This window comes from Salmo salar, chromosome ssa20 (genome assembly GCF_905237065.1).
Source record: "Salmo salar chromosome ssa20, Ssal_v3.1, whole genome shotgun sequence".
Lineage (NCBI taxonomy): Eukaryota > Metazoa > Chordata > Actinopteri > Salmoniformes > Salmonidae > Salmo > Salmo salar.
The window spans coordinates 66,781,230-66,919,083 of NC_059461.1; the positions used below are offsets into that span (position 1 = coordinate 66,781,230).

A 137,854-nucleotide genomic window follows, 5' to 3' on the forward strand; every position below is an offset into this window, starting at 1 on the left:
GAGTAGCAGTGTTATCTGTGGTAATCCATGTTTCCGTCAGCGCCAGGAAGTCTAGGGACTGGAGGGTAGCATAGGCTGAGATGAACTCAGCCTTGTTGGCCGCAGACCGGCAGTTCCAGAGGCTGCCGGAGACCTGGAACTCCACGTGGGTCGTGCGCGCTGGGACCACCAGGTTAGAGTGGCAGCGGCCACGCGGTGTGGAGCGTTTGTATGGCCTGTGCAGAGGGGAGAGAACAGGGATAGACAGACACATAGTTGACAAGCTACAGAAGAGGCTACGCTAATGCAAAGGAGATTGGAATGACAAGTGGACTACACGTCTCGAATGTTCAGAAAGTTAAGCTTACGTTGCAAAAATCTTATTGACTAAAATGACGAAAATTATTCAGTACTGCTGGCTGGTGGAGTAGGCTAGCTAGCAGTGGCTGCGTTGTTGACTTTGAATGTGTAGCTGGCTAGGTAACCTCGATAGTTTCAGTACTACACCTTGTCATGATACAAAAGCAACTTTGTAGCTAGCTAACATAACACTAATCAAGACGTTCCTTTGAATGTATTTAGTTTCTACAATGCTGCTCGTCGGTAATAGTTGGCTGGGTTTGGAAAACTGGCGTCGCGGGGGACGGAAATAGCTGGCTAGATAACCTCGATAATTACTAAACTACACAATTATCAAGCTATGACAAAGACAACTATGTAGCTAGCTAGCTAACACTGCACTAGTCAAATCGTTCCGTTGTAAAGTATTAGTATCTACAGCGCTGCTAGTCGGTAACGGTTGGCTAGCTAGCAGTGGGTTAATGATGACTAGGTGTGTTGACTAAGTCTGGCGTCGCGTCGCGGCTGGCTAGCTAACCTCAATAATTACTCTAAACTATCTAAACTATAATTACTCTAAACTACACAATTATCTTAGATACAAAGACAGCAAAGACAACTATGTAGCTGGCTAACTAACACTAACACTACACTAATCAAGTCGTTCCGTTGTAATGTAATAGTTTCTACAGTGCTGCTAGTCGGTAGAAGTTGGCTGGTTGGCTAGCTAGCAGTGTTGACTAGCTAGCTAGCAGTGTTGACTACGTTAGGAGGACGAAGATAGCTAACCTCGATAATTACTCTAATTACTCTTTAAGTTTAATAATAGTGAACATATAGTATACTTAAAGACTGAAAAACAATTCATTTAAAGTACACTTTTAATAAGTCTATTGAAGTGTGATGATAGCATATTTAGTGTACTAAAAGACTGAAATAACAATGAATATAAAGGACACTTTTAATAAGTGTGATGAAGTGTAATGATAGTATATTTATAGTATACTTAAGATATAAAGTACATTTCGTATTTGAAGTACAGTATATTAATATAATTGTTTTATATATTTAAGTACAGTGGGGGGGGAAGTATTTGATCCCCTGCTGATTTTGTACATTTGCCCACTTACAAAGAAATGATCAGTCTATAATTTTAATAGTAGGTTTATTTGAACAGTGAGAGACAGAATAACAACAAAAAAATCCAGAAAAACGCATGTCAAAAATGTTATAAAATGATTTGCATTTTAATGAGGGAAATAAGTATTTGACCCCTCTGCAAAACATGACTTAGTACTTGGTGGCAAAACCCTTGTTGGCAATCACAGAGGTCAGACGTTTCTTGTAGTTGGCCACCAGGTTTGCAAACATCTCAGGAGGGATTTTGTCCCACTCATCTTTGCAGATCTTCTCCAAGTCATTAAGGTTTCGAGGCTGATGTTTGGCAACTCGAACCTTCAGCTCCCTCCACAGATTTTCTATGGGATTAAGGTCTGGAGACTGGCTAGGCCACTCCAGGACCTTAATGTGCTTCTTCTTGAGCCACTCCTTTGTTGCCTTGGCCGTGTGTTTTGGGTCATTGTTATGCAGGAATACCCATCCACGACCCATTTTCAATGCCCTGGCTGAGGGAAGGAGGTTCTCACCCAAGATTTGACGGTACATGGCCCCGTCCATCGTCCCTTTGATGCGGTGAAGTTGTCCTGTCCCCTTAGCAGAAAAACACCCCCAAAGCATAATGTTTCCACCTCCATGTTTGACGGTGGAGATGGTGTTCCTTGGGTCATAGGCAGCATTCCTCCTCCTCCAAACACGGCGAGTTGAGTTGATGTCAAAGAGCTCCATTTTGGTCTCATCTGACCACAACACTTTCACCAGTTGTCCTCTGAGTCATTCAGATGTTCATTGGCAAACTTCAGACGGGCATGTATATGTATTCTTGAGCAGTGGGACCTTGCGGGCGCTGCAGGATTTCAGTCCTTCACGGCGTAGTGTGTTACCAATTGTTTTCTTGGTGACTATGGTCCCAGCTGCCTTGAGATCATTGACAAGATCCTCCCTGTGTAGTTCTGGGCTGATTCCTCACTGTTCTCATGATCATTGCAACTCCACGAGGTGAGATCTTGCATGAAGCCCCAGGCCGAGGGATATTGACAGTTCTTTTGTGTTTCTTCCATTTGCGAATAATCGCACCAAATGTTGTCACCTTCTCACCAAGCTGCTTGGCGATGGTCTTGTAGCCCATTCCAGCCTTGTGTAGGTCTACAATCTTGTCCCTTGCATCCTTGGAGAGCTCTTTGGTCTTGGCCATGGTGGAAAGTTTGGAATCTGATTGATTGATTGATTGATTGCTTCTGTGGACAGGTGTCTTTTTTACAGGTAAGAAGCTGCGGTTAGGAGCACTCCCTTTAAGAGTGTGCTCCTAATCTCAGCTCGTTACCTGCATAAAAGACACCTGGTAGCCAGAAATCTTTCTGATTGAGAGGGGGTCAAATACTTATTTCCCTTATTAAAATGCAAATCAATTTATAACATTTCTGACATGCGTTTCTTCTGGATGTTTTTGTTGTTATTCTGTCTCTCACTGTTCAAATAAACCTACCATTAAAATTATAGACTGATCATTTCTTTGTCAGTGGGCAAACGTACAAAATCAGCAGGGGATCAAATACTTTTTTCCCCCACTGTACACTTATAATTAAAATATTTCACTTGGGATCTCTGGACTTGAAACCCATTGAAAACCTATGGTCTGAATTGAAGAGGGCAGTCTATTTCTCGCAGACAAAGGATATCAAAGGATCTGGAAGGATTCTGTATGAAGGAATGCTGTTAAGATCCCTTCAGATGTGTTCTCCAACGTGTAAAAGATTTTTGAAAAAAAAGTATTACTTGTTAAAAAAAAATCTCTTTCTCTGAGCAATTGTATTAGTTTAAAATAATATAATTTCCCCATTTATTTGAGCATAGCTCAGTATTTGAAGTATTTATTCCATACAGTCATTTTTGCTCATTTTTATCAAGGCTGTTAATGTCAGACCCCACTGTATATATAAAAAAATGTAAACACTCACTGATAAAATTTAATCTCATTATTTTCCCTCCTCCCAAACAACTTAACTCTCCACCGAAAATGTTGAATACATAATTATTGATTTATTTTACTGAAAATGTGTTAATTATGGAATAGCACTGAATAACTTGAATCACTGTTTTGTGATTATAAAATACATCTACCACCATTTGTTCAAGACACCTGCTACCCTACAAAAGGAAAGTGTTACATACTGTAGTGACTCATATGCATCACAGTGTGTGTTTGAAGGTGATTTTTGGACCACGGTCGGAGAATTACTGGGCAGTTTAAATTCAATGAACTGGCAGTGGTTTTGGGAGTTCAATTGTAGTTTCAATAAAGATTTTAATACCTTAACATCTGATGTTGTGAGAGATAGCATTATCTCAATTTAACTTAACATGAGAGCCCCAACTATACTTTTGTTCTTTTCTGTGTGAAATAACTACGTGAAACTTACTTTTACTGCATAGTGTGGGATCCTATTGCCAACCCATGTCCACTGTGGATGGTAGTGCAGTATTTTGAATTGAAACCCCTGTGTCATCAGTATTACTGTGACTTACCCAGGGCTTTAATAGTTTTGTATTTTCAGCAGATTCCCTAAAACACAAAACTCATCCCATGTGACTGGTTGTGGCTCAGCATGCTCTATTGTGCCCCGGGGCCGTTTGTTCGCCTGGTTTCCGACACACAAACAAAACTTTCCTGCCAGCCTGGGCAATATTGGGCTCCAGAGTGCTTTGACAACCCCCTTGTAATATTGGAATCTCTGACTTTTTCTCTAAAGGGATAATAAAGGTAAGTTATTACTTAGCTGAGTGGTGTGGGTAAAATGTGATGTCATGTGTTTTGATATAATGTACAGTAGGTGACTTAAAGATCATATTTCTTCATAGAAAAACAGAGAGAACAGAAGAGAGGACAGAAAAGAGATGACAGAAGAGAGAGGACAGAAGAGAAACAGATCAGTCATGTCAGGGTAAATACAGTATATCAAAGCTAAAACTACACTACTGTTCAAAAGTTTGGGGTCACTTAGAAAAGCAAAAAATGTTGGTCCATTAAAATAACATCAAATTGATCAGAAATACAGTGTAGACATTGTTAATGTTGTAAATGACTATTGTAGCCGGAAACTGCAGATTTTTAATGGAATATCTACATAGGCCCATTATCAGCAACCATCACTCCTGCGTTCCAATGGCATGTTGTGTTAGCTAATCCAAATGTATCATTTTAAAAGGCTAATTTATCATTTGAAAACCCTTTTGCAATTATGTTAGCACAGCTGAAAACTGTTGTTCTTATTAAAGAAGCAATAAAACTGGTCTTCTTTAAACTGGCAGCTTCATTAAATAGTACCTGCAAAACACCAGTCTCAACGTCAACAGTGAAGAGGCGACTCCGGGATGCTGGCCTTCTAGGCAGAGTTGCAAAGAAAAAGCCATATCTCAGACTGGCCAATAAAAATAAAGATGGGCAAAAGAACACAGACACTGGACAGAGGAACTCAGCCTAGAAGGCCAATATCCCGGAGTCGCTTCTTCACCGTTGACACTTGTGTTTTGCAAGTACTATTTAATGAAGCTGCCAGTTGAGGACTTGTGAGGCGTCTGTTTCTCAAACTAGACACTAATGTACTTGTCCTCTTGCTCAGTTGTACACTGGGGCCTCCCACTCCTCTTTCTATTTTGGTTAGAGCCAGTTTGTGCTGTTCTGTGAAGGGAGTAGCACACAGCATTGTACGAGATCTTTAGTTTCTTGGCAATTTCTCGCATGGAATAGCATTCATTTCTCAGAACAAGAATAGACTGATGAGTTTCAGAAGAAAGTTCTTTGTTTCTAGCCATTATGAGCCTGTAATCGAACCCACAAATGCTGATGCTCTAGGTACTCAACTAGTCTAAAGAAGGCCAGTTTTATTGCTTCTTTAATCAGAACAACAGTTTTCAGCTGTGCTAACATAATTGCAAAAGGTTTTTCTAAAGATCAATTAGCCTTTTAAAATGATAAACTTGGATTAGTTAACACAGCGTGCCATTGGAACACAGTAGTGATGGTTGCTGATAATAGATCAGCAACTAGATATTCCATAAAAAATTTGCTGTTTCCAGCTACAATAGTCATTTGCAACATTAACAATGCCTACACTGTATTTCTGATCAATTTGATGTTATCTTAAATTGACAAAACTTTCAAAAACAAGGATGTTTCTAAGTGACCCCAAACTTTTGAACGATTGTGTATATAATGGCCATTTGAAAAGACCTACTCTAACAAACTGTCTAAGAGCAGTAGGCCTATGGTAAAACAAGTGGAATATGAATGTATACCTTGTAAGATTATTCTTAGAAAAAATACAATTGATTCAATGTTAAAACGGTCTGTAATGTCCATCCAGACCCTTTCAACTACTCAAAGCAAACAATGTACTTTATGTTGTGTTACTCTATGCTGTATTCACCAGCCATGAGATGTAATTGTATAGAGATGCTTCAGTGTCCCTGACAATTGTGTTGTAGGCTAACTGTCTCCTCTATGTACGCCAGTGTGCTTGGCAGGATGTACAGCTTCATGGGCGGTGGGTTGTTCTGCGCTGGAGTCGGGAACATACTCCTTATTATCTCCACAGCAACCGATTACTGGATGCAGTACCGTCAATCCAACAACTATATGCATCAGGGCCTGTGGCGCTACTGTGTGCCTGGGAAATGCATGACACACACAGATAGCATTGGTAAGCACAACATGTCCCATTTGTCATCAAACGTACTGTAAGTGAAAGAAAGGTATTTATGAGGTCCTATTCAGTCATTTGTTCCATGCTGTGAATATCTAGAGTAAAAAAGCATTTCAACAAAGGAATCAGCTCCTTTTATTTGAGCAGGTTTAGTTGGGAATAAATCTCCATAATTCAACATTTGGTGCAAAATATAGAATATTGTGTAGTAAGTAAATGTTCAGTGATGTCACATCTGAGTAAAGTGTGAAACGTAATTCAGTACTATGGACAGAAATGCCACTAATAATAGTAGTAGTAGTGCTTATTGGGTAAGTAGTACCTGTACTGGGTCTCAGCCTTGTCCTCTCTGTACCCTCTGTCACCAGCGTACTGGGATGCCACCCGTGCCTTTATGATCCTCTCCCTGCTGGCCTGCTTCCTTGGCATCGTGATCGGCGTCATGGCCTTCATACGCTCCTCCTCCTTCAGTGGGTTTGACAAGACGTTTGCTGCCGGCATCCTCTTCTTCATCTCCTGTAAGTGTCTCCGTCTGTCATTTGTCCCTGTAACTCTCTATCAAGCAGAGAAATACAATAAATTACATATTTCTATCCTATCAAGTCTCTGTTGATGGATGTGATGAAAGGAATAAGCAGCATATGATTGACTACTCTCCACAGGCTTCTTTGTGCTGCTGGCGATGGCTGTGTACACTGGGGTGACGGTGAATTACTACGGGAAACGATACGGGAACTGGCGCTTCTCCTGGTCCTACATCATGGGTTGGGTAGCCGTGGTCCTCACCTTCTTCTCAGGTAGGATAATGTGGTTCTGCCAGTAGAGCTAAAAGTGCTTCATTTACAATTGTACATCCCAAATGGCACCCTATTCCCATTAGTGCACTACTTTTGACCAAGGCCCATAGGGCTCTGTTCAAAAGTAGTGCACTATATAAAGAGTAGGCTGCCATTTGAGATGCAACCTACGGCTCAGTCCAACAAGATTCATTTGAAGAAAACAATGTTTGACATCAGTGGATAATCCAGTGGACAGTATACAGTATGCCCAGGAACTGAACGTTAATCTCTTCCTATTTTCTTTTACAGGCATCTTCTACATGTGTGCCTACAGGATGCATGAATGCCCGAGAAACTCCAACTCCCGCTGATCTGACAAAAACACACACAGTTCACACCTGGGTTTGCACACCTAACTACGTCATTTCCTGTTTACCTGACCACTATTGAATAAGCATAATAAAAAGGGTAAAACCAATTGTCTATTCTCCTTTCTATTGAGTGGTATTCATCTGTTTGATAATTAAGAATATGCACCACAGTTATAATTTTGAACGTTTCTTTAAAGCTGCAATATGTAACTTTTTGGGTGACTTGACCGAATTCAAATAGAAATGTGAGTTATAGATCAGTCATTATTGAAAGTCTAAGTGGTAAATCTGTTCTATGTGCACCATTTATATGCTTCCCATGCTTAAGATTAGTTTGTGTGTCTTTTACTACCAGCTTCAAAACAACTAGAAATACAGTATTTTTGGTTATAGAAAATATATTTCACAGTGGTTTAGATTGTACAATGATTCTATACACTATACGTGCTTTTTTTACAAACTGAAATTAGGCGAACTATTATAATTTTTGCAACCAGAAAATGGTGGAGCTATTTCTGCATAGAGCAGCTTTAACATTTAAATTAAACCCTGATTGTCATCAAGACTGTCACAGGTGTTGAAATTAAAGAAGAGTCTGGTAGAAGAATGTGAATTCAAGAGATTTTATTTTTTAAGAGTTACCTTTAGCCAAGAACGCAGTGCAAAGGCAAAAACATTTTGGAGTCACAGAATGCGACTTGTGAAAAACATGCTCTGTATAGTAACCATTCACTGGCTAAACTGAAAACGTTTAACAATAGGTAGAACAGTGCCCATGAAAAAGACTCAATCCATGGTTGCTTTCAGCATAAAATGATGAATGACCAAAATAAACAACAAGTAGTCAATGCAGATTCGGAAAATAAAGGTTCAACCCATTCCAAGCCATAGAATGTGGACCACTATTTAGCCATATCCAATCAAGAGTAAAATAATACTAAATGGTTTAGTCGACTTCCTCAATTGTTGGTCCAGAGGATCCACCTCCTCCGGGTGCGGCACCACCAGCCCCGGGCATCCCTCCAGGCATCCCCCCAGGCATCCCTCCAGGCATCCCTCCAGGCATCCCCCCCAGCACCCTGGTACAGCTTGGTGATGATGGGGTTACAGACCTTCTCCAGCTCCTTCTGGTGGTGCTCAAACTCCTCCTTCTCTGCAGACTACAAGGAGAAAGGAAGAGATTGCAAAATAGAGTGCTCCAACCTTGTTTAACCACCAGATATTTGTTTAATCAAATTACAATGAGGTGAGGGACTCAGAGTGCTATACTTGACTTTAGATATGAACATTAACCCACTCCATTCTGGTTGAAGGACCCAGAGCCCGTACTGTACCTGGTTCTTGTCCAGCCAGCTGATGACCTCATTGCATTTGTCCAGGATCTTCTGTTTGTCCTCGTCGCTGAGCTTGCCCTTGAGCTTCTCGTCCTCCACGGTGGACTTCATGTTGAAGGCGTATGACTCCAGGCCATTCTTGGACGCCACCTTGTCCCTCTGGACATCGTCCGCAGCTTTGTACTGTTCAGCCTCCTGGACCATGCGCTCTATGTCCTCCTTACTCAGACGACCTGTGGAGAGAGGGGCAGACAATGAGATGGAGGCTTTGTTACCAAGCATTGTTAGAGAGGACATCCCTATTTAAAATGTTGTGCATACTTTACAATGCCATAGTGTTTAAAGCTACATTCTGGGATTCAGATGTTCAAGAATCAATGGGTAAATATCAAGAATTGAAATGAACATTGAACAGACTTCCAGATCCCAGACCATAGCTTATGGTTGGACTTTTAAATATAAAAAAATAATATATTTAAATAAATGTATTAATAAATAAACCAAAAATAAGCTTTACTCCTTTTTTGTAAACAATGTGATTGTAAACAAACACTGTATAGCCTCAAAACATGGTTAAAACTATATTTTAACATCATGGGATGGTCAGTCCTTGCATCAATAGCTATGTCTATACATTTGAGAGTGGTTGCATTTTTCCAGCCCCATCCCTCACCTTTTCCCCCAAAACAGTGGCAGGGTGCATGTTTTGTTATTGTTTGAACTGCCGATTTCCCCTTTAACTGTAAGAACTACTAAGTGTACCTTTGTCATTGGTGATGGTGATCTTATTCTCCTTGCCGGTGCTCTTGTCAGCGGCAGACACGTTCATGATGCCGTTGGCGTCAATGTCAAAGGTGACCTCGATCTGAGGCACACCCCGGGGGGCTGGTGGAATCCCACACAACTCAAACTTCCCCAGTAGGTTGTTGTCTTTGGTCATGGCTCTTTCCCCCTCATATACCTTGAGGACAGGACACAGACACACATTCAGGTCAACATTAAAGTGGATACATTTAAAGTCTCATATCAAGTTGTAATGTAAACACTAACAAATAAATGACCATGTAAGTCAAGACTGGTTCAGATCCAGATTCAGCACAAATCTAAAGTTAAATCTCAACTACAGTATATGATAACATTTTGACACTGATGGACACAATCCATTGAGGTACCTAGGAATGAGTCATAGTACGTCCCCCTCACCTGAATGAGCACCCCAGGCTGGTTGTCTGAGTATGTTGTGAAGGTCTGCGTCTGCTTGGTGGGGATGGTGGTGTTCCTCTTGATGAGCACGGTCATGACCCCTCCGGCCGTCTCAATGCCCAGGGACAGTGGCGTGACGTCCAGCAGCAGCAGGTCCTGCACGTTCTCAGACTTGTCTCCGGACAAGATGGCCGCCTGAACAGCTGTCAACAGGCACAGGGGTTGTCACTCATTCTTAAACCATCAAAGCATTTACAATGCCCTTATCCATATTAGTTAAATAAAGGTAAAAAAAATAAAAATATAAACATCGGCCAAATCGGTGTCCAAAAATACCGATTTCCGATTGTTATGAAAACTTGAAATCGGCCCTAATTAATCGGCCATTCCGATTAATCGGTCGACCTCTACAAAGTACAATCAAGTGCTCAACAAACCCCCGACTCAGACGTTGCAAGAGGGAAGACAGATCAGGAAAAGACACAGCTGACCAGAGGGGTTTACTGGGAAAAGCTTTAGATAGAAAAATAAAAGAGCCTCACCTGCACCATAGGCAACCGCCTCATCAGGGTTGATGCTCTTGTTGAGCTCCTTCCCATTGAAGAAGTCCTGCAGCAACTTTTGGATCTTGGGGATGCGTGTGGAGCCTCCCACTAGGACGATGTCGTGAACCTGGGCCTTGTCCATCTTGGCGTCCCTCAGAGACTTCTCCACGGGGTCCAGGGTGCCTCTGAACAGGTCAGCGTTCAGCTCCTCAAAGCGAGCCCTGGTGATGGAGGTGTAGAAGTCGACGCCCTCATACAGAGAGTCAATCTCAATGCTGGCCTGGGTACTGGAGGACAGGGTGCGCTTGGCACGTTCACAGGCGGTGCGCAGACGACGCACGGCCCTCTTGTTATCGCTGATGTCCTTCTTGTATTTGCGCTTGAACTCAGAGATGAAGTGGTTGACCATGCGGTTGTCGAAGTCCTCTCCTCCAAGATGGGTGTCTCCGGCCGTGGACTTCACCTCAAAGATCCCGTCTTCGATGGTCAGGATAGACACATCAAACGTACCTCCGCCTAGGTCAAAGATTAGGACGTTTCTCTCCACTCCCACCTAAAATGATTATAAATGTTTTTAAACGTGAGTTAAATATGCATTTTTGTGAAATTTGTCTCCCAAAACACTTGGTCAACAGGCCTCAGGTATGCATTATAGTTATAAGTATAGTTGTTAGTGTTGATAAATATATATACACATTAACCTTCTTGTCCAGGCCATAGGCGATAGCAGCAGCAGTTGGCTCATTGATGATGCGGAGTACGTTGAGTCCTGAGATAGTCCCTGCATCTTTGGTGGCCTGGCGCTGAGAGTCGTTGAAGTAAGCTGGCACAGTGACCACTGCATTGGTTATAGTCTGCAAGAGGAAAGATTCAGTATACACAAATTAGTAATGCTTCACTAGACAAGACAATCTTCATTTTTTTAATGTGTTAGAAAAATGCATTTATATTTTGTTAAACCATTAGGTAACAACCCAAAGACCATAACATGCGTTGCTATGAAGACAGAGTGATGGGCATGCTCACCTTGCCCAGGTAGGCCTCTGCAATCTCCTTCATCTTGACCAGCACCATGGAGGAGATCTCCTCTGGGTAGAAGGCCTTGGTCTCTCCCTTGTACTCCACTTGGACCTTGGGCCGTGTCGAGTCGTTGATCACTGTAAACGGCCAGTGTTTCATGTCTGCCTGGACGACACTGTCGTCAAACTTCCGCCCTATCAGCCGCTTAGCATCTGGGAGAAGATAAGGGGTTAAACATGAGTTAATGCCACAGATGGAGAGACTATGTAAAGTACATCTTGTATACCGTACATGTTATTTAATCAATTTCTCTAAGTTAATTTCTTACCAAACACTGTGTTTGTGGGGTTCATGGCCACTTGGTTCTTGGCTGCGTCCCCAATCAGCCTTTCTGTGTCTGTGAAGGCGACATAACTGGGTGTGGTCCTGTTTCCCTGGTCGTTGGCTATGATCTCCACTTTGCCATGCTGAAACACACCCACACAGGAGTAGGTGGTGCCCAGGTCAATGCCAACTGCTGGTCCCTTTGACATGGTGTCTGAAAATGAAGAGAGATAACAAAACAAACTGTGGTTGGGCTGGGCAATATGACCAAAATCTCATATCCCGATATAGGTCATTTCATATCCCAATAACAATACATATCACGATATAGCACATTTTCGGGAAATTCAATGAATAAGTAGTTTATATAAAATGACCACATCTAAAGGCCTATTTCTTATTACATTTTAAATTATACTCAACAAATAAAAAGTTACTTAATCATATTTGATTATTTCTCCTTTTATTTAGAACCTTTGAGCAAATTTTCAATTAAGCATGTAACAAAATATTAATGTATAAAATCTAAAAAAGGTAAATAGAAAACACTTCAACTATAGTTGCAAACCAAATGAATAGGCCTAAAATGTGAATATGGTCTAAAATATCCAAACATAATACTCTTTAATAGTAGAACTGTTTGAATTGTAGCAGCAAACAAATGAATACAGGCCTAACAAATATTGGTATAAAAAATACCAAATGTAAACATGGAACACTTTCAAGTTGAAACTATAACAGCAAAATAAGGCTCACAAATAAATAGAAAATATAACAAGTAAACACAACACTCCTTCAAGTTTGAATCATAGCATTATATGAAAACAACCAAAGTGCTGCAAACAAAATAGATATTTGGCAACAATGCTTTAAAATGTTTGCCTTATGTTGCAGAATCTCAGGGAGTTCGTTTTACAGGTTGAGAGCCAGGAATACAAGCTGGTAAACTCTTTCTGGTTTAAGTGATGACCTCTGACATATCACAATGTTCCCACTTGTACTGAACGCCCGCTCTGATGGGGCACTTGTGTCAGGGATGCACAAGTATCTCTTTGCTAGCTTGGCCACTTGTGGGAAATGTGCCTCATGCTGCCTCCACCATACCAGTAGGTTTGCCTCTGGACCAGCCTCCAGTTGGAGATAGAGGTTGAGCTCCTTTTCAATGGACTCTCTGCTTGACCGAGGGGCCGCTTTTTCAAAGTAGCTTCTCAAACTCTTCTTTTTCCTCTTAGCAGGACACTCTGGCTCATCTCTAGCAGCTGCAGCTGATGGAAGGGGGGGCTACCTCTGCTGATGCTGCCTGTTCAGCCACTAGGCTCTCCAGTTCTGCAGTAGCTCTTGCCTTCAAGTAGTCCACCCTCTCTTCTTTAATGTATGTGGTTTTGAACCGAGGGTCAACAAGAGAAGCCATGTCAAGCAGCTCATCGGTGGCCTGGTCATCATACTTCTCATTTAAGTAGTTTAGAATGTGTCGAGTGTTAGCACCAACTCACGAAACCCGTTTTTCGACCGTGTAAATTGGGGCCATGTCTTTGCAGATGTAAGATGTAACGGCAGCTGTTATCTCCTTCCATCTTTGTGATTCTTTGCCATATGGTGTGCCGTGGGCAAAAGCCTCTTGCAACGTCTGAGTCGGGAGTTTGTTGAGCACTTGACTGTACTTTGTAGAGGTCGACCGATTAATCGGAATGGCCGATTAATTAGGGCCGATTTCAAGTTTTCATAACAATCGGAAATCGGTATTTTTGGACACCGATTTGGCCAATGTTTTTTTTTTTTTAACCTTTATTTAACTAGGCAAGTCAGTTAAGAACACATTCTTATTTTCAATGACAGCCTAGGAACGGTGGGTTAACTGCCTTGTTCAGGGGCAGAACGACAGATTTTTACCTTGTCAGCTCAGGGATTCAATCTTGCAACCTTACGGTTAACTAGTCCAACGCTCTAACCACCTGCTTTACATTGCACTCCACGAGGAGCCTGCCTGTTACGCGAATGCAGTAAGAAGCCAAGGTAAGTTGCTAGCTAGCATTAAACTTATCTTATAAAAAACAATCAATCAATCATAATCACTAGTTAACTACACATGGTTGATGATATTACTAGTTTATCTAGCCTGTCCTGCGTTGCATATAATCGCTTAGGTACACGTTGCTCCAACCATAAACATCAATGCCTTTCTTAAAATCAATACACAAGTATATATTTTTTAAACCTGCATATTTAGTTAATATTGCCTGCTAACATGAATTTCTTGCAACAGAGTCAGGGTATATGCAGCAGTTTGGGCCGCCTGGCTCATTGCAAACTGTGAAGACGATTTCTTCCTAACAAAGACAGCCGACTTCGCCAAACGGGGGTTCCTTTTAACATGAGTCTTCAATATTCCCAGGTAAGATGTTTTAGGTTGTGGTTATTAGAGGAATTATAGGACTATTTCTCTCTATACAATTTGTATTTTATATACCTTTGACTATTGGATGTTCTTATAGGCACTTTAGTATTGCCAGTGTAACAGTATAGCTTCCGTCCCTCTCCTCGCTCCTACCTGGGCTTGAACCAGGAACACATCGACAAAAGCCACCCTCGAAGCAGCGTTACCCATGTAGAGCAAGGGGAAACAACTACTCCCAGTCTCAGAGCGAGTGATGTTTGAAACGCTATTAGCGTGCACCCGGCTAACTAGCTAGCCATTTCACATCGGTTACACCAGCCTAATCTTGGGAGTTGATAGGCTTGAAGGGGTGAGTATAATTTGTGGAACGTTCCAACAGGAATCTGTTCCAAAAAACGTATAGTAAAAGGTTGCCAACCAACAACGCATACAAAGTAGCAATGCATACAAACCTAGCTAACTAGCTGCCGAATAGGCATCAACTCACCACACAGCTGATTCTTAATGTTTGTCCATAGGCAAACAGACATGTGAGGACAGACATTTTTCAGAATAAACGTGATGAGTGAAAAACGCAATGAAATAGACCACTCCCTACCCGGTATCTTATTCTGCCGCTATACAACTTTGTATGCGTTGTTTTTTGGAAACCTTGTTATTTACGAAGTTTTTGGAATAGATTCCTGTTGGAACGTTCCACAAATTATACCCACCGAGGTTGATGTCAAAAACAGCGCAATGCTTGAAGCACAGCGAAGGGCTGTTTGAATGAATGCTTACGAGCCTGCTGCTGCCTACCGCCGCTCAGTCAGACTGCTCTATCAAATCATAGACTTAATTATAATATAATAAACACACAGAAATACGAGCCTTGGGTCATTAATACGGTCGAATCTGGAAACTATCATCTCGAAAACAAACGTTTTTTTCTTTCAGTGACATACGGAACCGTTCCGTATTTTATCTAACGGGTGACTAAGTCTAAATATTCCTGTTAGGCATTGATGTTTATGGTTAGGTACATTGGTGCAACGACAGTACTTTTTTCGCAAATGCGCTTGTTAAATCAACCCGTTTGTCGAAGTAGGCTGTGATTCAATGAAAATTAACAGGCACCGCATCGATTATATGCAACGCAGGACACGTTAGATAAACTAGTAATATCATCAACCATGTGTAGTTAACTAGTGATTATGTTAAGATTGATTGGTTTTTATAAGTCTTATGCTAGCTAGCAACTTACCTTTGCTTCTTGCTGCCCTCGCGTTACAGGTAGTCAGCCTGTTAATCCTTGTGGAGTGCAATGTAAGGCAGGTGGTTAGAGCGTTGGACTGGTAACCGAAGGTTGCAAAAACGAATCCTCCCTGAACAAGGCAGTTAACCCCCGTTTCTAGGCCGTCATTGTAAATAAGAATGTGTTCTTAATCTGACTTGCCTAGTTAAATAAAAGGTGTAAATAAAAAATAATTTAAAAATAAAAAAATAAAATCGGCGGCCAAAAATACCGATTACCAATTGTTAGGAAAACTTGTAATCGGCCATTCCGATTAAATCGGTCGACCTCTAATGTCAACACCATACTTTCAAAATCTGAGCTAGCAGTCATATTCATGAATCAAGTCGACAATCTATTGGCAAATCCTTTTTATTCCTTGTCATATGAAGAGAAATTGTAGATAAAACGTATCGGTGCTCATCGGCCATTGGACAAACATTACACAACATGTTGGAAATTGCAAATTCAACAATGAGTGGTTTGGAAGGAATCAGTGGCTAACTGCAAGCATTGCAAAGCAATCCCTAGCCTGCTATTCAGTGGAGTGGGTGTGTGATCCCTATTCTGTGTTTAAGGGTCTCTTTTCCAAGCTTAAAATGATAAACATCCAACATTGGCCATGCTGTCAGTGAAGCATGATTTGTGCCGCGCTCCCAACAACTTGACTCGGAACTGGTAAATCTGACTTCAGCGAGTTCAAGACAACTGGGAACTCAGGGAAAAAACAAGCTCCGACTGGGAAAATACATTTTGAACGGTCATCCAACTTGGAATTTTAAGCAGGGAACTCGGGCCTCTTTCTAGAGCTACATCCTGAAAATCACTGACGTCCTCATGATTCAAACTTTTTCCCCCTGAGTTCCCAGTTGTCTTGAAAACACCATAAATCCAGAGAATGTCAGACTTTGATGACAAAATTTGCCCACAAAAAAGGACTGCCACGCCACCTTCCTGTTCAAGTGAGCACAGCACAACAAGGTGAGTCCAACAATGTATTGTATGCTGCTGCATAAATGATGCAATATGCCAGGTAGATATGTATACTGTAGCCAAGAAAGTAATATTTAGTGCATGTTGTGTAGTAAGTTGTTAGTAGCCCATGTGCCTCACCCTAATAATTTGGTAGATTTTGCCCTCTTAATTTCACCTAATGTTCTGACTTGGTGGTGAACATTTAGCCTATAAACTGTTTTAGAGAAATGTAATCATCGAATGTTGTAAGAGCTTTCATCCTACGGTTCTGACTTGGTGTACAGGGAGAACACTGTAAGAACGATTCTGTCGCTGTACATTTCAAAAGTGCTGAACAAAGTTACATTGACTACATCCGTCCTAGCTCGCTCATTGTCTTAATCGAAATTACGGATTGTCGTCCCCTTATGCCATAGTTTGTACATCTCAATTGCCAGTAGAAACCACATTTCTTTTAAGCAAGTCAGCCTTATCAGCTATGCTTTTTTTTTTTAAAGGCAGTAAATGAGGCTAAATTAACTGTTTCGCTGCCAGACAAGGCTCCGCTGATAGCCAGGTGTAGCGGTGGTAAGGTGTTGATACTGCTGTTGGGACAGCTTTATGTGGGCACCATTATAGTACAATTCATGTATTGTTTAGTGTTGTGTAGTGGCTTTGCTGGCATGCATCCCCCACATTTTTGGGATTGACATACATAACTTTGTTACAAAGAAAACAGGACAGGTTGTACAATTTAATGGTTATGATCTGATTTATTTCAGAAATTCTGACATTGATAAAATGTAGTGTATTTAATTCAACTGCTAGTAATATTTGGTAAATTTCATATTCAAATGCTAATGGTCTAATTCAAAACCTAACTTTTTTCACTCTATAAATTAATTTAAACAATATGGCACTACTTTAAGTGAAAAAACAAAATTCAAACTTGAATTTTTAATGAATACGTTTTGTTTGCATGGCATCCCTGGCAATGTAAATAGTTTGCATGCATACTTGTTTACATGTGACTATTAGTCTTTTGTTTGTTGATATTCGTTTGTTAATAAATAAAATAAAAACATCTCTAGCTTAATTTTATTTGAATTGCTAAAGCAACTCCATGCTTATTATCACTTTAACCAAATGAACATGGATAGAACACATCCTGGAAGCTATTCCTCCTTATCACCTATTTAAATATAAAACAAACATTTTGCCGGGAGTTTGTCACAGAGGACTCGCCCCTGCGCTGCCTCGGTGTGTTGGGAAATTGCTGGAACATTCCGTTCAGCTTCATCACCATCCACTATTGCCAGCCAAGTCACGTAGTCTAGACTAGGTAGGGTTTCCATTAAAATAAGTTTCACACGCAATTATTTAAACTAACGTTTAACCAGCGCATTAAAACATCGATCGAACAAGACAATGGTTCAACTGTATAATGTTGGAAGGCAAACCCAGGTCTTCACACAACGTTAGCTAGCCTAACAAGAGAGCGTCCCTTTATACAGCTAGCAAGCAAACTGAGACTGACATATCCGATGATGTTATCGTTGAAACTATTGATGCACTAGAAAATAATGTAACCACTTTGAACCTGAATCTGGGTTTACAGGAGAAGTTGAATATGGCGATTATCCTACAGGAGACGTTGAATTTTGGAGAATAGCCTAATTTACTGTTCGTAATTTCCAACAACTATAATGCTGATATTCAACAACTTCCATTTCAAAATGCTTACCTTATTAAATATTACAAATCAGCCTGAAAATGTCGCTTCACCCTGAATGGTACAGCAGGACTCTATCCTCGCAGAAACTGACCGGGCTGGTGATTTCCGCAGAACAGTCTAGAACAAACTGAGCGATGTAGCTAGCCAATCAACTGCCAACAGTTGCTTCATCGCGAGCTCAAATGAACCAATTAAAAAATGTCCACAGTAGATAAGTTAGTTGCTATAGTGTTTCCTATTTTTAGAGAAACAGTGTTGGACTGTTCCATAAATTGAGTAGTGTAACTTGTTGAGAAAACCCCCAGTTTTATTTCACCTAATTATAACATTCTGTCATAAAGTTCACATGTTCAACTTAATGAAAGACCATTTTTCCCTTCTCAAGAGAATTTTAAAAAATTATACTATAGCAAGTGCCTAATAAAGCAACAAGGTTGACTGTAAATCAGCCATAAATCCCCTTGTGACAGGGGGAATGGAAGCTTGTGTGTCACATGGAGGCGCAGTTAGTTGAATGCAAGCTTTACTTAAAAAAGTAAATTGTTAAAGGCCCAATTCAGCTTTTTTCATCTAAAAATCAAATAATTTCTGGGTAACAATTAAGTACCTTACTGTGACTGGTTTCCATTTAAAAGGTCAAAAATAAACAAAAATAGCTTTTTAGCAAAGAGCAATTTCTCAAGCAACAATTTTGATGGGACTGTCTAGGAGTGGTCTGACTGGGGAGGGGGAAACTGAAAAAACTTCATCCCACCTAAGCAATTTCATAGTGTTATTCCAACCTCATGGAGTAGAAATACAGTACCAGTCAAAGGTTTGGACACACCTACTCATTCCAGGGTTATTTTTTATTTTTACTATTTTCTCCATTGTAGCATAATACTGAAGACGTCAAAACGATTAAATAACACATATGTAGTAACCAAACAAATCTAAATAGATGTTATATAAGAGATTCTTCAAAGTAGCCACCTTGATGACGGCAGGTAGCCTAGTGGTTATGAACGTTTGGCCAGTAACTGAAAGGTTGCTAGATCGAATCCCTGAGCTGACAAGGTAAACATCTGTCATTCTGCCCCTGAACAAGGCAGTTAATCTTCTGTTCCCAGGCCGTCATTGTAAATAAGAATGTGTTCTTAAATTACTTGCCTAGTTAAATAAAGGTTAAATAAAATTTTAAAAAATGACAGCTTTGCACACTCTTGGCATTCTCTCAGCCCGCTTGGAGTTTTCCAAAAGGCACCTAAATAACTCTCAGACCATGAGAAACAAGATTCTCTGGTCTGATGAAACCAAGATTGAACTATTTGGCCAAGTGTCACGTCTGGAGGAAACCTGGCACCATCCCTAAGGGGAAGCATGGTGGTGGTGGCAGCATCATGCTGTGGGGATGTTTTTCAGCTGCAGGGACTGGGAGACTAGTCAGGATCGAGGGAAAGATGAACGGAGCAAAGTACAGAGAGATCCTTGATGAAAACCTGCTCCAGAGTGCTCAGGACCTCAGACTGCAGTGAATACTCACATAAAGAAGGTATTTCATTTTATTTTTTATTTTTTAATAAATTAGCAAACATTTCTAAAAACCTGTTTACGCTTTGTCATTATGTGGTATTGTGTGTAGATTGTTGAGGATTTTTTTTTATTTAATCCATTTTAGAATAAGGCTGTAATGTAAAAAAAATTGGAATAATTCAAGGGTTCTGAATACTTTCCAAAGGCACTGTATATAACACAGGAAAATCACGTTTTTGACTGCTCTGGGCCATTAGAACATTTCTATCCTGTCTATCTATGGGTAACAGGGTTGACGTATTTGTATTTATTATGGATCTCCATTAGCTGCTTCCAAGTCAGCATCTACTCTTCCTGGGGTCCAGCTAAATTAAGGCCGTTATATACAATTAAAAACGTTATATTACATTTCACTACAGATGTCACAACACATTAAGTGTGTGCTCTCAGGCCACTACTCTACTACTACATATCTACAACACAAAATCCATGTGTACGTGTGTATATTATCATGTGTGTGTACGCATGTGTCAGTGCCTGTGTGTATGACTCTTCACAATTCCCGCTGTTCCATAAGGTGTATGTTTATCTGTTTATTTTAAATTTGATTTTACTGTTTGCAGTTACTTAATGTGGAATAGAGTTCCATGTAGTCATGGCTTTATGTAGTACTGTGCACCTCCCATAGACTCCTCTGGACTTGGGGACTGTGAAGAGACCTCTGGTGGCATGTCTTGTGGGGTATGGATGGGTGTCTGAGTTGTGTGCTAGTAGTTTAAACAGACAGGTTGGTGCATTCAGCATATCAATCTCTCCTCTACTTTGAGCCAGGAAAGATTGACATGCATATTATTAATGTTAGCGCTCCGTGTACATTTAAGGGCCAGCCATGCTGCCCTGTTACGGTCCAATTCTCATGTTCCTAAGTCCCTATTTGTGGCACCTGGCCACACGACTGGACAGTATTCCAGGTGTGTCAAAGCTAGAGACAAATACGTAAGACCTGCCTTGTTGATGGTGCTGTTAAGAAAGCAGACAGACATCTCCCCATCTTACCTACTGTTGCATCAATATGTTTTCACATTGACAGTTTACAATCCAGGGTTACTTCAAGCAGTTTAGTCTCCTCAACTTGCTTAATTTCCACAATATTCATTACAATATTTATTTGAGGTTTAGTGAATGATTTTTCCCAAATACAATGCTTTTAGTTGTATAAATATTTAGGACAAACTTATTTATTGGAAGTTATGCTTGACCTGCTCAGATTTCCACCACAAAACACAAAAAAATTACCCAAAATAATCAAACCAGCTCACCTGCTTTTACACTATGATTTGACACTAACAAGGTTTCCATCCAACCTTTCTATGCGAGTCAAGTTACATAAAAATGTAATGACATGCCTGATTGAAACACGAAATGTTTTGGTAATCTGTCCAAACGTTGACAAAACAAAATATGCTAGACGAGGTGGAATTTTTTTGTGTCTGTGAAATGCTTTTATGTGCAAATATTGATATTGAAGTAAACTTGGAGTCACGCGATGACATGTTGTGTGGTCCTCCCACTACGACTAATCGGGAAAGCCTACAGCAGTTGTTTGTGCTTGGATGAAATTGAACAGGTGAACTAGAGTACACGCGATGAGAGCAGAGAACACGTTCTTGCTTTGTCTCCTCTCCTGCCATCTGCTTGTATCAAATGTATACGTCCCTGCTCCCATGGGAGGTGTGAAGTATAGCTTACTGGCACAGGCATTGTTGTACTGTGGGAGAGATATGTTCCTTGATAAAGGACAGCTCAGCAGAAACACTGACATAACCCTGTGAGTCAGATGGGGGAACGAGACACAGAGAGAGAGAGAGAGACTCACTCTGTGAAAGAAGGTTGGGATTTAGCTAAAGAGGTTGCCTCACTGAACAATTGCTGCCAATTGGCCTTTGTGTCTGGACTGGAACAGGTTGTTAGAGAAAGAAGACATAGTGCTAAGCATATCTGCAGGGAAGAGTTCCATTATCAGAAAAATAATGAAAGATACATGATGGTGGCAGTCCAACATATGTGTTGTTGTTTATGGTTCTTATGTAATGGTAAAAGCATCTCTAGGCCCACAGTAAACAACACCAATGGTGTGCCTTGGAGAAAAATAGATGTTTAGACAGCAAAGGTGAGATCAAAACTGGCATTTATCATTGGATACCACTAGAGTAATTTAACATGCGTTTTTATTGGGCAGTACTAATACAGGCTATTGTAGTGCTGTCTCTGGAGGATCCAGGAAACTCCCTTTCATGTTGGGGTGCTACACAAAATACCCTGGCTCTCTCTTCAATAGGTGTGTCTTTTATTCCTGAACAGGGAGAGAATTGAAAGATTTTCTACATCCAATTAGATGCATGGCTGAGGCGTCTAACCGCCAAACCTGACACATTACGAAAGCCATGCTGTATCAAATAATGACACGTTTATCACCATACAAAAACAATGGCAACAGAATATCTGACGACATCACTTTGTTCACCCTCCGTCTGCTGATCCCAGGTATCAAGAGCATAATTATAGTAATCATTGTAGAGTGTCGAATGTACTTAATATATACTTGAATTGAATGTGCTTATTACATTATGTCTGAGACTATTCATTATGTTGTCCTTACATAACACCATTAATGGCTATTCACACCTTTATGATAACACCTTCCATCCCACCTACCTTCACATCTCCCTATCCCATGGACAGTATGTGCTTGGTGTGGACTTGATTGTAACTCAACTGAAACAGGTGGACAATTTACTTCAATTATGTCATCAAGTTGTTCCTCGAGCACTGAGCTCATCCTGTGGCAGTCTATCTCAGATGCACAACTCTGTTGATGTACATTGGCTATAATCAACACAAAATCATACATTTACTGTCAGAGGATATGTCATGAAATTGTCTTACTTTAAAGTGCATCTGTGTCCTTCATTTCACCCCATGTTGATAAATCACTTTTAGTCTTGCATTCTAAAGCAACATTGTAGGTATGTCTACTGACAGAGATCATTGCTAAAATATGAAAAATGTATAAAAATACTTGATAATTGAAGTATATAGCAATGTTGAAAATACAACAACATGCAGTACTGAGATGTTTCTGAACATCCATATCTCATGTTACTATGTCTTTTGTATGGGATATTCCCTCTCACGCCCCTCTGCTCCTCAGGCCAGTATAAATATAGGGAGCTGGAGACAGAGATAAAGACAAAGTAAGATGAACACCTACAGGTGAGTCTTTGACAACTTCTTTTTTTAGCCATTTCACTGGAATGTCATCAACCAGAATACATATTTGCTTATTTTCTTAATAATAGATGCATGCCAAATGTGTGCTTTAATTAGTGCACAAATGTAAGAAGTGTGCTTGTATTTAATCTATCAATGCAAGATTATTCCGTATAATCTATAATTTCCTGTTTATTTGTGATTTTGTAATTGGCTAGCCTTTCAAAAGGGGATTGTGAGTTTACGGACAAAGTCATATCGATGTGTGATGTTTTTTCAGATAATGGCCTCAGAAGAGGTTGGTGAATGCCTTGGTCCTCATTGTGGTGTGTCTTGTACTTGCAGACTGAGAACAATGTGGCTGCCCCTGCTTGTGTGCCAGCTTTGCCTGATTCTGCGGAGTGAGGCCCAGACACCCAGCACTTTTTGCAACATGCACTCAACATTCAGACCACCAGGTTAGTGAATACACTGCTCAGCTGGTACAAGTACATCCATCCCCTCTTATTTCAACAGAGGTTAGGGTTGTGATAAAACATTTTCACACACATCAACGTCACCAAAATGTCAGGTAATTACTATTATAGTATAACAGTATTACTATTAGTATTGTACCACATTGTGCGCTATTCCTTTGTCTTATCTAATGGTTCCTATCTCTGGTCTTTCCCAGTGAACTCGGACGTCACAGTGACCTGTGGTACTGAGGTTATGGAGTTGAGTATCTTGTTATGCCCAGTCTACTTTGGTGGATACAACGAAACCCTGATGGCCCTCAACGCACAGTTCATCCTCCCCGAGTGCCGTGGAATACCTGACTGGAACATTGACCCTCCAATCCTGAAATTCAATCTGTCAATAACTGCTGATGCTGTGGCTGTCTGCTCCAACACATTCAGGGTAAATCAATTACAGGAATGTATTTACCTGCTTGGTTAATTATGGTGAGAGAAAATTAGTATTTGATTCTTCATGTTGCCACCTATTATTCTAAGCTGGGTGTTTTGAATCTCTTTGTCTTGGCTCCAGATAACCAATGAAGTTGGGACTGGGTTATTTTCTGACTTCTCAAATGTCCAGTTTGTTAATATATCTGGCACCATCAACTCACTGGATCCCAGTGCATCTATTGTCACCAACCGCCGGCAGATCATCTACATGTTCTCCTGTCGCTACCCCCTGCAGTATCTGGTCAACAACAGTAAAGTCACAGTGTGAGTACTTAAATTCATCACCTACTCTACTGTAACTCCCAGTATAATTCTGCATAATTTTGTCTAATGACTCAAACAGCCTGTTCATTATTGAGTGTAAACCATGTACAGTATGTGTCCCTCCCCTTGACTGTCCACAGATCAGGTGTGAGTCTTGCAGTGAGGGACAATGACGGCAGCTTTGTCAGTACACTGAGCATGTGGCTCTACAGTGTAAGTGTCTACCTTCAGCACATTACTGCCAGAAGTACACAGTGCACTTCTATAGGATATGAAGCAATTGTGTTGTGCTTATAATAGACTGGTGTTATGCTGTGAAACAGGACACTGACTACACTCAGCAACTCATTGTCCCAGAGAATGGAATAAATCTGAAGACCAGAATCTTTGTGGGGGTGAAAGCCACCAGTCTAACAGAGAGGTAAGACTATAGACTTTGTCTTGTCAACTGTAACTCAGTGAAAGCCTTTTGTAAAGTACCGTACTGCAAAACTTACAATTTCTCACAAATAAAAAAACTAATATATTTAAGAAAAAAAATGCTGTAGCTATACTGCATTCTAGAATCTGTCCCTCTTTTCCTCTCTAAAGGTTCCACGTTCTGCTTGACCGATGCTATGCAACAACAAGTCCCGTTCCCAACAACAGCACCTACTATGACCTCTTTGTTGGGTGAGTCAGTATTATTCACCCAGTTTAATTTCTATAGATTTATGATAACTCTAACTGAAACTGAAGTATTTTTGGTTTCTGGTCACGCCTAATTTGTGTATGTGTACGGTATGTGTATGACTCATATCTCTTATCTCATCAAAGGTGTACACGTGATCGAAAAACCAGGGTCGAGTTGAACGGAGCGTCTCAGAATGCACACTTCTCCTTTGAGGCCTTCCGTTTCATTGAACACAAGAACATAACCGTCTCCACTTTCTACCTGCACTGTGTCACCCGACTCTGTGAGGTGTCCTCCTGCTCGTCCTTACTGCCCGTAAGTATCAACAGTTAGAAAATAACACACAGGTCACTGCCTTCACTCAGAGAAACAAAAGTAAACATTTTACAATAGTACACAGTGGCGGTCACGATCACATTCACAGTATTGCCCTTGCTCTCTCTCGACATCCGGTTTGTCTACAACAACGTTCAAAGGTTTCAGCTTAACACCTGTTGCCTAGAGTCTGGGTTTCCCAGACTATATTGCCCTCTGTTCTGAAGAACCCTAATTTCTGAGACAACCCTATGATATTCTAAGCGTATCCAACTGAATAGATAAATGTTTCAAACCAATAGGAAATGAAAAATGACTTCCTGTCTGAACTCTGCCTGTTTGATCCCAGAACTGTTCAGGTTCCTCCAGGAGAAAGAGAGAAGCCCAGGGAGTGTTGGCCAATGATCAGGCCACAATCTCCTACGGACCCATCAAGACCAAAGTGGACGACGGTGCGACCATACTGTACCAGTGGTGTGATATGATAGCAGACATTAATGATATATCAGACATGAATTAATGACACTTGATGAGAGTGAAATTGATTAGTCATCTCATTGCTTATACAGAACGAGTAATTAAATGTATTGTAATGTAAGTCACATCATTCTTGACCATCTTATTCTGTTTCCATCTCCTACAGGTCTTCCAACAGCTTCATAATGTAAGAAATTCTACCAAGCTGCCCATGATAATCACAGTCATCAAAGCCTATGCCTTTCAATAAAATAAAGAAATGCACCCATTGGCTACAGTATGTTGATATATCCCTACTTTCTGCCCCTCCAACAGTCTCATTCCAGTCCCAGAGAAGCCCAATGGGCCATGAGGCTGTCAGTACTGCGGTGCTGGTTGTGATTTGTCTCTCCATGGCCCTGTTCATTGGTCTCTTCCTGAGGAGGAGAAGGTTATCCATCCTCCAATGAGATTTGGTCTAGGACCAGGGAAACACTCAGTGGGGTACTTTATATCCCCAGAGCACGTAGACAGCTGTTATGAAGACACGATACAGTGGCAGGTAAAATGAGCAAAGGAGGGTTAGTTCTCAATTCATGAGTAAAGGATGGTTAGTTCTCAATTCATGAGTAAAGGATGGTTCATTTTCAATTAATAAGTAAAGGATGGTTAGTTCTCATTTCATGAGTAAAGCATGGTTAGTTCTCATTTCATGAGTAAAGGATGGTTAGTTCTCAATTCATGAGTAAAGGATGGTTAGTTCTCAATTCATGAGTAAAGGATGGTTAGTTTTCAATTCATGAGTAAAGGATGGTTCATTTTCAATTAATAAGTAAAGGATGGTTAGTTCTCATTTCATGAGTAAAGGATGGTTAGTTCTCAATTCATGAGTAAAGGATGGTTCATTTTCAATTAATAAGTAAAGGATGGTTAGTTCTCATTTCATGAGTAAAGCATGGTTAGTTCTCATTTCATGAGTAAAGGATGGTTAGTTCTCAATTCATGAGTAAAGGATGGTTAGTTCTCAATTCATGAGTAAAGGATGGTTAGTTTTCAATTCATGAGTAAAGGATGGTTAGTTCTTAATTCATGAGTAAAGGATGGTTAGTTCTCAGTTCATGGATTACAATGTTATACACGTTAGTGAGAAAGTATTAAGCAACATTTCATGCATAATGTTGCAGAAACATAGCATTTTGGTTTATGTATACTCAGTAGCCTAAATACAATATTAGTTGAGTCAAGGAACATGTGGAAAGTAAAAAAAAAAACTAAACCAGACACATAGCTACAGTACCGTTTTGGTAACACATTGTTTTGGTAACAATCTGTTTGGTAACAGATTGAAGTACTAGCAGTCTAACTTCTCACATCCATCAGTAGTCTAAAACACACCTTTGGTTTTATATGTACAGACATGTTTGGATTCTCTTTGTTTGTGTGTACCTGGTTGACTGCCAGGGCTTGTCTTGGCTAGACTCCTGCTGGCTGTGGTCTGCCAAGAAATGGATAAAGATGTGGAAGAGACAAATGAACCTTCAAACCCACAAGAGAAAAAGCAGCTAATGGACTTTTTGGGCACAAAAAAAGGCAAGGTCATCAAAACATTATCCAAAAATAGTTAATATATTATCCCGTAGGTGGCAAACATGTAAAGCAATTCAAAATGTAGCAGGGAGTGGCATACACTAATGTACGAAGATTGTACTGTACAGTATTGCACTGTGGGAAACTTCTAGATAAGGACATGCAAATAGCTCTAGGGCTCTGCCACTAACAGTTTCATACAGTACTTATATTTACCCCTGACTCATCGGCTGCATCCCAAATGGCACCCTATTCTGTTTTTAGTGCACTACGTTTGGCCAGGGCCCTGGTAATGCACTATATAGGGAATAGGATGCCATTTGGTACGCTGTTGATCTTTCTCTCCACTGCCCTGGCTCAGGTGTACCTGTTCCTTGTACACTCTGGGAGCCAGACATGAGGCTGAGGTCCTTTGAGACGGTGAAGACGGACTGTCAGCTGCACTGCAGTGACTCGCTGGCCCAGCTCTGTACCTCCCTCTGCTTCTCCAGAACCATGGAGTTCATGAGAAATCAGCCCTGTCTCACTGACCACTTCTGTAATCACCGGGGAACGAGATTATAATTAACATACATTTTATATATATATATATATATATATATGTAATGAAACAAAAAATATAGCTTTTTTTATGTCTACCAAAAAAATCCCATTCTGGAATGTTACCAACAGTTTGAAAATAATGAAAATCAGTCATAGGTTCCCAAACCCATCATTTCCTGACCATGTATGGTAAAATGATAGTGCCTGCTGTTTGTGTGTCTGTCCACCAGGTGGGGATGGTTATCCGGAGCGCTCAGTGCTTTCTGCCCAAAGTGATCTGGCACACCAAGTACAAAGTCACATGTGAGGGCCATTATACAGGCAGTGTTGTTTGAAGAGATGGGTACAGAGTAGACTGTACATCAACATCACACACAGACAGACCACGGATCTACTAAAACTCTTCACTTCTTCTGGACACTAATCAAAACTCTGAATACTCATCATTGCACATTCTTTAATTGTGGTTAATATTAGGATGTACATTCATGTCATGGAAAATTGTCATATCAAATATAAATAATGGAGTGAGTAAACTTGTTGTGATTGAGAATTAAACACAGAAAATAAGTGTGTTTTGGCTATTAATAATAATATTTGGGTTGTATGATTATCATTAATATAACATTTGATCAACTTGTTCAGCAGATTTTTAGAAAAGCTTCTTCATTCCTATATATTTCAATATAAAATGTCTTTGATTATTCTAGATTACACATCACATGTACAGTATATAACATAAAACGCAACAACGTTATTTGAACTGTGGCAGGTTGAAGACTTTCTCTCAGTCGTTCTCATTTCAGCACAGTCTTTGCTGTGGTCAGCATTCTTAGTGGCAGTACATCCTCCACCCATTCATTTGGAGAGGTCATCATTCGTTCCCATAGAGCTACCTCGTCAGCATTCGAGTCCATCCAATTCACCAACGCCCCATAACTTCTGCCTGTAGGGAGAGATGGAGAGAACCTAGGCTTAGCCAATGAAGTCAATTGAATAAAATGAATGTACCTGTGTTTCTGTGGAGAAATCTAGAATATAATATAAAATCATAAAATAGAATAGTCCATTAGTACCTGTGCCAGGCCCCAGTCTTAGACCCCCTAGGAGGTTACTGGCCAGCTTGTTACGGTCCCACACAGTCAGCTCCACGCAGGCCTCCTTCAGGTCCTCCTGTCTGAAGCCGTCGTACACCAGGGTGTGGTTAAACACCGGCTCCACCGTCCTCCTCAGCACCCGCGTTTTCTGTCGACTCTTTCTGCTCGTGTCCGGGAGCACGAAGCTAAAGAGGAGTCAGGCAGTCTCACAAGTCAGGCAATTGTTTCAGAAATATTACATATACCTTCAACTATCACGAGCAAAGTAAATGTGAAAGGCTGGAAATTGAGGCTAAGGGGATATGTCTTATGATAGGCCTCCACATTTTCTGTTCTCCCCAGATGCTGTAGTTGTCCTTGATCATATTGAGCAATTCATACATTTCAAATGTTGATAGTATTTATGGCATGTGTTGTACGTACCACTTGACATATGGGTTGATGGTGGCCCCTCTGATGAGGGGAAGGTTCTTGCAGTCTTTCACCCAAATATGAACCTCACCTTTGTTAGAGGGGGGATCCTTTCCTGGGCCTAGTGGTTATAATCAAGCATGATTCAGTGAACTTGTGTACACTGTATCTTTCTGTTGCACAAAAGTCATATTTGAATGTATGGTAACTAGTTACCGAAAGCAACACATTTTCTTGATAAAATATACCTTTTCTATTTAATAAATTGCTTATAGACACTGGTGATGGTTAAGACATGTGAGGCGTGCAGACTCTTACTGTGGGAGACTTGAGGCAGGAAGCGTATGGCCAGTTTCATCTCCCCTCTGTCATCTGATGGCTGCAGACTGGAGGTAGGCTGAGGAGGCCAGGGGGAGACCGCCAGCACAGAGAGTACAGTGAGAACACCCCAATTTACTACATAGCACCACCACCTTACTGGACACACTCCAAACTACACTCACACCTCCACAACCCACTGTGTATAGCTTGTCATGTCACACCATTTTATTTTATTTTATTTAACCTTTATTTAACTAGGCAAGTCAGTTAAGAACAAATTATTATTTACAATGACGGCCTACAATGCTAACATGCACAGCATGTCATGTCACACAATATACGTATAGCATGTCATGTCACACAATGCTAACAGGCACAGCCATTTAAATAAATAGCAAAAGCATAGAGATGGATTTCAGTCTTGGATGAGTTTTTGGTACAGTACTGAGACCATTACACAGACGAAGCAGGTGTGATGTTGTCTCACCCTGGATTTCAGAGCTAAGTAGTTCATCTGGGTGTGGTCAAAGTCCCATTTGGACAGGTCCACATCCACCTCACCCAGAAAACTGTTCCTGCCAAAGGTGTCGTGGTGCCAGACGGAGAGAATGAGTGTCTGAGTTCGGAGGTGCTCCATACGAAGCCGATACTGATAAAGGAACAGGAAATACTTTTTGTTAAAAGCACTTTATGTCAGACCTGATGTACATGTAATGATACATTTCCCCATTCAACTTCAATTATATAGAGTTTTTAGAAACTCTCTTACTCTGAGGAGCTCGTTGAAAATGGGGTTGAGAGTCTTCTTCTTCACAGACGTTTTCCTCTTCCCTATATTGGCTTTGTCAGGTACCAGGTAACTTTTAACATACCTACAACAAGAAACACAAGAATCATACACACAAAGTACCATCTATTTCAGCAGTGTCCAATCAATCATGGAGTAGTAAATAAGAAAGCAAGGCTATATAAACTCAGCAAAAAAATAAACGTCCTCTCACTGTCAACTGAGTTGATTTTCAGCAAACTTAACGTGTGTAAATATTTGTATGACCATAACAAGATTCAACAACTGAGACATAAACTGAACACAGACATGTGACTAACAGAAATTGAAAAATGTGTCCCTGAACAAAGGGGGGGTCAAAATCAAAAGTAACAGTCAGTATCTGGTGTGGCCACCAGCTGCATTAAGTACTGCAGTGCATCTCCTCCTAACGGACTGCACCAGATTTGCCAGTTCTTGCTGTGAGATGTTACCCCACTCTTCCACCAAGGCACCTGCAAGTACCCGGACATTTCTGGGGGGAATGGCCCTAGTCCTCACCCTCCGATCCAACAGGTCCCAGACGTGCTCAATGGGATTGAGATCCGGGCTCTTCGCTGGCCATGGCAGAACACATTCCTGTCTCGCAGGAAATCACGCACAGAATGAGCAGTATGGCTGGTGGCATTGTCATGATGGAGGGTAATGTCAGGATGAGCCTGCAGGAAGGGTATCACATGAGGGAGGAGGATGTCTTCCCTGTAATGCACAGCATTGAGATTTCCTGCAATGACAACAAGCTCAGTCCGATGATGCTGTGACACACCGCCCCAGACCATGACAGAGCCTCCACCTACAAAATCGATCCCGCTCCAGAGTGCAGGCCTCTGTGTAACGCTCATTCCTTCGACGATAAACGCAAATCCGACCATCACCCCTGGTGAGACAAAACCATGACTCGTCAGTGAAGAGCACTTTTTGCCAGTCCTGTCTGGTCCAGCGATGGTGGGTTTGTGCCCATAGGTGACGTTGTTGCCGGTAATGTCTGGTGAGGACCTACCTTACAACAGGCCTACAAGAACCCAGTCCAGCCTCTCTCAGCCTATTGCGGACAGTCTGAGCACTGATGGAGGGATTGTGCGTTCCTGGTGTAACTCGGGCAGTTGTTGTTGCCGTCCTGTACCTGTTCCACAGGTATGATGTTCGGATGTACCAATCCAATCCAAAGCAGGTGTTGTTACACGTGGTCTGCCACTGTGAGGACGATCAGCTGTCCGTCTTATCTCCCTGTAGCTCTGTCTTAGGCGTCTCACAGTACGGACGTTGCAATTTATTGCCCTGGCCACATTTGCAGACCTCATGCCTCCTTGCAGCTTGCCTAAGGCATGTTCACGCAGATGAGCAGGGACCCTGGGCATCTTTCTTTTGGTGTTTTTCAGAGTCAGTAGAAAGTCCTCTTTAGTGTCCTAAGTTTTCATAACTGTGACCTTAATTGCCTACCGTTTGTAAGCTGTTAGTGTCTTAACGACCGTTCCACGGGTGCATGTTCATTAATTGTTTATGGTTCATTGAACAAGCATGTGAAGTTATTTTGATTTTTGCGAATTATCTTTGAAAGACAGGGTCCTGAAAAAGGAGCGTTTCTTTTTTTGCTGAGTTTATTAGGAATTCCCAATATTCAGGGACCATAAGGAGTTCTATCAGGGGCCTAGTATAATAGTTGGCACTGTACTCACGGGTCAGAGCGGCCCCTCTTAGGGTCGACGGCGGCCAGGTCTCGGCATTGAGCCACAAAGATGTGGAACTCCCTGAGCTTCTGAACGTAGTTGATGGAGAACTGGATGTTCCCCTGCACCTCCACACCTCCATAGTCCCCACTGTACATGGTCATCACACTGCCACTCAGCTAACACACACACACACACACACACACACACACACACACACACACACACACACACACACACACACACACACACACACACACACACACACACACACACACACACACACACAGTTCAAACCTTCTAAACAGTTTACATAAAACCTTAGCCTTTCAGGCAGTTCTCATTAAAATCATGATGTGAAAAACTATAAAATGTGTGGTTAATGGGACAATTAAGAGATTTAATAAGACTGTTAATATTGTATAATCATGATAGTTGCCAATAGAAAATGCCAGCTAAGCTTGGTTAGGCAGAACATGTGCGTGCTTTGAATGTGTGTTAGCAGAGCATGGGTGAAGTGAACATACAGAGGACACAGATGCCATGCCAGAGGAGCTGCTGAGGTTAGTCATAGATCTGCCTGTCTTCTGCCTGCCTCCATGGTAACTGTCTTCAGAGGCGGAGTCAGCTTCTCTGCAATCACTCTAGAATACAGACAGCATCGCAAGAATGCCCAGCGCACATACAGACATACAATGTTCTTTGACCTAAAGCGCTCGCATGGAATAAAGATGTTGTGGCTTTACCTCGTTCTGCAGGAACGAGGGAACAGATTTGCTCATCTTCTTCAAATGTTCAGGGTCAGAGTAGAGGGATGAGGAGGGAGAGGGGATGGTGGATGCTGAGGGAGGACAGAACAGAGAGAAGGATGAGAGGCTAAAGGTTCCATAATACTCTCATAACCTTATTACAGATCACTTACTGTAGCTATTGAATTACCCAGCAATGCTAGCATTCTACAACATAGAATAAAAAGCCTGTATTCTACATTATATTTGGAATAAACTGTCTAACCCAATATCAACCCAAAGGCTAATTAAATTTCCAAGAAAGGTACAAAACAATTCTTAACCATCACTGCTTCGCCTGAGGACATCAAGGGGAGCTAGTCTTCTTTCTTGTCCTGTAGGGAATTATGGAAAACATAGACAACATTACTTTTTCATCCCAACATGCATTAATCCTGGTACCTGGGCCATCCTGACAGCACCACTATAATGCCAGTATAGTGATTGAGGAGACAAGGGGCATTTCTCACGTGGTGGCATGGATGCTGTGATATCCTCAAGACTTTTGGCCAGATTTCGTGGGCGGGCCTGAGCTCTTTTCAATGCCTTCTGTACAGGGTCCTGATCCTCATCATCATTTTCACCTAAAACATCAGCCATTAGAGAAAGAGTTGCTCATACTGTACATGTAGATGCCTTCAACAAAGACGTGTTAAGAAAAACATTACATGTGGCCTCTTTACACTGATCATTTACACGGAGTATATAAAACACTAAGAGCACCTTCCTAATATTGAGTTGCAACCCCTCCTGCCCCCCTCCCCGCTTTTGCCATCCGAACAGCCTCAATTTGTTGGGGCATGGACTCTACAAAGGTGTCCATTCACCCTCTGAATGGCACACATACACAATTCATGTCTCAATTGTCTCAAGGCTTAAAAATCCTTCTTTATCCTGCCTCGTCACCTTCCTCTACACTGATTGAAGTGGATTTAACAAGTGACATCAATAAGGGATCATAGATTTCAACTGGATTCACCTGGTTAGTCTATGTCATGGAAAGACCAAGTGTTCATAATGTTTTGTACACTCAGTGTATGTAGTCTGTTGTTTACAGATAGCCAAAGTATCTCTAGAGTTAAGTTGGAAGATAAAAATATGTTTGAAGTTGTAGAAAATAATTTGTTTTACTGGATATATTATATCATTACTCATAAAAGTAAACTCCGGAATGTTCTAGGTGTATCCTGGAGAGGAATGCCTAACTCAAACAAAGCAAAACTTGGCTTCTTAGTTGTTGGCTCTGTCAGAGCACTATGTGATGTCAATAAAGTTACAAAAGAGTATCGTCCAACCCACAAATGAAACACAGGCAGCTGATTCCCTGCACACATTCTATTTACAATGACACAGATAGCCAGACAAGGAAACTGCATCCTGGATGCTGCCTGATCTAGAAAAACATCTATCAGATGATTACTTCACAGGGAACCAAGATAAACAAATAACTATTATGTTTTCATGATATATCACAGGTTACCTAACACTTGTACTAAAACAACAGGGCGCTACCGTACAGATCATCAAAACTCACGGTTTGAACTGGTCCTGGAGTTGGACCAAGTTTCAGACGCACTGCTCGATGCTATTTCAGACGCACTGAATGATGACTCTCGTCCAGTGTCAGTGCTGCCCTGGTTTGACCAGAGGGCCAGGGGGCGCTGCGTTATCTTGCTGCTCCTCCTACTGTAGCGCTCCTCTGAGTCCACTAGGGTGCTGGATCTGACAAGCCCACCACTCAGGTCAAGTTCAACCCCAGGCGTGCCTGCTGCCTCCCTCTGCTCCTTTGCTGCCGGGGCCAGAGCAGTGTGGACGCTGGTCTTCTCTGAAAACTCCAGGTAATGGGGGTAGTCTTTGGGAACACAGACCCAAGTGCGAGGGGTCAGAGATTCAGACTCGTCAAATGATTTTGAGGACCTCCTTGGACCAGGAGGAGCGTGCTTGTTAGCACTCTGTCGTCTACCCTGTGTCCTCTTGGGCTGGACATGACTAATATCCAGTGTCTTTTTAGGGTACAACATAGAAGTTTGGGCCTGTTCCTCATTCATGTCTAATGTGAACATACTGGTGGCGCGCTGAAGGGAACTTGCACGTCCACTTCCACTTGAGTTTCCAAAACTGTCTTTTCTAGCTTTATGAGACCGAGATTCCTTTCCTGAGGTGCTTTGGGGCTTCAGGGCCTTTTTATCTTTGGTGAAGTCCTGTTCTGAGCCCCTTGTTACCTGGGGGACACCAGGGGCTCTTTGCTGCTCTGACTCTATGGTGATTTGAGGTGAGAAGTTGGCTTTAGTGTCAATCATAGCTCCTGATCTCACCTCAACTGATCTAGACTTTGACTGGTGCTCTTTAGTGTCAATCATAGCTTCTGAACCCACTCCAATCGATTTAGACCTTGACTGGTGCTCTCTGTCTTTGTTACCCCTGACTAAAGATGGAGGGGGAGATGGAGAAGATGGTGAAGAAGGTGAAGATGTTTTCTTGAGCCGGCTCTCATCCAAAGGTAGTGTAGCACTGACCTTTTGTGACTGGCTGGGGGCAGATTTGCTGTAGAAATCAGGGTCAACACATTGCTTTAACTCCAGCATTGAGTTCTGGGTATCCATTGGCTCCTTATTTTTAGGGCTTTTGAGTTCGTCAGAAGAGATCGGCCCTCTGTTATTCAAAGTGGCCTCACCCCAGAAGTTGCAGAGATTCTTAAACTGTGAGCGGTTTTCTCCGAGGCTTGGGGACGACTTCTCCATCGTGAAGACTGTGAAATTCTGTATTTTTCTGTCAGAGGAAAGGTTGGAATTCCCTTCGTGGTCGCCGTCAGATTCGTTGCAGATTGACCTCAGGTCAAACTCAGACTTGGTGTACCTTTTATTCATCTTTCCTATGGCCGATGATGGAATTTGAGTCACACTGGCGTCCCCTGCTTCTTTTGATTGACCAGTGTAAAATATAGGCCGGTTATTCTCCTGCTCCCAGAAGGACTTGAGCTGCTTTATATTGTCTGCTTTGCTGTCCTGTTGAGGGGGAACCTGTTTTTTAGTGGACACACTTGACTGTACATTGACATTGCTTTGCTGAGTTTTGGGGGGAAACTGTTCACTTTCTTTTCCAACCTTGTGTCTAAACTTCTCAGAGTCTGGGCTGGTTGTAGGCTGGGAGAGTAGTTCAGGCAGTGGGTTGGGACTGGGCTTGGACCTGGCCCTGGATGGCATTTCAGGTTGGGGTTTTGGTATGGCAGGTAAGAGATTCACAGGCTGGGGGTTGACTGTGGGCTGGATGAGCAATTCAGGCTGAGGACTGAGTGTTAATGGGGAGAATATCTGATGTTCTGTGCTGAGTCTGGACTGGGACAGCATGTCAGGCTGAGGATGGTGTCTACTTAGGTAGAGTATTTCTGCCTGTGAGCTTCTTCTGTCTACTGTCATTGGGGATCTTCTGAGATCTTCTTCTGTTAAAGTCAAATTGTCCTTCTCACTTTGAGCCCCAGGAGTGTAGCTATCATCCCAGGTTGGCAGTGTACGTATCTCTATAGAGGGAGCAATAACAACACTATTTTGGGGTCTGTATACCTCCTGTTTGTAAGGGCTAACACTCGGCTGACCACTTCTCATATCTCGACTAGCAGTGCTTTGTTGAGTATCTAGGTTTAACCGTACATCTCCTTTTTCATCCCTGAGATTCTTCCTCGAAGACCCCTCCACACCGTATGACTCTGGGCCAGAAACAGTGCTATGAGACTTCTCTGCTAGTGCTCTCTCTTTCTCCATTGGTTTCTGTCTTTTGTCAATGATTGATCTACTGATGAGTATCTTGGGCCCAGTGTTGCCCTTCTCCCAGAAGGACTTCAGGTGACTGATTTTGGGTGGTTGGTTCTCATCTTGGACCTCTTTCTGTTTGACTTCTTGTGTTGCGACCTGTGGTCCAACAGCTTTGGCTGGAGGGCCACTGACCTTCTTCACATCCTCTTGCCTATCTATCACATCCTCTTCTCTATCTAACATCACTTCCTTGAACTCCTTCCAATGTGCTGCTCTCAGCCCCTCAGACTCAGACATGTGTCTCTTGGGCTGGTATGATCTTAATGTATTCAAAGGTGACTGGTCCGTAGGTTGATCCATAGAGGATTCAGAGGATTGATCCTTTACCTCTGGTGTTAAACACACTGACACTCCTCCTCCAATACTTTGCATATCCAGGCTGGGGTCAACATGTAGGAGCTTTCTCTTCACCTCAGGAGCTTTCCTCTCCGTCTGCTGAGACCTGCTCTCAAAGGTAGACCGATCATCTGTATCTGTTTTCACAGAGCAAATCACGTCTTCCTCCATGTCTGGTTGATCGCTCTCAGTCTCCAGCCAGTCGTTGCTGTCTGTGCTCCGGCTGAACCACTCTAAGACTTTAGAGATGGAGTCGTCCTGCTCCGCTGTGGGCTTGGGACTACGGGGGGCTGATTTAGAAGCAGGTTTGTGGTTTCCAGTTTTTTTATGAACATGCTTATCAGGCTTATCCCCAGAGTTATGGAGATCATGATGTTTCCATTGATCTGAAGAAAAAAAAAGTTCATTAAAGTGATATGATGCATGAAAAAATAAGCTAAAAAACTAAAGATTAGACATTTCAACAGTGGCCTAAAAATACCCTTCATCATTAGTGAGAATTCCATTGATTGATCACGTTCATGTATAACAATACCCTTTAATGAATTTGAATTCATTTTCACACTGGTTTTAGATTGTAGTGCGGGATCCATGAATTTTCACTTTCTGTCTTTGGACTTACCCACAGTGCTTGAAGGCAGACTAAGGTCCTCCTGTCTGATTGCGGTGTCCATATTGCGGGTTCTTATCATCTCCTTGTCCTGCATCTCAATGAGTTGAAAGGCTGCATGCTGAGAAGGCTGGTGGTGAGTAGGGGCCGTTAGTTCTGAGCTCGGAGAGAGTGGTATGGACAGAGGTTTTGAAAATGGACCATCAGACCTCTCTCTGCCCTGAGGAGGACCCACACTGACAAACTCTCTCTGGATGAGACCATCGCTACCTTCACTCTTCTGATGACCTGTGTAGGATTTATCTGTGTGTCTGTCATTATCAGAGTGTGTGGTAGGTCTAAGGTTCAACAGTCTGAGAGGCTTTGGCTCACTCAGGGGCCTCAATGGAACTTTGGAACTCTCAGTTTCCCTAAGAGGAGAAGGGGTTCTCACTAGGTGTCTGACAAGTGAGTTATCTGAGGGCTCTGCTCTCCTCTCTTTTTCATGGGCCTCTTTCGCTCTCTCAAACTCAGTATTGGTGGAGACTAGGGTTAAATGCTTCAGTGGCTTGTGGGAGTGGTGACTCAAAGTGTTCAGTTGCTGACTGGAGGGAGATACTGGAGTTGCATTGTTCTGCAACTCAGAGATGGGAGTTGGATACATTTTCTGTGACTGAACATCCAAAGCCCCCTGGCTAGACTGGTTGGAGCCACAGCTGGAGCCATGTTGGAGACTTCCCTGAGAGGCAGGGACGATGACCTTTGACCCAGCTGGATGACCCTGCAGCCCAGGGATGGAGACATCACTGCCTGTGAGAGAGCTCTGTGAGTGTCGGGAGAGGATGGTTCTTTTCTTGGGCACGGGCCTGAATCCTAGAGAGGACCCCTCGGAGGTGGCAGAGCCTGCTGAGTTGTGACTGGTGGAGTCTGCTGTCATGTGAATCTTCAGGGGAGATAAGGGCTCTGTGTGTGTGAGAACACAATGGTGGAACATGAGGAGATAATGATTATTTACTGTGATAAATGATTTCCATGTCACAGGCCTGGTTGGCATCAGTATCACCTTACTACAGATATATGATCTTAATTTGACCTATATTGCCACATCAAAAATAATCCAGCAGCAATAGGATTTGAACGTTTAGTCCATAATGTTGCTTGGTCGTGATTATGCTATTAGCTAGCCAAAAGTAGGCTAAATGAAAACTGCAATACTGTTAATATAGCCATGTGTTTTTTATGAATTTATGTAAATCAAGAAGCTCATCTGCAGTGCAGGAACATTCTCAGCAACAAAATAATGATCAAATTAAGATCCTACATCTGTAAAGCACTATTGTGAACCAGCCAAAATTTGTTCTCACACTATCCTGAAAGATCATGTTATTCAATTTGACTCAACCTCCTATTCTTCAATGTACCATAATGCTTGATTGTGTAAAAAGGTGTATGCACTGCACTCTAACCTGCTTCAGATGCTTTCTCAGTCTCTTGATTTCCATTGGACTGTTTTTCTGTCTTCTCTACCTCTAGAATAAGGGATGCTCGATTGAAAGGATTGTGCCTTGGCTGGAATGAGAAGAGAAGAAAATATATATTTCACTATATTTCCCAATACTCTAAAAGTCATACTGTGATATGATGATTGGGAAAACAGAAATAAATCAGAACAGCATGAAAATGCTTTGTTTGTTTATTCTGTTCATGCTTCACATATATTCTCTGCAAATGAAATCTCACCTACCCTTCCCGGGGAGCGCACCACTGAATTCAGTCTCTCTTTCTCTGCATCTGATACATTTAGGCTTTTGCTGCAAAGGAGACAGAATGATCACTATCAGAATAGAATAGGAATTGGGGTTTATACTATAGATGAGTAGCCCTCAGAGCACCAGGATTTAAAAAACATGTTTTTAATTAACCTTTATTTAACTAGGCAAGTCAGTAAAGAACACATTCTTATTTACAATGACGGCCTAGCCCAGCCAAACCCTCTCCTAACCCGGACAACGCTGGGCCAATTGTGCGCCGCCCTATGGGACTCCCGATTACGGCCGGTTATGATACAGCCCAGTATCAAACCAGGGTCTGTAGTGACGGCTCTAGCACTGTAATGCAGTGCCTTAGAGCGCTGTGCCACTCGGGAGCCCAGATACACTGTACTGGATGTCAAATCAGATGGACATTGGAGACCACTGTTACACTGTAGCCTTGTAAGGAAAGGGCATAGTATCTGCACTTCCTCATTCAGCACCTCTGTGACCGGCTGTTCAGTGAACAAGCCTCCTGCATAACTGATGCCTGCTCACATGTGATTCATTGGGACATCAAAGGGAGGCAGGGCTGTGGAAGAGTAGACTCACCTAGAGAGCTGGCTGCTGCCCACTGGGAGTCAGGGAGGTCTACACAGCCCATATGACCTCATGCACAGCATGCCAAACACACCAAGATTCACTACAAGACTTATAGAAAGCTTCACTTTGTATTTACTTTAGGAAGTGATGTAAGTTATAATACAAGTGACTGGGCAGAGAATAATACTGGCATGTTACCTGTACAATAACAGCCACACATAAAATTACAGGCCTCTCTAGTTGAATTACTTGCTTCTCAAAATAATAACTTTTTGTAGCATTCCCATACTGACTGACTCCTAGCCTCGCGAGACCACATCCTGTAAATATAATAGAGCAGACAGATTCCATGTAAGCAGTGAGCACCACCTATGTTGACTCAAATTGAGATTGAGTCACGAGACACACCTAAGACACACACACGTGCATCGCTGCGCGCGCGCACACACACACACACACACACACACACACACACACACACACACACACACACACACACACACACACACACACACACACACACACACACACACACACACACACACACGACAGGACTCAGGAACTGTTCAAACACCAGAGTATCTCACTCACTCTGTACAGGCAAGCGCTATGATTGATCACTCATGCTGAACTGCTATACTGACCTAGCCTCAAGGCATGGTTATGAGACTGGGTAGAGTAATGGGGTACAGCAGAGAGAGGGATGGGTTAGGAAGGAGGACAGAGGGGTGGGAGGAGGAGTGCAGGGGAGCAGTGGATCACCTGTTCTTCTGGGGCTGTGTTGGCTGTGTTGGTGCCTCCAGGAGCCTGGCAGGTTTTGGAGGGGGGGTGATGTCTGAGACTTTACCGCTGACTGCTCCGGGTCTGGAAAGAAACCCATCTGCAGGACAGACAGACATACATACAGAGAGACAGACAGGGAATACAGTAAGTGCTTATAGTACACTCTCTATAAACTCAATAACCCATGTCTGCTGATGATCTGAACATACTGTACAAACCCGATAGCATAAACTTGACATATTAATACAACGTTTAGCACTAAAGTATATATATATCTCCCTCTCTAACTTTAAGCATCAGCTGTCAGAGCAGCTTACCGATCACTGTACCTGTACACAGCCAATCTGTAAATAGCACACCTCATCCCCATATTATTACTTACCCTCTTGCTCTTTTGCACCCCAGTATTTCTACTTGCACATCCTCATCTGCACATATATCACTCCAGTATTAATGCTAAATTGTAATTATTTTCGCCTATTTATTGCCTACCTCCCTACTCTTCTACATTTGCACACACTGTACATAGATCTTTCTATTTTTATTTTATTTTGCGTTATTGACTGTAGGTTTGTTTATGTGTAACTCTGTGTTGTTGTTTTTGTCGCAGTGCTATGCTTTATCTTGGCTAGGTCGCAGTTGTAAATGAGAACTTCTTCTCAACTAACCTACCTGGTTAAAAAAAGGTGAAATAAATAAATACAATTAAAAAAAATTAAATATATTCTACTCTGATGTATGGCTTTTTCATTATACGGCAGTATGTGTGAACTGCGTGAGAATGACTTACTGTATGCAGCGCTCAATTAGTGTTTGAACAGTGTTTTTGACCCACCTAAAGAACCTGCTTTCCTCTGCTTCATGGAGGCCAGGATGACTTCGGAGCCATGGATCTTCTCCCTGTGTCTCAGAGACTTGGCCTCGTAAAACCACTCCCCTGTCAGGTACTTGAGCCTGCTGTCCACTGTGGCACTGGTTTTCTGCAGCTGCCTGATGGGAAAAACACACCCAGGTACATCACAGTATACAGGGTACGGTACAGTTACCCATTAAACACATTACATAAGCACAAGAGGTAGAACACAGTTCAGTCAAGGATGTGATTCTGAATAATTACCTTTAGGTAATGCCATTGATTTATGGTTGAGAGACACACTATAGGCTAAATGTTGACGGGAATGGTACATTTACCACCACATGAGCTAACAATCTAACCCAATAGACATTGGAACACAATGCAGCGCTTGTGCCAAATAGTTCACATTCTTTGTGAGGAGAAAACGTATTTAATTCAATCAATATTAAATGAGGGAAAGCTCAACAATGATTTCTGTTTGAATTAGTTGTTGGTGAGTAAGCAAGATGTTTATTCTGGGGGATTATTTAAGATACTCTTTGAAGAGGTAGGGTTTCAGATGTTTTCGGAACATGGGCAGGGACTCTGCTGTCCTAGCTTCAGGAGGAAGCTGGTCCCACCATTGGGGTGCCAGGACAGAGAAGAGTTTGACTGGGATGAGTGGGAGGTGCCATCCTGTAGGGGTGGAGCATTCTGGATAAGTTGCAGGGGTTTGATGGCACAAGCGGGGAGCCCAGTCAACAGCGAGTTGCAGTAGTCCAGACGGGAAATTACAAGTGCCAGGATTAGGACCTACGCCACTTCCTGTGTGTGGTAAGGTCGTACTCTGCGGATGTCGTAGAGCATGAACCTGCCACCCACTCGACTCCTCTGATGTCAAAAACTACAACCCGTATCGCTTCTTTGGGGTGGCAGGTAGCCTAGTGGTTAGAGCGTTGGGCCAGTAACCGAAAGGTTGCTAGATCGAATCCCCGAGCTGACAAGGTGAAAATTTGTCGTTCTGCCCCTGAACAAGGCAGTTAACCCACTGCTCCTAGGTCGTCATTGTAAATAAGAATTTGTTCTTAACTGACTTGCCTAGTTAAATAAAATAAAAAACCTGCAGGAGTGAGTCACTGCGTTGATGTTTTCAGAGAACAACAGGGTGTTGTCCAGGATCACACCAAGGTTCTTTGCACTCTGGGAGGGGGACACCGTGGAGCTGCCAACTGTGATAGAGAGGTCTTTGAGCGGGAGGAGGAAGAGCAGCTCTGTCTTGTTGAGCTCGAGGTGGTGGGATGACATCCAAGCTGAGATATCTGCCAGGCTCGCAGAGATGCATGTAGCCACCTGGGTGTCAGAATGGGGAGAGGAAAAAAGTAGTTGAGTGTCATCCGCATAGTAAAGATAGGAAAGACCTTGTGAGGATATGATGGAGCCGAGTGACTTGGTGTAGATAGAGAAGAGGGCTGAGATCCGAGCCCTGGGTGAAACTAGTAGCGAGAGATACGTGGTGTAGACAAAGATCCTATCCACGTCACCTGGTAGGAGTGGCTGCCAGGTAGGATGAAATACAAAAGTGTGCAGAGCCTGAGACGCCCATCCTTGAGATGAGGATCTGATTGTTTACGTTGTCGAAAGCAGCGGATAGATCTAGGAGGATGAGAACAGAGGAGAGAGAGTCAGACTTCGCAGAGCGGACAACCTATGTGACACAGAGAAGACCAGTCTGGTTGAGTGACCTGTCTTGAAGCCTGACTGGTTAGGGTAAAGAAGATCGTTCTGAGAGAGATAGCGAGAGAGTTGGTCAGAGACAGCACGGTCAAGTGTTTTGGAAAGAAAAGAAAGAAGTGATACCAGTTGTAGTTTTTGACATGAGAGGAGTCGAGTGTTGGTTTCTTGAGGAGGGGGAACGACTTGGGACATTTTGAAGTCAGAGTGGATGCAGCCAGTGGTCAAGGATGAGTTAATGAGGGAAGTGAGAAGTTCTCCAGAGATGGGGTCGAGGAGGCAGGTTGCAGGGCAGCCGGACCTCAATACTCGCAGGATTTCATCTTGAGAGAGAGGGGAGAAAGAGGTCAAGGCGTAAGGGAGTTCTGTGGGAGTGGGACCAGTGGACTCAATAGGCTGAATGAATGAGGAGCTGATGTCGTCAACCTTCTTTTCAAAGTGATTGACAAAGTAGTCCTCAGAAAGGGAGGATGGAGTGTGTGGAGGATTAAGAAGGGAGGGGAAGATGGAAAAGAGAAGGTAAACAACCCTGGTCATGTGAAAGAGGGGTAGCACATTAATACACACGATTGGCGTTAATCCTTTTACACTAAGGCCATGGCTGAACACACAAGTCGACCATACAGAGTCAGTCTCCAGTCTTCTACTGTTATAAAATAGACTTGTCTGGCCAACTCCATTACAGAATCAAAGTGAATAGGCCTTTGTTTCTCAACTTTTTTCTCACTGTGGAACTGCTTTGACAAGAAGGCTTAAGACGAAGCTAATTTAAGACTCAGTTGTCCTTAGTTGGCACGTCTGAATGTGTAATGACATGACAAGAAATTCTAGGACTGTCTGAGTATACATCAACACGACGTTGTTTATGTAGTGGATGTGCCTCAGGATTCCATGGTTAAACGCAGTGAGGTGTATATCTGTGTTCTACCTCTGAGGGTATCTATTTCAGACCATTGAGCCTGCATTTTTCTCTCCCACGTGGTTCTGTAAAGTTGAATCGGAGGGTTAATCTAATTGCTTATCTCACATTGAGGCCTCTCTGTGGTGGAGGCTGTGTCCATATCCGGCTGAGTTGTTATTATATTACAGACAGACAAACATCACTTCACCAGCCTTTTTACCTCTCCCACACAGGTGGGGGGAGGTTGACAGAGAAACCACTCTCCTCATAGAATGAAAGGGAACGAATAGGCACTAAAAAATAAAACAATATGGAATACATTACATTATCTAAAACAATATAGCATATTTACATGCAATACACAAAGCATGTATTTGATTACATAACTATAATTTCAGCTAGAGGGTGGAGATGCTAAGTGGGGCAACACTAATGTTTTATCAAAATATGTGGAAACTAGGAAATACACTAATGACACAGTCGTGGTTCAGAGCTGTGAGAATATGGCTATCACAAACTCACTTGATCCTCTCCTCCTCTGCTTTCTTCAGCTCTTCGTCTCTCTTCAGCACAGTCATGATCATCGCCTGTTCCTCCTCCGTCAGATGGCTCAAGTCTATCATGGTGACTCAGGTTCTCTCTCGCCCGGGCTGGTGTGGAAAAGGCTTGGAGTTGGGACCTGAGGCCTGTTGAGGCAGTCAGTGATGGGATGTGATGGGCAGCGTCTGTCTCTAAGCTCGGAGCTCTAGAGGCATCGCTCAGGTAGCTGGCACCTGCAGAGTTGATAAGAATATTCAAGGTGTGAGTTCCTGGAGGCTTTGTTTTCATCTTCCCACAATTCACACATTGCTCATCATAGTAAAACAGTGCCTCTAAGCAAAAACAGACACATGACCAAAGGCTTGAGTATGTGATCATAGCATGGCCTTTCTCTTGGGGAAACATTTCAAAGCAGGTGCTTTTGAACTGATGCTACAGTACAGTATAGTACATTTTGTCCTTAGGTAAGGTTGTTAAACTGTTCATGTCAAGATTAGGCTCTATATGGAAAACGTTGTGAAGACTGTAAATGAACAGTAAATCAACACTAATTCAGTAAATCATGCTGGATCAAACACTAATTCGGTAAATCATGCTGGATCAAACACTAATTCGGTAAATCATGCTGGATCAAACACTAATTCAGTAAATCATGCTGGATCAAACACTAATTCGGTAAATCATGCTGGATCAAACACTAATTCAGTAAATCATGCTGGATCAAACACTAATTCAGTAAATCATGCTGGATCAAACACTAATTTGGTAAATCATGCTGGATCAAACACTAATTCGGTAAATCATGCTGGATCCAACACTAGTTCGGTAAATGATTTTTTTATTTAACCTTTATTTAAATAGGCAAGTCAGTTAATAACTACAAATTCTTATTTACAATGACAGCCTACACCGGCCAAACCCGGACGACGCTGGGCCAATTGTGCACCACCCTACGGGACTCCCAATCACGTCCGGTTGTGATATAGCCTGGATTCGAACCAGGTGTCTGTAGTGACGCCTCTAGCACTGAGATGCAGCGCCTTAGACCACTGTGCCACTCGGGAGCACAAAATCATGTTGGATCAAACATTCTAATTCAGTAAATCATGCTGGATCAAACACTAATTCAGTAAATCATGCTGGATCAAACACTAATTCAGTAAATCATGCTGGATCAAACACTAATTCAGTAAATCATGTTGGATCAAACACTAATTCAGTAAATCATGCTGGATCAAACACTAATTCAGTAAATCATGCTGGATCAAACACTAATTCAGTAAATCATGCTGGATCAAACACTAATTCAGTAAATCATGCTGGATCAAACACTAATTCAGTAAATCATGTTGGATCAAACATTCTAATTCAGTAAATCATGCTGGATCAAACATTCTAATTCAGTAAATCATGCTGGATCAAACACTAATTCAGTAAATCATGCTGGATCAAACACTAATTCGGTAAATCATGCTGGATCAAACACTAGTTCAGTAAATCATGCTGGATCAAACACTAATTCAGTAAATCATGCTGGATCAAACACTAATTCAGTAAATCATGCTGGATCAAACACTAATTCAATAAATCGTGCTTGATCAAACACTAATTCAGTAAATCATGCTGGATCAAACACTAATTCGGTAAATCGTGCTGGATCAAACACTAATTCAGTAAATCATGCTGGATCAAACACTAATTCGGTAAATCATGCTGGATCAAACGCTAATTCAGTAAATCATGCTGGATCAAACACTAATTCAGTAAATCATGCTGGATCAAACGCTAATTCAGTAAATCATGCTGGATCAAACACTAATTCAGTAAATCATGCTGGATCAAACACTAATTCAGGAAATCATGCTGGATCCAACACTAGTTCAGTAAATCATTTTTTTATTTAACCTTTATTTAACAAGGCGTTGATCACCCCGGTGTTCAGAAACATCTAAAGCACAGTAATTCAACTCTCCACCCACTGACTGCACCATCCGAGTATTTTGTAGTTGAGATAAACTAATACAGAGTACACTTAGTCCATGTGACCGTCAACTTAAATGAATTCGGTTTTATCCAGCATGATTTACTGGATTTTGTGCTCCCGAGTTGCACAGCAGTCTAAGGCACTGCATCTCAGTGCTAGAGGCGTCATGACAGACACCCTGGTTCGAATCCAGGCTATATCACAACCGGCCGTGATTGGGAGTCCCGTAGGGTGGCGCACAATTGGCCCAGCGTCATCCGGCCATAAGAATGAGTTCTTATTAACTGACTTGCCTATTTAAATAAATCGTGCACAGTGAGTGAAATAAGGTAGTAATAAATCATGATTTACAGTCATTGAGAAACAAAAGACTATGTTGAGTTGACAGTCAGCTGAAATCAGCATGAATATAATTTGCCATACCTATGTTGGGTATAATGAAGCCCTAAATAGATTAGGATTTATTCCTGTGTAAACCATTTGGCGAATAGGCTGCGTTCACACAGACAGCCCAATTCTGATATTTTTTCCACTAACTGGTCTTTTGACCAAGCACATCAGATCGTTTCACATCAGATCTTTTTCAGAGCTGATCTGATTTGTCAAAAGTCAAATTATTAAAAACATTATCAGAATTGGGCTGTCTGTGTAAATGCAGGCACAGAATTCCATGTTGAAACCCCTCATTCAAACGTTTATTTTTTCCTTCTCAATGAAATTCTGCTGACTTACCTTAGTTTGAATTTAGATGGGTTGCATACTTTACTTAAATCAATCAATAAAAATCTCTATAAGATTAGGGTCAACTCTGATAGAAGTTATGAATAATTTGTCCTCCATTATCAACAGTTAACATATTGTAGTGTCCACTGCCTTAATACAAAACCAGCAACCTTGTGAAGACTTCTTAGTGAAAATGGCTAATAAATATTGGGTAAACAGCTAAAAAGCTTACAGCTAAACATTTGTCAGAAAGAAAGATACATGAATATGGAAGCCTCATATGTGTACTATCTGGGTTCTGTCCTGTCTCATGGATTTCGACATTGATGTTAGCTATTCACATTATAGTTGAATGTAAAACATTTCATAATTTCATATTGTGGGTGTGAACTGTCAGTAAATCAAAGAGATAGGCTTTTTAAATATATTTTTTTTATAGTAGCCTACAATAGTAGCAGATAACCTATAAAATGGAAATGTTTTGTGCAATGTTATGTTTTTGCCTGCTTAATCTGTCTCATAACTAAGTTAGTGTAACTGGATAATTAAATTGCATAGACTAATGTCTTCTTCTCAGAAAGAGAAGCCCTAAAGCTGCAGTATCTTAGTCCTCTTTAAAATAAGTTTGCATTTGTTGTATATAGGAAAACAATAAGATCAGCCTCGTAAATAAAAATAACATGTTATTTACATATTTTAATAGGCACCTGCACATGATGCTGGCTTGAAAAACACCATCCTAAAAAGTAGCCCACATAAAGAATAAGATTGAATACACAGGTCTCTGAAATCTAAATTCATTGTATGATATTTTCTGACGAACCTTAAGATATGAGGCAGCTCGTAATCATTTTCGTTCACAAGTGTTGCCTTCAGAACAGTGGGGATAGACAGCGAATAAAATGTCTGTGTTATGTCAATAACTTCAGTTTTATTGTTTCCCAAATGTCACTGTGGGTAAGGCTTCACAGCGCCTTTATGTTCTTCCTCATCAGACGTTAAAATCCGAAGAACAATAGATTGATATCTTACTTTGTAACTTTTTGGAGAGACAAATACAGACCAAACAAAAAATTGTAAATACAAAGTTTTACCTTGTTTTGGAAACTACCTCTGTCTGTAGAGAAATTCGGACATCCACTGGAGGTAGGTGGGTCAGACTCAGGGAGGTGTGTGCTTCCCTCAAATGGGTTAAGTGCCCATAATGACTAGTGGTCACTGTTCAATGCCAGCAGTCAACGTTGATAGCAGCCTATACTGTAGCAACTTCAACAAGTGTATGAAGAGCTAACACCATTGAAAATACAGTTGTCCAATAAAAATAGTGTTGTCGTATTTTCATACGGGAATCTTAAACATAGCTAATGTTATCGTATTACAATCGTATTACACTGCGCCAATGGAAATATGTAAAATTGTATAAAAGGAACACGAACAAGGTGCTAATTTATTATCCGTGTCATGTGGCATATTCCCTGCCAGTTGTGAAATTCTTAACCTCAAGATCCAACCCACAAAGTAAAGATGATTGTTGAGATTATGGCAGTCTGTTTGTCAAGGAGGAGTGTAAGCCTGAGGCTTGATGGAGCACAGGTGTTTCAACACGCTGACGTGGACAAATGCAAATGTAAATATTGATAAATACAACACTGTAAATAGACTCCAAGTGATTGCATACATTGTTGGAGTAAATTACCTTTCATCCAAATGCAGTATACTGTAAACTTGAATAACCACAATAGTTCTGTTTTATAGAAATTGGACACTGGGTGGCAGTCTTGTTCAGATAAAATATACAAGGAAAGCTGCAAATAATTTTTGTGGAGGGGCCCCATGAAATGCCCTACAAGGAAGCTGAGGACATAAAATATTAAAATACAGAAGAAAGGCAAAAAGTCATCCAGAAGCTAAGAGAATCCACATATACTACATGACCAAAAGTATGTGGACACATGCTTGTCAACCATCTCATTCCAAAATCATGGGCATTAATATGGAGTTGGTCCCCCTTTGCTGCTATAACAGCCTTCACTCTCCTGGGAAGGCTTTCCCCTAGATGTTGGAACGTTGCTGATGGGACTTGCTTCCATTCAGCCACAAGGGCATTAGTGAGGTCGGGCACTGATGTTGGGCGATTAGGCTGAGCTCGCAGTCGGCGTTCCAATTCATCTCAAAAGTGTTCGATGGGGTTGAAGTCAGGGCTCTGTGCAGGCCAGTCAAGTTCGTCCACACCGATCTCAACAAACCATTTCTGTATGGACCTTGTTTTGTGCACGGGGTAATTGTCTTGTTGAAACAGGAAAGGGCCTTCCCCAAACTGTTGCCACAAAGTTGGAAGCACAGAATCATCTAGAATGTCATTCATTGTATGCTGTAGCGTTAAGATTTCCCTTCACTGGAACTAAGGGGCTTGGCCCGAACCATGAAAAACAGCCCCAGACCATTATTCCTTTTTCACCAAACTTTACAGTTGGCACTATGCATTCAGGCAAGTAGCATTCTCCTGGCATCCGCCATCCCAGATTCATCAGTTGGACTGCCAGATGGGGAAGCGTGATTCATCACTCTAGAGAACAAGTATCCACTGATCCAGAGTCCAATGGCGGCGAGTTTAACACCACTCCAACCGACGCTTGTCATTGCGCATGGTGATCTTAGGTTTGTGTGCGGCTGCTCGGCCATGGAAACTCATTTCATGAGGCTTCCAACAAAGTACATTTTGCTGACTTTGCTTCCAAGGGCAGTTTGGAACTCGGTAGTGAGTATTGCAACCAAGGACAGATGATTTTTACGCACTACACGCTTCTGCACTCGGCAGTCCCGTTCTGTGAGCTTGTGTGGCCCATCACTTCGCGGCTGAGCCGTTGTTGCTCCTTGACGTTTCCACCTCACAATAACAGCACTTACAGTAGACTGGGGCAGAAATTTGACAAACTGACTTGTTGGAAAGGTGCCATGTTGAAAGTTACTGAGCTCTTCAGTAAGGCCATTCTACTGCCAATGTTTGTCTACGGAGATTGCATGGCTCGGTGCTCAGTTTTATACACCTGTCAGCAACGGGTGTGGCTGAAATAGCCAAAACAACTAATTTTAAGGGGTGTCCACATACTTGTGTGTATATAGTGTATATACTAACTGTAGTGCCAAAGATCACTGTTGCAATATTCACCAACACATTGTAATAAAATATTTAACATCACTTTGTGGAAGCTGCTCTTTATTAAAAAAAAAAACCTGTCAATGTCTGCTACACGTTTTAATTACATAAACAAAAATATAATCCACGCAAGACAAACGCAGAAAATATCCTGAATCAAACGTAGGTAGTGTCAGATTTTGATTGAATTGCTTTCATATTTCATACATCTTTCACTTCCCTCTCCGTTGAACAGTCAGTTTTATATACACAGAGCGCCGATCAACAGTGCCCCTCGCTCACCCTGTTCTACTGGATCTTTATACAACTAATTTACATCAAAACTGTAACCCTTGTTTAGTATCTGCAACACCCAGACGACCAGACACACTCTCGTCTGGCTCTCAGGGAGTCAGAGCTGAGGTGGTGCGGGTAGCATGGAAAGATATGTTCAACATGAAAGCAATTCTTTCACATTCAGAGTAAAGGCAGCCATTAAACGGTCAGTGAGTCAATGGCATGCCAAGCTTAAAGCAAAATGGATTCCACCCCAGTGTGATGCTTCAGAATCGTGGATTAAGTGTTTTTCAACTAGACAGAAAAGTTGTTCCATTGCAAAAAACCCTAGGCACAGAATTTACTATATAGATTACTGACTCATACTGGAACCCCCTACTCCACTTGCACAGGGGAGAACATGAGATTTGACCTAGTAAAACTGTTCTTATCACAAAACTTTAAGAATATTTAGTGCTCTATCATTCCGTTTATAGGTGTATTTTATATAATATCTATTTTATTTTCTCTACATCTCCAATGAAACAATCCAACATCCATGTTAAATGCTGAGGCACTCCCACAGGTACTATAGATTACACTATAGATTTTCTTCCTCAGTTTTAAAACCATATCATAAATAAATAAACAACACACGAGGAATGTCTACTGTAAACAGTAAAAAAGACAAACTAAAACAGGTGTAAACGTCATTAGCATCACTACTCAGTGACTGTTAAATAACTAGGAAATGGATGACTGATGATCGAATCAAGAGAGGGGAGGATTCCTCTCCTCTTTTTCTTCTTGTCCCACCTCCCCCTCCCACTAGATTAGAACACCAAGCTGTTACACCCAACCACAGTAGTATTTCCAAATACATAATATCAAAGTTTCTCAGCACCCATAGCAGAGGATAAAATGGATGAGGAATCTCTATAGGTACTTTTTAAAAACAGCAGCATCACTTGACGTCTTGGACAAATATACGGAATAACGGGTGGTAAATTATTTTCTTCCCATCGTCATTTGGACATGGTTTCCATGGTTTTCCTCCAGTCATTGCACTGTTTGTTGTGTTCTTGACATGTCTGTATTTGGGGGGGGGAGGGTGAACGCTTCTCTGAAGAGTTAGACTGGCAATGATGACAAAGCTTTGCTGCTAAGTGCTTCATTTTCGGAGACACATCATATTACATGAACTGCATCTGTGGATGGAAATCAACATACAAGGATTTATTAGAAAACAGTTTTACCAGCCCGCTCATGGTGGTGCTGAAATAGTCAACTGAATAAATGCAATGAAAAGGTATCAATGTCCTCAGAACAAAAGCAACTGTCACACAAGATACAGCTGATGAATCAAGATTTCAGCAATGGCAACCTATATCAGCAAAGACGTAATGGTTAGTGTAATTGAAAGTTTAAAAACATCCTGAAATGCATCTGCTGATTGTTTAAGCGAGCAAGACACAAACCAACTAATCAAGCCCATATAAAGCGCAAGAGATATAGCGAGAGGAAATAAACAGCAGTGGTTGATCGGATGGAAGAAGCAGTGTGTTTGCAAATGAAGGAAGAGATGATAACAGTAAGAGAAGAGAAAAAAAGAGAAGCATTAGTGTGAAGCCGCGCTGCGCATGCATGTACATCCGCAAGCACACAGCATGCTGTACCTAAGAGACGCTCTACAAGAAATCCTTGAGAGAGAGCTGTGCAAATGGGTCCTGTCCAGGGGCTCTGAGAGGACTCTGGCTGGAAGGACTAGAGGCTGCAGAGGGCTATTTCACAGAGAGGGAAAAACACACAGGAGGAGCAGAGGTCATAGAGAGGAAGAGAGTGTGTGAGTGAGAGAGGGGGAGCGATCAAATTGAATGAAAGAGAGGAATGAAGGGTGAAAGAGAAGTTACACCAAGAGGGGAAAATAATTGGGGACTCTTGAGGAAACTGATGACAGACAGATGTCCCTCTCCTCCTGAGGGGGTAAGAGTAAACTAGAACACTGTTGTCATCACAGGGGGTAGTATACACACACAGAACGGCTACTGTAACTATACAGCACTCAATACACCTGGACACTGAACTCACACAACCCTACAATAGACATTTACCATCACACACGTCTGATTATTGTACAAACACACACCTGGGCACTGGAAACAGAGCCGAAGGGGTTGGGCGGCCTCATGATGGGCTGGTTGTACATCATGTTGGGTTGGTTCATCATACCCATAGAGCCAAGCTGTTGGGGTGGCTAAAGACAATAGCATAGAGAAACATCAGGCATAATAGACATGCTACAGTAGATTGCATAGCACAGAAGGATGTATAGCACTTATTACTGTTACTCCTATTACTACTGCATGGCTATTAGCTCTCAGTGCTAGCTATACTGTATGGCTATTAGCTGTCAGTGCTAGCTACACTGCATGGCTATTAGCTCTCAGTGCTAGCCATACTGCATGGCTATTAGCTACCGCTATACTGCATGGCTATTAGCTCTCTATTAGCGCTCAGTGCTAGCAATGCTGCATGGCTATTAGCTCGCAGTGCTAGCTATGCTGCACGGATATTAGCTCTCAGTGCTAGCTTACTGCATGGCTATTAGCTCTCAGTGCTAGCTATGGTGCATGGCTATTATCTCTCAGTGCTAGCTATACTGCATGGCTATTAGCTCTCAGTGTTAGGTACACTGCATGGCTATTAGCTCTCAGTGCTAGCTATACTGTATGGCTATTAGCTCTCAGTGCTAGCGATACTGTATGGCTATACTGCATGGCTATTATCTCTCAGTGCTAGCTATACTGCATGGCTATTATCTCTCAGTGCTAGCTATACTGCATGGCTATTATCTCTCAGTGCAGGCTATACTGCATGGCTATAATGTTCTCATTGTTAGCTATGCTGTATGGCTATTCCCTCTGTAAATAATAATACATTTTATTTAGCGGACGCCTTTCAAGATATTCAAGGGCATCTTACATTAAAAGTAGGCCTACATAAAATACAGTACAGTACATAAAATGCATCAATTAAAAGTATGTGTGTGGGGGTAGATCAGAGTCAATCTCAAAGAGTTGTGTTTTGAGGAGGTTTTTTAATGACATGACTGTGTTTGCATGTTGCATGTGTGGGGGAGAGTGCTAACTACTGCATGGCTATGTCCCTCGGTACTAACTACTGCATGTCTATGTCCCTCGGTAGTAACTACTGCATGGCTATGTCCCTCGGTGCTAACTACTGCATGGCTATGTCCCTCGGTGCTAACTACTGCATGGCTATGTCCCTCGGTGCTAACTACTGCATGGCTATGTCCCTCGGTGCTAACTACTGCATGGCTATGTCCCTCGGTGCTAACTACTGCATGGCTATGTCCCTCGGTGCTAACTACTGCATGGCTATGTCCCTCGGTACTAACTACTGCATGGCTATGTCCCTCGGTACTAACTACTGCATGGCTATGTCCCCCTGTGCTAGCTACTGCATGGCTATGTCCCTCGGTGCTAGCTACTGCATGGCTATGTCCCCCAGTGCTAGCTACTGCATGGCTATGTCCCCCAGTGCTAGCTACTGCATGGATATGTCCCTCAGTGCTAACTACTGCATGGCTATGTCCCTCAGTGCTAACTACTGCATGGCTATGTCCCTCAGTGCTAACTACTGCATGGCTATGTCCCTCAGTGCTAACTACTGCATGGCTATGTCCCTCAGTGCTAACTACTGCATGGCTATGTCCCTCAGTGCTAACTACTGCATGGCTATGTCCCTCGGTGCTAACTACTGCATGGCTATGTCCCTCGGTGCTAACTACTGCATGGCTATGTCCCTCAGTGCTAACTACTGCATGGCTATGTCCCTCAGTGCTAACTACTGCATGGCTATGTCCCTCAGTGCTAATGCATCCAGACATCCATCTGACAGATACTGACCATGCCATATCCCCCCACCATGCCTGTTGGTGTTGTGGCAGGGTAGGCCATGACTGGGGGGGTCTGTGGAGACACAAACACACCAATGAGGACACAACATCTTCTCTCACAGATAATCCAGCAGACCAATGTCAAGTCAAGACAACAACTTCTTAACATTGGTCTAAAACCAACACTAGAGTGATACAGTAGCTAAAACAATCATCACAGGCAGATAAGAGCACCTGTAAGAGGCCAGTGTAGTGTGTATTACCATGGAGACGGGGTTCCAGGTGGTGTTTGGGGCTGCCTTAGGCTGCCAGTTGCTTCCGCCAGTCAGCCTCTTCTCCCCAGGCTGGCTCCAGTGGATGTCACTGTAGATTAAGACAGCTAATATTAGCACTGGCTACTAACTGCTGCTGGCTATACAGAACAGTTCTTCATCTAGCACTGACCACAGCACGTTGAAGAGACTGAACAGCATGAACAGCTCACTTACTTTTTTGTTGTGCCATTTCCAATCCCGAGATCTACAAGAGGATAGTAATATAAATGTGAGATTTACACATCCAGAAACAGTTAATTCTACTGCTATAGCTGTGTGACATATTGCGATCTAACATACGAGTCAAAATATAAATAGACACCATGATTCACTCGGGCAAAGATGAGTGTTGATCTCTTTTAATCTGAATTAAATATCCTAGCGTGACGTTGTGACACTTACTGCCCACCAGGTTGGCCAGGGAGGAGTCCAGGTCATCTCCAACCAGTTTGTCTGACAGCTGATTGATGGAGCACAGGGCCTGATTGGAGCCGACCATGGTGGGTTTCAGGATGTCTAAGGAGGACAGAGAGGTTGGTTGGATGTGAAACACCATGTGCATCAAACAGTAAAATATTCAACACCTCACCATCAGAGTCAATGTTGTTAACGCCGGTAGCTTTCGCTCCAAAGACTGACTCGAAATCCACCTGGAGTGCTCCTGGGGGAGGGGCCTGTGATGCTGTGGAGTACCCTGTAAAGAGGTCAAAGGGGAGGCTGCTCAGAACACGGCAGGTGCAGTGATGGATAAGCATTATCCATTAAAGTCAGACCTGTTACAGTACAGCTACAGGTTCTCTAGTACTCTACCTCTGAATAGACCTGCTACAGTACAGCTACAGGTTCTCTAGTACTCTACCTCTGAATAGACCTGCTACAGTACAGCTACAGGTTCTCTAGTACTCTACCTCTGAATAGACCTGCTACAGTACAGCTACAGGTTCTCTAGTACACTACCTCTGAATAGACCTGCTACAGTACAGCTACAGGTTCTCTAGTACTCTACCTCTGAATATACATGCTACAGTACAGCTACAGGTTCTCTAGTACTCTACCTCTGAATAGACCTGCTACAGTACAGCTACAGGTTCTCTAGTACTCTACCTCTGAATAGACCTGCTACAGTACAGCTACAGGTTCTCTAGTACTCTACCTCTGAATAGACCTGCTACAGTACAGCTACAGGTTCTCTAGTACTCTACCTCTGAATAGACATGCTACAGTACAGCTACAGGTTCTCTAGTACTCTACCTCTGAATAGACCTGCTACAGTACAGCTACAGGTTCTCTAGTACTCTACCTCTGAATAGACCTGCTACAGTACAGCTACAGGTTCTCTAGTACTCTACCTCTGAATAGACCTGCTACAGTACAGCTACAGGTTCTCTAGTACTCTACCTCTGAATAGACCTGCTACAGTACAGCTAATCTAGTACTCTACCTCTGAATAGACATGCTACAGTAGAGGGCTCAGTGGGGTAGGGAGCCTGGTGTGGAAGGTGCTGGGCCATGGACACTGGACCACCACAGAAGGAGTCTGACAACGCCAAAGGAGGAGCAGGAAGAATAAGAGAGCAAAGGAAGGCATTTCAAGGCACAGCAAGAAAGGCAGGCAAGGCAACGTGACAGTACAGACAGAAAGGAGACAGTTAACAGAAAATACTTAGCAGTTGTATAGGGACACTAACAGGTAACAAGTAAAACTAATTCTAACAAAGTCAAAACAGGAACTGCAGAGTACAAGGAGATACAAATATCCTATTGACACTAAATTCCTCAAAATCGTCAGACTACCCTAACCATAGAGTTATTATTGGGCCACTAAACACATTAGATGGGTTGAGGGGCGTATGTTTGCCTATGGGCTCAGGAAACATAGGCTGGGATGGTGAGCCATCGTAGTACCTGAGATGGAGTGTTCTATCCGCACTGTGCGTTTGTAATTGCTTGAAACGGACGAGTTTGTGTCAGTAAAGGGATTATAACGATCTAGAGAATCAAAAATAATATTGGTAAGTGAAACAGATTTCAACTTAGAGCTCTACGAGGATACTACAACAGAAAATAATCAAATGATTGGTTTGTAATATCAGAATCTAGAAGCAATAGCCTATTTGAATACATTATGAAACAATATATATCAGCAGCAGGAAAAGCATCATTTGAACATAACCAACTTGGTCAGAATTAACTTAGACATGGGTTTACTAGACTGTAAAATACATTTGAGACCTCAATGGATGAAGTATCATATTAGACTGAACTGGCATGGGAGCCTATCAAAAGAACATAACCAGTAACTCCACCATCACAGTGTTAGCTTGTGGTTCTGTCCTTAGCACAGTCCTATAATGGAAACATGGCAAGTGGAGGCCTTGTATTTTAAGGTACACAACAAACATTTAACTTTAGACAGCTATGAGATGATTTACATATAGACAGAAGTAACAACAGTACGGCTTATGGGAGACTTCCTTCAAACAGTCCAACAGAGAGACACATGAAGGGTATTTCAGGAGGAACAAAGAGTATCTTTACCACCAAACATTTCATGACCAGACGTCCTAGAGGAATAGCTAACACCGTCGGAGGACACGACAGGCAAGTGAGCGGCGGCATCGACAACAACTTTTGAGAGGAAAGGGTTAAGGTTTGGCATGGAGTCATCTCCAGCTTCAGCAGAGGTGAATGGATCTAAGCAGGCAGAAGACAGAAAGAAAGAGAATAGATAGAGAAGAGAAGAACAGGAGGAAATCAGAGTCAGACGCACCAGGAAGAGAGGGAGAGCATGCAGAACAGGTCATGGCAGAAGACAGGAGATAATAGAGGGGTCCTGCGGTGGTGGGTGTTTCTCCTACCTGCCCATGCTGTGGCCACAGGAAGCCCTGTAGAACTGGCCTGCACTGAAGGGTTAAAGGTCTGCTGAATGTCAAACAGGTCACTCTCCATCTTCAGAGCACTGAGGAGAGAAGACAGCAGTGATGCGATAGGTTCCCTCTAAACACAGATCTAGAATAAGAGCACTCTAAATCCTAAACTTAACCACTAGGAGGACAAAGAAATATCTGACCCTGTATCAGTGGTTATCAGCAACTTCTAAATAATCCACGCTAACCTCTCTGGTCAACCACATGAGTGGGTAAGCTTCACAGGTCATAAGTGAACGTTTACCCATTGGAGCAGCTGGGTGTGGAGAAGAGGTCGATGGCCGGGGCTGTGCTGATAGTGCCCCCGGTGGTGGAGACCGGAGACGTGTCTGTGGTGGCGAAGGAAGGCCTCTTAGAGAGCTCCTTCAGCCTCTGTTCCTGGGTGGAAAGAGTCCAAGTCAAATACAGACACTACAGATGTAGAATGTAGAGCGTAGAATGGAGGTGATGGTTGTAGTTATGTACAGTACCAGTCAAAAGGTTGGACACACCTACTCATTCAACGTTTTTTCTTTATTTTTACTACTTTCTACATCATAGAATAATAGTGAAGACATTAAAACTATAAAATAACACATGGAATCATGTAGTAATCAAAAAAGTGTTAAACAAATCAAAATATATTTTAGATTCTTCAAACTAGGCACCCTTTGCCTTGATGATAGCTTTGCACACTCTTGGCATTCTCTCAACCGGCTTCACCTGGAATGCTTTTCTTGAAGGTGTTCCCACATATGCTGTGCACTTGTTGGCTGCTTTTCCTTCACTCTGCGGTCCAACTCATCCCAAACCATCTCAATTGAGTTGAGGTCGGGTGATTATGGAAGCCAGGTCATCTGATGCAGCACTCAATCACGCTCCTTCTTGGTCAAATAGCCCTTACACAGCCTGGAGGTGTGTTGGGTAATTTTCCTGTTGAAAAACAAATGATAGTCCCACTAAGCACAAACTAGATGTGATGGGGTATCGCTGCAGAATCCTGTGGTAGCCATGCTGGTTAAGCGTGCCTTGAATTCTAAATAAATCACAGACAGTGTCACCAGCAAAGCACCCCCACACCATCACACCCCTCCTCCATGCTTCACGGTGGGAACCACACATGTGGAGATCATCGGTTCACCTACTCTGTGTCTCACAATGACACGGTGGTTGGAAACAAAAATCTCAAATTTGGACTCATCAGACCAAAGGACAGATTTCCACTTGTCTAATGTCCATTGCTCGTCTTTCTTGGCCCAAGCAAGTATCTTATCATTGGTGTCCTTTAGTAGTGGTTTCTTTGCAGCAATTTGACCATGAAGGCCTGATTCACGTAGTCTCCTCTGAACAGTTGATGTTGAGATGTGTCTGTTATTTGAACTCTGTGAAGCATTTATTTGGGCTGCAATTTCTGAAGCTGGTTACTCTAATGAACTTATCCTCTGCAGCAGAAGTAACTCTGGGTCTTCCTTTCCTGTGGCGGTCCTCATGAGAGCCAGTTTCATCATAGAGCTTGATGGTTTTTGCAACTGCACTTGAAGAAACTTTAAAAGTTTTTGAAATGTTCCGGATTGTCTGACCTTCTTAAAGTAATGATGGACTGTTATTTCTCTTTGCTTATTTGAGCTGTTCTTGCCATAATATGGACTTGGTCTTTTACCAAATAGAGCTATCTTCTATATACCACCCCTACCTTGTCACAACAGAACTGATTGGCTAAAAAGCATTAAGAAGGAAACAAATTCCACAAATTAACAAGGCACACCTGTTAATTGAAATGCATTCCAGGTGACTTCCTCATGAAGCTGGTTTAAATAATGCCAAGAGTGTGCTAAGCTGTCATTAAGGCAAATGGTGGCTACTTTGAAGAATCTCAAATATATTTTGATTTGTGTAAGGCTTTTTTGGTTACTACATGATTCCATATGTGTTATTTCATAGTTTTGATGTCTTCACTATTATTCTACATTGTAGAAAATAGTGAAAATAAAGAAAAACCCTTGAATGAGTAGGTGTGTCCAAACTTTTAAATTATACTGTATGTGGGCCATACTGGATGAACCAAACAAGGCTTTGAATTGTTCAAATCATTGCCTGCATACTGCAACATATCAGTGTCCTTCACATGTAGATGGGACAGGCAACACAAAACCATGTCCATTCTCGTCAAATTCATGTTGTGATCCATGCATCATGACGGCTGTACCTTCAGTGCTTTGAGACGAGCTTGTTCCTCCTCCAGAGCAGCCTGCTTCTCCCGCTCGTCTACTTTAGTAAAAGACATCCCTGTACTGGCCAGCGAGGACACTGCGTTGGATAGAGTACTAGCCCTGAAACAACACACAACAGTAAACACCCCTAGGCAGAATACTACGGCAACTCTGGCTGAAAACATCAATAACCATTACCATCAATAATAATTTAAGCAATCTTGGCTTAAGAGCTTAGTGCACAAAGCAAATTAGTTATTATAGTGGCAGCTGCTTCTAGGCTACCTGCAGGGGGAGTAGTGGACTCAGTGCCAAAGACACTCCAGTGTGAGACGTAGGATACGTCCCAAATGGCACACTGTTTCCTATGCACTACTTTTGGCCAGGGCCCATAGGGCTCTGTTCAAATGTAGTGCACCATGTAGAGAATAGGGTGCAATTTGGGACGTAGCCCATCCTGTACATACCTGCTGGCAGCAGTGGAGTCTTTGACTTTCTTCCCCTCTAGAGAGGCCAGGTGTTGCTCCAGAGCTTCCAGGAGGCTACTGGGAGCCTGTTGTAATGGAGAACAGCAGTTAGTATAGGCCAGGGTTGGAAACATGCAGTTAGACAGCACTGTACGAACACAACCATCTAAGGCAGTGATGGGCAACCTGGTTACTGTACTGTGCATACACTAGCTATAGGCCTTGAGTTTTTCCTGACAACATTTTCTGAAAACGTTTAACTGGTCATGTCACATGGTGAGGAAAAACTCAGGTCCCTAATTATACTGTCCCATATACCACTATACCTTAGTTACTGGATTCTAGCTAGCACTTAGTTTACTGGGAAGTGTTGAGTTCCTCAATATGGGACAAATACTAACTCGAGACTTCAGCTGAAAGCCACATTGGATGAGTGATATTGAAATGTGTGTAGATGACACACGCCACGGCACTTTCAACATCCTACAGTATGTGGTGTTGAATTGGCAATGTCTAAGCACACCTGGGCAGTATGTTGGATGGGCTATATGACAAAGAGAACTGTATATACAATTTGTTTCAATCCTATAAAACACAATATCAATGAGATACAGAGTCAGAGTAAAGGCATGCAAAGACAACACCAAAGCAAGTCACAGAAGAAGAGTGAGATGAGAATACTTACACAAACTGTGAACTAAAGGTGGAAAGATAAGGGGAAATACAGAATATAAAGGTGGTGATGGTCAGAGATAAATATCTATATTGAACTGTAACGATAATGTATTTGAAGGGTATAACACTGTTACAGGTGCTTCATAAAACATACAATAGGGGACATAACACACAATTAGTGTAATTGTACTTTCAAGGAAAAGTATGATCCTTGGTGGAGGAGGGATTTCCCATGGAAATACTGTAATATAACCAGTGTCAATGCAAAGACTGACTGTAGCACAACAGGTGTGGGGGGCCATCTATTCAATTTCCTGTACATTGTGTGAAATCTGAAGTACTGTAAGATACACAGTCAGTTTGGACTCTTAACAGCTTAACACCTTTATTTACTGTAGATAGAGCCTAATCAAGAGGGGAAGAAGAAGAAAAAGTGAGAAATATGCCTCAATTGGCAACATGCGCTAGGGAACTTCATGCACTGAGCAGTGCCTTATCTCTGGGAGACGTGTGCAGGGTGGAGTAAATAGTGTGGTGGGACAACAGAGCTGATTAAATAAGAGGAGTTAATACTGAGATAGAGAGACACACAAAGAGAATACAGAATGAGAGAAGAAAATAGAAAGTGACAGCAAGAGATAAGGGAGAGAAAGTGAGAGCCAGAGAGAGATGGAGACAGAGTAGGAATCGAACTGTCTTTTCAGTACAGACAAACGGATAGAGTAAGTTCGGTATGTAGGCTTTTTGTGCAGAGAATGTGTCTAATAGGTTATACCAGCAGAAGTAAATCCATCATTCAGTTTGGAGTGTAAAGTCTTACCTGGGAAAGGTCTGGAATGTCTCCTCGATCAATCCCCACCTGCTGTCAAATGATTACGTGCAAAGTTATAGTGGTGCTTCTAAATTAAAACGTATTTTCTACCACTATCCAATTTCTGCCACCATACTTTTCTCACAAAAATGTTAATATATCAGAGGTTTTCCCTTTTAATGACTGGTATCGAATGGTTTTCCCTTTTAATGACTGGTATCGAATGGTTTTCCCTTTTAATGACTGGTATCGAATGGTTTTCCCTTTTAATGACTGGTATCGAATGGTTTTCCCTTTTAATGACTGGTATCGAATGGTTTTCCCTTTTAATGACTGGTATCGAATGGTTTTCCCTTTTAATGACTGGTATCGAATGGTTTTCCCTTTTAATGACTGGTATCGAATGGTTTTCCCTTTTAATGACTGGTATTGAATGGTTTTCCCTTTTAATGACTGGTATTGAATGGTTTTCCCTTTTAATTAATGGTATCGAATGGTTTTCCCTTTTAATTAATGGTATCGAATGGTTTTCCCTTTTAATTAATGACTGGTATCGAATGGTTTTCCCTTTTAATGACTGGTATCGAATGGTTTTCCCTTTTAATGACTGGTATCGAATGGTTTTCCCTTTTAATGACTGGTATCGAATGGTTTTCCCTTTTAATGACTGGTATCGAATGGTTTTCCCTTTTAATTAATGGTATCGAATGGTTTTCCCTTTTAATTAATGGTATCGAATGGTTTTCCCTTTTAATGACTGGTATCGAATGGTTTTCCCTTTTAATGACTGGTATCGAATGGTTTTCCCTTTTAATGACTGGTATTGAATGGTTTTCCCTTTTAATGACTGGTATCGAATGGTTTTCCCTTTTAATGAATGGTATTGAATGAATGAATAGCATCAAACTCAAAGCAGGCAAAGAAGAAATCACCTCTGCCACTTTAAGGAACTCTGAGATTCGGGTCATTCGGGTCAGGAACTTCTTGTAGATATCCAGGCCCTCTTTACACTGGGTTTTCTTCATGTCAAAGTACTTCTCTGTGGTAAAAAAAATTACAATTAAAAATAACAGCGGGCATTAGCGCTGAAAATCTGTAGACACACTAGGGATAAACTGTAGAGAATTTAGTCTCCATTAGTACAATTTAGTACTGTACATATCAAAAGATCTACAGTACAAGGATCTACAAAGCACTTCTCCAGACTAAACATTTTAAAAGAGTATTGATCAGAAAATAGTGGAGTAAATCAAGTTGGAGTTGATGTTTTACCCAGCAGGTTGATGATGCCTTCGTTATATGCAGCGAAAAGCCGAATGGAATCTTTGAATAGGAGCATGAACCCTGCATTGATCACTCCGTTTGTGAGCTCATTGGCATTAACCTGAAGAAGACACATCATTCAGTTTCACATAAGCCATAAGTTGCCCTTTTAACACATGACTTTGACATCGCTGACAAACAATAAAAGAGCAGGTCAGTGAAGAGGAAAATAGCCTGTATCCATCTCTGGTTTCAGCACTGTCCAGTCAGTAATCAGTATGCTTGACAATATGTTAGCCCCAGGAACCCTCTCATATTACAGGACCTGAGCAGCACAGTTCTGGGGAGGTTGACCTCAAACTCACATTGAAGTCGAGGAGGGCGTCCATCTGGCTTTGTATGATAGGGATGGTCTTCAGTAGCTTCTCTGTATTCATGGTCCTCATCACCCCATCCACCCTGTTGAGATGTGTGTATGTGTAGTGTTAGATAGGTGTTAGAAGCACAAAGGACAGAGAGGGAGGGAATCAGTGAGAATAGCCTCAGCCAGTTAATTTCTACTGCATGTTAACATATCATTCCCAGAGTTACAAAAATACTGTGATTACTTCATGGGATATAAAAAGCTTTGAAAATGTTGAAAAAATGATGACATTGTGTTGTTAAAATTGACAGGAATCTTCTTAATTAAATATTTGAGCTGTCAAATATTTTAAGTATTGTTTTACACCAGCTAGCGGCTCTGCAAGGGAAAAGTGTTTTTTGTAAGAAATTGTTTGAGCCTTTGAACTCCATTGACATACATTCGGGTCAGTCAAAAACAAGCATACCACTTTCTTCTGTTATATGTTGGGAATTTCTTACCCTCGCTTTACTTTAGTGAAGTCAAAGGCAACCTGTCTGTATGACACAGCCTTTTCATTCAGATATCGACTGTACCGCCGGATAAACGTGGACATATCGTAGCCTGGGAGAGAGAGACCTGAGAAGTGATATAAATCTTACATTTGTCATGAAAACCTACTTGAGAGTCATGCTATGTTCGTTCAAAAGATATACTGTTTCTTCTTATAAGTATTTGTCACTGTAACAGTTAAGGATGAGTTTGAGAAAAGCATTTGATAGCCAAGGCCTCATACTTTACCTTGTAAACCACTTTTGTCCAAAAAATTACTGAGGTTGAATAATGTGTTCCTTGAAGCCAAGTACTGCACAAAACGCTGTATCAAAGAAAAAGAGCGGTATCAATACATGTTCTTACATTTTCATTGATCTACAGAAATAGAATAGGACTGGAGTACCAGAGTAATTTCCAGATTTTTATTAAAATCGCCTGGTTAGCAATTGATTGTCTTATTGTCTGTGACCTGAAAACTTCAACACTATAGCATCGCTGTTACAGATATAATATATATTACAGCAAATCATGTAATGAGTAATGAATGTAGCCATAGACAATGTTTCATTGAGTGGTGATTGTAAGCCCCAGCTCACCTCATTGCCGTAGACCATAAGGTGGTGTGTGGCGATGAGCGACTTGAAGACCACCACCCAGCTCGTGCTGGTGGTCCTCTCAAACAGTGAGTCAGCCAGCTGGGGAATGTTCACATTCATCTCATTGGTGCAATGGATCAGGTCTAAAGATGAGAGAGAGACAGACAGAGAGGGAGAGAGAATGTTAGCGATAGCTTGATGTCTAGGAAGACCATGGATAATTGATGTCAAGTAGTGACTTATGGCCACTGGCCAGTAGAGGTTAAAACAACTGTGGATACAAGGCATTTCCCCTATGGGGGAGTTGAATTTTGGGGTAAAGTCAGTTAATATTCTATGAATGACAATGTTTTGAAAATCTGTGTAAACAGGGACTCAGGCACTCTGCCCTCAGCTGCAATCTCATTCAATTAGCTTTAATTCAAGGTCTGGCTAATTGCCTAACTACACTCAAGACACTTAATTACTATGCTACAGTACAACAGGCTGCCTCTCTTTTTTGGCACGGTAATTCCTCAAGAGGGTCTACTGAAGTTCAATAGATGAAAGCCTGATGAATAAGTCACCATCTCTAAATCAAACAATATATTTTTGGTCAAATACACTATACATACAAAAGTATGTGGACACCCCTTCAAATTAGTGTATTTGGCTATTTCAGGTTGCTGACAGGTGTATAAAATCGAGCACAAAGATATGCAATCTCCATAGAAAAAATATTGGCAGTAGAATGGCCTTACTGAAGTGCTCAGTGACTTTCAACGTGGCACCCTCATAGGATGCCACCTTTCCAACAAGTCAGTTCGTCAAATTGCTGCCCCGGTCAACTGTAAGTGCTGTTATTGTGAAGTGGAAACTAATTATTAGAATCAGGTGCGCTAGATTAGGGTAGGATTGAAAACCTACAGGACGGTAGCTTTCCAGGAACAGGGTTGGAGAGCCCGGATGTAGAGATTGGATGATGCCAGTCAAACCTGTGCCGTCTACCCATTCCCATTCAGTTAGACTGAGTGATGAACAGATTGACAGTATAATAACCAGGCCTGGCTTTCTGGCCTATATTCTCATGTTTTCAAAGGAGGGGGGTCTAAGTAGGACAGCATAACCTTCCAGAGCAGCAGTTAGCATGGCTAGTTGATTATCCAGGGAAGACTGGGACTAGGGTGGGGGATGACAGTGCTATCATGTTATAGACACTAGACAGCCTTCTAAATATTCACTGTAGTTTGCATTGATGATAACACTTTTTTTAACTGCACCTTGATGGTGTCATATGTTGCAACACTGCCCCAAAAATTAGGTCTAACACAAATCATACTGTATGCAACACTGGACATGAAGACTGTAGCATAACAATTAACCATTTATGTGCAATTGTGTTGCAATCTCTATCTGGTATATTGTCAGGTAAAGCAGCCACACTGAGAACTCCTAAATATGACTGTGTGGACAGTGGTCCAGGAACGATGACAGTGTTATTTTAACAGCTCTTTATATAAGGCCTAGGCAGCCTACTGTTCTGTCTGTGTATGAGAGGCTGTGAGTGATTCTAAGGTACAGTGCATTCATAAAGTATTCAGACCCCTTGACTTTTACCACATTTCGTTGCGCTACAGCCTTATTCAAAAATGTATTCAATTGTTTTTCCCCCATCATCAATCTACACACAGTACCCCACAATGACAAAGCAAAAACAGGTTTTTAGAAATGTTTGCAAATGTATTACAAATAAAAAACTGAAATATTACATTTACATAAGCATTGAAGACCCTTTACTCAGTCCTTGAAGCACCTTTGGCAACGATTACAGACTCGAGTATTCTTAGGTATGACGCTACAAGCTTGGCACACCTGTATTTGGGGAGTTTCTCCCATTCTTCTCTGCAGATCTTCTCAAGCTCAGGTTGGATGGGGAGCTATTTTCAGGTCTATCCACAGATGTTCGATCAGGTTCAAGTCCAGGCTCTGGCTGGGCCACTCAAGGATATTTAGAGACTTGTCCCGAAGGCAATCCTACATTGTCTTGGCTGTGTGCTTAGGGTCGTTGTCCTGTTGGAAGGCGAACCTTTACCCCAGTCTGAGGTCCTGAGCGCTCTGGAGCAGGTTTTCATCGAGGATCTCTCTGTACTTTGCTCCGTTCATCTTTCCCGCGATTGTGACTAGTCTCCCAGTCCCTGGCGCAGAAAAACATCCCCACAGCATGATGCTGCCACCACCATGCTTCACCGTAGTGATGGTGTCAGGTTTCCTCCAGACGTGGCGCTTGGCATTCAGGCCAAATGGTTCAATCTTGGTTTCATCCAACCAGAGAATCATGTTTCTCATGGTCTGAGAGTCCTTTACGTGCCTTTTGGCTTCCATCTGGCCACTCTACCGTAAAGGTTCTCCCATTTCCACAGAGGCACTCTGGAGCTTTATTAGAGTGACCATCGGGTTCTTGGTCACCTCCCTGTCCAAGGCCCTTCTCCCCCGACTGCTCAGTTTGGCTGGGCGGCCAGCTCTAGGAAGAGTCTTAGTGGTTCCAAACTTCTTCCATTTCAGAATGATGGAGTCCACTGTGTTCTTGGGGACCTTCAATGCTGCACAAATTTTTTGGTACACTTCCCCAGATCTGTGCCTCGACACAATCCTGTCTGGGAGCTCTATGGACAATTCTTTCGACCTCATGGCTTGGTTTTTGATCTGACATGCACTGTTAACTGTGGGACCTTATATAGACAGGTGTGTGCCTTTCCAAATCATGTCCAATCAATTAAATTAACCACAGGTAGACTAATCAAGTTATAGAAACATCTCAAGGATGATCAATGGAAACAGGATGCACCCGAGTTCAATTTCCAGTCTCACAGCAAAGGGCCTGAATACTTATGTAAATAAGTTTCAAATTGTAATATCTAAAAACCTGTTTTCACTTTGTCTTTATGGAGTATTATGTGTAGATTGATGAGTGGGAAAAATGATTTAATCAATTTTAGAATAAGGCTGTAACGTAACAAAATGTGAAAAAAGTCAAGGGGTTTGAATACATTCCGAATGCACTATATTTCACGTTGGACGGCTGATCGGCGGGTTTGGGTGAGCCAAAAGACTTCTGAGTCAACTTTCACTCATCCTGTCATATAATGGCTCCTGTACCTCAGGAAAGTACTGTAGGCTTATGCTCAACTAACAGGTGTGAAACAACAGGCTGGCTGGCTGAATCAATGCACAACTTTAGCATAGTCCATAGGATTAAAATGAGATTAGAAGTGGGCACTTTCAGATCTCACAGTTTTCCAGTTGTTCCAGAGGTCAATGTCTGGAAAAGGAACCTAGGAAAAGCAATACAATATGTAGCTAGCCTACTACATGCTTCAGTCGAGGTCTGAACCAGCAACCTCCATGTCATTGTACCTGTGTGTCATGCAATATGCTCCTATAATCATGATAACAATGACATTTGAACGGTAACCTATTACGCATAACCTGCTTGCAGAAGAGATACAAAAACCTTGAGATTTAATCACATATAATTAAATGAATTATAATTGGAATGAATTAATGGACATTTATTGCATTCGCTGTTACTTTTGCAGTGGCAGGTGCTCTGCTTTGCCATCAGGGTTAAATATACAGTACCAGTCAAAGGTTTGGACACCTACTCATTCAAGGGTTTTTCTTTATTTATAGAATAATAGTGAAGACATGAAAACTATGAAATAACACATATGGAATCATGTAGTAACCGAAAAAGTGTTCAACAAATCTAAATATATTTTATATTTTCAAAGTAGGCACCCTTTGCCTTGATGACAGCATTGCACACTCTTCACATTCTCTCAACCAGCTTCATGAGGTAGTCACCTGGAATGCATTTCAATTAACAGGATGTGCCTTGCTGAAAGTTGACCTGTGGAATTTATTTCCTTCTTAATGCGTTTGAGCCAATCAGTTGAGAAAGTATGGGTGGTATACAGAAGATAGCTCTATTTGATAAAAGACCAAGTCCATATTACGGCAAGAACAGCTGAAATAAACAAAGACAAACATCAGTCCATCATTACTTTAAGACACGAGTGCAACATTTCAAGAACTTTGAACGTTTCTTCAAGTGCAGTCGCAAAAACCATTAAGCGCTATGATACAACTGGCTCTCATGAGGACCGCCACAGGAAAGGAAGACCCAGGATTACCTTTATTTTTACCCTTTGCCTTGATGACAGCTTTGCACACTCTTGGCATTTTCTCAACCAGTTTCACCTGGAATGCTTTTCCAACAGTCTTGAAGCAGTTCCCACATATACTGAGCACTTGTTGCCTGCTTTTCCTTCACTCTGCGGTCCAACTCATCCCAAACCATCTCAATTGGGTTGAGGTTGGGTGATTGTGGAGGCCAGGTCATCTGATGCAGCACTCCATCACTTTCCTTCTTGGTCAAATAGCCCTTACACAGCCTGGAGATGTGTTGGATCATTGTCCTGTTGAAAAATAAATGATAGTCCCACTAAGCGCAAACCAGATGGGATAGCGTATCGCTGCAGAATGTTGTGGTAGGCATGTTGGTTAAGTGTGCCTTGAATTCTAAATAAATCAGAGTGTCATCAGCAAAGCACCCCCACACCATCTCCTCCATGCTTCACGGTGGGAACCACACATGTGGAGATCATCTGTTCACCTACTCTGTGTCTTACAAAGACATGGCGGTTGGAACAAACAAATCTCAAATTTGGACTCATCAGACCAAAGGACTGATTTCCACCGGTCTAATGTCGATTGCTCGTGTTTCTTGACCCAAGCAAGTCTCTTCTCCTTATTGGTGTCCTTTAGTAGAGGTTTCTTTGCAGCAATACTACCACGAAGGTCTGATTCACGCAGTCTCCTCTGAACAGTTGATGTTGAGATGTCTGTTACTTATGAAATATTTATTTGGGCTGCAATTTCTGAGGCTGGTTACTCTAGTGAACTTATCCTCTGCAGCAGGGGTACCTCCGGTCCTCATGAGAACTAGTTTCATCATAGCACTTTATGGTTTTTGCAACTGCACTTGAAGAAACTTTCAAAGTTCTTGAAATTTTCCGGATTGACTGACCTTCATGTAAGATGGCGCCGGAGCAGAAGGCAGACGTTTTACGTCTTAAAGTAATGATGGGACTGTCGTTTCTCTTTGCTTATTTGAGCTGTTCTTGCCAAAATATGGACTTGGTCTTTTACCAAAAAGGGCTATCTTCTGTATACCACCCCTAGCTCATCACAACACAACTTATTGGCTAAAATGCATTAAGGAAAGAAATTCCACAAATCAACTTTTAACATGACACACCTATTAATTGAAATGCATTCCAGATGACTACCTCATGAGAGAATGCGAAGCGTGTGCAATGCGGTCATCAACGCAAAGGGTGGCTAGTTTGAAGAATCTCAAATATATTTTGATTTGTTTAACACTTCTTTAGTTACTACATGATCCATATGTGTTATTTCATAGTTTTCATGTCTTCACTACTATTCTACAAAAACATGTGGCAAAAAAGCATGTGGCAAAGAAATTCACTTTATGTCCTGAATATAAAGAGTTATGTGGTGTGTTGGATTTGCCCCAAACATCAGTGAGTACCACTCTTTATATTTTCAAGCACGGTGGTGGCTGCACCATGTTATGGGTATGCTTGTCATCGGCAAGGACTAGGGAGTATAGGATAAAAGTACACAGGAAAAATCCTAAAGGAAAACCTTTCCAACAGACACTGGGAGAGAAATATTAACCTTCCAGCAGGACAATAACCCAAAACACAAGGCCAAATATACACTTGCTTACCAAGACGACATTGAATGTTCCTGAGTGACCTAGTAACAGTTGACTTAAAATGGCTTGAAAATCTATAGCAAGACTTGGAAAAATGTCTGTCAAGCAATTACCAACAACCAACTTGACAGAGCTTGAAGAATTTTAAAAGGAGAATAACGTGCAAATATTGGTCAATGCAGGTGTGCAAAGCTCTTGGAGACTGACACAGAAAGACTCACAGCAAACGTAAACACAGTAAACGCTGCCAAATGTGATTCTAACATGTATTGACTTTTGGGTGTGAAATGTGAATACTTATGTAAATGAGATATTTATGTACTTCATTTAATACATTTGCTAAAATGGGGTGTTGTGTGTAGATGGGTAAGAAAACAATTTATTTAATCAATTTTGAATTCAGGCTGTCACACAACAAAATGTGGAATAAGTCAAGAGGTATGAATACTTTCTGAAGGCACTATACATGTTTCCCTCAGCAGTGACAGACACACCTAGTAATGATGATAATATAGGCTACACTTTGCATATTGGACTGAAAGCATTATGCTTGATACTTCCTCTAGGCCTACTATGAAATATGAACAAGGTAGTTTCTACCTCTGAGCTGTTCAAAGGTGGTTGTTATACCCTTTCCTATGGTAAATATATCAAATAGACCTACTGAATTTACTCCCTGGAACATATATTTTCGGGGGCATTTTTGTATAGCCAAAACGTTAATGTACTGTATCATGGCGAACTGGTCAATTGTAAGATAAGATACACTGACTGATAATTACATGATAACTGTTTAGACCAGGGAGCCTAAAGCTATGCGAAATGAATTAAACCGCTATACAGACGGCTAGAAAGCTTGCTAATTTGACAGTAATGTTGATGATAAGTAGGAATACACTGAAATTATACAAAATATATCTGATATTAAAAGTACTGTTGTTAACGTCCAGTTAAATAATGTTACGAGAATTCTCATTGTGCGATCTCGTTTTGCTACAATATATCTATGATACATTTTGACAGGAACTAGCAATAACATTAGCCTATCCATTCAGCCTTTGGGCCTTGTGTAACCATCGCCATAATTCAAGAAATGCAGAACTCTGACTGGTTTTAATGAAGAATGACACATTATATCAGAAACTCTTGATTAATTCGATACTTACAATCCAAATGTTTCTTTTTCGGGCCCATTATTTCATGTGTGGTGGCCTTGCATACTGTTTTCGACACAGCAGATCCAGTTACACTGTGCTGGGCTGCAGTTATCCTGTCAGTAATGCTCTGCCCCGACATCTTCGTTTATTGATGCAACAAAGAATTTGAAAAATCACAATATGTCTATAAAGTTCCAAATTAATTGAATGATATAATCTCTACGGTTGACCCCTCCTGTCCACCGCCTTTTTACAAATAAAATAAAGAAAGGGGGGAAAACAAAGAAAAAGACAGGGCGACGAGGCGGAAGAAAAATGATACAAAGAAATTCAAACAACGTATCCAACGCTTGATTATTTCAAGTCTTATGTTGATCCAACTGACGCCTTTGATCAAATTGATTTCATAAATAAAGATGCGGCGGTAGATTTGGTGGGTTCTCTCGCTGACTCATTCTCTGCCCATCTCTCATCACGATCTCTCGCTCACTGGATCCCTGTGTGTCTCCTGTCTTCGTATTGACACTCCTGCTGTGTTTAAAGGACTAGAAGCATTCAGGGAAATGGCGGGCCTGCTCTGTTCTCAGAAAGGTTAGGATGTATGACGTTATACGAAGCATGCCGACCTGGAATCAGATTTTACATCCATAATCCATAACATTTTATTCTGTGCAGGTGTCCACAACTGATTGTGGTCTTGGTGGGAAATGAATATGCCAGACCACAGCAATTAGGCCTAAATCAATCTTCTGCAATAATTTCATAATATTTTCACATTTCTCAAGGTAAACTGGGCTTATGCCCACAGTTATTTGTATTTTTTGGGGGCAACACATTTGTCCAAGTCCCATTCCCTGCAGGCTGCTATTGACTGGCTGGGTTCTTCTTCTTCTTCTTCTTTGAAGTTAACTGGCAGACTACACTCATAAGGTGTATTGCCGCCACCTACTGTACGGGGTAGTGAAAAATACCACAAAAACAAAATCCGTTTTGGATGAACAAATTCATACCATATAGCGAAAATAAAAATAAATACTACCCTGAATTTCAAACCAAAACAAAAACTGTACTATTCAGATCCCTACACAGGCTCAGGAACCTGGGAGGGGAACCTCTTTATTCAGTACTCCCTGTAACATTTCGGCTGTAAAGTCCTGGAGATCCAGAAAGACCTACCGGATGGCCCTGATCCTAGCTACTGCGACCTCCTTCATCCATGCAAGGCACTCTGGGAACATGATTCCCATCACAATTACAACAACATGCTTCATCTTACTCTTCAACTACTACATATTTATTCCTTCGACAAACACTTGCCACGTATCCAAACTTTTTACAATTGTAACACTGCAGCGGCTTCTGTACATACGGTCTCACCACATATCTCACATACCCAAGTTTTACATAAGTTGGGAGAACCACTTCATGAAATGACAGTAAGACCGATAGGCTTTGCTCCTTCTTTCTGTTTATCATTCAATTCAAGGGAAGTGCGTCTACCACTCCTGGAATGTCCACACAGCCTCTATGTCCAACGAGACACCAGAGATGACACCTTTAACTGGTGCCTTACTCTGAAAATCATAGCTTTCCACATCATACGTCAACATCTTGTTGAGCCGCAGAGCTTTCTCCTTTTGCGCTTTTGAAACACACAAAATCAACATCATACCGCTTCTGGTCACTCTGAACGATTCCACTTTATCCAATTGGTCCTTCACCATCTTCGAGACTGCAAACTGGTCACCCAAAAAAACATCCTTGCTTGTGAATCGCTCTCCAACCATAAACTGCTGTTCATTTCCAACTTTAGCCCTTTTTACTCCACTGTTCTTCACCATCGTCCACTCATTCTCACCACCTGTACTCGCGACAAGAGAATCGCACAATACTTCCGCCATTGCTCCTCCAGTCATCCCCCGGACTCCCTCATACTTTGCTGTGATAGATGCAGGAGTTTGTGGTCACTGGCTGCGTTGACTGCATTCACACAGGCTGCGTTGAGTGCGATCTGATTGGTCAAAATACTAATTTGTGGAAAAATATCAGAATTGGGTTTATGTCTCATATAGAAATTGTTTAGAGCCCTTTCGATAACTAAATGACTGTTAAAGTTATTGGATAACCTCATGTTAGATTTATTTCAACCGTTTTGTAAAAAAATAAAAATTACAGAGTAGACCTAGAGCCACATATTTTATTCTAATATGGCTCTGGCTCTGAGTAGGCCTATATGTCACAACACTGGAAGGAAAAAGTCATTTTTGTGTGTTAAGTGCCTTGAGACAGTCTGTAATGTACAGAACCTCACAGGGCAAGAGATAATGTTGAACAAAAAATGTTTTATTTCGTCATTTTGTCTTGACAGTCCAATAGCCTACTGTTTGTATTTATGTTGCTTTCCATATAAATTCTTAACTTATTATACTATAATTACATCAGATTATTGCAGGTGCATCCATCATGACTTCACTATGTCCTCTATTCTCACTGCACTAGATACGTAGCCCATTATTCATTTCCTTTATCCTGCTTGCCTTTCTTCTCTATTTTCAATGAAGACAGATGACTGATAGACCTTACAGTAAAATGCTTACTTACAAGCCCTTAATCAACAGTGCAGTTTTAAGAAAAATACCCAAAAAAGAAATAGAAGTAACAAATAATTAAATGCAAATAGTCTGGGTAGCCATTTGATTAGCTGTTCAGAAGTCTTATGGCTTGGGGGTAGAAGCTGTTAAGAAGCCTTTTGGACCTAGACTTGGCGCTCCGGTACCACTTGCCGTGCGGTAACAGAGAGAACAGTCTATGACTAGGGTAGCTGGAGTATTTGACAAGTTTTAGGGCCTTCATCTGACACCACCTGGTATAGAGGTCCTGGATGGCAGGAAGCTTGGCCCCAGTGATGTACTGGGCCGTGCGCACTACCCTCTGTAGTGCCTTGCGGTCGGAGGCCGAGCAGTTGCCATACCAGGCAGTGATGCAACCAGTCTGGATGCTCTTGATGGTGCAGCTATAGAACTTTTTGAGGATCTGAGGATCCATGCCAAATCTTTTCAGTCTCCTGAGGGGGAATAGGCTTTGTCGTGCCCTCTTCACGACTGTTTTGGTGTGTTTGGACCATGATAGTTTGTTGGTGATGTGGACACCAAGGAACTTGAAGCTCTCAACCTCTACCCTGCTCGGTCCTCCTTTTCCTGTAGTCCACAATCATCTCCTTTGTCTTGATCATGTTGAGGGAGATGTTGTCATCCTTGCACCACACGGCCATGTCTCTGACCTCCTGCCTATAGGCTGTCTCACTTTTGTCAGTGATCAGGCCTACAACTGTTGTGTCGTCTGCAAACTTAATGATGGTGTTGGAGTCGTGCCTTGCCATGCAGTCATGGGTGAGCAGGAAGTACAGGAGGGGACTGAGCATGCACCCCTGACTGTCCCCCGTGTTGAGCATCAACGTGGCAGATGTGTTGTTACCTACCTTTACCACCTGGGGGAGTCCGGTCAAGAAGTCCAGGATCCAGTTGCAGAGGGATGTGTTTAGTCCCAGGTCCTTAGCTTAGTGATGAGCTTTGAGGGCACTATGGGGTTGAACGCTGAGTTGTAGTCAATGAATAGCATTCTCACGTAGGTGTTCCTTTTGTCCAGATGTGAAAGGGCAGTGTTGAGTGAAATAGAGATTGCATCATCTGTGGATCTTTTGGGGGGGTATGCAAATTGGAGTGGGTATAGGGTTTCTGGGATAATGGTGTTGATGTGAGCCATGACCAGCCTTTCAAAGCTCTTCTTGGCTACAGACGTGAGTGCTATGGGTCGGTAGTCATTTAGGCAGGTTACCTTAGTGCTCTTGGATGCAGGGACTATGGTGGTCTGCTTGAAACATGTTGGTATTGCAGACTCAGTCAGGGACAGATTGACAATGTCAGTGAAGACACTTGCCAGTTGGTCAGTGCATGCTCGTAGTACACGTCCTGGTAATCCATCTGGCCCTGCGGCCTTGTGAATGTTTTAAAGGTCTTACTCACATCGGCTACGGAAAGTGTGATCACACAGCCGTCCGGAACAGCTGATGCTCTCATGCATGCTTCAGTGTTGCTTGTCTCGAAGCGACCATAGATGTAAATTAGCTTGTCTGGTAGGCTTGTGTCTCTAAGCAGCTCGCGGATGTGCTTCCCTTTGTAGTCTGTAATAGTTTGCAAGCCCTGCCACATCCGACGAGCGTTGGAGTCAGTGTAGTGCAATTCAATCTTAGTCTCACATGGGTTGACGCTGGAGAGAGACAAATCAGGTATGGGGAGTAACATTTAATAAGTAACGGACATATAACGAGACAAGCACAGCGTCAGCAAACAGAAACTAAGACAAAAAACAATCAATGCAGCAGCAGGGAACAGAGCAAGGGAACAGACAAATATAGGAAATGAACATGTGATAAGTGAGTCCAGGTGAGTCCAATAACGCTGATGCGAGTGACGAGGGAAGGCAGGTGTGCGTGATGGATGGCAGGAGTGCGTGATGCAGGGTAATCTGGCGCCCTCAAGTGCCAGGGGAAGGGAAGAGCAGGAGCAGACGTGACACTTTGTCCTGTATTGACACTGCCTGTTTGATGGTTCGTCAGAGGGCATAGCGGGATTCCTTATAAGCAACCCTTGCTGTGTCTACTACATATATCAATTAATTTGTGTATATTGAATGAGAGAAACTCATGGGACAGGCTCATATAAAGTTGTTTTAAACACGCTATAACCCCGGTCCAATGGTAGAATGACGTTATGGCTTTTTAGAAATATTACTCACTGAAGATCAAATGGCAGAACAGTCTTTGATGGGGGCTAGGTTTCCATGGTCGTGTTAAAGCTGGAAAGTCTAATTAGACTGAAACTCTCACCAGTTTTGCGATGAACTTGGTGTCACGGGTGTCGTAGGGTGTAGACCAAAACGCAGCGGGAAAATGTATACTCATCTTTTTATTTAGTGAAGAAGGAAAACACAAACAACGTATACAAAAAAACAAATGAACTGGACAGTCTCATCAGGCACACAGCTAAACAGGAAACAATCTCCCACAAAATCCCATGACAAACGCATTCCTATTTATAGGACCTTCAATCAGAGGCAACGATAGACAGCTGCCTCCAACTGAAGGCCCCAACACCAATTAGCTAAACATAGAAATAAACTAACATAGAACAATAACCAAAACCCTGGACTAATAAATCAAATACCCCTCTACATACACAACCACCCCGAACCATATAAACCAAATACCCCCACTACATGAACACATACACAAACACACCCTGAACCACATAAAACAAATATCCCCTGCCACATCCTGACCAAACTATAAGATCAAATAACCCCTTTACTGGTCAGGACGTGACTCGGATTGTAGGATTTGCGTGTCTGTTGGGCCAGGCTGTGTTTAGAAGGTGGTCTGATAGAGACTGTAATATCTGGCAGATCTCACAACTCACCTAAGCAACCTTGGAGATTTCAGAACACTATAAAAAAACTTTCTCCTAAAGCCCAGAGGATGAACCTCAGGGACATAGGGTAGGCTATGGTACAGTGTAAGAGCATGACATAATCTCACTAGGCACATTTTTCATTTCAGCATAAAAATAAATGACCTTAAAAGGTGGTTTTAACAATATATGCTTCTTATTAAAAGTCATGACTCAAGTGGAACACATGGCCATGTAGGACATGTGTTAGATTGTAATGGTTTCACTATATGTATAGATGCAGGATCTTAATATACTACAAGTTTAATTTCCTGGAAACTTCTCTTCAACAAAAGTGATCAAATGAAGATCCTATATCTGTATACAGATGTAGGATCCGTATACAGATGTAGGATCTTCATGTGATCACTATTTTGTTGCTAAGAATCTTTAATTGACACTTTAAGATGTTAGACTTGATTTGCCTTAAAGAAAAATTAATCAACCCCTACAAAAAAATGCCAATTAATTAAAATCCACATAATAATTCACAATTCCTGTTGCTGCAGGATTATTTTCCTGCTTTCGCAAACTGGCTCAAATTGAGATCCTACATCTGTCCATTTATTGTGTACATGGCCATCTAATCCGATTTGTTCTCAATGGCAGTTGTGTTCTTGTGTGCGCTTCATATTTCATTACAGCCCAGGGTCATCATATGGACAGATGCTAATGAATAGCAGATTCCCCTTGTCTGTTGTGTGCAGAAGGTTTTGTGACCAGCAGTGGCCTGGCTTCAATCTAGCACAGAGCATGGCACTTGAGGGAAGCATGCTATCAATACACTGATGCTCTATTGGGGTGCATAAAGTATTATGGGGTATTGACAAACAAGCAAACACATGATAAACACACACACACACACACACACAAGGACAATACACACATACAGATCTATGATCTTAATTTGGTCACTCTGTTGCAGGAGAACTTTCCCGCAATGCAGGAAATGTTCAACTTGTAGTGTATTTGTGGTTTAAAAAGGCTTCTGAAATGTGTAATTTCACACACACAAGAAAACATTGATCCAAGGCGGAAATACACCAGACATATTTCATGAGTAGCCTACAACATGACACACTGCTCTTCATAAGTGAATCAATGCAAACACCAATGTTATCTTGCTAGTACCTGTAGATATTATGCTCTTTATATTGTATGCCATTACATAAGCATGTTATCTAACAAAAAATGTAAACGCTAAAATTATGTAACAAAAAGCCAAAAGCATGTTATGTTACAAAAACATTCTCTAAAGTTGCCATTTCCATTCTGTTCTAGGGGTGTTTCAGGAGAGATGGGTTAATGGGTGAGGAACCAGAGAGCCCCTGACCCTACACTCACACTAGGCCCCAGCTTATCTGGAGAGAATCCCTTGAAGTAGCCCGATATTAGACCTCTGATTAGTTATTTCATTAATCTAGGGTATAATATTGGGCTTTGAAGAAGCCTGTCAGATCAGGTTGAGAATCACAGTATGTTCACAAAAAGTATTCTGTCTGATGATAACACATAACAGCCGATGAAGCTGTTAGGGAGATGTGGTGTAAACATTTATCAAAAACATAATATTGTAATAGCTTCTAAATTGGGACCATTCTGGTTGCAAATGCTCTTAAATATTTTGCTTTCTGACCTGGAGTTTTGATTTCACCCACATAACACATTAATTGAATAGCAACATGATGGCTGTGTTTACACAGAAAGCCCAAATTCTGATTGTTTTCCCAATTATTGGCAAAAGAGCTGATCTGATTGGTCAAAAGACCAATTAGTGAGAAAATATAAGAATTGGGCTGGTTGTGTAAACTCAGCATATGTTTGTGTGGTTGGAAGCAAGCAAAGTTGTTCAATTATAGAATTTAGTGTCCTGTGCGCTCTTACATTTTATATTATTATATGAGTGGCACCACTAAAATGTTTCAATGGAGGCGAGAGAGGACCGAAGAGAGAGGACGCAGGAGTTGAGCAAATCAAATTAAGAAAAGGGTATTGTATCATTTCATCTCACCCGTGAGAGTTAAGAGGAAATTCTGCAATTTTCAGAGGACAGTAGAAGTTGATAAAAGTGCTTCAGTAAGTTATAAAGTAAAACTTTGGTCATCAGTATATAGACAATCTTTGCTTAATTGCTTTAGTTTTAAAGATTAAATAATTAAGGAGGCTGTTATATATCCCAAATAGTTTCAGGGGCCAATCACAATGGGAATACAAAAACATGATGTGATTGGTAAATACATTGAAAAAATCAGACAAATCACATCATGTTTTGTTTTGTATTCCCATTGTGATTGGTTCATTAACAGAGGCAATATATATTTTCATATTTAAATCTTATCTATTCTGTTTGCTCCTCAATTCATGCACCTTGGTTGGATCTAGGAGAGTGAGGTAGCGGCAGTGTTAAATTCACTTCACTTACACCCGAGAACTATGAACACACGGCCACGTCTCGTCTGATGATGCTTCGCTGTACCAAGAGTAGTATTCAAGACTGTTATGGTTCCGCCTCACCTTTACCATTTAGAAAACATCCTGTCTCTAGCCCAAACCATTCAAAAATGTAAAACTCATATTACCTCAGATGTATTTTTATTGTGGTCATTATAATTTCATATACCATGTTACATACCGTTTTAATCTACTTGCAGGTCGCTAACTATTTGTTTGATAGCAAAACAACCTTGTCCAGTCATGTTACCATGCTGGCTAATAACCTGGTAACTTGACCTGTATGGTTTAAGATGGCACTGGAAAAAATAAAGAGGCTTCTGTATAGCTTCAAAATAAGGATTCATATAGGCCTAGTGTAGGCCATACATAAATCAATTTAAATTAATCTATTTTCTGGTGCTCCTAAATACTGTTTGGTGTGCTCCTAACATTTGTTGGGTGCACCAGTGCTAACAATGACAAATGTTAATTTAGAGTTTTTGTAATCAAAAGTCATATAATTTAATGTAAAAGACTTTCAAAATAAAACTTCCAAGTCTAAGTATGTCCAAACTACACCATAAACTCTTCTGTTTAAATCATTGAATTAACTTTACCCTAAGTGATACCCTGTGCATCACAATGACCTACACACAGCCCTGCATTAGACCATGCAGACCAGACGTGAGTTGACTTTTATGTCCATGTGAATGTAGGCCGCGGCCTGCTCTCTTCAGCACCTGATGACAGCTTAATTCCCAGGCCGGGCCCCCTGCTGAGGAGGCCGTTTGTGTGGGATGACAGACGGAGATCAGGCCAAGGGGAGATGAGTGGGAACCCTGCAAGCCCGCTCAGGTTTCGTGCACCGTGAAAAGATTTGTCCAGGCCATTCACCTCTGATGGAGTTTCCCATGTTCTGCTGGGAAGCAGTTTTTGTTGAAGTGTTTCCATAGCGAGTCCCCGTTTCTCTCTATCTCTGCGTGGGCACACACATATGCACTCACTCACGCACGCACGTTGGCACACACACATTTTGTGGAGAAAGCTGTCCCGTCCATTCGGTTGTTTGCTGCAGCCGAGACCACATGGAGCACCGGTGAGCTGGCCACTACACAGACCAAGGTAAGATGGGTTCAGGCCCAGAGCAAGGGGGCCAGAAAAATAAGGGAACAGGATAAAAAGGGGGTGGGTGGTCTTGGAAAGAGGGGACTTGTTAGAATAGTTAGGGGACTAGAGTAAAGGAAAAGAGGGGCAGTAAGGCGACCAGGGCAAGAGGGTTTATGTTATGAGGAGGTCTAGATGAAAGGTGTTGGAGGACTTTGGGGGCTTGAAAGGGCTTTTAAATAACTTGAAGGTACAGTACAGTTTCAGACATTCTTGCAACACAATAGACATTTTGAGGGTTATAAGTTGTGACATTCTGAAGGATGGAAATGTGTGAACCTCGCTCTCTAGGTGGTAAGATGGAGCGCTTATGTTTGATCCTCCTGCTGATGAGTAGGACCACTTCAGTCTTGGCACAGTTTAATGGCTACAACTGTGATGCCACCTACCACAGTAGGTTTCCCGGTGAGCATGACAGTCATTTCATCTCTATGTAAATTATCCTCTCAAATCATTTTCACTTATTCTTAGGTCTGAGAATTGTTGTTAGAATTACTGTTTATCCATTTTTATCTCTCTCTCTCTTTAGCGGAGCGCGACATCAGTGTGTACTGCGGGGTTCAGACCATGACCTTGAAGATTAACTTCTGCCCAGTGCTCTTCTCCGGCTACACAGTTGCAGACCTTGCGCTCAACGGTCGCCATGGCGATACCCACTGCCGGGGCTTCATCAATAACAACACGTTCCCCACGGTAGTACTGTTCAGCATCAGCCTCAGCACACTGGAGGCCTGTGGAAACAGTCTGGTGGTGAGGAACACACACACAGACGGACACGCGCACATACACATATACAGTTATGCTTTGTAATTACACAGTTGTATTAGTATGACCAGCAGAATGTAATGTGTTTTATAATTTGGGAGCACGTCTTGCTTGAGGCTATGGTAGGTGTTGTACCAGATTGTGTATTTAGAGACAATGTCCCTGTCTTCAGGTGACAACAGCCTATGGGGCGAATGTCTACAGGAACATGTCACTGGTGCAGATTGGGAATATCTCAGGGTACATCGACACTCCAGACCCGCCATCCATCATCAGCTATCTGCCCGGCCTGCTGTACAAATTCAGCTGCAGCTACCCCCTGGAATACCTGGTCAACAACTCACAGCTGGCATCGTAGGTGCCTGTCATAAACACCTGAAGAGCTTATTTTGAATAAAACTGAAGTATTGAATACATAAATAGGGATATTTCAGTATTTTCATATTCAGTGCAGACTTCAATAAACAAAATTTCAAAAAACAAAAGCATGTTTACCTGTCTAAACTGTACTAAATAATTTGAACCTTTTCTAGATCATCTGCTGCAATATCAGTGAAGGACAGCAATGGTACCTTTGTGAGCACATTGAGTATGATCCTTTACAATGTGAGTACACAACATCAGTGTTTTTTTTAGCTCACACAAAGACTTCATAACATGTCCCTCATAGTAGGAATCCAATGTCAAATAATAGCTAGAACATGCTCCCGTCAAAATACTAAACAAATGACGAGACATTTCTATTAGGTAGAAATAGACATATAATAAAAATAGGCAACTTCTTTTATTCATGGACAAAATCATGTTTGTGCAGGACTCAACCTACAACCAACAACTCTCTATCCCAATGGCCGGACTGGCTTTGAAAACCCGAGTGTTTGCTGCAGTGAAAGCCACAAACCTGGACAAACGGTGAGAGATAAGGAGATCTTCAGATATTAAAAAGTTATATTTTTTGTTCTAGTTTCTATTATTCACAATACAGATGGGGATATGATCTGAGAAGCACAAACATTTCCAACATGATGTGAACAGAAAGCTATGATTCCGCCATGATACACTGTTTTCAAAACTAATTGAATAGCTGTAACCTGCTGGGACTTTCTCTCACATAACCTGGATGGCATACAATTCATATAGTAGTCAAGTACAACTGCACTATGTCATGCACAGTATGCCATACACATACGCTATAATTTAAGACCAATCCTCTATGCCCCCTACCAATTCAGTTCTATCCTCTTTGGTTCATTACCATTCAGCTGTCCTCTATGACTGTGTGAAGGCGCCAGTGGTGGTAAGAATGTCTGATCTGTCCTGTTGTGTTGTGTGGTTAGATCTCTATCCTGTATCTATACTGTTTTGTCTCTCTCTAGATGGAATATCTTGATGGACTACTGTTACACCACTCCCTCAGGGAATCCCAATGATGAACTGCGCTATGACCTTTTCTTTGGGTAATCACACTTTTTCTCAAATGATGCCAGGATAAACGACAAAAGTGTCCCATTACCCATTCACCCTCAACCACTTATCATAGAGGCCCTACAATGGGTTCTTATGATGACTGATAGGACATTTTTCTCGTTGAGCAGTTAAAACAGGTCTAAACGTTTCAGTAGTTTCAGTGCATTTTGTGTGTGTGTGTTTGTGTGTGCGTGCATGCTTGCGTACGATGCTCTTTCCAAACAGATGCTATAAAGACCCACAGACCACTGTTTTTGAGAATGGGAAGAGTCAAATGGGTCGTTTTGCCTTCGAAGTGTTCCGTTTCGTCAAACACAGACACCAAAAGATGTCCACTGTGTTTCTGCACTGTGTCACCAAGCTGTGTCGGGTAGATGACTGTGTCCTGCTCATGCCGGTAAGAACATTTGACACCTTACCAAATTATGTGTTCAACATCAGTACAGTCAGTAGGGGGAACTTCAATGCTCTGCAAATATCAGAAAACATGTACCATCAATCTTGTCTTCTGATCAATATGAAGCTTCACATAGTCCAGTAATACCTGGTCACTATTTACTATTCCCTATTGAATACAGTATCTTATAAAGGGGTACGTGTCTGTCATTTTATATTGATCTAATATTGCCAGATCTGTGGGCGTCGGCGTAGGAGGGACATAGAGGAGAGCCTGGAGTCTCGGCCGTCATCTGGGGATGCCATCATTACCGCTGGACCCATCATCACCAGGATTGGTACGCAGTACTCCTCTTCATCCATAACCACTTCAACTTAGACTATAGTTTTGTCTGACTGTAATTAGATTATTTTGATATCCATGATATAGTTTGAGTAAGTATTAAAACTGTACAGTATGATATGATGTAGCCTATACATTATAATCCCTTTCGATTATATACTGTATAGTCTTGAAATATATTGATGGAGGGTGAGGTGGGACTTGACAGTATAATCAGTGGTTATTCAGTACATTTTATATTAAAATGAATGGTTGTTTTCCTCAATAATGTTGAAACTATGAAAGCATCAATGATTTATTTTGTTTCTTTTCAGATGAAACTCCAACAAATAACTCACAACTTGGTAAGCTCTCTCGCTTTGTCACTGATTGTGCAATGCCTTGAGAGGTGATATATTTTTCTAATCTATAAACTCTATAACCTTTATACATTATTTTTACATTATTGATACATTCACTAGCTTCAAAATAATGTTTTGACATCCATGGATTTACAGCGGAAGTGACTCATACAAGTTTTACCACTAACTGTGGTAATTTTTGCCTATATCAGTGAGTATTTGTGTCGGCCCATACTTACTCTTTGCGTGTTTGTGTGTGGTAATCCAGCTTCATCGAGTGGCCCCTCCCTGCCATTGAACCCAGTGACCAGTGCTCTGCTGTCGGGTGTGGTCATTCTGGGCGTGTTCAGTCTGGGCTTCTTCCTGCTTTCGCTCCGCCTCCTCCGCAGACCCCCCCTCCCTACAGCCACACCCTCAGAAGCATGGAACCCTGGCTTCAAATAAATCTCTGGTGTGCGTGTGCTCTCTCTTTCTCATTATCACTCTCATTCTCCTCCTCACTTTTTTCTCTCTCTCTCTTATCCATCTAACTATAACGAATACCTACAGTATGTATTTGCACGGCAGTTAAAATAGGCAGGTGCATATAAACTCCCAGTAAAGATAACTGTGACCTAAAATAATGATTCTAGAGTAAGAGGAGGTTTAGCCACAAGCAATAGTTTCACTATGTAACTACCAAGTAAATAGATCAATACATAATAGGAACAGTTATTGTAGAGCGGGACCTGTATTTTCTGAAATGTGTACTTAGCTACTCTATCTTTCCTGAACGTGGTCTTACTCTCTGTTTCTTACTTACTCTTATCCGGCAGCTGTAACAGTCACTGTCATGCCAAACTCTCAGTCACATACTCACGTGTACATACACATAGTCAAGCGCATATTGATACTGTAAATAGTTAATTCCTCCTTTGTGTACAAGGGTATAGTATATGTTCAATAACAATTTAATGAATTGTTTTCCTGTTCTTTATTTTGATCCATTGATAGACCAGTGTATTGTTTTTTACAGGTAGTGTGTAATAAAACTGACCCAGGTCAGTATGGAAGGCTCATTTCCCATCTATTCAATACCTTAGTGTCTTTTTGTCATCGATTGTTTGGCTCAGGATCAGTTACATTAAAGAAATGAAGGGTCATACAAATAACCCTGACACCCGGTGATGACTGCTACTATCCTCTACAAAGACCAACACCAAAATGTTACTTGTTGTAGCTATTTGATTTCTATAACACACTACCTGTCTTAAGTATAGTACTAACACGTGAAGAGAATTGAAGTGATCAATTTTATATATATATGATCATGATGAATATTTATATACCATATGTACTTATTGGTATTAATTATGGCTGAAATATTGACTTCCACATAACTTGAATATTTGTGACATCAATGCTTAATAAAAAAATTTAAAAAATCTTGCTCAAGTCAGGACTTCAGCCTATGTGCATTTTTTATTTGAGAATGATGTGTTTTTTCCCCTTTTTAGGGAATTTGCTATTTGGCCTTCACTGATGTGGAAAGTTTAAAAAATAAAGCAAAAAATGTACTGTAATTGCCTAACTTCGTATTATGTGTTTAAAGTTATAATCATGTTGAAAGGAGTTGCATGTGGGGGGTTATTTTTCAAATAAATCTTTTACATATCAGTCTGCCTAATGATATTATTTACTGGCCTTATTTATAGTGTATCAGTATAATTTAACACTGATGTTGTGCCATGTTTTAGATTTCAAGCTAGAATTGAATCGAACCTGATTGTGTCTTTTACCCATGGTCAAATAAAATCACAGAAGGTTTCTGGCTATTGTAGAAAGTAGAGGTAGACCCCCTTATAGATGTTCCCAGTTTTCTGAATAAGTACACAGGCAGTCTGTAAACAAAGATACAGCATACATATGGCTATTTCTGATTGTATTCCAGCAATTGCAATTCAATTCTATGATGATTGTGATCTATTTTCCTCCATATTAGAGGCATATGGTCCCAGTGGCCTGCTATCACATGTCTAACTCCATGCCAATTGTCGAAATGTAACCTACACAACAATCCTGTAATCTGGGCCCTTTATTGCGCTAATCCCATATTTCAGCAGCTATTATACATTATATTCTCTGTCCACAATGGCCGCTGATGACTGAGAGGAGAGAAATGAGAGCAGTAAACCCTCTGGATTTACTATCTTTGATAAGCTATTATGCTTTTTTTTCTTGGACATTCAATATTCAACCCAAGTTCAGATCACTGCCAGGTCCAAACCCAGGCTGCGTTTAAACAATAAGGCCTGAGTAGGTGTGGTATATGGCCAATATACCACGGCTAAGGGCTGTTCTTATGTACGACGCAACACGGAGTGCCTGCATACAGCCATTAGCCGTGGTATATTGGCCATATATCACAAACCCCCGAGGTGCCTTAATGCTATTACAAACTGGTTATTAACATAATTAGAATAGTAAAAATTACTTTTCTTCTGTAATGAAAAGCGCTATAGAAATTGTATTTATTATTATTATTGTTTATTATTAATCAGAATAAATCTTTTCCCTTCCAAGGTGGCTCATCTGACAAGACCAGGTTACCATTGTCCTTCATGCAGTTCCGTTCAGTCCCACTTCTGATTCCAGATCAAAGTAGAAGGGCCCCTAGATGTAGACATGATGAATAATATGTATGTGCACTCACTCTTTTCGAAGTCACACAGGGCACATTTCTTGGTGACATTTACATCATATTTGGTTTTATTTGCATTGGAGTCACATGATAGTATCCCCTCTGTCACATGCGTGAGTGAATCACAGTGGCGTCATTCCATGGTGAATCATATTTGTGTACTTTACCCAACACTGTCAGGAAGAATCGAATTTGTTCAAAATGTTTTTGATAACTGTAATCAGTACTTGCTCACTGTAATGTATTTGAAATCATCATATTAACTTCTTACATCTAGGCGTTCCGCCAGCGGAACCCCTAGCCAACAGCCAATGGGATTGCATGGCGCGAAATACAAAAACCTATTTTACACCATTTTAAAGATAAGACTCTCGTTAATCTAACCACATTGTCCGATTTCAAAAAGGCTTTACAGCGAAAGCAAAACATTAGATTATGTTAGGAGAGTACATAGACAAAAATAATCACACAGCCATTTTCCAAGCAAGCATATATGTCACAAAAACCCAAAACACAGCTAAATGAAGCACTAACCTTTGATGATCTTCATCAGATGACACTCCTAGGACATTATGTTATACAATACATGCATGTTTTGTTCTATCAAGTTCATATTTATATCCAAAGACAGCTTTTTACATTGGCATGTGATGTTCCCACCCAAAACTTCCGGTGAATTTACTAAATGACTCATCATAAACATTGACAAAATACATAACAATTATTTTAAGAATTATAGATACAGAACTCCTTTATGCAATCGCTATGTCAGATTTTAAAATAGCTTTTCGGCGAAAGCACATTTTGCAATATTCTGAGTACATAGCTCAGCCATCACGGTGAGTTATTCAGACACCCGCCAAGTTTGGGGCACACTAAACTCAGAATTACTATTAGAAAAATGTTATTACCTTTGCTGATCTTCGTCAGAATGCACTCCCAGGACTGCTACTTCCACAAGAAATGTTGTTTTTGTTCCAAATAATCCATAGTTATGTCCAAATACCTCCGTTTTGTTCATGCGTTCAGGTCACTATCCAAAGGGTAACGCGCAAGCGCATTTAGAGACAAAAAAATTCAAAATGTTCCATTACCGTACTTAGAAGCATGTCAAACGCTGTTTAAAATCAATTTTTATGGTATTTTTCTCGTAAAATAGCGATAATATTCCAACCGGACAATAGTGTATTCATTCAAAGAGGAAAAGAAAAAACAGCGTGCTCACGTGACCGCGCATATCCAATCTCTTTGTCACCAGGCAGACCACTGACAAACTGAGCTACTATACTCTGCCCAGAGACAGAAGACGCCTCAATCCGCTTTCTGAAGGCTTTAGAGAGCCAACGGAAGCCTTAGAAAGTGCTACGTAACCCCACAGATACTGTAGTTTCGATAGAGAATCAAAAGAAGAACTACAAATTCTCAGACTGGCCACTTCCTGCTTGGAATTTTCTCAGGTTTTTGCCTGCCATATGAGTTCTGTTATACTCAGACACCATTCAAACAGTTTTAGAAACTTCAGAGTGTTTTCTATCCAAATATACTAATAATATGCATATTCTCATTTCTGGGCAAGAGTAGTAACCAGTTTAAATCGGGTACGTTTTTTCATCCGGCCGTGAAAATACTGCCCCCTATCCCAAACAGGTTAACAAAGGGATTCACTTGATTAGCATAGGGCATTTAATATGACGTTTTTAATCAGAGCATTGTAATGTGATATAAATTACCCATCCTGTCACAAGCGTCGTAGAGAACAGACCAAGGCGCAGCGTGTTGAGTGCTCATCCTTTTACTTTTAATGAAAAGCACTTCACAAAGAAAACAAACGACAGCCAAACAGTTCTGTCAGGTATACTAACACACTAAACAGAAAGCAACCACCCACAAAACCCAAAGGAAAACAGGCTGCCTAAGTATGGCTTCCAATCAGAGACAACGAAAGACACCTGCCTCTGATTGGAAACCATACTCGGCCAAGCATGGAAAACGACACATAGAAATAGAAAACTAGAACAAATTCTCCTAGAACAAAAAAAACCCAAAACACACAAAACAACCCCCCTGCCACGCCCTGACCATACTACTATGGCAAATGACCCTTTTTACTGGTCAGGACGTGACACATCCACCATAAAAAATATGAACACAGATGAAAGCAGAGCCTTCAGATGATCCCTCGTTTATCAATTTCTCTCATTTTAATGACCATATACTATAGTGCTGAAGCTCCCTCCCTTAACTATGGGACCCCTTCCCGTTCTCATCCCGGTAACGGGATTGCTTGACAAGATAGCAAAAATCTAATAATTTCAGTTTCTCAAACAATCAACTATTTTACACCATTTGAAAGATAAACATCTCCTTATTCCAACCACATTGTCCGATTTCAAAGAGGCTTTACGGCAAAAGCATGAAGTTAGATTATGTTTGGACAGTACATAGACAAAAAATTACACACAGCCATTTTCAATGCAAGGACAGGCGTCACCAAAAGCAGAAAATCAGCTAAAATTATGCACTAACCTTTGACAATCTTCATCAGATGACACTCCTAGGACATTATGTTAGACAATACATGCATTTTTTGTTCTATCAAGTTCATATTTATATCCAAAAATAGCATTTTACATTGGTGCGTGACGTTCAGAAAATGTATTTCCCCCAAAACTGCCCGTGAATCAGCACTACAATTTACAAAAATACTCGTCATAAACGTTGATAAAATATTAAACTGTTATTCAAAGAATTATAGATTAACATCTCCTGAATGCAACCGCATTGACAGATTTCAAAATAACTTTACTGGGAAAGCACACTTTGCAATAATCTGAGTACTGTGCTCAGAAAAATACACTACGCAATACAGATAGCCGCCATTTTGGAGTCATGTAAATGCATAAATAGCATTAGAAATATTCACTTACCTTTAATAATCTTCATCAGAAGGCACTTCCAGGAATCCCAGGTCCACAACAAATGTTGTTTTGTTTGATAAAGTTCATAATTTATGTCCAAATAACTCCATGTTGTTTGCGCGTTCAGTAAGCTACTCAAAATGTAGGACGCGCGAGGAAAATTTAACGACGAAAAGTCTAAAAAAAAATCTATTTACGTTCGTTCAAACATGTCAAACGTTGTATAGCATCAATCTTTAGGGCCTTTATAACGTGAAACTTCAATAATATTCCAACCGGACCCATGCATTGTCTTGAAAAATGTTTTGGAACAGAGCTACCTCTCGCGTGAATGCGCGCCAATGAACTGACATCCTTCCCTGGGTCACCAACTTCCCAGCCTTCTCATTCGGTCTCTGTTCATCATAGACGCATCAAACAACTTTCTAAAGACTGTTGACATCTAGTGGAAGCCTTAGGAAGTGCAAACTGAATCCTTAGTCATTGTGTGTTTGATTGGCAATTTCCTGGTTGTATTTTTCTCAGGTTTTTGCCTGCCATATGAGTTCTGTTATACTCACAGACACCATTCAAACAGTTTTAGAAACTTCAGAGTGTTTTCTATCCAAATCTACTAATAATATGCATATTCTAGTTTCTGGGCCAGAGTAGTACCCTGTTTAAATTGAGTACGTTTTTCATCCGGCCGTGAAAATACTGCCCCCTAGCCCAGACAGGTTAAACGTGGATGAAAACACTTTACTGTGTCGACAGTAAACAATCATTATTCAGATAAGAGACTAAAGAGGTAAGGTCTAAGCTATTAGAAAAGACAACTTGTACTACAGACTGCACACATCTAGGAATAAGGAGTCATCCCATAGTATTTTATGCTAGTCTTGAAATTGTATTTTACACCTTGGTTTAGATTTTTAAATGTTATACTTGACATTGAAATCTGTGTGTTTTGCTGCAGATCTTCAGCGAGACAGCTTGGTGAGATGGCTTTATCCAGCTTCCTCATCATGATATTGTGGGACATGATCAGGCCCTCAACCCTGCTGAATGTGGGTTTTGTAACTACCAGGCATAGTAACTACATTGACTCTCCATTTCAACTCTTGTTTACTGTAGCTAAGCCTAACCATCTCAGCTTCATATAAGACAGTGTTTATGATAAAAGGATTTGAGACGGTTAGGGTTAGAGTCTTGTTAAGTTGTTATTCGAATCATGTCTAAAACAGCTAGATTGCTTCAGAGCAGGGACACTTAAACTACAGTGGTTTATCTGTATGTATTGGCTCAGAATTCATTTGAATGTCTTCAATCTCATTCAGTGTCTTCCTGCATCTATCAGAATACACAGTCATCTCTGTGGTCTGTGGGACCTCCTCCATTGACCTTGCTACTCAAATCTGCCCTGCCATCTACACTGAATACAATGAGAGTCTGTTGATCCTGAACCACATCATGGATAACACAGTCTGGAAGGGAACTCTGGACACCAGAGTGAATCCTCCTGTCCTGAGATTCAGCTTTCCCGTTCGCCAAGGGGACGCCTGCGGGACTGTCTTCTTGATTACTAATAGGAGAATGTTTCTGTATGCTCTCCTTCTGCCCTGGAGGAGTGTTGTGTTAGAGCAGGCCTGCCCAACCCTCTTACTGGAGATCTACAGTCCTGTGGGTTTTCAGTCCAACCCTAATTTAACTCACCTGATTCTACTAATTAGCTGCTCAACAAGACCTTAACTAGTTGAATCAGATATGCTAAATTAGGGTTGGACTGAAAACCTACAGGACAGTAGATCTCCAGGAAGAGGGTTGGGCAGCCTTGTGTTTGAGGGAACACTCGCAGCAACACTAACCTTGACTGAGGGGAATGGGGGAGCAAAGAACGTATGATTCTCTGAGAGGTTTTGATCCCTGTGAATCTTTTAAAACTTTTGAAACGTACCTTATCACGAGCTATAAAGTATCACTAAATTGAAAGTCCATTTAGACTAAAGTAGCCGAGTTGAAGAACAGGTGTTGGCTTTCAGTCTAAAATAAACTTCAAGGGCATAAGATCTCATTTTCTGGTTTGCTTGTACACAGCAACCTTCAAAGCCACATAGTCAACATACCTTGTCAACAACACCCAGGTGGACATGTAAGTAAAAAGATTTACTGGATATATCGCTTACATTTGAAATTCAGACACTGCTCAGCAATTGAAATTGGGAGCCCGAACAGTTTTGTTTGCAGTATGATATTGCACAGTTCAAACACAGTTCAAAACAGTTGATGTTTCTGTGGGGAGTGTGTGTTAGCCTGGGTCCTGCTGTAGTAATCAGTCAGCTACACTGGAACCCATCTTCAGGTCGGCGTCCTCCATTGCTGTGAAGGACAACAATGGTAGCTTCATCAGTGCTTTGAGCATGGCCCTGTTCAGGGTAGGATAACACAACCACCACCTACGTAACACCCCCATTCAAATACACACAGCTCCGACATGGCAAAGTGCCAACTTTCCAATGTGCTGCTACCTTATAAAATAACTGTAATCCCATTCCAACGTGTGTAAACCTGTCTGATCTTAGTGTGCTTTTATAATGGTGCCATCTTCCTTTTATTCCTTCACCAGGATGCAAACTATACCACACCCCTGGTTATCCCTCCTCTGGGTATTGAGCTGAGGACTGTCTACGTTCAGGTTTTAGCTGCCAACCTGACGTCCTACTAAGAACCTTCTCGTTGTGTTCCCTCTTAGCCTTAGTCATAATTCCTATCAGTTCTGTTCCAAACTGAAACTGTTAAATAATGTGTATAAGGTTCTACTTGTGATCTGAAGTGTTTGACTCTGTTCTGATGACCTCCCTCTTTCTCTACAGATACCATGTGCTTCTGGACCGATGCTACGTGTCCGTCTTAACATTCTTTATTCTCTTTGTATTGTTAGACAAAAAAAGAAAAAAACACTCTTCGATCAAATTTTGAAAAAGTGTTAGTAGCCAAGTTCATATCAAATTAGTAATAATTTTAAGACTGGGCTTGATTCAATGTCTTGCCTCTGCATTCAGACGCAGTGTACCTTCTCACTAAAGAATTTAACTATCTCCGTCCAGGTTCCTCTTTATCTAGTGAGCTCAATGCAAATCGGAGGAGTAGCCACTTTGTCTAGGCACCGAGGTGCCTTATAAGTAACATTAATACGATTTTTAGATCAATCATTAATACTCTTTCTGTATTCATCGATGTGTTGTCCTGCCTGTGTGTGGGCAGTTGTGAGGTTCACCTTTTTTGTAAAAGTGCTCCATGGATCAGATTACCACCATGCTGGAGAATGGAGACAGCCATAAGGCCATTTTCTACTTCCCTGCCTTCTGCTTCACTGAGCAGGCAGCAGAACCAGACCGTTTCCACCTACTACTTGCACTGCATCACCCGCCTCTGTGATCGGACCACCTGCAGGACCTTCAAGGTACAGTACCATTGGTCTGACCACACAAGGTTTTGCTCCATCCATCATAACACGTCACAGCTTTGGTTGTTGGCAGCTTTACAAATTCTAATTTTTAAAAAAGGTTCCAAAGAAAGTTAGATAGTGACCCTTACTAGTGGGTTGCCTCCAGAAGTCACATTTGAGCTGTCTAAATTTGCAGCCTGGTCTCATAGACTGGATGTAACATAGTAAACGAAAAACTGGGACACTGAAATTATTGCGATATGTTACATTTGGTATGGTTACATGAGACATAAGGTTATTTAAGGCAAAAACAAAAGGAGGGTGGTTGGTCGGGGTGGATAGGTAGGAGTATAATGCAAATATCTAGCAAACAAAGTGTGCTATTTCTATAACATATCATGCAAATAGTAATTTGTAACATCCTATGAAATGGATGATGAACTTCCACAAAATAATATATACATGTCAAATGTAACATATCATACTATTTCCAGTGTACCAGATTATATTATACTTTGTTACATCTACCCTTGAGTCCAGGTTGCAGTATACAGTTTGTTGCTATATGTTAGGTATAGATAACTGTACACCTGGTGTTTCACTGTATAAACAATTTATTGAGGAATAGCATGGTCACTATACCAGCACGGTACTCACTTTTCTGTATTCTTTCTCCTCCCACCACATAGCAATTCAACAGGAGGCGGAGGAGGGCTGCAGAAACCCCCATCGGCCAGGATGAGATTTCAGATGAAGCTCTTCACATCAGGACCCATCAAGACCATGGCAGAGAGCTGTATGTCTACTCTCTATGTATCTATATGTTATATTATATGTACCAATATGCCCATATTAAGACCACATAGCTTTCCTAAAATACATTTGTTAACGTAAATATAATTTCATGTTCACTAGGCATTTCTATTGTTTTCCAGTACTCGCATGTAATGCCAATTTATTTGAAATAATCTTATGAATACTGTTTCTCTCTTTTCCAGCCTCTCTTACTTCCAAAGAAGAGGGTATATTTTTCTTTATCACATTAACTCTATCATATGACAGCAGACCTTTCACTTTTAAAGTGGTTAACATCATTCTAACAGGAAGGTCAGAGCTGATCTTCCATTGGCTGTTGGTGTAATGTACTGTATCATGTTGCTCCCTCTCCCCTTTGTGCACAGCGCTTTCTGGTGGCCAAGGGAGCGGCCGGGGTGCATCTGTTGGCCTGGAGATTGCCATGGCAGTTCTCATTGTGGTTGGTGTGGCTGCTCTAATGATGGCTGCAACCTTTTATTGCAAAAGGATGTGGTTAAGCTAATGCCAGTGCCAGACAGCCATGCCAAAGCCCTCATCAGAAGACAGAGACATGACATGAGTTCAACAGGGTTACATTTCAGTACTGGTGTATTTGATTTATTTTAATTTAAGCTTTATTTAACTAGGCAAGTTAGTTAAGAACAAATTGTTATTTACAGTGACGGCCTAACAAAAGGCCTCCTGCAGAGACGGGGGCTGGGATAAATTTTTTACGTTTTTATATAAATATAGAAAAAAAGAGTAGTGTTCTCTTGTACTCACTCAACCTTGACTATTGTTTTGGCGTTGTTTATGTTTCTTTGGACCTCTTGAGAAACTGTTACAGGGTCGGTATCATGAACATTCTCATTGGTTTAAAACCTTATGGATATCCCAGGTAATAACTGTGCTAACAAGTAGGATGGACCGTGACCATTGTAAATACAGACTACTGACCCTGTCAGAAACCTTAGCTTTAGTTGGGTAGGCAACATGGACAGTGTAATATATGTACAATCCAGAGCTGCATTTTAAAGTTTTATTCAAAACTTTAGGTTATTGTAATCTTGATCTTTGTTGTGCATGTTATATGGAAAGATGGGACATGTAGAATTAAATATTGGTAGCAAATGAGTGTACCCTGCATTCAAGTGATATAAGGATGAGTAAAAGTGGCATGTGTACGTCTGTCTTTAAAAAAATCCATATTCCAGAAATATGAAGATTAATTGTGCTATTTATTTCCAACAAGTTCATGCATGTGAAGTCATGACCTTTATATCCAAAAGAAGTGAGACTAAGGACTGCAAACTTTCCTTTCTAAAATAGGACTCTTTCAAATAATCTTACATGTATGACGTCCTGTAACTTTCAGGCTTGTGTGATGGATACTCAGGTGGGTTTCTGTGGCTTTACTTTTGGATTTACTTTTGGATCAACACAAAAGGCAGAGATTGATTTCTTATTGTTCACTTTAATCCATTGTACAGGATGCAGACAGGTGACTAACGTGTTGGCGTCAAGCTGGCGTTTTCCTCAGAGTGACCTGGCTATTGCACTTAGCTCCTATTTATAGCCGAGTGGCTCATTGAGACACAACAAAAAATAAATTATAATGGTAAAGGTGAAATTATAGCTCAAGCGTACGGACAACTTTAGATCTTACTCATTTTACAGCCGCTTGTAGCGCGAAGGCTACTATACTCGAAACCAGAGATCCTTGTTTCATTGCAGAGTTGTGGTCAGTTCGATTTCATGTGAAAATCAGAAAATTATTAAATTCTGTTAATTTAAACTTTCAAAACTCACAGAAAATGATGGCCAATTACAAATTGATTAATACCTCCCTTGACTGGGTTGAAATGGAAGTAACCCTAAATCATCTTGTTATAAAAAAATGTAGGGCTACAAATCTGGGTGAGAAATGAAGGAGCCTATTTGATGGAACGCAAACATAGACTGCCTATTCATTATACAGTACACGTGTTAGATCTGTTCATAGCAGTATGTGCTGCTCTTCCAGCATCTTTCCACTAGGGGGTATCTAACCACCATTTTCAGTTTTTCAGCATAGGGTTGATGTGGGAGAGTCTCTTTGCTTACTCTAACAAAGGATATTGTGATAGGTAGGAATCCTCAAAGATAAGCATGTGCTGTCTGCAATGCAGTGGTATGGAGTGCCTTTATTGTTTAACTGGCATTTCAGTCCATAGCACCTTTAAATTAGAGCATGATTCACTAGGGATGTCTCTTTAAAGTAATCTTATCACCATATTCTTCACAGGTAAAGTGAGTGGCCTGCCTTTGATAATGGTGTCCTAAAAAATACAAGGTGAATATGTGGTGTGACCCTATGAAAAGTGATCTGCCTGAAACAGGTGGGAAAAGTTGAGGCACTGTCCTCAGCCTTGTTAGAAAATAATCTAATTATGAATTCACACCCAGTTATGTAGGCCATCACAAACTCTGTGACAGGATGACCCATTTTAAAACAGCAGAGGATAAATCAGATGGGTAAGTATCCTCCATAATGATTAGTGTAATTGTGTGTTAGGTGTAAATCTCCCCTCTATAAGGGCTTCTTTATAAGTGAATTAAAACAAGGACAGGCGTGTGCTTCTCTAATAGTGTGGACATTAACCTTTAGCTACAGATGGGCTCTCTAAAATGTTAATGTTCTTGGGGGGGGTCTAGTCTGGAGAGTGGTTGGTTTGGAACTCTGTGTTCTGTTTGTTTGCTCTGCTCCTGTTGCTACTGTATTTGTCTGAGCCTAACTTGACAGGCCAGATGGAACACATGACCATTACAGTAACACAATAATGCATGCTCATGATGTGATTTGTGTTAGGTATGTGCCTGTTAGTATTGTTGGGGGAACCAGCTGCCTGCATCCAGTGCCTTGCCTTCCACAGATTTGTGTTGCTTTATATACAGTACAGAATAGAAAGAAATCATGCATTCAGTTGAGATTCAATTTTGCCAATGTGGGAGCTTTATAGGAAATCTTATGTGGTTATAGAGACTATACCTTTTTGGAGCCACACTCAAAACAGAATGAAAGAAACAAGAAACAATCACTATCTCATGTGCTGCACTGTGCTCGCTGTAAATAAAGAGCAGTCCCACTGGGCACAGACGTCAATTCAACATCTATTCCACGTGGGTTCCACGTCAACAACGTTGATTCAACCAGTGTGTGCCCAGTGGGGTGAGACAAATGATTCTATTGATCCGTCTGTAAGGATAATAATACACTAATTCAGCTGTACATTATTTGGGGGATTATATTACTGAGCAACCATTTGCATGGCACTGTGTTTGAATTGGTCAGACAGGAGATGTACGAAGGATTGACAGACCTGGCCTGCTGTAATTCTGGTCAGCCATATGAAGAGTTAGAGTCTATCATTTTCCCTTATGAAATTAACAAAGCCTTCTCTGTGTTTGCTTTCTTTATTTACAGAAACATCGCCAAGGTCTCTGTCTGTCATAGAGCTCTGTATTCTTACAAATTTCAAAAGAGTGTTCATGTTGGCATGGATACCAGGCAGGTAAAATTCATGGCCCTTAGATCAGATATGATCAGCTGAAGATGCATTAGATTACACATTAGATGTGGCACCAGAGACACTAGTACACCAGATTTAGATGTTTGAAAGTTTTGTAATAGAGGAAAAGAAGATTCTGTTTGTATGTGTGCATTCGTGTGTGTGTGTGTGTGTGTGTGTGTGCATACAGTGCCTTCGGAAAGTATTCAGACCCCATTATTTGGGGGATTATATTACTGAGAAACCATTTGCATGGCACTCTGTTTGAATTGGTCAGACGGGAGATGTACAAAGGGTTGACAGACCTGTGTGTGACAGACCCCTTGACTTTTTTCACATTTGGTTACGTTACAGCCTTATTCTAAAATGGATTAAATAAATAAAAATCCTCAGCAATCTACACACAATACCCCAATGACAAAACAAAAACAGGTTTTTAGAAATATTAGCAAATTTATAAAAAATAAAAAACAGAAATACCTTATTTACATAAGTAGTCAGACACTTTGCAATGAGACTCGAAATTGAGCTCTGGTGCATCCTGTTTCCATTGATCATCTCTGAGATGTTACTACAATTTGATTGGAGACCACCTGCGGTAAATTTGGAAAGGCGCACAACTGTCTATAAAAGGTCCCACAGTTGACAGTGCATGTCACAGAAAAAACCAAGCCATGAGGTCGAAGGAATTGTCTGTAGAGCTCCGAGACAGGATTGTGTCGAGGCACAGATCTGGGGAAAGGTACCAAAAAGTATCTGCAGCGTTGAAGGTCCCCAATAACTCAGTGCCCTCCATCATTCTTAAATGGAAGAAGTTTGGAACCACCAAGACTCTTCCTAAAACTGGTCACCCGGTCAAACTGAGCAATCGGGGGAGAAGGGCCTTGGTCAGGGAGGTGACCAAGAACCCGATTGTCACTCTGACAGAGCACTAGAGTTCCTCTGTGGAGATGGGAGAACCTTCCAGAAGGACAGCCTTCTCTGCAGCTCTCCACCAATCAGGCCTTTACGGTAGAGTGACCAAACGGAAGCAACTCCTCAGAAAAAGGCACATGACAGCCCGCTTGGAGTTTGCCAAAAGGCACCTAAAGACTCTCAGACCACGAGAAACAAGATTCTCTGGTCTGACGAAACCAAGATTGAACTCTTTGACCTGAATAGAAAAGTGCCACGTCTGGAGGAAACCTGGCACCATCCCTACGGTGAAGCACGGTGGTGGCAGCATCATGCTGTGGGGATGTTTTTCAGCGGCAGGGACTGGGAGACTAGTCAGGATCGAGGGAAAGATGAATGGAGCAAATTACAGAGAAATCCTTGATGAAAACCTTGATGAAAACCTTTATCCTTAATGAGAAGCGCTCAGGACCTCAGACTGGTTCACCTTCAAACAGGACAATTACCATAAGCACACAGCCAAGACAACGCAGGAGTGGCTTCAGGACAAGTCTCTGAATGTCCTTGAGTGGCCCAGCCAGAGCCCGGACTTGAACCTGATCGAACATCTCTGGAGACACCTGAAAATAGCTGTGCAGCAACACTCCACATCCAACCTAACAGAGTTTGAGAGGCTCTGCAGAGAAGAATGGGAGAAACTCCCCAAATACAGGTGTGCCAAGCTTGTAGCAACATACCCAAGAAGACTCGAGGCTGTAGTCGCTGCCAAAGGTGCTTCAACAAAGCACTGAGTAAAGTGTCTGAATACTTAAGTAAATGTGATATTTCCGGGGGGTTTTGTATAAATTAGCAAACATTTCTAAAAACCTGTTTTTGTTTTGTCATTATTGTGTGTAGATTGATGAGGGTGAAAACAATTTAATCAATTTTATAATAAGGCTGTAACATAACAAACGGGGAAAAAGTCAAGGGGTCTGAATACTTTCCGAAGGCACTGAATGTGCGCACACGAGGTGTGTGTCTGTGTGTGTGTGTGTGACTGACATCTCTTTCAAAGAGAAACCTGACCAATAGCTCTGGAGGTCGCCATGGGCATTTGTTTAGATACAGAGCCTAGACTCACAAATCTGTGTTTTAACCAGGAGAAGTGTGAGAAGGAAAAGCCTAAAGCTTTACGGTCACGCAAAGGGCATTTCTAATCTTATGACCCAAGCACCTGGTTTAGATTTGGAATTCCTCAAATTGTTCCCTATTTTCAGCAGGTATGTTGATTTGAGACAACAAGAGTTTGGTTTCTGGCTTGTCTTTATGCAAACAGTACAGCAGACAAAGAAAGACAGAAAGAATATTAAATCCCGAAAGACGGGGTAATACTACTTTAGAGGAATAGCCCTGTTTGTCTTCTTGACCGGTACACAAACTCTTAACACATATTTTAAGAGGTTACTAGAATATTACTAAACTATAGGTACCTACAGCAGAGTAGAGTGCAGAAAACCCCTGTGGAATTACTAGGTGAAGTGGTGGCCCAAGAAACAGGATTTGAGTGTCAGATTCACAACCCATCAGGAGTCCTCTACACTAAACCCCCTTTAAAGGATGGTGAGGCTTATCTGTTGAGTCTGGTTTGAGACTTTTACTTATTTCAGAATAAACCTGAGCAGCATTGATCTCTTCCTGTCTCTCTATTAAATACATTTTTATTCACAGCAATTTCCCTGTTCCCATCTTGATATATTCCTTAGTCTTAAATACATCTTTTGAAATGGGAAAGGTCATCATCACCCTGTCCCGCTTCATCTTAACATATTTTTCAAGCTGTCCACCATTCTCTCAACATTGGGCTACTTGTTAATGATTGATGTGAACACCTCTTAATGTGATGGATGAAGCCCCCGCTGCATGCCGGGATAGAGGGCAGAAGGCTCCTCCTGACTACTCTGTGAGTGTGAGTGAGGGGAACACGCCTTGTGTCTCTCTCTCATGGAACAAAGGCACATTTAATTTAAACTCCATCAATAATGCATAGCCAGGCAGACAGAAAGCAGGGAGGGGCTGAGGCAGGGAGGGGGCTGGGAGAGCATTGAAGAGCATCAACCTCCATTTGGTAGAGGCAATATTTTCTTGAGCATGTATCTGTCACAATTGTACACAGTAAAGTCTTAGCTTGGGTTTTATCAACACATATGGCTCATTGCTTTTACAAAAAAAGATGTTTCCTTTTAAAATATATTGTCAGCAAAAGGGAAATATGTAGAACAGATAAAGTGCTGACAATGTCTAGCCAGTGCATATATTATGGCAGACCCCCTGATTTTGCAATCACCGAGTTAGTAGTCAACAGACATGGAGGCAGAAAGGGGAGTAGGAAGGACAGGAGGGGGAGTGGTTGAAGTGAAAATGTTGTGTGGTGCAATCAGCAGAGAATTGAGACCGTGACTATTAGTGTGGAGTGTGTGGCTAGCTGGCTCTCTGCACCCACACCCTGTCTCCTATCTATTCTACTGGAGGAATGCATGCCCACTTAGCCCTTCTGACCCAACACTAATGCAGTCTACAGGGGGGCGTAGGGGGAAGCAGGCCAGACACGCCCACATGGCATTATCAGAGACACCCTTGGTGCACTCACACAACACAAATGCCCTCTGACACTCTGGCTGAGATGGGCCAACGTGCCCAAATCCCTGTGTAGGCCGCTGGGAGACCTGAGGAGCAGGATTACCTTTCATAATTCATAGAGGGAGCCAGACATCCCCAAACTGGGGGCAGACTGCCTGGGGCGAGGGCCTGCAAGGCTAAACCAACCTGTTTCATAATGCATGCAGTACACAGCATACTGTGACCCAAACTCACAGACAGACAGATAGGCAAACCCTCAGATATTCACAGGCCAAAGATGTGTATTTAGCTTAGCCATACCCTCATACTTGTACATTGGCACTTTAACCTGCCAGGCACAGCCACCAAGTTGATGGGGTCCATGTAATTGCATTTTTTCCATGGTGAAGAATGAAGAAGCCCCCCTTTTGGTCTCACTCAGGTATTTTGAGTGATTAGTCATGAAGGCAGAACTGGCAAGCTGATCAGGCATAAAGAGCTGGCAAACAGCACGGCACTAAAGAGTTAGGAGAAATCCCCCTTCAGTGCAGTCAAGCGTCAACTCTCAAGGCAAAGCCCTGCAGAGCAAATTGTAATGAGTTAAGTGCAGTGGTGACGCTAATTGCAAGGCAGAAACCCCTGCAAAAAAAACACTTTCCTATTTCTCCTTTGGGTTTCTCAAATGATGGTCTTGACTCTTGAGATTGGTCTCAGGTTGTCCTGAAATGTCAGAACTGTCATTTATTGTAATTGCCATATTACGATTATTTGGATAAAATGTAAGAAATACTGCCTGGTGCATGGCTGCAATCCAATCCATGATATATGGGCCTACTCACTCAGTCTCAGACATTAGCAGAAAATGTAACTAGGTTTCATTGTTTTCCCTTGTGCTGTTGTAGTTTTAATGTATTTGTTCATTATTTGCTAATACTGTCGGTCACACTTTAATGGATAGTCCGGATTTTCCGTCTGTAGATTCTCTACAGATGGTCATACTATCAACAAACTGTTGATAAGCAACTGCTTCCTAAGGGTAAGGGTTCAGTTTAGGGTTTGGATAAGAATTAAGGTTAGGGTTAAAGCTGGGGTTAGGGTAACTAGATGGTTAGTTGACATGTTACTGATAGTGTGTAGATAGTCTGTTGAGCAGGGCTCTCCAACCATGTTCCTGAAGAGCCACCCTCCAGTAGGTTTTCGCTCCAACCCCAGTTGTAACTAACCTGATTCATCCTATCAACAAGCTAATTATTAGAATCAGGTGCACTAGATCAGGGTTGGAGCAAAAACCTACAGAACACTAGCTCTCCAGGAACAGGGTTGGAGTTAAAATCTACAGGATGCTAGCTCTCCAGGAACAGGTTTGGAGTGAAAACCTACAGGACACTAGCTTTCCAGGAACAGGTTTGGAGTGAAAACCTACAGGACACTAGTTCTCCATGAACAGGTTTGGAGTGAAAATCTACAGGACGCTAGCTTTCCAGGAACAGGTTTGGAGTGAAAACCTACAGGACACTAGTTCTCCAGGAACAGGTTTGGAAGGAAAACCTACAGGACGGTCGCTCTCCATGAACAGGTTTGGAGTGAAAACCTACAGGACACTAGCTCTCCAGGAACAGGGTTGGAGCAAAAACCTACAGGACGGTCGCTCTCCAGGAACAGGGTTGGAGTGAAAACCTACAGGACGGTCGCTCTCCAGGAACAGGGTTGGAGCAAAAACCTACAGGACGGTCACTCTCCAGGAACAGGGTTGGAGTGAAAACCTACAGGACGGTCGCTCTCCTTGAACAGGGTTGGAGAGCCCTGCTGTAGAGCATCTACAGATGGACTACTGTCTTTTTTGTTGTTGTCAATGCCCTGTTCGTTTTCAATGCCCTGTGTAGTTTTCAAGGCCCTGTTGTTTGCACAGCCTTTGAAATGCAGCTCCATGTTTTCCCAGACCAACTCCTATTACTCCTTCTGATAGAATGTGAAAGAATAGAGGTGCTTAATGTGCCCTACCTCATTTCTGACTCCTCATTTCAGGTGAAAAAAAGAAATGCATGTGCTATTACTTCTTTTCTTCGCAATCATTCTTCTGCCTGCGGGGGTGAGTTGCACATGCCGGGAGCACACTCTCACTACCTCTCGCTTATTTATCATTCACACAGCCTCTCACCGCCCACTCTCTGTCTGTCTTACTTTAACCTTTGATGAGTTCATCTAACAAGATATTTCTATGAATAAATGAAAGCTTAAGCATAATTTTACTTAACACACCCGCCTGTAAGACAGAATTGTTCAAGACAATAAATGAGACATCTGTACAGCATGGTTTTCATTGGTGAAAAATGGTTCCAAAAGGGTTCTTCGGCTGCCCCATAGGAGAACCCTTTTTGGTTACAGGTAGAAAGAACCCTTTTGTGTTCCATGTAGAACCCTTTCCACAGAGGAACCTGGAACCTGGAACCAAAAGAACCTGGAACCTGGAACCAAAAGGGTTCTTAATAGAACCAAGAAGCATTCTTCAAAGGGTTATCCTATGGGGACAGCTGAGTAATGCTTTTTTCTATGAGTGTAAAGTCAGCTAAAGTAAATAAGGCTGCTGCCATTAAGCCCCAGAGATCTCTTATCATTGTGTGAAGCTTCAGCAGACCTCTTGGATTAGCTACAGGTGGCTAAATGCCATATTTTAGTGGTGCATGAGGGAAGTAAACTCGGACTCTCTCTTCTCCAACCAAATAATATTCTATAATATTATAATAATAGTATGGTGTTTTCTTTTTAGTATTTTCAAAAAGCTTCTAGGTTCAGGGAGCGCCATTTTTAGATGGTGATATCCCTCAAATCCCATGGTAAAACCACAAAGCAACCTGCAAATAACTGAGTAAAACTTCTCTCTGTAAAGATGTTTCTGAAAAGCATCAGAGAGATTGATGTGTGTTTCAGATTGTTAACTGGGGAGTAAAATTATTTAAAAATGTGCGTGTTTACCAACTGTTCTCCACCCTGTTTAGAATGCAGTGGAAAGATGAGATCCCTGTGGGAGCTGAGGAGCTGGAAGCCCAAAACACAGATAAACCTTTCCCATGACACATCCCTGAAAATAGGGAGAAATATCTGAGCTCTCTGCATCATCCTTCAACCCGCATTTTCCTGTGAGTGCTGGAGGCAAGGCACATCACCACCGTTTGATTAAAGATTTATACCCTTTCAGACATGTTTTCTCTCATTTTCTGAGGGCCTTATATGAGATGGTCTGCTGGGAGACGTAATTTAAGAGAGGGATGTGGCCCCGTCTCATTTGTTTTGCTGTGGTTGTTGTTGTGGTTGTGTACTTGTGGCTGGGTTGCCAAACAACAAAAGTAGTCATGAATATATTCAGCATGGCTCATTTGGTTACATGGGTTATGAAGGATTAAATGGCCAACATAAACAGAGACTGACTGTTCGGTTTCCTTCTGTAGGTGTCAGTCAGTCTTTTCCCTGAAGCACTGGACAGCAGCCGTCAGAGACTTCTAATTGGTGTCTCTTTTTCTCTGAGAGTGGAAACATCAAGAACGTTTCAGCCTTTTCATTCTCCACTGAGCTGTGGTGGTGGGAGTAGAAAAGTTAAAAAAGGGTCTCCTTTTTTCATGGTCATGAAATTAAAATGAATGAATAATGGGATGAAGGTGTGTTCTGGAAAATTCCACATTAAACATTTAATGGGTTTGGCTAATCTTTTGATGACGCACAAAGAGAGAAGGTGCAGAGAGAAATAATCTGTTCTTTAATTAGTTCATCAATATTGTATCTAAGAAGAGAGAGAAAGGGCAGTACGATCCTTTCAAACTCAGGTGGATTAAGTAAATAGTGTGAGATTATTTTTAGAAGATCTAATGAACCTCAGTGTAGTATTTCAATGTTTTATATTGTACAGTAAAGTGTTTGGGAGATTTTGAGGCCTATATCTTCCACTTTCTGTTTCATTTTGTTTACATGGTTGGGGTATGTGGGTGTGTGCGTATTTTGGTATGTGTGAGTGGGCTTGTGCGTACATGTGTGTGCATGCTCATGTTTTTGATTGTAGTGGATAGTCATGGCTGTAGAGACATGATGGACTGACTTACAAATGCATCCTTGTCAAAAACAGACCTCTGGACATGAGGTTTCATCTTTGAATAGAAAGTGGGTACCGGCTCGGGAGATTGTGGGAAGGTTGGAGGCCTGACCTCTGACCTTGTGGTGGAATGGGGCCGGTGCTGGCGGGATTAGAGCCCTGTTCTGTTAAAACGGAGAGAAAGTGCCAGAAGGCTTCATGGAGCCAGGAGTACGAGCCAGACACAGTCTGAGTAATACTAGAACTCAGTGGGTTTGTCATCGCAAGAAGCTGCAGTACCAACAAGGGAAATTAACCAGTTACAAGAGGTTTCCTGGAGCTAATTTCCTGAGCTAGCACTGCTGTTGTGGCCTTGGGCATGGAAGGCACATTGTAGCTGTTAGTAAATACGCTATTAACATATGTAATTGTTGTACTGTATGTGTGTCTATAGTTTTGTTCAATGTTGTGTTAGTGTATGTGTTGTTTTGTTTTGTATGAAACTTTGTTCCGCCTGCTGCTGTTAGACCAGGTCTCTCTTGAAAAATAGATTTTATCTCAATAAGAAAAACCTGTATAAATGAAGATACATTTTTTTTTAATGGAATCTTTAAAACTGAAAGATAATTATTGTTAATTGAGAGTGCTCTGATACAGTTAAACATAGCCTGCTATGTAGTTCCACCTCCACTGTGATGTCTTACTCTGAGTAGAGACGGAAAAGAGACTTCCTCTATTTTTATGTTTTTTTGTCATCAGAGATGGGCCAACCCACTCATCAGTCCAGCAGATTCTCTGGGTGAGAATAGTGGATGGCATCAATGAATAATGGTATTAACCCTCACCTCTGACTCCCTCATGTACCGAAGCAGCATTGTGCTGCCGTGCCGACAGACAATAAGGACAATAAGCCTCTCGGAAGAGAAGACAGTTTGGAAAGCAAGCATGCCTCAATGTAACAGACACACCTTGAAATCTGACAATGCCTCTTTGAGAGCTCTACAAGCTTTCATTTCATGCTCCTTTTCAATTCTCTTCTCTCCATTTTTCAATTTCGATATTTCCAGTACCTCTCTTTTTTTTGTACATTTTGGTGTTGTTATTTCTCTTTGTTCCCCTCAAGTTGGATGTGGCCATGGACAGGGTCCACAAAAACAGTTGTTCATCAAGTAAAGAACCATTGCAATAGGAAGCAGATGGCATGCATGGCGGGGGCATTGCGGATCCATCCATTAACTGTTCCTTCCAGCTTGCACACAGACCTGAATGATTTCACAGGGATTTGTGTATTCTTTGTCATTTGAATGTTTGTTCATAGCAAGATTGAAATTGTGCAATTAGGGGTTGTTTCCAGTGATCTAAGATAATGAAACAATAATACATTTAGAGTTCCATAATAAAAAGGGAATATTATGGTGTCATGAATTGTTCATGTGTTATGAATGCAAGTGCAAACCCCCTTCAAGTTGTGTTACAGATAGGTTTGTCATTTTCACTCTTCACCTTAGCATTCTCAGAAGGTAAAATCAGCAGTGCCTTGTTGCAGGCCGTATAACATTATGTGACAAAACAAAAACACAGGCAAAATACCCAAGACCATTTGGATGAACCGATTTATTATGCACATAATAAATTGGCCTCTCAAGCTTGATGAAATTAATCTTCCTCTGAATTGCCTCTGAAATGTCATAATTGCCTAAGTTTGCCTCTCACACATCAGTTTGGTTATGCTGAGTCGATCTGCAACAGTTTAATTTATTGAGGAGTAAAAAGTCAAACCACACTATTTGGAATCTCAATAGATTGCCGATGAAATGCTAATTGTCTACCAGTGCAGACATCATTGTACATAATTCATCATACATCCATGTGTAGCCATCCACTAACACAAGACTGTTTTGTTACTGTAGTCTGTTGTGCCATTGGTGCGATTTCGATGTGTGGAGAACATGGAGCCCTTTCAATTTGGCACAACACATCACAGTGTTTGATATTGGAATTGATAGATTCAAGTTGTTTTCATCAAATAAAATAAACCGTTTACCCATGTATAATACTTACAGACAAGACTTTATGTGCCTACAGGCTACATGTAAATGAATTGATTATTTTCAGAGGTCTTATATTGTCTGGATTCCTACAATAGGCCTAGATATCAAGCATTTACATATCCTGCTTCAAAACCACAATACCATCACAAGGCTTATCAAAGGTATTGTCACAACGTCCACAGGAGGCGCCTCTCCCCGTTCGGGCGGCGCTCGGCGGTCGTCGTCGCCAGCCTACTAGCTGCCACCGATTTCCTTTTCTGTTTCGTTTGGTAATGTCTGGTTAGGGTAGCACCTGTTTTGTGTTTAGTGTCATGACGTTGGCCTGTGGGTAAGGTTTATGACCCCCCCCCCCATAAATACCTTTCTCCCTTCCCCTCTCTGACCCTACTGAAGGACTTGAATAGGCTGTGTTAAATATAGAGAGTCTGGGAACATCAAACAAATGGGGAAAAGGAACCATATTTTGGTAATAAAACCAGTTGGAAATATGCTTGGGAACGTAATGAGTATGTATGTAAGGTTCGGTTGTCATCTGAGACATTATGATTGATGACAGGACGACATAAACTGTACCTGAGAAAGTATACACCCTCTAGTTATCAGAGTAACATGGAATTGTTATGCAATTGAAATGTTTGATATTGAAATTGTTTGTTAGGAGATTAAATGTAATTTTAGCTTCCAAATGAGAGATTTGGGTTTTCATAAGGAAAGTGCCCTGCTTGATCAGTGGCCCACCCCTGTGAAGAGGAGGAGTTATAAACGATGAAACACATCCTTCCCCCCTCTCCACTATATAAGCCTTTGACGAAAAGATAACCACGTTGTTCCAGTACGTAAGGTCTGCAGCCTCTACGTTAGAAGGACACACATGTCAAGAACAGAACTAAGCCAACCTCGGCGTGAGCTTTGGTGGCGAATGGTATGAACTTTGAGCTTATTCACTACAGAAGTGATACTTCCTAGCCGTTGAGTTAGCAGCGGCCGCTGTAGACGGGGGCTAGGAAAAGACGGACGACGGATCCAGTCTAACAGACGGACGAAGATACCACCACGTATCCAATTTACCACCAGAGACATTCTTAAGAGTTTACAGGAAGATCTGTTGGCCAACCCGGCCAGCATCTACGACCAATCTACCGAAGCGCAGCTCAGAGTAAATATTTATTGCATTTTCCTTTTCCAAATGGGCGGTAATTTAGAATGCATAAGATAATGTATTTACGATAGCCTAGCTGCTGTTTCTCTGTTCCTAAATCTTCCCGCTCTTTCATTCAAGCCCAACCCCCTTTCCTTTGTGTAACCAGCCATCATGTATGACATCATTTGTATTCGGTGTATTTGTAATTCTGTGTGATTAGTTTAGGTATTTAGTAAATAAATAATTAAACCCAATTTTGTATTGCTGATTCAACTTGTTAGCCAGGGTTCGTGAAGATAACCAAGAATTTACAACTTTCATTATGAGACTGAAAATAAGACAAGGGTTAATATTGACTGCTATCGATGTAAAATATTACAAAGTATTTTAAGAGTTTATTCGGAAGATAACGGCTCTATAAACGTTCTTCCGTGGTGCCCCGACTTTCTAGTTAATTACATTTACATGATTAGCTTAATCAGGTAATATTAATTACAGAGAAATCATTTTATAGGTTAGCATGTCATATCACTTAATCCGGCATAGCCAAAGACACAACATTAGTAATTAGTGGGGTATTTAATCTGTCTGTTTTGTGTTTGGGGTTGTGCGGGATTGTTTCGTGTCTGTTGTTGTAGGTTGGGGAATTATTTTTTCTTGTCCTTAAGAATACGTTACGCCTTTTGGCATTAGGGTTGCTGGGCTGCGTCCCGCTACATTCCTAGACTGTGTTTGTCTTGCTTTGGAATTATTTTTACCCTGCCTTGTCAGTTCGCTTCTTTGGACTTGCATTCTTCATTAAACGTGTTTCACGTACCTAAGTCTCCTGCGCCTGACTTCACCCCTTGTCCTTAAGAATACGTTACGCCTTTTGGCATTAGGGTTGCTGGGCTGCGTCCCGCTACATTCCTAGACTGTGTTTGTCTTGCTTTGGAATTATTTTTACTCTGCCTTGTCGGTTCGGTTCTTTGGACTTGCATTCTTCATTAAACGTGTTTCACGTACCTAAGTCTCCTGCGCCTGACTTCACCCCTCCTGCAGAACTACTTATGACAGGTATTGCTATGGGAAGGAAACTATTGCCAAGATGGGCTTTACAGTTACCTGCTACTTTTTCAAAGACAAATCATCTCTTCTAGAAACAGGTCATCAATTTCATAAAGATTGTTTCACTAGAGCAGGTTAGGTTTGAATTGCACCGTTAGATAATCTACACATGAAATGAATGCAACAAAGTATAAAAATTAGGCCCAAAGTTAAGTACTTTCAAATAGGCCATTGAGGGAGGCAGTGGAGGGTGTGACGAGTGAGAAGGCACCAGAGCAGGGACACAGGGGCTTGCTCAGTCCAGTGCTGAATTACTTAGAACCCCCCCCCCATTTGTTCATGCACTGAAACCTTTACTACCAAAGGTAATTAAAATCCGCAGCAAGCACTTAACAAGATTAATGCCATCTTGATTTCCAAAATAAGCACCACATTCAGGATTTAATGAACTGCAGCTTCAACAATTTTTTTCTACGATGAATCAATAACCGAAAGGCAAGATGATGCAAGATGATTCATTCAAGTCAATAGGATCTTAGCTCTGTCTGCTGACATCACACACAGTTCTTCATCAGGGGGGGTTAACATATGTGGCTCAGGATCTCAAAATATGTTTGTGCTAGGAGGCACTGCACTCTAATAAATTCCCAGGTTTTCGAGAATAACACAAACAATGTTCATCAAAGTATATCTCCAGGCTTATGATGCTTAGTTTAAAAGTGTAACCTGCAGTTTGTGTTTACTCTTAAACATTAATATATCACCACACAGAACATTTGCTGTACACACACATTATGTGCACATCACCTGCTGAACAGCTTCTTTTAGGTCAAATAGCAATGCTTTGTCATGGGCTCTCCGCATGAGTCAGTGGCGCAGTTGTTTCCAAACGGTATTCATTGCCATGCTAATCTTAGTTTGTTTGGAGCAGAGGTGTGAAAGAGGCCCTCCAAATTGTGTTCTCGTAGGTTGTAAGAGGGCAGTCAGAGCATGAAGGTCCTGGCCATCATGTTGTTATTCAGCGCCCAGGGCAGTCAGAGCATGAAGGTCCTGGCCATCATGTTGTTATTCAGCACCCAGGGCAGTCAGAGCATGAAGGTCCTGGCCATCATGTTGTTATTCAGCGCCCAGGGCAGTCAGAGCATGAAGGTCCTGGCCATCATGTTGTTATTCAGCGCCCAGGGCAGTCAGAGCATGAAGGTCCTGGCCATCATGTTGTTATTCAGCGCCCAGGGCAGTCAGAGCATGAAGGTCCTGGCCATCATGTTGTTATTCAGCGCCCAGGGCAGTCAGAGCATGAAGGTCCTGGCCATCATGTTGTTATTCAGCGCCCAGGGCAGTCAGAGCATGTAGGTCCTGGCCATCATGTTGTTATTCAGCGCCCAGGGCAGTCAGAGCATGAAGGTCCTGGCCATCATGTTGTTATTCAGCGCCCAGGGCAGTCAGAGCATGTAGGTCCTGGCCATCATGTTGTTATTCAGCGCCCAGGGCAGTCAGAGCATGAAGGTCCTGGCCATCATGTTGTTATTCAGCGCCCAGGGCAGTCAGAGCATGTAGGTCCTGGCCATCATGTTGTTATTCAGCGCCCAGGGCAGTCAGAGCATGAAGGTCCTGGCCATCATGTTGTTATTCAGCGCCCAGGGCAGTCAGAGCATGTAGGTCCTGGCCATCATGTTGTTATTCAGCGCCCAGGGCAGTCAGAGCATGAAGGTCCTGGCCATCATGTTGTTATTCAGCGCCCAGGGCAGTCAGAGCATGAAGGTCCTGGCCATCATGTTGTTATTCAGCGCCCAGGGCAGTCAGAGCATGAAGGTCCTGGCCATCATGTTGTTATTCAGCGCCCAGGGCAGTCAGAGCATGAAGGTCCTGGCCATCATGTTGTTATTCAGCGCCCAGGGCAGTCAGAGCATGTAGGTCCTGGCCATCATGTTGTTATTCAGCGCCCAGGGCAGTCAGAGCATGAAGGTCCTGGCCATCATGTTGTTATTCAGCGCCCAGGGCAGTCAGAGCATGTAGGTCCTGGCCATCATGTTGTTATTCAGCACCCAGGGCAGTCAGAGCATGAAGGTCCTGGCCATCATGTTGTTATTCAGCGCCCAGGGCAGTCAGAGCATGTAGGTCCTGGCCATCATGTTGTTATTCAGCACCCAGGGCAGTCAGAGCATGTAGGTCCTGGCCATCATGTTGTTATTCAGCGCCCAGGGCAGTCAGAGCATGAAGGTCCTGGCCATCATGTTGTTATTCAGCGCCCAGGGCAGTCAGAGCATGTAGGTCCTGGCCATCATGTTGTTATTCAGCACCCAGGGCAGTCAGAGCATGTAGGTCCTGGCCATCATGTTGTTATTCAGCGCCCAGGGCAGTCAGAGCATGTAGGTCCTGGCCATCATGTTGTTATTCAGCGCCCAGGGCAGTCAGAGCATGTAGGTCCTGGCCATCATGTTGTTATTCAGCGCCCAGGGCAGTCAGAGCATGCAGGTCCTGGCCATCATGTTGTTATTCAGCGCCCAGGGCAGTCAGAGCATGTAGGTCCTGGCCATCATGTTGTTATTCAGCACCCAGGGCAGTCAGAGCATGCAGGTCCTGGCCATCATGTTGTTATTCAGCGCCCAGGGCAGTCAGAGCATGTAGGTCCTGGCCATCATGTTGTTATTCAGCGCCCAGGGCAGTCAGAGCATGCAGGTCCTGGCCATCATGTTGTTATTCAGCGCCCAGGGCAGTCAGAGCATGTAGGTCCTGGCCATCATGTTGTTATTCAGCGCCCAGGGCAGTCAGAGCATGCAGGTCCTGGCCATCATGTTGTTATTCAGCGCCCAGGGCAGTCAGAGCATGTAGGTCCTGGCCATCATGTTGTTATTCAGCGCCCAGGGCAGTCAGAGCATGTAGGTCCTGGCCATCATGTTGTTATTCAGCACCCAGGGCAGTCAGAGCATGTAGGTCCTGGCCATCATGTTGTTATTCAGCGCCCAGGGCAGTCAGAGCATGAAGGTCCTGGCCATCATGTTGTTATTCAGCGCCCAGGGCAGTCAGAGCATGAAGGTCCTGGCCATCATGTTGTTATTCAGCGCCCAGGGCAGTCAGAGCATGAAGGTCCTGGCCATCATGTTGTTATTCAGCGCCCAGGGCAGTCAGAGCATGAAGGTCCTGGCCATCATGTTGTTATTCAGCGCCCAGGGCAGTCAGAGCATGAAGGTCCTGGCCATCATGTTGTTATTCAGCGCCCAGGGCAGTCAGAGCATGAAGGTCCTGGCCATCATGTTGTTATTCAGCGCCCAGGGGTTGTCAGAGAGAAAGAGATAACATCAGCCTGGCCAGGGCCATCTTTAAAACCAAACACACTCTGGCTCCTCTCTTCCACACGACCGTTGTAGAAAAACAAAACTGGTATTTCTACTAGTAACAGGCCCTGGGGCTTAAGCCACACAAATCCCCCAGATTCAAATGTCACGGGGCTTACGTTCTCTGCTGTTCTGCTCTGCCCCTTAGGCCAACCATCAGTGGCGTGTATTCATGGATGCCAAGGGAAGCCAGGGTTCCCCAATAAATTGGCAAAAAAAAATTTTTGCGTCTCTATTTTCATAATTTTCATTCAATTGCCAAGAGGCTGAATGTATCTCATCTGAGAAAGCATCTGAGAGAGCGAAACAGCAACCCCCTGGGCCTCTACGTGTTGTCCATCTATCTGATGCTGTCTGGTTATAAAGAGTATGACATTGCTACCGCCCGTAGCATTGAATGCAAGAGAAGGCAGAGAGCATTTGGCCTCCCTTGGTAAAAAAACGTGTAAAATAATAGACAATCAGCGGTGAATTCAACTGAGTGAACTCATCTGTGAAGAGAAGTCCGTTTGGATTTGGCTTCACTCCAATCACATCGCATCAAGAGAAATAGGTCATTGACAGAAACAGCTTGAATTGTTGCACCTCGTTGTGTTGTTGTCCTCCAGTGGCTCGCTAGCTAGCTAAAATTGACCCTTTCCTAAATTAGGCATGGATGGAGACAGGGATTTTACTTAGTTCTCCGTGATTATAATGGTGATTCTGATCCAACAGCAAATTCATACATTGTGCCCCTGGACTGAGAGGATGGAAGTGCAATATGTAGCTAGATGTAGAAGGCTAATGTTAACTAGCTAATGTTGCCCATGAAAGGAAGTTAGGCTAGCGAGTAAGAATTTTAGCCAGGTAGCCTAGGACAACAACAAATAAAAGAGTGTACTGTATGACAGAGTCATAGACCGTTTTCATCAACATGAAGAGAAGAGGATGGCATTGGCGTTTCTCTACAAGTAGGGTGAGTCAACATGTTTTTTTTTTACTTGCACAAATGCACGCACACACAAACACAAATCAGAACCATGGACAGCCACATCATATTTAGCTTATGTTGATTGGACTAAACAGTTTTTAGTATATTTTAGTTGTCACTGTATTAGACTAAGCATAGCTGATTTGATGATGTTGAAATGTTGAAGTTGAAATGGGGCTGAAATAGTGTAGGCAGATCCTGTTTTCTTTGCAACTTGCGGTAACTCTCTAAATCAATAGTTGTTTTGTAGTTTGAAAACGTCGGAAACATTAACTTGCTTAACCATGCTGTAGGTCATGTAACTGTTTGTTACATGCAATATGCTTCGTGGACTTCACCGGACAGTGTTTGCTCTCCAGTTTTGTGATGAAAGAAAGGTGTGGTTGAATTTGTTCTGTCACTGTGTCTTCTTATTGTCTTGGCCTTAGGCTTATATATCACGGTGGCAAGGCATATGATCTAACAGGTTATAGAGCAAATTATGCAATTATCACAACACATAGGTTTTAATATGGCTTTTTCTGCCTTGGCTTCCCTAGTGATTTTACCCATGCACCGCAAATGCCAACAATAGAGTCAACTGCCTCTGTTGAACCAATCTGTCAATCAGTTATTTTTGATTGAGCCATTGACAGAAAGTTGAACTGGATCAGGTGTTACCTGGCTATAAATTGACAAGAGGTTGTTGGAGGACAAGAGTTCTTTCTGTACAGTCATCCCCTCTGGTGCTGGACAACATGCTCTCCACAGGTTCTCGTCACACCTCTTGTCATGACAGTAACAGATTACTTTTGCCTGTCTTTTTTCGTTTGACTTTGTTACTTTGGAATTGCTGTTACCAAACCATTACATAACTTCAGTTGTTCCTTGAGGGCTAGAGCCATGAAAGCTAAAATACTTAATTAGTTAAAATTAGCTCAATTGCCTTTCACACACGTTTTCTTGCCCATACAGTCATGGTACAGTAGTCCACCATAGTCATAAAGGGGAGGATCACTTATATCAAATCAAATCAACGTTTATTTGTCACGTGCGCCAAATACAACAGGTGTAGACCTAACAGTGAAATGCTTACTTACAGGCTCTACTTTCTTGGGCCACTATAACTATAACTATTTTGCCAATTGGATTGGTCCCCTCTACCACACGGAACCCCACTAATCTACCGACGGAAACGCACGAGGTGGCTAAAAACAGTCCATCTTCTGCCAGCTTGCTACCCATGGCCCGGGCTAGCTGTCTGAATCGCCGTGACCCCAACCAACCTCACTACTCACTGGACCCTTATGATCACTCGGCTAAGCATGCCTCTCCTTAATGTCAATATGCCTTGTCTATTGCTGTTCTGGTTAGTATTTATTGGCTTATTTCACTGTAGAGCCTCTAGCCCTACTCATTATACCTTATCCAACCTTTCAGTTCCACCACCCACTCATGCGATGACATCACCTGGTTTCAATGATGTTTCTAGAGACAATATGTCTCTCATCATCCCTCAATGTCTAGGTTTACCTCCACTGTATTCACATCCTACCATACCTGTGTCTGTACATTATACCTTGAAGCCATTTTATCGCCCCCAGAAACCTGCTCCTTTTACTCTCTGTTCCGGACGTCCTAGACGACCAATTCTCATAGCTTTTAGCCGTACCCTTATCCTGCTCCTCCTCTGCTCCTCTGGCGATGTAGAGGTGAATCCAGGCCCTGCAGTGCCTAGCTCCACTCCTATTCCCCAGGCGCTCTCTTTTGATGACTTCTGTAACCGTAATAGCCTTGGTTTCATGCATGTTAACATTAGAAACCACCTCCCTAAGTTTGTTTTATTCACTGCTTTAGCACACTCTGCCAACCCGGATGTCCTAGCCATGTCTGAATCCTGGCTTAAGAAGACCACCAAAAGCTCTGAAATCTCCATCCCTAACTACAACATTTTCAGACAAGATAGAACGGCCAAAGGCGGCAGTGTTGCAATCTACTGCAGAGATAGCCTGCAGAGTTCTGTCCTACTATCCAGGTCTGTACCCAAACAATTTGAACTTCTACTTTTAAAAATCCACCTCTCTAAAAACAAGTCTCTCACCGTTGCCGCCTGCTATAGACCACTTTCTGCCCCCAGCTGTGCTCTGGACACCATATGTGAACTGATTGCCCCCCATCTATCTTCAGAGCTCATGCTGCTAGGTGACCTAAACTGGGACATGCTTAACACCCCAGCCATCCTACAATCTAAGCTTGATGCCCTCAATCTCACACAAATTATCAATGAACCTACCAGGTACCACCCCAAAGCCGTAAACACGGGCACCCTCATAGATATCATCCTAACCAACTTGCCCTCTAAATACACCTCTGCTGTTTTCAACCAAGATCTCAGCGATCACTGCCTCATTGCCTGCATCCATAATGGGTCCGCGGTCAAACGACCACCCCTCATCACTGTCAAACGCTCCCTAAAACACTTCAGCGAGCAGGCCTTTCTAATCGACCTGGCCCGGGTATCCTGGAAGGATATTGACCTCATCCCGTCAGTAGAGGATGCCTGGTTATTTTTTTTTAAATGCCTTCCTCACCATTTTAAATAAGCATGCCCCATTCAAGAAATGTAGAACCAGGAACAGATATAGCCCTTGGTTCTCTCCAGACCTGACTGCCCTTAACCAACACAAAAACATCCTGTGGTGTTCTGCATTAGCATCGAACAGCTCCCGTGATATGCAACTTTTCAGGGAAGTTAGAAACCAATATACACAGGCAGTTAGAAAAGCCAAGGCTAGCTTTTGCAAGCAGAATTTTGCTTCCTGCAACACAAACTCTAAAAAGTTCTGGGACACTGTAAAGTCCATGGAGAATAAGAGCACCTCCTCCAAGCTTCCCACTGCACTGAGGATAGGAAACTCTGTCACCACTGATAAATCCACTATAATTGAACATTTCAATAAGCATTTTTCTACGGCTGGCCATGCTTTCCACCTGGCTACCCCTAGCACTGCACCCCCTACAGCAACTCGCCCAAGCCTTCCTCATTTCTCCTTCTCCCAAATCCAAGAGCATGCATCTCCCAAATGCATGCTCTTCAACCGGCCAAAGCTGATGTTCTGAAAGAGCTGCAAAATCTGTACCCCTACAAATCAGCTGGGCTAGACAATCTGGACCCTTTCTTTCTAAAAATGATCTGCCAAAATTGTTGCAACCCCTATTACTAGCCTGTTCAACCTCTATTTCGTGTAATCTGAGATTCCCAAAGATTGGAAAGCAGCTGCGGTCATCCCCCTCTTCAAAGGGGGGGACACTCTTGACCCAAACTGCTACAGACCTATATCTATCCTACCCTGCCTTTCTAAGGTCTTCGAAAACCAAGTCAACAAACAGATTACCGACCATTTCGAATCCCACCGCACCTTCTCCGCTATGCAATCTGGTTTCAGAGCTGGTCATGAGTGCACCTCAGCCACGCTCAAGGTCCTAAACGATATCTTAACCGCCATCGATAAGAAACAATACTGTGCAGCCGTATTCATTGACCTGGCCAAGGCTTTCGACTCTGTCAATCACCACATCCTCATCGGCAGACTCAACAGCCTTGGTTTCTCAAATGATTGCCTCGCCTGTTTCACCAACTACTTCTCTGATAGAGTTCAGTGTGTCAAATCGGAGGGCCTGTTGTCCAGACCTCTGGCAGACTCTCTTCTCTGTATACATCAATGATGTCGCTCTTGCTGCTGGTGAGTCTCTGATCCACCTCTACGCAGACAACACCATTCTGTATACTTCTGGCCCTTCTTTGGACACTGTGTTAACAACCCTCCAGATGAGCTTCAATGCCATACAACTCTCCTTCCGTGGCCTCCAACTGCTCTTAAATACAAGTAAAACTAAATGCATGCTCTTCAACCGATCGCTGCCTGTCCAGCATCACTACTCTGGACGGTTCTGACTTAGAATATGTGGACAACTACAAATACCTAGGTGTCTGGTTAGACTGTAAACTCTCCTTCCAGACTCACATTAAACATCTCCAATCCAAAGTTAAATCTAGAATTGGCTTCCTATTTCGCAACAAAGCATCCTTTACTCATGCTGCCAAACATACCCTTGTAAAACTGACCATCCTACCGATCCTCAACTTCAGCGATGTCATTTACAAAATAGCCTCCAATATCCTACTCAATAAATTGGATGCAGTCTATCACAGTGCCATCCGTTTTGGCACCAAAGCCCCATATACTACCCACCACTGCGACCTGTACGCTCTCGTTGGCTGGCCCTCGCTTCATACTCGTCGCCAAACCCACTGGCTCCAGGTCATCTACAAGACCCTGCTAGGTAAAGTCCCCCCTTATCTCAGCTCGCTGGTCACCATAGCAGCACTCACCTGTAGCACGCGCTCCAGCAGGTATATCTCACTGGTCACCCCCAAAGCCAATTCCTCCTTCGGCCGCCTCTCCTTCCAGTTCTCTGCTACCAATGACTGGAACGAACTACAAAAATCTCTGAAACTGGAAACACTTATCTCCCTCACTAGCTTTAAGCACCAGCTGTCAGAGCAGCTCACAGATTACTGCACCTGTACATAGCCCATCTATAATTTAGCCCAAACAACTACCCCTTCCCCCTACTGTATTTATTTATTTATTTTGCTCCTTTGCACCCCATTATTTCTATTTCTACTTTGCACTTTCTGCCACTGCAAATGTACCATTCCAGTGTTTTACTTGCTATGTTGTATTTACTTCACCACCATGGCCTTTTTTTCCCTTTACCTCCCTTATTTCACCTCATTTGCTCACATTGTATATAGACTTATTTTTCTACTGTATTATTGACTGCATGTTTGTTTTACTCCATGTGTAACTCTGTGTTGTTGTATGTGTCGAACTGCTTTGCTTTATCTTGGCCAGGTCGCAATTGTAAATGAGAACTTGTTCTCAACTTGCCTACCTGGTTAAATAAAGGTGAAATAAAAATAAATAAATAAAAAATAGTGCAAAAAAGGTAATAGGTGAACAATAGATAAGTACAGAAATAAAAACAACAGTAAAAAGACTGAAAAACAGTAGCAAGGCTATATACAGTAGCGAGGCTATAAAATTAGCGAGGCTACATACAGACATCGGTTAGTCAGGCTGATTGAGGTAGTGTGTACATGTAGATATGGTTAAAGTGTCTATGCATATATGATGAACAGAGAGTAGCAGTAGCGTAAAGAGGGGTTGGCGGGTGGTGGGTGGCGGGACACAATGCAGATAGCCCGGTTAGCCAATGTGCTGGAGCACTGGTTGTTCGGGCCAATTGAGGTAGTATGTACATATGTACATGAATGTATAGTTAAAGTGACTGTGCATATATGATAAACAGAGAGTAGCGCAGCATAAAAGAGGGGTTGGGGGGGGGGGCACACAATGCAAATAGTCCGGGTAGCCATTTGATTACCTGTTCAGGAGTCTTATGGCTTGGCGGTAAAAACTGTAAATCCACTCAATCATATAAATACTTTTTTTATTGCTTTGGTGCTATTTTCATAAATATGTGGTGAATTTTCTAAACTCTTAGTACAAATCTCCAAACTGGTTACACTTGTAATGCAGCAAGTCTCAGATCAAACTTTTCATTGTGCATTCATTTTATTAGAAGACATCTTTCACCACACAACCATTGATTCAAAATATACATTACTGTAAAATACCATGACAATCTTGATTTTAGTGCCAAAACACAACATAATGATATCTTCTCAATTTGTTATTTTAACAACAATTAAATCAAATAGCAAAAAATGCTAGATGTTTCTAAATGGCTAAAGTACTGTAAATTACAGTAGATTACACTATTTTCACATTAGGAAATACACTTGCACTACCCATTAAAATTGACTGAAAATCAAATTTCCATAATTTATATCCCATTTCTGATCAAAGGTGTGATCATTGAAGACATCTTTCACAATCAGTGATGCAAAAAAACGATGTATTGTTCAGATATAATGACAACATAGGTATTCTGTAATCAAATGAAAGAAACATAGTGTTTAGCAGGCACTAGTTTGCGTCAAGCAAACTAGTGTTGAGCATTTGGCCATAGCTTGTTGTCGACATCTCAGTAAATTGCTTCATTATTCATGCACCTGGGGAAAAACATTTTGGCATGGCCAATCCAATCCTGGCATAGGTTTGAATTGATGTCATTGCGTGCCTCATCCATGGCCTGAAGGAGGGTGGTACGCTCATGGGGATGGCAATCATACACATTCCACCTATATTGTATTCATGTATTGTATTTTACAGTATTGTATTGCACATATGTATTGTAGTGGTCCTGTACGTGGCCCAGTTCGTAAGAGCATGGCACTAGCAACGCCAGTTGTCGGTTCGATTCCTTACTGTTATCACTTTGGATAATGGCATATATTACAGTGTTACAGTACTGTTTTTTATTTTAAAAAAAAAATTCACCTTTATTTAACCAGGTAGGCCAGTTGAGAACAAGTTCTCACTGTATTGGCCAATAAAAAAAAAACTCCACATCAAAAGGACCTCAGAAAATTCATTTTGGATACATGTTAAATGTATAGCGAATGCATTAGTTACATACAGTATATCTCTGAACTTGTCAATATCCAATTTTTTAAAACTTACTTTGAAGTAAAATCAGAATAGTCATCATCATAATAGTACATTGAAGTATAAGAATACTTTATACAGTATGTTTATACTTTACAAACATACATTTTCATTATGTACAATAGTTCTCAAAATCTGTAGTTGTCACGGGTGTCGTAGGGTAGAGACCAAGATGCAGCGGGAAAATGTACACTCATCTTCTTTTTTATTTGGTGAAGTAGGAAAACACATAAACGTATACAAAACATAACGAACTTGACAGTCTTGTCAGGCAAACAGTTAAACAAGAACAATCTCCCACAAAAACCCATGAAAAACAAACTCCTAATTATAGGACCCTCAATCAGAGGCAACAATAACCAGCTGCCTCCAATTGAAGGTCCAACCCCAATTAACTAAACATAGAACTACAAAAGACTAGATAGAACATAGAAATATACTAACATAGAACAATGACTAACAAACCCCGGACTAATAAATCAAATACCCCTCTACCTAAACACATACACAAAACACACCCTGAACCACATAAAACAAACAACCCCTGCCACGTCCTGACCAAATTACAATAACAAATAACCCCTATTCTGGTCAGGATGTGACAGTAGTAGACAAACCTGTTTAAAATCTATAGGTTTACCAAAACGGTTAAGTGATTATCAATTAAGAGCAGTCTGATTAAGTAATAGTAAAATGTATTTTAACAAATGAGAAGAGAATCATATTAAAAGTAAAGTGAACATTGCATTGTGAAAAGCAATTACTTTATATAAACATATACTGCAATGTGGAGCATGTAATTCTAGATGAAATACAGGAGGTTGGTGGCACCTTAATTGGGCAGGACGGGCTCCTGGTAATGGCTGGAGCAGAATCAGTGGAATGGTATCAAATACATCAAACACATGGTTTGATGCCATTCCATTTGCTCCGTTACCGACATTATTATGAGCTATCCTCCCCTCAGCAGCCTCCACTGATGATGAAACACTGATTAAGTTTGGCGAAAAAGTGACTTTTTTAAAAAGTCTGGTGAAAAGTGATTTTGTCTACTTAGTCAATTTAAATGTGCTTAGAGTTTTGAAACAACTGCCTTTTTGATGATCTGTTTTGAGTTTTGTACTAAGAATTGTGAAAATGTACCACATACTTAAAAAAATACAATAAAGAAAACTGTATATTCTTGCTTTGAGGTCAAAAATTATAGACTACCCTTGCCTGACATTTCTTGTATGGATTCCCTGTCTACAGAATGCAGTACATTGTAATTTGTAAGGGATTATTCTAATTTATGTAAAGCCTGGAAATATGGGAATGTACAGGCAAAAAAAAGTGGTTGAAAAACTACTCCACAGAAAATACTTTTTGATGTAATGACAGCTCTTTCAACCCAAGCCCAAAAATGGTATCTGTAGATTCAGTTGCTTGCTCTGTGGTTGAAAAATAGTGTCTTTAATGTCGGATTTCTGAGTCATCTCTTTGATATTCTTGACATGCCCTTTTCTCTCAAATCCATCAGGTTTTGCCTTGCTTTGTCTGCTATCTATCTCCAGCTTTTGCTTTAGAGATTAAATGGCTAATAGAATGTCAACCTGCTTTCTTTCTCCCAAAGATTTCTGTTTGGATTTGGATCTGTAGTGAATGATGGTGAACAGAAAGAGAGACTATTTCAACATCTTTACCTCTGAAGTCAAACACAGCTGGGTCAGAGGATTAGGAGGCAAATGTTTTCCAATGCTTTCAATTGTTATAAAGCTACACTACTGTTATAAGTAGCAGATACAACTGATGATGAAGCAGTGAAACCTTGATTGTCTAACTAAAGTGTAGTAAGTAAAGTAGTAGAAAAGTAATAAACTATTATGGTAGCAAAAATATTTTACTACATTTGGGAAGTCCACTGTCTTCTGCGACTGAATAAAAGGAATCAGAAAAAGGGTCCACAGGCCCAGACTTGTCAGAGGCAAGACAATACATTAGCAAAGTTGGAGAGGAATACAAGTCAAAACTTTGAAATATCCATACTCTTTGGCTGCTTGGCAGATGCTAAGGTTATAGCAGGTCTGTGAGCACGCCCAAACCATCCCCAAAATCCAATAATCCACTGCAATAACGATAAATTGGACTAGTCTCCTAAATGAATGTGGGATTTGATCTGGATTCACATTAAAGCGAGGAAAGTTCAACATTGAATGATTTTCCTGTTTGCCTGTTTAAAAAAAAAAAAAAAAGATTAAAATGTAAACACAATCCAGAATTGACCTGTACCATGTCTGCATCCATTGCATGAGTTTGTGCTGTTATACAGTTGGATTAATTAAATGCTTCGGACCATTGTTGCACATTGGGAGAAATGTGTAATTAGGCATCTATAAATCACACCTCATTAAACACACAATTTTCAAAATCTACCATTTGTGTATTTTCTGGGTTTGCTTTCCGACTGTAAGCGTGCAGGCGAAGAAAACATAAATACGGTTGACTCCAGAGGCATTGTGCCATCATTAGCTGACAAACCAACAAATAATTGTAGGTTTGGGTGAAGCATGAACATTAGTGACAGCTGACTGATGCCTGAAGTCTAGCAGACAGGCCTATGTCTTCATGAATAATTTCTCCACCTCTCTAGCTATCAGCGAGTAACATTTAGGGATATAACAGGTAGCAAGCCAATAGCACAACACAGTACAGCACAGCAGCATGCATTGCAGAATACACAAAGAATGACAGACTGAGTAATAGAGGCTGGGAGTAATTAGCCCAAGAGGAACAATATGATGGGCCTAACGACAATAAAGATGCAGCCTGCCTTGTTGCTTTAATAGATTGCATCAACAACCCATTTTTATTGATTACCTTAATATAATTATGGAGGACTTGAACCGGATCATACACAGAGATCCATCTCCTGTTTTTCTGTAACTATGAGGAGGATGAGTTCTGAGAAAAAGATGCGCTCTACAGAGAACAATGATATTGATTCCGAAACAGACTCTTTGCAGAGGCAGAGCTAACCTGCCATTGACCACTGGCCGCTCGCACACTCAATCAGATTAACTAATGAAGCAATCATTGATTGGAGGCTCTGCTGCTGGTTGACACAGGGCCGGCCATTAAGTGGATCCCCATCTCCCATGGCCACAGCACAGACAGAATATCAGGGTCGCGGTGTTTTCCGTCCGCTTTGTTCCACGGCCTTGTCACAGAGCCTATTCACTGGGAGACTAATCACTCCACCACTGGCCCCTGGAGGAGATGTGGCTTAGGCCTCCTGCTTCAGGGGACCTGCAATCTCATGTCCCCAAGGCCCAGTCAGGGGACAGTATGGCCTGTCTCCAGTGGTGATCCGTCATTCAGGGCAGGTGGGGCAGAAAATACGGAGCGTTGCGCCGTGATTGGCTCAGTGTTCTGTCACTCATTGGGACACTACGTCACCGCCAAGTCTAAGGGTAGAGCTTGAAAATTCTGCCCCTTGGGTGGTGCCATAGAGTTACATTAGAAGTGCCCATCCAAGAAGGCTCGATGTCATTGGCCACAGATAAAATGACATCAAATCACATTATATCTACAGTAGCTAGATTGGACAGATCATGTCAACATCATACTTTCAAAATCTTAGCTAGCAGTCATCATCATGAACCAAGTCGACAACCTACTGGCAAATCCTTTTTATTCCTTGTCATATGAAGAGAAATAATGAACAGAAATTATAGATAAAACGTATCAGTGCTCATCGGCCATTGGACATAAACCTTACACAACAAGTTGGAAATCGCAAATTCAACAATGAGTGGTTTGGAAGGAATCAGTGGCTAACTATAAGCATTGCAAAGCAATCATTAGCCTGCTATTCAGTGGAGTGGAGTGGATGTGTGGTCCCAAGTCTAAGATTAAGGGTCTCTTTTCCTAGTTTAAAATGACAAACATTCAACATTGGCCATGTGGTCAATGAAGCATGATTTGAGCCGCGCTCAATACAAGTGTTAACTCGGTACTGCAAAATCTGACTTTAGTGAGTTCAAGACAACTGGGAACTTGGGAAAAACAAGCTACGACTGGGAAAAATACATTTTGAACTTTCATCCAATTCTGAATTGTAAATCGGGATCTTGGGCCTCTTTCTAGAGCTACGACCTGAAGATCACTGACGTCATCATGATTCAACTTTTTTTTCTGAGTTCCCAGGTGTCTTGAAAGCACCATAAATCCAGAGAATGCCAGACTTTGATGACAACGTTTGATGACAAAATTTTCCCACCTTCCTGTTCAAGTGAGCACAGCACAACAAGGTGTCTTGTATGCTCCTGCATAAATGATGCAATATGCCAGGGAGATATGTATACTGTCGCTAAGAAAGTAATACTAAGTGTATGTTGTTGTCACGGCATCTAGGTCACCAGGCTGCTCATTATGGCGCACATCTGTCACCATTGTTACACGCACCTGCGCATCATCAGACTCACCTGGACTCCATCACCTCCCTGATTACCTTCCCTATATACGTCACTCCCTTTGGTTCCTTCCCCAGGCGTTATTGTTTCTGTTCCAGTGTCATGTCTGTGCGTGGTTTGTGTTTCTTGTTTTCTATTTAGTTGAGTTTATTTATTAAAACCCTCATTCCCTGAACTTGCTTCCCGACTCTCAGCGCGCTCATTACGGTTGTGTAGTAAGCTGTTAGTAGCCCATGTGCCTCACCCTAATAATTTAGTCAATTTTCACCTCTTAATTTTGTCTACTGTTCTGACTTGGTGATGCACATGTAGCCTATAACCTGTTTTTGAGAAATGTAATCCTTGAATATTTTAAGAGCTTCATTGTCTGCTTATTTGCCCCCTTTATTTATCCTACGGTTTTGACTTGGTGTACAGGGAGAACACTGTAAGAACGGCCCATGTTCTGAATTCTGTCGCTGTACATTTCAAAAGTGCTCAACAAATATTTATAATGACTAAATAGAAATTACGGATTGCATCTATCCACTTGTCATCCCCTTATGCCATAGTTAACTACATCCGGCGCCGACAGAGATGGTTGCCTCGCTTCGCGTTCCTAGGAAACTATGCCGTATTTTGTTTTTTTATGTGTTATTTCTTACATTGTTACCCCAGGAAATCTTAGGTTTTATTACATACAGTCGGGAGGAACTATTGGATATTAGAGCAACGTCAACTCACCAACATTACGACCAGGAATATGACTTTTCCGAAGCGGATCCTCTGTTTGCTCACAACCCAGGACAATGGATCGGATCCCAGCCGGCGACCCAAAACAACGGCGCCGCAGAAGGGGCAGACGGATCAGTCTTCTGGTCAGGCTCCGAGCATACTACTCGCTATTACGGATACAGGTATCCTGTGTGTATTTGTTTTCTCTCCTTCTGCCCTAGTCACAGGTGGCAGTCATCAGTCGCCAATCAGTGGCCAATCAGTGGCCAATCAGTTGCCAATCTAAAGACACACCTGCTCCTTTTCCCTTACCCAATCACATCCCCTTTCCCTTGGTTTAAAAGAAACCCAATCAGTTGTCTCTGGAGCTATCTCTCTTTTGTTTTTGCGCCTACATCTCACTTTGTCCGTTATCTTGTGAGTATGTATTGCTGTGGCGTATGATTGTTTGTTTGTTGGTGGGAAAAGGGGATACCAAGCCAAGTCGCCCATGGACATACATTACCCGTAGGAAAACTTTGTCTAACCTCTCTAGGGTCGGCGGGACGAAATCGTCCCACCTACTCAACAGCCAGGTGAATCCCGTGGCGCGTTATTCAAATACCTTAGAAATGCTATTACTTCAATTTTTCAAACATATGACTATTTTACACCATTTTACCTAGCCCATAGAGGTTAATCTAACCACACTGTCCGATTTCAAAAAGGCTTTACAACGAAAGCAAAACATTAGATTATGTCAGCAGAGTACCCAGCCAGAAATAATCAGACACCCATTTTTCAAGCTAACATGCTATCGTAACATGCTATGTAACATGCTATCGGAGTCGGTACAGCCACCTGGTTTCTTCACACATCGCGCCGACAGAAACAAGCATATCTCTGGTAAGAAGAAGGGCGGGGGTGTATGCCTTATGATTAACGAGACGTGGTGTGATCATAACAACATTACAGGAACTCAAGTCCTTTTTTTCACCTGACTTAGAATTCCTCACAATCAAAGGCCGACCACATTATCTACCAAGAGAATTCTCTTCGATCATAATCACAGTCGTGTATATTCCCCCCCAAGCAGACACATCGATGGCCCTGAACGAACTTCATTTGACTCTATGTAAACTGGAAACCACATATCCTGAGGCTGCATTTATTGTAGCTGGGGATTTTAACAAGGCTAATCTGAAAACAAGGCTCCCTAAATTTTATCAGCATATCGATTGCACGACTCGGGCTGGCAAAACCATGGATCATTGTTATTCTAACTTCCGTGACGCATATAAGGCCCTCCCCCGCCCTCCTTTTGGAGAAGCTGACCACGACTCCATTTTGTTGCTCCCAGTCTGTAGACAGAAACTAAAACAGGAAGCACCCGTGCTCAGGTCTGTTCAACGCTGGTCCGACCAATCGGATTTCACGCTTCACGATTGCTTCGATCACGTGGACTGGGATATGTTCCGCATAGTGTCGAACAACAACATTGATGAATACGCTGATTCGGTGAGCGAGTTTATTAGCATGTGCATCAGTGATGTTGTACCCACAGCGTCTATTAAAACATTCCCCAACCAGAAACCGTGGATTGATGGCAGCATTCGCGCAAAACTGAAAGCCCGAACCACTGCTTTTAATCAGGGCAAGGTGACTGGAAACATGACCGAATACAAACAGTGTAGCTATTCCCTCCGCAAGGCAATCAAACAAGCTAAGCATCAGTATAGAGACAAAGTAGAGTCGCAATTCAACAGCTCAGACATGAGAGGTATGTGGCAGGGTCTATAGTCAATCACAGACTACAAAAGAAAAACCAGCCTCGTTGCGGACCACGATGTCTTGCTCCCAGACAAACTAAACAACTTCTTTGCTCGCTTTGAGGACAATACAGTGCCACTGACACGGCCCGCTACCAAAACCTGTGGGCTCTCCTTCACTGCAGCCAATGTGTGTAAAACATTTAAACACGTTAACCCTTGCAAGCCTGCAGGCCCAGACGGCATCCCCAGCCACATCCTCAGAGCATGCACAGACCAGCTGGCTGATGTGGTTACGGACATATTCAATCAATCCTTATCCCAGTCTGCTGTTCCCACATGCTTCAAGAGGGCCACCATTGTTCCTGTTCCCATAAAGCTAAGGTAACTGAGCTAAATGACTACCGCCCCGTAGCACTCACTTCCGTCATCATGAAGTGCTTTGAGAGACTAGTCAAGGACCATATCACATCCACCCTACCTGACACCCACTACAATTTGCTTACCGCCCCAATAGGTCCACAGACGACGCAATCACACTGCACACTGCCCTAACCCATCTGGACAAGAGGAATACCTATGTAAGAATGCTGTTCATCGACTACAGCTCAGCATTTAACACCATAGTACCCTCCAAACTCGTCATTAAGCTCGAGACCCTGGGTCTCGACCCTGCCCTGTGCAACTGGGTCCTGGACTTCCTGACGGGCCGCCCCAAGGTGGTAAGGGTAGGTAACAACATCTCCACCCCGCTGATCCTCAACACTGGGGCCGCACAAGGGTGCGTTCTCAGCCCTCTCCTGTACTCCCTGTTCACCTACGACTGCGTGGCCATGCACGCCTCCAACACACTCATCAAGTTTGCAGACGACACTACAGTGGTAGGCTTGATTACTAACAATGACGAGACGGCCTACAGGGAGAAGGTGAGGGCCCTCGGAGTGTGGTGTCAGGAAAATAACCTCACACTCAATGTCAACAAAACAAAGGAGATGATCGTGGACTTCAGGAAACAGCAGAGGGAGCAGCCCCCTATCCACATCGACGGGACAGTAGTGGAGAGGGTGGAAAGTTTTAAGTTCCTCGGTGTACACATCGCGGACAAACTGAAATGGTTCACCCACACAGACAGCGTGGTGAAGAAGGCGCAGCGCCTCTTCAACCTCAGGAGGCTGAAGAAATTTGGCTTGTCACCAAAGACACTCACAAACTTTTACAGATGCACAATCGAGAGCATCCTGTCGGGCTCTATCACCACCTGGTACGGCAACTGCTCCGCCCACAACTGTAAGGCTCTCCAGAGGGTAGTGAGGTCTGCACAACGCATCACCGGGGGCAAACTACCTGCCCTCCAGGACACCTACACCACCCGATGTCACAGGAAGGCCAAAAAGATCATCAAGGACAACAACCACCCGAACCACTTCCTGTTCACCTCGCTATCATCCAGAAGGCGAGGTCAGTACAGGTGCATCAAAGTGGGGACCGAGAGACTGTAAAACAGCTTCTATCTCAAGGCCATCAGACTGTTAAACAGCCATCACCAACATTGAGTGGCTGCTGTCAACATACTGACTCAACTCTAGCCACTTTAATAATGGAAAAATTGATGTAATAAATGTATCACTAGCCACTTTAAACATGCCACTTTATATAATGTTTACATACCCTACATTACTCATCTCATATGTATATACTGTACTCTATAGTATCTACTGCATCTTGCCATCTTGATGTGATAAATGTATCACTAGCCACTTTATATAATGTTTACATACCCTACATTACTCATCTCATATGTATATACTGTACTTTATACCATCTACTGCATCTTGCCTATGCCGTTCGGCCATCACTCATTCATATATTTTTATGTACATATTCTATTTCATTCCTTAACACTTGTGTGTATAAGGTAGTTCTTGTGAAATTGTTAGGTTAGATTACTTGTTAGATATTACTGCATGGTCGGAACTAGAAGCACAAGCATTTCGCTACACTCGCATTAACATCTGCTAAGCATGTGTATGTGACAAATAACATTTGATTTGAGTTTGTACATCTCAATTGTCAGTAGAAACCACATTTGTTTAAGCAAGTCAGCCATATCAGCTATGTATTTTTAACAGGCAGTATATGAGGCTGAATATACTGTTTCGCTGCCAGACAAGGCTCCGCTGATAGCCAGGTGTACTAGTGGTAAGGTGTCGGGACTGCTGTTGCGACTCTGCTGTTGGGACAGCTTTATGTAGGCCCTAAGAATTTGTGGGCACCGTTTGTCCACGTTATAGTGCAATTTATGTATTGTTTAGTGTTGTGTTGTGTAGTGACTTTGCTGGCATGGATCCCACAAATATATATTTTTTGCACCACCAAGATTTACATGCTAAAATCGCCACTGCCTGTGTCATATCATACCTGCTGCTTCTCCACAACAGAGCACAGAGACAGAAACATGATTAGTATCTAGGCTATAATGGTGTAATTAATGCGCAATGTCACTCTGCTGAAAGTCTTGCTCAATGCCTTATATGGCGTATTCAGAGCAAGCGACGATAGAACACACTTAGGTAATCAATATATCATTATGTTACAGTCACTTACGATCCCTGAAATAAGTAATAAAAACTCATCGGTAATGTAATGATTTCAACCCATGAAAGATTCACTGTGTAGGTATGTGTACTGCCCTAGATATAACTAGCTTTATTCTACAAATCCATAGCAACGCATGGTTCTTTGTATTCACCCTGATAGCAAGGGCAATGCCACAAGATGTCTCAAAAGATATCAAAGTGAGAACAATCTCTTTCATCAAATAAAATATGTGCACACCGGTACAGTGGCCCAGATATGACATTATATACTGTAATTAATTATTCTCTGTGAAACCTTATTATTCAACTCTGTGGATATCAAATGCTTTCCAGTGAATACTAAATATGATTGTGTATTCACCATCATTCTTTCCCTCCTAAACAAGAATACATTTTCTCTAGCCATTTTTCCTGCTTCTACATCTGCATTGCTTGCTCTTAGGGGTTTTAGGCTGAGTAACTTATCTGTATAAGCACTTTGTGACAACTGATGATATAAAATGGGCTTTATAAATACATTTGATTGATTTAGTATTGTACTATTTTGTGTGTACCTTTTACAACTAACAAAGCTACATTTGCTAGGATTTGCATAATATGTAATTCGTCATCTATAACACAAAAAGAATGCTGTATTATCTTGCAATCTTGTACAGTATGTGGAGTTCGCGATTCTTAGAGATAAAGTTTTAAATGTGCCTGTTCAACTATCTCAACTATTTATGTTGGCCATCCATTCCCTCAGACGTTCAGTCTTGGAGTTACTTGCTTTAGCCTTATCTACCTAGCTAACCTATGGGTCTCCTGAGATCCCAGCTCAAGTGCAAATTATACCAACCTGTTTTTCTTTGGTATAATTGAATGCCGAAGTCTAAGGCATTGTCGCCATTCAGACCCAATAATTCTCACCCGTGCAGAAGAAAATAAATACTTACATTTTTCTTCCTGTGCAGTCAGGCATATCACTCTCACAGAATATTGTATTTCGTTTTTCACCACCAGCACACTCAATACATCCTTACAAAACTATATTACTTGAAATCCTTCCCCAGCAAGATATATTTTCACCCACACAAATCGGCTTTTTACTCAAGCATAGCCACTTAGTTAACAGCCCAGTGAGAGTTCACAATGTCTGGTTTTGTCAAATGCAAACTCCATAATATTCTGATTCTAGCTCCAACCAGAGTACGTGAGCAGAGCGTGCCCAGTTTGACTGCAGCGTGGAGCGAGATTCCCAAAGGCTGGACCATCGGTCTTCTCGACCCCTACAATTTCTCTCCAAGTAGCGCTCACTTCAAGAGTTCAGGGCATGCCCTTACAGCTTGCATTTGTAGTCTACTTGTATGCTGCTATAGCCCCTTGCTTTAGCTACTATCGTGGAGTTAGCTAAATATTTTCATAAAGAAACTGATATAACACACAGATGCTAAATTAAAGTAATTTACAAAGACGAGGACCAAGCGGAAGAGAGGGAGTGCGGTGATTTAGTGTCCACAACTAAAGAATAATTGTGGAATCTGAAAAGGCACATATGCCAAAAGCATGCTACATGTACATGCTAAAAGAAAGGAACGAGGTGGGTAGATAACTAAGTGTATCATTGTGGCAAAGTATTTATAAACTAAAAATCAGATCTCTTTAACGTTTCGTTCATTTTCGTTATATTACCTATACAATAGGCCATAATTGATTTTTGCCCAATAGGCCTGGCATATTTCCACGTTCAAGGAGCTTTTCATTTGAATGTGTTATTTTGCGTAAAAACATTTAGGCCTACCTATAGAAAAATTAAAAAACAACTGCATCGCTGCCCAGCCTGGCAAGCGTGGCCAAAAGGATGTTTAGCAGTGGCTCTGCAAGTGTAGAGAGGATATTCTCCGCTCCTGGCCGGCTCTCCAGACACCATAGTATGGGCCTGAAGCCACAGACGGGCCAAACTCTGTTTCTAAAAATCTATTCTAAAAATGAATTCAAAGGCACTATTAATTAAGTAATTTTTTGTTTAATTTGTATTTAATTCTAAGTAAGTCACAGCCTATATGAGCAATTTATTGACTATAATGATTGAATACAGCAAAATGTGGTTTAAATGCTGAGGGCTTTATGTCCCTACCAGCCTATTGAGCTGCACTCGCAAATGCTTCACAATGTATTTCTTTGTAGGCTATAGCCTTGAAATAATTGAAATAATATAGCCTTCCTAAATAATTCATTTTCGTTCCTTCTTAGGCTCCCTGCCTGGCTCCTGACCTATTTAGAACGTGTATATGCTGTTTAATATGACATGTCGCCTATTTGAAATGATGTTCACTTCTTACATTCACCTTTTCATGTTTTTATTCAAATACTTTTTATTCAAATCCATATAGTTTGGTTTCAGTACATAAAAACCAATTGGTAGGTCCACGTTATCTTGCAAAAATAGATGGGTGTTGGTTAAATTGTGATTTTAATGAATGGAGCGAATTTGGAGCAGCGTTTTTTGTTGTAGCTGTGAGCTGGAGCGGTTTTTAGCGGAGCGGTAGGAAACTCACATGTTCTGCCTCCAACACCTCTGAATGTCTAAGCAGCATTAGAAAAGATGCTCTGCTCATCGGATCAGCGAACAACCTCGTGAAGTTGATGCTTTGGTGATGTCACTGGTAGAGGCTTCAAGGTAAGACATGACATTCAACAGAAATAAACTCTGAGTAATAGAAACCATCTAAAAAACACTGCCATCTCAGTTAAATGCAGCAGCAGCACACCTCAGCCTTGAAATGTATATCAACCACAACAGGTAAAGCTAGCAACGGCAAAGTCTGAGGCTAGTAGGAGTGTTAACTGTATAGTACTACCTACCCAAACACAAGTACTGACACCTCACATCCTCTCCACCACAACAGCTCACATCCTCTCCAACCTTTGTCCTCATTTTATTCAACATAGGATTAAAGTTTAACACCTGAAGTCGGACAATTCTGAGCCTCTAATCAGGACGTTAGTGAGGCACTAGTTTGAACACCTACTGTCTCTCTCTGCCATGATTGGTAAGGAAAATTAGTATTTTTTTCACCCAACTAAATCCAATGAACATGTTGAAAAAAAATGTTAATGTCTGTTGACAACTCAATGAAATGTACAGTACCAGTCAAAGGTTTGGACACGCCTACTCATTCAAGGGTTTTTCTTTATTTTAACTATTTTCTACATTGTAGAATAATAGTGAAGACATCAAAACTATGAAATAACACATATGGAATCATGTAGTAACCAAAAAAGGATTTTATATTTTTCAAAGTAGCCACTATTACCTTGATGACAGCTTTGCCCACTGTTGGCATTCTCTCAACCAGCTTCATGAGGAATGCTTTTCCAACAGTCTTGAAGGAGTTCCCACATATGCTGAGCACTTGTTGGCTGCTTTTCCTTCACTCTGCGGTCCAACTCATCCCAAACCATCTCAATCGGGTTGAGGCAGGGTGATTGTGGAGGTCAGGTCATCTGATGCAGCACCATCACTCTCCTTCTTGGTCAAATAGTCCTTACACAGCCTGGAGGTGTGTTTTGGGTCATTTTCCTGTCGAAAAACAAATGATAGTCCCAAGATGCGCAAACCAGATGGTATGGCGTATCACTGCAGAATGCTGTGGTAGCCATGCTGATTAAGTGTGCCTTGAATTCTAAATACATCACAGATAGTGTCACCAGCAAAGCACCCCCACACATCACACCTCCTCCATGCTTCATGGTGGGAACCACACATGCGGAGATCATCCGTTCACCTACTCTACGTCTCACAAAGACATGGCGGTTGGAACCAAAAATCGCAAATTTGGACTCGTCAAACCAAAGGACAGATTTCCACTGGTCTAGTGTCCATTGCTCGTGTTTCTTGGCTCAAGCAAGTCTCTTCTTTTTATTGGTGTCCTTTAGTAGTGGTTTCTTTACAGCAATTCGACCATGAAGGCCTAATTCATGCAGTCTCCTCTGAACAGTTGTTGTTAAGATGTGTCTGCTACCTGAACTCTGTGAAGCATTTATTTGGTCTGCAATCTGAGGCTGGTAACTCTAATGAACTTATCTTCTGCAGCAGAGGTAACTTTGGGTCTTCTTTTCCTGTTGCGGTCCTCATGAGAGCCAGTTTCATCATAGCGCTTGATGGTTTTTGCGACTGCACTTGAAGAAACGTTCAGTTCTTGAAATGTTCCGTATTGACTGATCTTCATGTAAGATGGCGCCAGAGCAGAAGGCAGACGTTTTACGTGCCCCCAACCGATTGAGTTTTTTTGTTTGTTTATCTGCGTTGTTTGTAACTTATTTTTTTACTCATTTTGTACATAATTTTGCCGCTACCGTCTCTAATGACCGAAAATAACTTCTCGACCTCAGGACTGCGATTACTCACCATTGACTAGCAGAACCCTTTTTCTTCTTTCACAACTCTGACGAGCCCGAGGCAGAAGATATACGACTCCCTCGGGAACAGGCCCCGACCCCAGTGATCTGCGTGAAGAGGAGGCGGAGAAAGAGAGGCCGGAGAGCGGGCTGCCTTCTGAGAAGTCGGAGGCAATCTAATAAATCCCCACTTCCCTCAATTCTTCTAGCAAACATGCAATCTTTGGACAATAAAATGGACGAGTCACTGGGAAGATTAAACTACTAACGGGACATTAAAAACTGTAACATCTTATGCTTCACATAGTCGTGGCTGAACGACGACAATATCAACATACAGCTGGCTGGTTATACAATGTATAGGCAGGATAGAACAGCGGCGTCTGGTAAGACAAGGGGCGGCGGTCTATGTATTTTTGTAAACAACAGCTGGTGCACGATATCTAAGGAAGTCTCAAGCTATTGCGCGCCTGAGGTAGAGTTTCTCATGATAAGCTGTAGACCACACTACCTACCGAGAGAGCTTTCATCTGTATTCTTTGTAGCTGTTTACATACCACCGCAGTCAGAGGCTGGCACTAAGATAGCATTGAATGAGCTGTATTCCGCCAAAAGCAAACAAGAAAACGCTCACCCAGATGCAGCGCTCCTAGTAGCCGGGGACTATAATGCAGGGAAACTTAAATCAGTTTTACCAAATTTCTATCAGCATGTTAAATGTGCCACCAGAGGGAAAATAACTCTGGACCACCTACACTCTACACATGGAGATGCATACAAAGCTCTCCCTTGCCCTCCATTTGGCAAATCTGACCATAATTCCATCCTTCTGATTCCAGCTTACAAGCAAAAATTAAAGCAGGAAGCACCAGTGACTAGATCAATAAAAAAGTGGTCAGATGAAGCAGATGCTAAGCTACATGACTGTTTTGCTAGCACAGACTGGAATATGTTACGGGATTCCTCCAATGGCATTGAGGAGTACACCACATCTGTCATTGGCTTCATCAATAAGTGCATCGATGATGTCGTCCCAACAGTGACCGTACGTACGTACCCCAACCAGTAGCCATGAATTACAGGCAGCATCCGCACTGCGCTAAAGGGTAGAGCTGCCACTTTCAAGGAGCGGGATTCTAACCCGGAAGCTTATAAGAAATACCGCTATGCCCTCCGACGAACCATCAAACAGGCAAAGCATCAATAGAGGACTAAAATTGAGTCGTACTACAGTGGCTCTGACGCTCGTCGGATGTGGCAGGGCCTGCAAACCATTACAGACCTCAAAGGGAAGCACAGCCGAGAGCTGCCCAGTGACACAAGCCTACCGGACGAGCTAAACTACTTCTATGCTCGCTTCGAGGCAAGTAACACTGAAACATGCATGAGAGCACCAGCTGTACCGGAAGACTGTGTGATCACGCTCTCCACAGCCGATGTGAGTAAGACAATTTAGACTGGTCAACATTCACAAGGCCTCAGGGCCAGACGGATTACCAGGATGTGTACTTCGAGCATGCGCTGACCAACTAGCAAGTGTCTTCACTGACATTTTCAACCTCTCCCTGTCCGAGATTGTAATACCAACATGTTTTAAGCAGACCACAATAGTACCTGTGCCCAAGAACACTAAGGTAACCTGCCTAAATGACTACCGACCCATAGCACTCATGTCTGTAGCCATGAAGTGCTTTGAAAGGCTGGTCATGGCTCACATCAACACCATTATCCTAGAAACCCTACACCCACTCCAACTTGCATACCACCCCAACAGATCCACAGATGATGCAATCTCTATTGCACTTTACACTGCCCTTTCCCACCTGGACAAAAGGAACACTTATGTGAGAATGCTATTCATTTACTACAGCTCAGCGTTCAACACCATAGTGCCCTCAAAGCTCATCAATAAGCTAAGTACCCTGGGACTAAACACCTCCCGCTGCAACTGGATCCTAGACTTCCTGACAGACCGTCCCCAGGTGGTAAGGGTAGGTAACAACACATCCACCACGCTGATCCTCAACACAGGGGCCCCTGAGAGGTGCGTGCTCAGCCCCCTCCTGTACTCCCTGTTCACTCATGACTGAACGGCCAGGCACGACTCCAACACCATCATTATATTTGCCGATGACGCAACAGCTGTAGGCCTGATCACCGACAACAACGAGACAGCCTATAGGGAGGAGGTCAGTGACCTGGCCGTGTGGTGCAAGAACAACAACCTCTCCCTCAACGTGATCAAGACAAAGGAGATGATTGTGGACTGCAGGAAAAAGAGGAACGAGCACGCCCCCATTCTCATCGATGGGGCTGCAGTGGAGCAGGTTGAGAGCTTCAAGTTCCTTGGTGTCCACATGGTGTCCACCAACAAACTAACATGGTCCAAGCACACCAAGACAGTCGTGAAGCGGGCACAACAAAACCTATTCCCCCTCAGGAGACTGAAAAGATTTGGCATGGGTCCTCAGATCCTCAAAAGGTTCTACAGCTGCACCATCAAGAGCATCCTGACAGATTGCATCACTGCCTGGTATGGCAGCTTCTCACCCTCCAACCTCAAGGCACTACAGAGGGTAGTGCGAATGGCCCAGTACATCACTGGGCCAAGCTTCCTGCCATCCAGGACCTCTATACCAGGCGGTGTCAGAGGAAAGCCCTAAAAATTGTCAACGACTCCAGCCACCCTAGTCATAGACTGCTCTTTCTGCTATCACACGGCAAGTGGTACCGGAGCCCCAAGTCTAGTCCAAGAGGCTTCTATACAGCTTCTACCCCCAAGCCATAAGACTCCTGAACATCTAGTCAAATGGCTACCCAGACTATTTGCATTGCATCCCTCCCTCCCCTCTCCACACCACTGCCACTCTCTGTTGTCATCTATGCATAGTCACTTTAATTAACTCTACCTACATGTACGTACTACCTCAACAAACCGGTGCCCCTGCACATTGACTCTGTACCGGCACCCCCCTGTATATATTGTTATTTTTTTACTGCTTCTCTTTTATTACTTGTTATTTTTATCTCTTATTCTTATCCGTATTTTTTGAAACTGCACTGTTGGTTTGGGGCTCGTAAGTAAGCATTTCACTGTAAGGTCCACACCTGTTGTATTCGGTGCATGTGACTAATAACATTTTATTTGATTTAAAGTAATGATTGGTTGTCGTTTCTCTTTGCTGATTTGAGCTGTTCTTGCCATAATATGGACTTGGTCTTTTACCAAATAGGGCTGTCTTCTGTATACCACCCCTACCTTGTCACAACACAACTGAATGGCTCAAACGCATTAAGAAGGATAGAAATTCCACATATGAACTTTTAACAAGGCACACCTGTTAATTGAAATGCCTTACAGGTGACTACCTCATGAAGCTGGTTGGGAGAATGCCAAGAGTGTGCTAAGCTGTCATCAAGGCAAAGGGTGGCTACTTTGAAGAATCTTAAATATTAAAAATATTTGGATTTGTTCAAAACTTCTTTGGTAACTACATGATACTTTATGTGTTATTTCGTAGTTTTGATGTCTTCACTATTATTCTACAATGTAGAAAATAGTAAAAATAAAGGAAAACCCTTGAATGAGTAGGTGTGTCCAAACTCTTGACTGGTACTGTAAATCAAACTAGAAGTTGAAATGACGTCTGTGCCCAGTGGGTTATTTTGGCCGTTGTGTGTGGGTGCTTATATTTGTCCTATTTCGAAATGTGTTTTTTGTATATCCC

At 42.0% G+C, this 137,854-nt stretch overlaps 6 protein-coding genes and 1 pseudogene across 24 annotated transcripts; 4 read left to right on the forward strand and 3 right to left on the reverse strand.

The window, feature by feature from the left end:
* Nucleotides 1-3,943: 3,943 nt before the first annotated feature.
* LOC106581083 (lens fiber membrane intrinsic protein) lies at nucleotides 3,944-7,394 on the forward strand. Of its 2 annotated transcripts, XM_014162796.2 has the most exons (6): nucleotides 3,998-4,195; nucleotides 4,294-4,376; nucleotides 5,947-6,134; nucleotides 6,506-6,655; nucleotides 6,800-6,934; nucleotides 7,226-7,394. In XM_014162796.2, exons 2-6 carry the CDS (start codon nucleotides 4,330-4,332, stop codon nucleotides 7,285-7,287), a joined length of 582 nt encoding a protein of 193 aa, XP_014018271.1. In that variant the 5' UTR covers nucleotides 3,998-4,195; nucleotides 4,294-4,329; the 3' UTR covers nucleotides 7,288-7,394. The 2 variants fall into 2 exon arrangements, with proteins under 2 accessions (XP_014018272.1, XP_014018271.1); XM_014162797.2 differs by lacking the exon at nucleotides 4,294-4,376 and having other exon boundaries at nucleotides 3,944-4,195.
* Nucleotides 7,395-7,897: 503 nt separating this feature from the next.
* On the reverse strand, nucleotides 7,898-18,158 carry hsp7c (Heat shock cognate 71 kDa protein). The gene is given in 5 exon segments (NM_001146651.1): nucleotides 7,898-8,447; nucleotides 8,622-8,840; nucleotides 11,482-11,601; nucleotides 11,718-11,927; nucleotides 18,080-18,158. Coding segments are annotated over 3 exon segments (357 nt in total). The 5' UTR covers nucleotides 11,923-11,927; nucleotides 18,080-18,158; the 3' UTR covers nucleotides 7,898-8,447; nucleotides 8,622-8,808.
* A 4,630-nt stretch (nucleotides 18,159-22,788) lies between these two features.
* LOC106581082 (zona pellucida-like domain-containing protein 1) lies at nucleotides 22,789-25,808 on the forward strand. Its single transcript, XM_014162794.2, has 10 exons — nucleotides 22,789-22,855; nucleotides 23,198-23,310; nucleotides 23,526-23,752; nucleotides 23,882-24,066; nucleotides 24,207-24,279; nucleotides 24,390-24,487; nucleotides 24,658-24,738; nucleotides 24,883-25,054; nucleotides 25,404-25,506; nucleotides 25,698-25,808. Exons 1-10 carry the CDS (start codon nucleotides 22,842-22,844, stop codon nucleotides 25,715-25,717), a joined length of 1,086 nt encoding a protein of 361 aa, XP_014018269.2. The 5' UTR covers nucleotides 22,789-22,841; the 3' UTR covers nucleotides 25,718-25,808.
* A 2,272-nt stretch (nucleotides 25,809-28,080) lies between these two features.
* Nucleotides 28,081-49,013, reverse strand: LOC106581144 (uncharacterized). Of its 3 annotated transcripts, none has more exons than XM_014162984.2 (19): nucleotides 48,430-49,011; nucleotides 44,611-44,861; nucleotides 41,457-41,611; nucleotides 40,601-40,718; nucleotides 39,229-39,295; nucleotides 38,951-39,053; nucleotides 37,518-38,447; nucleotides 34,285-37,281; nucleotides 33,221-33,334; nucleotides 33,035-33,085; nucleotides 32,709-32,803; nucleotides 32,490-32,606; nucleotides 31,972-32,141; nucleotides 30,239-30,341; nucleotides 29,957-30,118; nucleotides 29,467-29,545; nucleotides 29,161-29,269; nucleotides 28,717-28,922; nucleotides 28,081-28,586 (listed from the first exon to the last, which is right to left on the reverse strand). In XM_014162984.2, exons 2-19 carry the CDS (start codon nucleotides 44,709-44,711, stop codon nucleotides 28,438-28,440), a joined length of 5,826 nt encoding a protein of 1,941 aa, XP_014018459.2. In that variant the 5' UTR covers nucleotides 44,712-44,861; nucleotides 48,430-49,011; the 3' UTR covers nucleotides 28,081-28,437. The 3 variants fall into 3 exon arrangements, with proteins under 3 accessions (XP_014018459.2, XP_045559766.1, XP_045559767.1); XM_045703810.1 differs by having other exon boundaries at nucleotides 48,159-48,446; XM_045703811.1 differs by lacking the exon at nucleotides 32,490-32,606 and having other exon boundaries at nucleotides 48,430-49,013.
* A 1,522-nt stretch (nucleotides 49,014-50,535) lies between these two features.
* LOC106581143 (phosphatidylinositol-binding clathrin assembly protein) lies at nucleotides 50,536-72,618 on the reverse strand. Of its 16 annotated transcripts, none has more exons than XM_014162970.2 (24): nucleotides 71,755-72,618; nucleotides 64,807-64,949; nucleotides 64,457-64,532; nucleotides 64,177-64,294; nucleotides 63,678-63,771; nucleotides 63,322-63,433; nucleotides 62,982-63,088; nucleotides 62,059-62,100; nucleotides 61,249-61,260; nucleotides 60,564-60,649; nucleotides 60,093-60,216; nucleotides 58,152-58,285; nucleotides 57,839-57,939; nucleotides 57,519-57,674; nucleotides 56,886-56,969; nucleotides 56,422-56,517; nucleotides 55,570-55,674; nucleotides 55,383-55,496; nucleotides 55,155-55,185; nucleotides 54,930-55,029; nucleotides 54,677-54,739; nucleotides 52,894-53,001; nucleotides 52,424-52,528; nucleotides 50,536-51,955 (listed from the first exon to the last, which is right to left on the reverse strand). In XM_014162970.2, exons 1-23 carry the CDS (start codon nucleotides 71,882-71,884, stop codon nucleotides 52,436-52,438), a joined length of 2,229 nt encoding a protein of 742 aa, XP_014018445.1. In that variant the 5' UTR covers nucleotides 71,885-72,618; the 3' UTR covers nucleotides 50,536-51,955; nucleotides 52,424-52,435. The 16 variants fall into 16 exon arrangements, with proteins under 16 accessions (XP_014018445.1, XP_014018449.1, XP_014018446.1 ...); XM_014162974.2 differs by having other exon boundaries at nucleotides 64,177-64,279; nucleotides 71,755-72,616; XM_014162971.2 differs by having other exon boundaries at nucleotides 58,152-58,279; nucleotides 71,755-72,614.
* An 8,060-nt stretch (nucleotides 72,619-80,678) lies between these two features.
* Nucleotides 80,679-85,778, forward strand: LOC106581142 (zona pellucida-like domain-containing protein 1). Its single transcript, XM_014162969.1, has 11 exons — nucleotides 80,679-80,804; nucleotides 81,138-81,251; nucleotides 81,376-81,596; nucleotides 81,784-81,965; nucleotides 82,145-82,217; nucleotides 82,426-82,523; nucleotides 82,988-83,068; nucleotides 83,304-83,475; nucleotides 83,710-83,812; nucleotides 84,132-84,161; nucleotides 84,427-85,778. Exons 2-11 carry the CDS (start codon nucleotides 81,146-81,148, stop codon nucleotides 84,600-84,602), a joined length of 1,242 nt encoding a protein of 413 aa, XP_014018444.1. The 5' UTR covers nucleotides 80,679-80,804; nucleotides 81,138-81,145; the 3' UTR covers nucleotides 84,603-85,778.
* Nucleotides 85,779-91,052: 5,274 nt separating this feature from the next.
* Nucleotides 91,053-94,454, forward strand: LOC123729182 (zona pellucida-like domain-containing protein 1; annotated as a pseudogene).
* The last annotated feature ends 43,400 nt before the right edge of the window (nucleotides 94,455-137,854 follow it).

What these genes read in the sequence shown, in the direction of transcription:
- LOC106581144 (XM_014162984.2), bottom strand. Translation starts at nt 44,711, where the DNA reads ATGATAGACTTGAGCCATCTGACGGAGGAGGAACAGGCGATGATCATG. An exon ending in CACAGCATCCATGCCACCAC is followed by an intron (nt 33,086 to 33,220) that starts GTGAGAAATGCC and finishes AATTCCCTACAG; the next exon opens with GACAAGAAAGAAGACTAGCT. An exon ending in CCTGCCTCAAGTCTCCCACA is followed by an intron (nt 29,270 to 29,466) that starts GTAAGAGTCTGC and finishes TATAACCACTAG; the next exon opens with GCCCAGGAAAGGATCCCCCC.
- LOC106581083 (XM_014162796.2), top strand. Translation starts at nt 4,330, where the DNA reads ATGACAGAAGAGAGAGGACAGAAGAGAAACAGATCAGTCATGTCAGG. An exon ending in AACAGATCAGTCATGTCAGG is followed by an intron (nt 4,377 to 5,946) that starts GTAAATACAGTA and finishes TATGTACGCCAG; the next exon opens with TGTGCTTGGCAGGATGTACA. An exon ending in CATCCTCTTCTTCATCTCCT is followed by an intron (nt 6,656 to 6,799) that starts GTAAGTGTCTCC and finishes TACTCTCCACAG; the next exon opens with GCTTCTTTGTGCTGCTGGCG.
- LOC106581143 (XM_014162970.2), bottom strand. Translation starts at nt 71,884, where the DNA reads ATGTCGGGGCAGAGCATTACTGACAGGATAACTGCAGCCCAGCACAGT. An exon ending in TTCACTAAAGTAAAGCGAGG is followed by an intron (nt 63,772 to 64,176) that starts GTAAGAAATTCC and finishes ACATCTCAACAG; the next exon opens with GGTGGATGGGGTGATGAGGA. An exon ending in GATAGAACACTCCATCTCAG is followed by an intron (nt 56,518 to 56,885) that starts GTACTACGATGG and finishes TGGCGTTGTCAG; the next exon opens with ACTCCTTCTGTGGTGGTCCA.
- LOC106581082 (XM_014162794.2), top strand. An exon ending in TGAGCATGTGGCTCTACAGT is followed by an intron (nt 24,280 to 24,389) that starts GTAAGTGTCTAC and finishes GCTGTGAAACAG; the next exon opens with GACACTGACTACACTCAGCA. An exon ending in CAAGACCAAAGTGGACGACG is followed by an intron (nt 25,507 to 25,697) that starts GTGCGACCATAC and finishes CATCTCCTACAG; the next exon opens with GTCTTCCAACAGCTTCATAA.
- LOC106581142 (XM_014162969.1), top strand. Translation starts at nt 81,146, where the DNA reads ATGGAGCGCTTATGTTTGATCCTCCTGCTGATGAGTAGGACCACTTCA. An exon ending in CGCTATGACCTTTTCTTTGG is followed by an intron (nt 83,069 to 83,303) that starts GTAATCACACTT and finishes CTTTCCAAACAG; the next exon opens with ATGCTATAAAGACCCACAGA. An exon ending in ACTGTGTCCTGCTCATGCCG is followed by an intron (nt 83,476 to 83,709) that starts GTAAGAACATTT and finishes TAATATTGCCAG; the next exon opens with ATCTGTGGGCGTCGGCGTAG.